Here is a 144,179-nt window from a genome sequence, read left to right as displayed (position 1 = left end):
CTACAAGTTGCCTGTTATAATTGCTCAGATGGCCAGTTCTTCACGGAAAGGACACATTCCCAACATGTTCCCAAATGAGCCCTCAAGGATGCTCAGGACTTTTCATACTATTGCAGTATAACAGACCAATTTACTTGTTGTTTAGACACCTTCGGGCCCGAATACCTGTTACATGCAAACACACACAGACACGCACAGAGGACAAAATACTGGCTGGAAAAGTTTCTGCACCACTTCAGCAAGTAGTACCTCACATAAATGTCATCACACACACTATGCTGTGCAGAACAGGTATTTTCTTCTGGATGCTGACTTGTTCTTCTCTCCACTTACACAGAGAAACCATCTGCAAGAGCCTGCTCACAGTATCATTTTATATATAGCTGGATTTAAGTGTCCATTACTCCAAACTATAGATCACTTGCAAATGTGAGTCACAAATTTATATTACTGAAGTTTATAAATCTAACCAAAACGTTATTATTTCAACATGCAAGAAGCTAATACACTTATTCATTACTCTGTTTGGATGTGAAAAGTAATTAACAAACTAATTCAAATTAACCAAATACAAAATAGAGATCCTTGAACTTTCACACTGTCACTGTAAAAGGAATGTCAGACAAATAATATTCACCAGCCACTTTTCCTATGACTCACTTGAGTGGTACTAGGGAATAAGGACAATTACACTCCTGTAAGCAAAAGCATTAAGCTATATCCATTGTCTCATAAGTTCAGACCATTTTTACCAGGGAAAGTGTCCTTGCCTAGACAATAGCACAGAAAAACATAAACTCACTGAGTAAACAAGAAAGGGAAAATAGTACCTCTTTAATCTAGAACAGCTGTAGACAGTAGAATAGTACCCAGATGCTTTCTGGAAAGATGCCTTTACATTAATGAAATTTCTATCCTTTCTACCCAAGATTTACCATTCATTTTTAGTAACTGGATACCAGTAATTCATTCTATGATATCAAGGTGTGACACTTCTCAGTTGTAAGCAACCACAGTAACAGCCTATATTTTATTTGCCTAGGAATACTTCTATTTCCTCGAAATATAACATGCTCTAAATTCTCATTTCTCTTCAACTAATGCTCTAGCTATTACATGTGCTGTAGGAAAAGCTTTTATTTGTAAGTATGGTCTTTTGTGCTAAGAAAGATAAATGTCAGACTCATTAATTATGTATCTATAATTAGATACTGCTGAAAACGAGCTGAAACTTGTTTTGACATCTCCTTTGAAGAATGTATTTGTACATTGCATGTAACATTGCATATATGCATTTGCAAAACCTGAACTAGCTGAATGGCAGCTATGTACAAAAGCCAGCAAGCTTTGACAGGGTAAACAAAATCAAAGCACAGCTGAAGCACCGACTTACAGGAGGGAAATTCACATGAGACAGCTTGCTCAGAAAAAGCTAAATGGCCATCAAGACGAAAAGAAGTCTCTGACCAGGAACACATGATGAAAGCTGTACTTTGTTGATTGCAGAAAGTTTTCTTTTAAATACACCCTTCTAAGTGTTTAACTAATTTCCAAGAGGCTTGATTGTACTTCACTCAACTCCAGGGTTTTTTTCCTACTAATTTGGAGATAGATTGTACCTCAAGGCAGAGCCAGGAACATGGGGTGTGTGCTTAAGCGGCAGGAACCCAAGAGTAAGCGTGGGAGGCATTGTGCTTCAGCAACAAAACGTATCCCTTCCCCCACAGAGGCAAAGGAGACAATCAACCCTACTGTTAACTGTGAATTTAAGTATGAAAACCAGCAGTGTGCAGAACATACTGCAGGATGGAAGCAAACTCTCTTCTGCCTTTTACATAATCCAGGAATTTAAAGAAGTAATGCCAGCAACCTTTCTATATGAGTGGTCCCATGTATGAGGAAACCACATGTGAACTAATAAGAGGAGTATTAATGAAGACTCAAAGAACTGTCTAGGTTATTGTAGGATAACGATAAATGGTTTGGCAATGCTGTTTCTGGGACTGAATTCAGCCTTACCACAGCTGTTGGACTTTAACATACAGCATTTAAGTGCTGTTATAATCAGAAAAGCAACTCCGTAAAAATAATACCTTCTTACTCAAAAGAGCTGCTTCTTCTATATTTTCTTAGTAATTTCTGATACCTTTACTGACAAAACAAGTCATTACCACTGATAATGGGAATGGCAGTGCTAATCCAGCTCTAGGAGGGAAGGCTGGATCCCAGTTTGTCTCACCATGATGCAGGGCTGACTGGCTCATAGCCCAGACCTCTGCTAGAGATGCAATGCAGGAGCACGCAGAAAAAACATTCCCAAATACCTGAGAGTAGGCACAGTCATTACATTTCTCTTGAGGACAAGCACATTAGCCACCAAACACCCTTGTTGAAACAGGGACAAGCAGAGGCATTTGCCCTGAAGGCACCTTCCATGCCACTGTATGTGTTCTGCAAGTCCATGGCACTGCAGCAGATAGTCACTGCAACTAACCTATCCCTGTGATACCCTTTCCAGACCAAGAGTTAAGACAAAGACAGTTTCTAAAGCAGAGGGGAGTACTAGTCATCGCCCTATTTTTGCACATTTCAGAAACAAAGTGACCTTCTGTTGGGATAAATCAGCACAGCCACACTGATTGCTTTGACTGATGTCAATAACTTTACTGATTACTTCACACCTGATAAAGTGTTTCAAAAAGGAGTAATTCCCTTGTTGTTGATCACAAAGCTTACTAGGGAACAGCTTGGCAGCTCCTCGCAAGCACAGTGTTGCGGGTTCTTGCCAGTTTATCCCTATGCTGCCTCACGTTCTCCATAGGTAAAAAGCCATTACATCATCGGCGTGCAAAGAAGGCAAATGGCTTGCAAATATAAAATGGCAGTGGGACTTCTCCCATAGCAGGTGTACGTTAAAATGAAAAGTTACTATAAAACTGAGAAAGGTAAACACCTGGTTTTTGGTGTTTATTTTAGAGTCCCTTCAAAATAGAAAAGAAACGGGAAAGTTACACCTCTTATTTCTAAGGCTCTGGAAAATAAGAAATTTGAGCGAACATAAGAAAATATGAAATTAAAATACTTCTAACCTTAGACAATTTCAGTATCTCCACAATCTGTAAGACACCACTCTCTAACAGTTCTGTTTCACGCCAATAGTATTCACTTCAAAGGACATAATCACCAGAAAGGCAAGTTTGTCTTCTGTAAAGATTTCCCCACGTGCCATTAGCACAGCAGTGCTTTCAAACCCTCTCACTGAATTCAAAACAACTTGAAACACCGTGGTGGACACTGCACTCTATCTTGTGCAAATCAGGGAAGGGAAGAAGTTTATTTACTGATTAGCAATTCCTCAGTGATAGTGGTGGGGAGGGAGAACCTGCCTACAAAAATGTTAGCTGTTTGGAAAGATCAGCCTGTCTATAAACAGATGGCTACTCCTCACGGGATACTGTCCTCTCCAGGAATGCTGCACTAAATTCTGAACCTCTTCCAATGCATCCCTGAGCAGGCTGTGCTCCTAGCAAAGGTGAGGAAAGTTAGAAATGGAATGAAGCCAATCTGTGCATATAAAAGCTCTAAATTCATTACTCTCAATTAAAATGAATGAGGATAAGGACCGCTTCCAAGTACATCAATCAAAGAAAGTATTTGCTGCAGGAAAACAGAAGACACTGGTGTATACACGAAGGAATTTATTCCCATATTAACAAAATGTGTGCAGGCAAATGTACACAAAACTGGCAGTTTATTTTTCACTCGAGAAGTTGCAACTATCTAGGAATGATGGGTTAAATATCCAGAGTTATCTATTTTTATCTTTTTTAAAGCCTGTTTCTTAAAGAATACTTGTATGCCTGCACACCTGATTTTGCAAAAAAATAAGAAGGTAACTCAAACCAGAATATTTCGTGCCATATAAATAGGTATATGATGCTTAGTAAACAAATATAGATTTGCCTCCAGATTAATTTCTTCTGTTAACTGTTCTATTAACTTCGGGGCATGGGAACTGCCATTAACTCTTTCTGAAATCAACAGCCTGAGAACCTGCTGAGCACTGCAGAATTAGCTCTTAAAAGGAAAAAAAAAATCCTCAAATGAAAACTAATGCTTCTTATTGTTGACAAAGATACAGTCCTTTACCATAGTGGTGTGTTTCTCGCCACTGTGGTTTTGCTTTGGGTTTTGGTGTTTGGTTTTTTTCTCCATTGGCTGCAGTATGAACAAAGCTGAGGTTTGCAGCACCAGAAATAGCTATAAACAGAGTAAGAGTAGGGTGGTTAATTTATTTTTTTTTTGTGGCTGTTAGATGCTCGTTATTGAAGACATACCATCAACATGTGTGCTCTTCATCTACTCTAAAGAATCTATTCAGTCCAAATCACTTACAAATGTACCTTTGCCTGCAACTTTTGCAAGTTTATCTCCGTGAGAGCCTGAGAATGCTGAGATAGCCCAGTACCTACCATACACTAAAAATGTTGCAACCTATTATCACAGCAATAGAATTCAGAAATTAGGAGATCAAGGAGAATTGAAGAGGGAATGCTAAAGATGGACTATGGACTTGAAGCACTTGTGTAGGAATCTGGAAAAGAAGGACATAAGCCACTTGGTTTCTGTCTCAGTTTAGCTTATGGTCCACTTCAAAAGCAGTATTGAGAATCCATGTTCATTATTTGTAAGCGAGTAACTCATGTTTCTTTACGCAGGAGGAATACAGAATCAAGACTTCCATTAATGCAGATATGTCAGGAGCTTCATTTTTAAGGCTATAATTTCATCAACCTATACCACAAAGCTCAGCTCATTTCATTAGGTGTGGCAAAAAGGGACAACCTACATGCCTGCAATTGGGCTTACAGAAAAAAATCCGAAGAAGTAGCTGTGATGCATCAAAATAAACCAAGAGCCTTTCTCAACCCTGAACAATGCATGTAATCCTGCTCTGGATGAAAACCTCTTAGTGCTCGTAAGGGATGATTATCAGCTTTAGAGAAGTTAGAACTTGACCTGCATCTCAGCACAAGGATTTTAGATTCTCCCAGGATGACTTCCAGTATAGGCTCTATTTTTAGGGTCAAATAAGTAGCCACCTTTGGCAGGTCATAATGCTGTCAGAAACTAAGAATGCATGACATTTTCTCACACTAACATCCTCACAGGATAGCTCTTGTTGGACAGGGCTGGCACAAGATTTGTGGAACAGAATGAACAAAACTGAAAATAATCTATGGCCACGGTAGCGAAGGGCTGAGAAGGAAGTATGGGTGATAACAACATTGTACCTAAGCTAATTAGGGTCAGGGAAGCTGGAGCTAAAGGTGATGCGTCTCCCACCTTCACAAGTTTGTTGACTGTTTCAGGAAAACTGTGCCTCCAGCTGCTGACATCCACACTGTATAAGCACAGCCCATTTGCAGACTGGAAGCCCCAGCTGCCCTTGTGTTTGTACTTCCAAGCTTTTTTCACGAGGGCAGGCAGGATATGTCATGAGCATCCATCCCATTCACTCTGTCGAACACTTACAGCTATGCTATGCAGGTCTCATTTTTCTGTCTGGCACTCCACTGGATTTGTGATGGGAAATTTATTGGTGGGAGCCATAAACATACACACAGACAACTGAAATGAGCAGCTGTACACTGACTGCACTGAGCATCAGAGCAGGAAGAGCTGCTTCTTCAAACTGTGGTATAAGGCTTTCTTATCTACAGGAATTGACAGGACCCCAAAAGTCATCACACAACTATGACCAAAAATCTCACAAAAAGAGAGCTAACTCTCAGTGGTATCCCTGCTAGGATGGATACCAGTGTACCAGGAGAAACTGATTCTATCAGGAAAAAAAAAAAGGAAAATTAAAAATGAGGAGAGCAAAGGAAAAGAGAAGATGCAAAAGTATAAGAGAAGGCCATTACAGAAACGCTCCCTGTGATAGGAAACAATATTCCTTAAAAACCTCGGGAATTTCAACAATATAAACTCATTATCTATATACCATCTAAGCTCTTCTAAAAATTCAGTCCTGTAATAAAATACAATAAAAACCTAGACAGAAGTCATAAAGAGATTTATAAGAAAAAGAGGCGGTACATGAGATCTTTAATGTAGCAACAGAAGCTATCTCCCCTATGGCCATTTTTAGCATAAATGTAACTATATATATTTCTTGTAGTACCACAGGTCTCATTAACAGCTGTTCAGGTAGAGCTGTGAATTGAGCCATACGGAGCATATACCAGAGGGTAGAGTTTAAAGATAAAGACTTCCAGAACTGTGAATAATTTAAGACATAATGCTATGCACCAAACTCCCCAAATTCAATTTGTCAGGGAACACACAACTCACTAAAACATCTTTGAGGCAGTACTGAGATTTGTATGATAGTTTGGGTCTGACACAGTAATTAAAACTAAAAAGGGTCTGCACCAGCTTTTGCATTTGATTTAAGGCTTGGACCCAGGAGATTAATTTCAGTTCCTAAACACAAGCTTCTTTTGTCATAGGAATAAGCTACTGCATCACTTTCTATCCAGGTCTACATCAGTAATAGGAAACTATATTTATATCCTTCCTCCTCCCACATTAGAAGCAACTGGTGACAGCTCACACAAGCACCAAGATTCATTAGCAATACCCTCAGTCTCCTGCACTCCTACCTCACACCTCACACTACAGAGCTCAAGTCTTCACTGGGACTGTTAAGTGCTACAGAGATATAAATAGCATCTTACAATAGCACCATAATTAAAACACATATGTTTATGAACAAGCATACTTCCTGAAACTGGGGATTGAAAGAGTCCTTCATTAACTCATTTACAGTTTTTTCCTATCCACCAAAAAAATTCACCAGTTAGTCCCGGTGGACTTTTCAAAGTTGATTTAATGGCAGAGCCCTCTTGGGAACTCTTAAGAGAATTCACTTATTCACTCATGGAATATTTACTTTGATAAGTACCAGTACTTCATACATACATCCTCCATAATATATTTTCTCATAAAACTCTCAAACATATAACCCATTCATGTCCTTGGCCACATTATCTTGAATTAGGATATGCACATATACACTGCTCTGTATGAAGTTACTGTTTCACCATGACTAGACATACGTAGTAACACTGACATTAAATGAACTTTTCTGTTCCAAATAAACATAAGCATCTTGGTAACATTGCTTAAGCAAAATAAAGAGTGGATGGAAGCTGCAAGACAATTCCCACAATGTGACTGTATTTGATGCCATAAAGGTACAGGAACACTAGATGGCAATAACTACTGCGCACGTATCTTTAAATAGAAATTTACTTTTATTCCTGTTACAATGTCATCTATTGTGCACCTTCTAAGACAATATTACTTAAAGGACATAACTAAAAAAACCACAAACAAACAAAGAACCCCTCCCACTCCCCCCAAAAATACAGTTGTGGGTTAGGGCTTTGGTTTCTTTTTTTTTTTTTAAACCAAGCCAGACTTCCTCAAAGAATTAGTCTTCAATTCATGTTTCTACCTTATTTTACAGTAAACTCTACTTCAGTTTGGATCCAGTTGGTGTCTTTGTTATAAGATGCAAAAGTTACCATACTACAGCTGACAAAAAGTGAAATATTTCTAAAGAATTCTCATTCCCAATTGAATATTTAGTTTAGCTTTTGCCACATCAAGTAAATGCATAGAATACACAAACAATACAAAATAATCATACTTGATCATTAGGACAATACCCTGTAAGGGCATTAATAATAATAAAAAACAAATAAACAAAAAACAACACAAACCTTTGCGATTTTTTTATTCATCATCAGGATATCCAATAGACTTCCTGAGTATCAGGTAATGAAGTTGATTTAGGAATCTGTACTAAAAGTTTGGATAATTCAAAATCCCATGGCAAACTACTCAAAGAACTATGATCAAACTACCACTGTCACAAAAACCAGAAAACTCTCCAAGGTGGCTTGTAACATAGAAATAGTAAAATGCAGAAACTCTTATCACTGTAGTTATAAATTTCTCCCCAATTCAGATAACTGCTATTTGCACACTGACAGTATTTAGGAAGCCTGGCCATGGAGGAAGTAGGTCATGCAGGAAGCTCTGCATGAAGCTCTGCTTCTCCAAAGGAGAAGCCTCTGCCCAACAGACCTTACAACCTACCACTAAGGTTAATGTTTATCTTGCTTGGCTTCAGCTGTTTCAAGTGATCAGTTAGAGCTGTTCACTTGTCTAGTCCAAGTTGTTCCAGCTCTTTCTGAAGAGGACTAGAGCATTTCCAGAGAGCGATTTCACTCAGTGCCTGGAAGAGCCAGGTTAGGGTTACCTATTTTCCCCACAGAGGAAATTTAGATAAAGTTAAGGGTCTAAAGACTGCATACCTAGGCATGCATCTCGCTGTAGTTTTTCCTGGAATATCCTCCAAGACCACAGTGACCAACTTTATTGGAAAACAGAGCTGGAAGGGTCAGTGTAAGGCACTGGTGCTGTTTCTCCAGGGACACCGGCCATGGCACAATCAGACCCCTTACAAACCACTCGGTCTGCGAGAGACAGCGCTCTCCATAACCGGGAAAGAACGAGACTCCGGAACCTAAAGGAATAAAGAACTGAGCAGCAAAGCAATCTGCGATACCATAGCCAAGGGCGCAGCGCCGGTGCCCGCCCACCTCCAGCCATCGCAGTTCCAGGATCTCAGCAGGATCGGGATCGCTCCGCTCCCAAGTGCTGCCTTACGGCGGCACCTGCCGGGCACAGCGGGCAGTGCACCGGGAGCGGCGGGCACGGACACCCCCCTACACACACACACATGCTGCGCAAGATGTTACCACGGCTTTCAGAACAGAATGTGTCAGCCCAGAAACCACTCCTGAAGTTTTCGGCTTCTGAAAAATTAGATTAATTTGAAACTTGCAGAATTTCCTGAGAAAATACAGATGATACTCTACTTTCTACGCTGGTCTACCTCAAATCAGGTAGTTTTCTTGCCTGCCTCAACAATGAAGAACATGTTAAAGACTGCAGCCATTCCCTAGCCCCTACAAAGCAAAGGCTAGGATAATCATGGAACTTATGATTAAGGAAAACTCTCAGTCAGACACAGTGATTAAACATGTATGTAACACCCCTATTGAAAAAAAATGATCAGTTTAAATATAAGGCTATGTGTTTTCTAGCCACCTACAGCTGTGTGCATTAATGTTTATAGCCAGTTACCTCAGAATTTAATAAACTCAGGAGCTCAGCTCAACAAGGCCTGATGAACTTTCAGAGCTCAGAATCTCCCAGCAGACATTTCCACTGTCACCTGATTTCTGCAGGAACTCTCCTGTCCCCCTGATGCACCACAACATACTTTCTCACGTACAACCCTGAGCACAAACCTTCCCATGTGATGTGACAGGGAAGGGAAGTTCAAGCTAACCTTACCCTTTCAGGAAAACATTAAGCTCATAAGGTGTGATTTTGTTTTTCCAGACAGTAAATTAGAAGAACCCATTAAAACTCATCACTTTCAGTTGATGCTCTTCTCTTCTAAGAGAACCAGCAAAAACAAACATGGAAGAAAACAAACAAACAAACAAGAGAGAGAAAAAAAACTTCACTGGTCTGTTTGTCAAACCATTTTTTCAATCATGGAAAAATTCTTTTCATTCCCTCACACAACCCAAAAGCACCCCAACCAGGTCTATATTAGACAAAAAACAGACATCTAGATTGCAGTCTATAAAACAAAGTTTCACAGTTGGTCAATAACTCAAAAAGAGGAGATTAGCACAAATATTATATTACTGTTTTGACAAAATTTTTGTCTGCCTGCCGGTAATACAGACCTAGAAAAAGATTACAAGAAAATAAATAAGCACTACAGAAATAAAGATATACTTGAGTAAACACATGCAAAAATGTATTGTACATTTGTTACATATGTTGCATGCAGATGTTAGAACCCCAACAAGTCTAATTTGAGAAGTCTGTTGCAGTCCCATGCAGCTGAGTTCACACACAGGACAGAGACCTCATCAGACATAAGATCCTTAACAATGGGATGAGGGTTTGGGGCTTTCCTGGTGCCTCAGTGCCTGGCTGGCAGAGAATGGACCGTTCAGACCAATTAAGGACTGTGGCAATGGCACTGACAGTTTGCTCCTTTCTGTGTCTGTGTATTCAGATCCAAACCTACCTTTTACAAGGAAAATATTTTCCTGCTAACTCAGTCTAGGTCTGAAAGTCTGCTGGGATTGCCACCACCACAGTGAAAGTGAGGTTAACAATCCTTATATTATCAGTAAGGGAAACTAGGTCTCCTTCAGTACCTATAGATTCTGCAGTCTGAAAGAAATTATAAAGCAATATATTTAAGTACATGGATAGAGGAAAATAGGTGGTTATCAGACTACAAGTATGGAACAGATTCACTGAGGAAAAAAGAACTTTCTTGACCTAAGTTTGCTATCTCACAAGGATTACAGAAACAAACAACAGGGAAAATATTATTTATCTCTGTATTTCCTTATATGTGACATCAGTAACAGTGATCTGTTAAACAGATCACAACAAACAAACAGATAAAATAAGAAATGTGACAGCAAGCATAACTGTAAATTCCAGAGCTCCAATATTGCTCACATCTGCAGAAGGAACGCTAATGAAGCATTTGCCATTGTCTTTGCTTACAAAAGAACTTTACATCACTATTCTTACTTTCAAAATTTTCTCTCCAGAAAATGATGTTGCTCAGAAAAAGCAAACAATTTTTCTAATAATCAGAGACAGAAATTCTCCCACTAAATCACCATGAAAGGCATCTCTCCTCAGAACTTCATCTTGTAAATTGTCAAATCAGGTGAGACAAGATGGTGGAGGAAAGGTATGAAATGAATCTGGAAACACAGAATGACACTGCCATTCACAGACAACCAAATCCTTTTCAGCTGAGGGGAGAGAATCTTAAAAAAAAGAAATTCCAGAAGGGGAAGGTTGGCTTTATATCTCTCTCTCCTAGGTCTTCACTGTGTTGTCAGAAGGGGCAAAGACACCTCTGGGAAAAACTGGTGGGATAGAGCTTGACAGCTTAACCTTTTCCCTGTATTTTTGATTTCTTGGTTTACCTATAGCATGTCTGTATTTACAGTAATAGCACCACTTTACAGGCACCGGCTTAGGAAGCATGTCTCAGTATTTCCTAAGCACAGATAATGTCTCCAAATTAAAGCCTCTCTCAATCAGGAAGCAGTTAAAATCCTCTGCAAGTAAAGCATCGCTGAGCAGCAGGCAGTGCTGGCGAGCACAATGGAACCGAGACCAGAGCATGCACCTCACTATCTGTCAACTACCCTTTCTAGCATCAGACTAAAGAGACCCACTGAAGTCAATGAAAAGGTTTCCATGGAAATCAATGAGGTCTCAGTAAGGCTGTAAAGATGCATCATTAATTTTTTCAGCCTCGCTTTCACACACATCCATTCCCTCTCTAATATCAGTTCTTATACTATTTATATAACTCAGGATCTAATCAAGACGTGTACTCCTACTTGCTGGGAGCTGAAAAGATCATGCTGATTTGTTACTTCTCTTTTAATATTTAGGAGGTACCCAGTTACACTGGGGACATAGGCTCCATGAAAGCCTGTACAGCGATGTTGAGAAGTACCTCAGACATCAGTACACAAGAACTTTTACATCTAAAGACCTATTACATAGTTGTGAAAGCAAAAATTACTTAAAACCTAGCTCAGAAGTATTTAAATATTGCAAGCACTGTATTATTAATGCCCAGAGTGAGACCTAATTTTTTGTTGGCTAACATAAATCTCATTGACAAACAAAAAAGAATTATCTGTCTTTGGACATCGATCTAAGCATTTTATAATTTAAAATCTATTTAAAATCTCTTCTCTTTTCAACCTACAATACTGTTTTGATAAAAAAAAGTTTCTCAGACAAATGTCCTTAAAGCTGTTGGTTTATTGCTTCTGCTTCTTTTTTAATTCACAGTTGTTAGTCTATATAAAATAGAGTTGAAAAGCATGGAAATTAGTAACTGCAGAAGCTGTGAGATACTAATGACATTGTATTTCACAAGGCTAAAATGTGGGCAACAGAGACTATATTAGTATTGCAAAGCACAGCACAAAGTACAAGAAAAGATTTTAAATTATTTACCTTTCTACTTCAGCACAAATGTCCTATAGCCAATTATCATGAGATATTGCCTAGAAATTAACCAGTCATCTTGTGTTTCTATCTCCAGATTTACAATTAGTAATGCTATTAATGTGGATCCTGTACTTAGCATCACTAATTACATTGCTATGAACTAATGGTGTTAAAAATAGCAATAGCCATCAACTACCAATTAATGCTTAATGAGAGCGTATAAACCCTGGCATTGTAATGAATTTCCAAATTATTGTTTCTCGTGTGTCTCTTGAAATCATACCAAAATGTGTGCAACCTATGGAGGCAGGCAGTGACTGAAACTACATTTATCACGACATTTTGAACAGGAACAATAGGAAAATATGTAAGGATTAATCTACACCTTTCAGGCAAGTAAATAGTTAAGTACGGATACACTTTTAAAGGTAACCTTTCACCTTTACAAAGGTGAAAAATATGGTGGCCATTGAGTTGTTTAACTGTTGGCACAGCAGGGCAAGAACCTAAAATGCCACTAGGTTGTGAATACTGTAAATAGCATTAATAAACTGTGTGCGTGTTGAGCTGTTGTAGTACAGAGTAACACCCACTTTTTCCACATCCAAACAAGTTTCATTCTTTGAAAGACTATGGTAGGCAAGACAGAAAAGAATTCCCACCACCCGCATCACAAAATATAGCAGGTGCTGTTTACTTCAGCAACTTTCAGAAGCACAAGGTAGGATGCACTTTGAGTCATAAAACCTGGATCTGTTGTGCCTTGGTGGAAGGAAACAAAGGTCCACTACATATCTGGTCTTTGGGACTCAATATAAGACCTGGATGCATAGAGGGTTGAAAGGTAAAGGCAGAGAAAACAAAGGAAAACAGTAGGCAGGAACAAGAAGAAAGAATATTGAAAACAAATGAGAAATTCTGATTAGCTGGGAGAGTCAAAAGAGATCCTTGTTTAGCAGTGCAAACTAAACCAGATAACACTGAGACAGTGTTTGACATAACCTCAAAATTGTGGATTTACTGCTGTTCCCTAAAAACAGACCCTCAGTGTAAGCCCTGGCATACTAACTGTAGTTAAAATGAAGCATTGCAAGCAACAACAGGTAAGAAAACACATACTGCTAAAACAGGAAAGATTTTCTTTCTGGGAAGGAGCCAGCTGGATAAAACCACTAGAATGAAAGACAACCCTGGGGACCAAATACCTGCAACAAGGGGATCACCTTTAATGCAAACTTAATCCTTAATATCATCTCTAATGGAAACTTTAAGAGCCTGGAGAGATGCAATGAGTGCCAGAGCAGCGACTGCAGTGAAGGGCAGAGGGAGCACAAAATTAAACTGCTTTCCTGACCCAAAAATGTAAGAACAAGCATAGGATAAAGGAGGGAAAGAACAAATGCACTGCAGTCATTGCCAACCTGACCAGCCCTAGACTGTCACCAAGGAGCACAATAGATCCCTCCCTGCTGAGACACGAGGGCAAAGGAACCTGGGGAGCACATGGCTTGAGTTTTCCTGTGCTCTGCACGGCAAATGCAGCCTGGGGACACCAAAAGCAGCTCTTCCCTTCATGAAGCAGTGTAGTGGGGAGATCACATCTCACAGCTCCACGCGATGAGCACACCCAGCGAGGAGAGCAGTCCAGGCAACGTTCTCCATCAGCACGAGCTTTCCCGGAGGATACTCTTCCAAGCATTTTATTGTTCACCAGACAATGTAATTTTTCTCATCTTTGCTCAGTAAGCTCTGTGCACAGCTTTGATCAGAAATAAATCCCAGAAATTCCAGATATCTCCCAAGCTGTGCTATATCACGAACACATGCTGGGACAACTGTAAAAAGACGGCAGTTACCACTGGGAAGAAGCCCCATGTTTCCTGTTTTGTTTTGCATGTCTCTGCAAGGAAGAGGAGATACACAATTCCATACAAGGAATGCCTTACCTGTTGCTTACATTCCTGGTTTACTTATGTCATAAAATTAAGTAGCGGAAAACATTCTAAGCAAAGGTGCATGGGAAGAATATTTTTGTCCACTAGATTTCACTTTTTTTCTCAAAATATTTTCTTCCTCCATACTGGGTCTTCACAGTGCTTTTTCCCCAAAGAAACAGATTTACCACCAGAGCAAAGCAGGGTGGGAGACAAGAAGACAAAATTAGAGGAGGCATTCCCCAGGGAGGCTGCAGGTCAGCACACCCAATGCTCCCTCCTCCTGTGAACAGAAAATGAATCCCCATTTCCTACATGGAACAGAAATGCTGTAGCCACCTTGCTACACTCCCATTCAGACTCTGACCATCTCAGATCTGCAAAGCCTTTTAAAAAGGAAACTTGAGATAGGTTTAGTGAATGAAAAATTTTTTTTATCCTTCAATGAATATCTATATGCTCTAATTGGAAAAGTTCATCTTCCACTTGCACTATTCACATTTCTCATACTGGAAAGAACTGTTGCTGCTGAACGTCAGGAAACACAAAACAGCATTATAATTTATTTTGTTTCTTGGGAGAAAAAAATCTTTATTTCAATGCATATACACATAAATATATGTATAAATATAGGGGTTTATGGTTTGGATTTTCTTTTACTTTTAAGTCTGAGGCAGTAGAGCTTTGTTCAATCTTTTTTACTAGACACACTTATACAGTGGCCTCTTGTAGTATTCAAAGCTAATCAGCTTTTAACTACATCTCTTCTAGTTTCCCTACTAACAGAATACTGTCTCAGTATCCTAACAAATATCTGAACATTACATAATTATGGTCAGATTTTTCTGTCACTCAGCGTTTAGCTGTAAGCAGGTCTTAAGAATAAGAGAGATCCTCTATACCAAGATTATTCTTGTAATTTCTCATGTTTCTCTGCCAACAATATCAAACTCCAAAGCACTAGAGGTACTCTAGCACTGAAACAAACAAGAAAAGTTTGGGGTTTTTTAATGGAAACCAACTACTTTTGATCTAAAATTATTATAAAATATTGGAATTTAAATGTTTTCTTTTACCATGATCCTTCACAAGTTTTTTACCTAAACCCATCTTACTAATCCAGTTCCACTCACTTCAATTACTTCTCTGAAAATAGACATCTATGGACGTTCAAATGCACTTTTCTGAGGTGAAGTTTTGTATAAGACACTTAAATTTACTGCACTTTTAAAGATGCAGCCCTGATATCTTCAAGTCAGGCCCCAGAACTAACTAAGAATTCTCATTCAAACCTGCAGCATCTCCATCTCTTTTCGCCAAAAGCATCAATCTACTGTGCCTCCATGGTGGGAAAACACGCTCTATCTGATGTATTACAAAGGATTCAGAGCAGAACTGATAGTATACAGCTGGGATATTCTGGGAACACATGTTGGGAACACATGCTGGGACTCTGGGAACAGCAGGGAACACACATGTAGGCTGACAACCACTGTGGTTAGTTTGTATGGTTCAGGGCAAATACTCAAAGCAAGAGTTGCGTAACTATACACAGATCCAGACCCTGTATGCACACAGTACTCACTGCTGGGCACCATGTTATATATCATGCCTCCTCTTCTGAGATCAAATAGTTAATTTTGAAGCTTTGCAGCTCTTTTCAAGTATTTGAAAAGTATGTTAGAGCTTAAATATCTACATCCCTAGCATAGTTCTTGAAAATAGAAGATTTGTGTGTTTTTCATTCACACTGTATATATTTGTTTTCCTGATAGTGGAATATTTTTAATGCAAATGCATTAAAATGCTCTTTGCTTTTTTCAGTTCTTTTCTTCAGTCTTATTTTTCCATGTTTTCTGTTTTTCAACTTAAAATCTAATTTCAGTTCAGAGTCAGATATATTTTGTTTTCCATTGGTTCCATCATAGGGTGACCCTTTTCTTCAGACTCATTTCCTTGTTGGAAGAGCTAAGTTCCTTAGAAAGAAGTTCCTAATCAGAAGACAGGTCTATCTTTAAAAGGGCTTCACAAAAAGTGGAGATTATCCATACAAAATGAGAATGTTGTGGTAAAGGTCACATAGTAAATTGTAAAAGAAGTTGCTGAAATGTTCATCATCACACACGCAGACACCCCCTAAAAAAAACCCTGGTCCTGATAGTTTGGCTGTGAGAATATTCTGCTTGACAAAAAAAAATTAAATATGATCAATTTATCTCTGTATAAAAGAAAATAAATGAGATCTTGAACTCTTCCCTGTCTTGCTCGCGACAAGTATAAAGGAAAAGAAGTCTAAATAACAATGCAAAAACATCACCTGCATTCAGATTGATTAACTGAAGATTGGTAAATAAGATGAAATGTTTCCATGGTCAAGCAACTAGGTCAAGAAACTCCTAAGTTTACATTCTCATGCATATCACCTTTATTCAATGCCTCAACAAAATATTTCTGGGAACACTTCCCTAGCTTGTTCAAAAAAAAAAATCAGATAATATGCAATATATCTTCATTATTCCTGTGGCAGTAGAGATAAATTTTTTTCTTGTTTGATTAGCTGGGGGTTTTTTTTGGTAATAAAGAATAAATTAGAACTACGAAAGCCAAGTTGTTTGTTTAGAGGTTTTTTTCTTCAATCAAGTTAAACACATCAGAAATCTCCATTTTAAAAGATTATTTAGAAGATTCTGAAATGCAATTCCTAGCTGCTTAGCTTTTGACTTCAATGCCACAAAATTGCCTCCTATTTATTTTTCTCAACATCACTGAAAATGACTGCAGAAGAACTCAACGTAGAACCTGTATTTACTGATACATTTAAAACTTTTCTTTGATGCAAAACAACCTTATCTGCTTACATTATCATTCTGAGTTACACAACCAGAAACTTATTTATACATTAAGTAAAGGAATATCTCAAATTATCCCACCCTTATGAGAATATATATAATCAAATATTTAGAAGTTTTACTTTTCAGAAACAAAAAAATCATAATATACATTAACTGCAAACAGTTAATCTACAAAATAGGTTCTCCCAGCATATACTACCTGAACCATAAATCAACAAAGGATAAAAAAAGAAAGTTTCAGTAGAAATTTATGGTAAAATAATCTCAAACGAGTATTTGTGGCTCTGAAGAGATAATGGTCCTAATTACTAAGGATAGATTCAAGACAAGTTCTGCATATCTGGTTTGATGAAGACATTGGCAAAGCACTTAGACCCTGGGGGATATTACTCTGTGTGTATATGCAGCAAACAACAGTCTCACAGCAAAATAACCCTCCTCATTACTGCTTACGAGAGACATACATGCATTTTGTTACCTCTCAAAACAGGTACTGCAGGTACTCTAATTTTATTTAGTCAAAAAGCTTTTCTGAAGAGCATCGGATCCCATGAACTCGAATTCTGTATAAGAGTCTGAATTTTGTATAAGAATCTCCACGCAGAGCAAATCCTGTCATGAACTCTGTCATCTGCTGACACGTCCATTCTGACCATCACACCATCTATCCAGCTCTTAACTGCTACACTTTCAACTTTTTTCTTTCTTGGCTTTCTACAGCACAAGCACCAAAGCACTACGTGAGGAAAAAAAAGTACATGTTTATTCTTCAATTCATCTGTACGAGACAACGTCCACATACGGTGTTACAAGGTGTAGTGACTTATTAACACCAGGTGGTGCTCTCTTCTTAGTAAACAGCTTTAAGGTTTACAAGCTGAAAGTAAAAGCTGACAATTTTCAAGAGCTCCAACGATTTTTCAGAGGCTTTTTTTTTGCTTAAAGATGTTTTGCTGAATGAAATGAAACTTCTTATCGTATTTATCAATTTATCAATTCTGTCATAGCTTGCTGTCATCCAGCTGGATGTCACCAGGACTAAGGCTTTAAGCTTGAAAGAAGATACACAAGCTCTTTTCTCAGAAATTGCTGAAAAAACAAATATATCTATTTCTTAGCTTTGTATCAAGCGGTAACAGAGGATTCCACAGAGGCAGTTTATGAACAAGATTTCCTCAGCACACTCAGTTTCCACCAATGAGAATCTAAACATTAGATTAACTCCAACCCAGATACCATATTAAATATCCAAATGTGGTTTGTTTCATTTTGGTGTTACTACAATTGTGTCAGCATTGCAGTTTTTCCATTTCCCTCCTATGAAAACACTGGTAGGTCCTCATTGCCAGAACTTCCAAATCAACTCCAAAAATATCAATTATACCACTGTCCATCAAAACCAATTCATGTGCAGCGCTTCCAAATATAAGACAGAACAAAACAAAGCAATCCCATTTACTGGTTAAAGAAGGTTTTCTTTCAGATGAAAAGAAATATTCAGAGCTATTTCAACTTCTCCCAAGTTTTGAATTTTCTAAGGTTATATATTTGTACAGCAGCAACAAAATCACCACACCAGTGGCAGAGGTCAGTCATATATAGCACTCTGACAGATCTTTGGGTTTCAGTGTGGTTCAGATACATGGAAATCTTGGCACTGCCTTGGAGCACTCGCAGCCCTTTAGCTCAGTACACACAAAATCATGGGTGAAAAACTTGTCCCCACTCTCTCACAGGTCATTCTAACTTTCTTGTAAATACTGGCCACCTATGGGAACCCTCTCAGAACTGCATGCTACAGATCTCAGAGGTACACCTTGTTAACTGTATGAGAATCAGTGCATTTAATCCCTTGAGCAGACACCAGTGGTGGAAATTTCCTACTAAAAATTGGATCCTTGCCTTGAGCAGAAGTATATGCTATGAAGTGGCTGACTAACTTTTCAGTCACCTCCATAAATTCCATGACAAACTAGAGACAGTGCAAATCCCAAAGCATATAACGAGCAAGATAAACGCTTTCTCATCTCTTCTTTAGAAGTAAAGTGCACCACAAGAAGAGTAAGCATATGGGAAATTAGTTAGTTTATAAAGATCTGTGTTACATAAACATCTTTTAAATCAGATTACTCTGGTGCCACGGGATTGTGCTATGCTTTATTTCCTCAAAGGACACGCTGTTCGGTTACTATAGCATTTCTATATCTGGATTAATTAGAAACGGAAATGTGGATACAATTTAGTTTGAAATTAAACATTCTGTGTAGCAGGGAAGATAATCAATGTTTTAGAATGATCTGGCTGCTCCAATCTGTGAAGTATCAAGCTATTCTCTCAATTAATTGGAACAGTACTGTGTGTTCTTGGAGCCAGCTAACTGTGGCATTGTGTACAGATTACCTGTGGACATACCGCCTCTCTGACCTACTATTTGACCTGCATTATTTGATGATGATAATAACAATACTTAATGTCCTTACACAATTCTTGATGTCAAGCATAGTACCTGCACTTATAAATTACTTTGGTCTATTCTACCCCTTCTTCTGGCTGTCCTCAATTCACACGTCCCACTATGTTGTTCATCAGCACATCCTGAACAAGGAAACTGAAGTGTGACTGAATTCAGGCAAGGTTCTCCTCTGTGAGACACAGGAGATTTTATTATCAATTTTGATTTCCATGAGATGTTCTCTCAAAACAGGAAAAAGACAAATCCTCTTGCCCAATCCTGCCTCATGTTGAAAAAGAATTAATGTGCAAAAAGTGACCAAAGTTCAAGAACACAGGGAGTAGTAGGTTGGTAATGATGTAATTCTGTGTGCACTCATATCAATTCATTTCTCAACAGAAAGACAGCAGTGTAAACTTTATGCTTTATCTTAAAAGGAAGATGCACAGAGTTTTTAGGGCTGCAACACTCAGAATTCAATACAACTCAGGAGGTCCCTCAACAATACACACAGATCTCATGATCCCTTTCCTGTGATCCAATAAGTAGGCCAGTAAGGCATAGAAATTCTGACTCTGTGGAAGGTCTTAAAATTCATTGTCTAAATGCTTGCTCCCCTTTACCTTCTGGCCAGCAATGATGGTAGGGAACTTATATTCTCCCTGTCTCCAAGTACAGTGGAAAAGAACAGATACATAGGGTTGAGAGAGGACACTAAGGCATGGACTAGGTGCAGACTACATAGTCTTCAGATTTATGGTAGTATGACAAAGCCTTTCCTTCCTGATAATACTGGTGGGGATACTCAGACTAAAGCACACAGGGAAAGTAGGGGTTCTCCACATGAACTGTGTAAGTAACTTACACGTGAACTGTGTAAGTAACAGGTCATTGGGAAATTCAGAACCATCAGAGCAAAGAGCATTTCTTCCTGTGCATAGATGGAGATAGCTCTGTTCCAAATGCTGAGAACCTGTACATGTGTTATAATTGAAATACCAGAGTAGGGGAGGACAAGAAAAGGGAGAATGAAGAGCACAAACAAAATTTACATAAGCTCTCCATAGAGACGTTTCATGTAGAATTATACCTCAAAGTTTAAATCTGATTTTGACATTTGAGAGCATCCACTGTGAGTAAAACAAACAAATAATAAAAGGCAATGGAAAATTATCCAAACTGCATAATTAGAACACCATGATCTTCTTATTGCCAAGCCCTTGGCTTTAACTACTGAACTACATGGCTCACACTCTAATTAATGGATAAATTCAATGTTATAAAAATTTCCAAATCTTCTTTTCTTTTTTTTAAACCTGAGCTGGAGATTTCCAGTGTCAAGCAATTAGAAGTGTCTTAATCCACTCGGATACCTTCTACAAAGCTTAGCGTGTGGCAAGTACATTTCCGAGTCTTCTTGTTTGGCTTATTGCTCTTATTTTCATTTATTTCTTACTTTGTAATATTAAGTTTTTCACATTTTGTAATCTTAGTCACATGTCAGCTTCACTGAGGATGGGAAAGGACTTTGTTGTCTCCTACAAAACTACGGTGTAAGTAAAGCAGAGATTCTATTACAAGCCTAAAACACCTCTGTTTCAGTGGGGGGGTTTATTCATCAAGTATGTAAACCACCTTGGAAACCTGCAGAATGAGAAATTCTGTGTCAGGAGACTGTAGCATGTTCCCCACAATAGTTATTTGTAAACATAAGAATGGCAGGAATAATGATAGACAAAGAGGATTTAAATGTCACCATGGAAATATTTACAAAAATACCACAGAAGGAGGAAAAAAAAGCTTCGGTGTGTGTTTGTCAGGAAATTGTAAACTGATATTCTCACGTGCAAGTGTTTTTAGAACACAGAAGAGGAACAAAGTAGAACAAGCTCCTAAAAGTGTGAAGTCTGTTATGAAATCTGTGGAACTGTGAAGAGTCTGTAAGTCATAGAACAGTTTTTCCTTTTTAATCCTGGCATCCTTTTGCAAGCCCCGGCTTTGTTACAAACTTTTCCAGTATATCAGAAGACTCCCACATGTGGCCATTAGTCCCCACAGAGCATTATTCTTTTAACGTTTGAGGGTGATTAGGCAACCTGCATTTCTTTAAATAGAAAAAAACCTTAACCCAATATGGTCTTACATTTGCCAACTCTAAACAAGCACAGATTTTAAGACTAATTAAAAGTCTTTCTTAAACAAAACTTATCACACCCCCAAAAATGCAAGGGCATGGTATTTCCTTATGCGATGAGTTCCTGGAGAAACTTGGTGAATATTACTAGAAAATTAAATGTAACTATGGGTCTTCTAAAAGAACTGAAACATACCCATGTGGTGACAAGACCAGTTTATAGTAGGCCCACATACTTCACACACAACACTTTTCCTATAAAGATCAAAAAACATTTACACCTAGTTTTCCTGGGGGCTCATAATAATACTTGAGGAAAATCACTTTTCCAAATGGAAAAATGCAAATTTCCCAAATAAAAAATGTCCAAGTAATTAATAATCCTAACTCCCTATGATGTCTTTGACATTGCTGCTGCCTGTGTTTCTGCTTTCCTGCCTCTGAAATAATACCATAGTCAACACAGAAATACTGGTTGAAGGTGGTTATAGCTCTTCTAGAAAATCCATGCTTACCTTTTCCCAAGGTCACCAATGAATTATAGCAGATGCTCTAAGAACAGCTCCTACTTTGGACACCAAAACTCTGCAAACAGCAGTTTTCAGGATAACAACGAGAAAAAAGCAGGAATCTTTAACCCAGAGATCTTTTAACCTGAAGTCCTATTTGAAGTTAAGTGGTTGCCTTCCTGCATATGGTACAATTGGTTCTGTAATCATTTTGATATCTAGCCTCTCCATTACTGTCATGATACATAAACCACGTCACTAATCCATTCTGAAGATGTGGGACTTGGAGTGGCTCTACTGTTTGCTACTATCATCTTGGTTTTGGATAAAAACAGGAAATTTGTTCTATAACATATGATTCTCACAATCAGAAGAGAGCAGACAAACAGATCCATTCACACGGGGCTGAGAGACAAAGGAACATTTCAGATCTAAAGCACAGCAGGCACTATTTTCCTTCTGACCTTATCCTTGCAGCAAAGCAATGGCCCTGGTGAAATAAATGACCAATCTGGTCTTTTTTGTTAAACTGATTTTTGCCATTTGGGGGCTCCAGACCTGTCCCTTTCTCTCTGGGAAGGTCTGTCCCTGCTGTGAGTAGCTCTCTTGGTCAACAGCAGGAGGTAAAGCTGGGAGCAGCTGCCTGAAGAGAGAATACAGCAACCTATTACTGCTTCATACAGAAACAGCAGCCACCTCCGATTGTGTGAAGAAAGAGAAGGAACACTTGTTTCACCCTTAGCAATCTCTCCTATTTCATCCCTACCTATAAAAGGTATTCACACAGCTCCTACTGAGCTGCGCAATCTCCAGTGTCCTTACAACACTTCTGCGTTACAGAAAAGCACACTGTATCTTTGTGCACATCAAAAACTGAGGCATAGAAAAATAAAGTTTCTCAAGATAGCAAAAACATTGGAGTCCAGAAGAGACACTCTATATCTGGAGAAAAACCCTTAAAAAAAACACAACAAACTTATTGTTTATACAAACTCCTCTGAAAATTGCCAGTAGCAGCAAAGTCAATCAGCCCATAAAATAACCCATTTGCTACACCTATCTTTCTCCAAACACTGTACTTAGTAGAATATCATCTATGCCTTCATCTTAAAACATTTGTAAAGCCAAACTGAGGAATCAGTCAGCCATCTTGCAATAGATCAGACAGGTAGCAAGGGTGGACTTTATGACTGAGTTTGCAATGTGAAAATCCCTGGACAAAAGTCTTCTACAACTTCAACCTGCTCCATGGTGGGAAATACCAGCCTGTAGAGTACTTTCTGCAGACACAAATCTGTGAATGCATCAGTATCTCAGTGTGGAGGGGGAAGACAGGATGGAGCGAGAAGTCAGACACGTTTGTGCCAAATAAACAAAAGTGAAGCTTTTTTTGGCTTTTTGTTATCAGCTTCCTGGTAATAATCTTTAGAGAGATTATTTTGTTAAATGCAGAATCTCTTATTTAAAGTTATGTTTAGTACAAAAAAAGCTAAATCACACTTGTTCAACTACTGTATATACCGATATTACACACCCTAATTTCATGCTTTTGGTCATGCAGTTAGCATAAGTAGTTGTAATTACACATTTAAGGTATGTAATCATGTAATAAGATGCACAATTAATTACATAATTAAGGTATTCAAATACATAGGACTATCCTGTGACATTGATTTTAAGTAAACTACCCCGCTAACGTTGAGCAGAGTTCCACTTAAAAACTCATTACACAATATAGCTTGCAAAGAACTATACTGACAGAAAAATCACAGACCCATTGACACACTTCTTTGGATATCTGCATAAAATGTAAAACAAAAATAAATATATATATAACTATCAGATTCAAATACTATTTACAAGATTGGTTTTGTGTTCCAACAACAACAAAAACCAAAGCATACCCAAGCCATACACACACAAATATGATGAATTCTCAAAACCAACTAGAATATTTGCACACTTATTTTGCAGGTCAGAATTGTTAGAGCAAAAACAATCTCCAAAAATACTGTACTACTTCCTAGTGACCTGAGATGTACCCAAAAAGATACGTTAAATAAGCAAGATCTCTTTGCATGTTTCAATAAAAGAAATTACATTTTTCCTAGTTTCTTTCACAGAACCAGGAAAGAGAGAAGTTTTTAAAAATCAGATAAAAGTGAGGAACACAGCAAACTCATTTCCACTAAGGGGTTTTTTTATGCTTAACCACTGAAAACACTTAACAAGAAATATAAACCCCAAGATTATTGGCTGAAATCTCAGTGCACAGTTTTGCTAATGCTTTTAGTATTTTTTTTTCGCTCTTTTCTTCTCATAATAGAAAGAGACTCCTAAAACCAGATCAGCACAATAATTAATGGCTCATTCAAGAAGGTTTCTCTCCAAGACTAGAAGGTGGCAGAAGCAGGAAAGCCACAGTCAGAGCAAGGGACTAAGTAATTGTTCTGTTAAACTACACAGATGATGTAATCACTGAGCCTCAGTTTCCATTCACATTCATCACTTGCAAATCAGATGCAGAAAGGAATTTCAAAAAGATAATAAAATCCTGATATGAGCTGCACCACAGAGTGGATTCACCTTCCCCTATATATTCACCTTGATGTGGCTTGAAGAATAGGCATGAAGAGTTGAGAAGCAGCCTTCCTCCAAGAAAAGCAGTAAGAAAGAAATATGGTCTGTGTGCTGCAATAACCTCCACCACACACACACACAGTGAATTTGGTTACTAGTGACTTGGTAGGAACATTGTGTTGGAAGAAGCACATCCAGATTGGAAGGAAGTACCAAAATATTATATTGTAACTTTCCTTTTATTCCAGATTCCCTCTGCCTTTCGTAATACTTTATTGTATAAAATCTTGTGATTAGATGTATAGCTGTACTGGGGAAGCTCCTCTTAGTTACAAATTGAAGCAGGTATATCACAATGGAACTCTGACTGGGACTCAGTAGTTCTCAAACCATAACAGTGAATAAGCAATTGCTGGGAGCTCATCATTACATATGGCAGATTCATACTCATTCTAGAATTAGGTAGAGAAGAAAAAAATTTTCTTAAATTATTTTTATTTAAGTTCTTCAGGAGCTTTTTCCACCAAGAGAAGAAAAAAAAGGCAATATCCTGAATGTCCTCTGGCTTAAAGATATAAATCAAAGTTAGTTGATGTGCAACAGTACATGTGACAGCAAAATCAGATATTCAGTGATCAGACTTCTCAGATATCAGAACAGCTTTAAAGGTCCTATTTAGAATATGCACAAGATCTGGGGTGAAAGTATTTTTTCCACTAAAATCTATTATTATTCATTTCAAAGATACAAAGACACTTCTCCCTCCACCCCTCACCCTTCCTACCTCACAGACTGACCAGGATGAAAGACAAAGCAGACTGTGTGTAACATAACTCCTGATACACAGGTCACCAGTATACTCAAGAACCTGCCTGTGAAGAAGGATTGACCACTACAGACAGACCCAATTTCTCCCAAGCAAGATCCAGCACATCCATAACACCACGAATATTTGATATTCCATAATGCCAAGAGCTGCTAACAAACCTAGAATAAAAGTCTGACCATTGGTGGTATCACAAGGACATTGACCACCAGTGGCCTTAACCTGATGTTGATGGACACACTGCACAGCATGGTCTGTGTGCTTCTCAGTCACTGGAAGATGGTGTCAGCTGCTTTAAAACAGTCCACCATGATTTGGTTAGAGGAAGACAGACTTGTACCTGCTTTAAAATCTGACGTCAAGATGTATTCAATTAAGATGTCATGTCTCATGTCAAGTGGAAAAGGAGAAACGTAGTACAATAGCATTTAACAGCTCATAATAGTGTTTCTGCCTGATTTACTCTAATTACACAGATTGTACAGGCTCAGTGCTATAGGCAACCATTAATTACCTGTTCTATAACCCAAAAGCATATTTTTCCAGAGTTTGAAAGCTAAGGCCCAGATTCTTATCAGGAAAGAATTGCCCATAGAAGTTCAAGTAATCTAGTAACTTTCTTTCCATACCCAAAAACTTTACTTTTCATTTAGTGCAGAGATTTAATTTCACTGCCAGCATACTTCAAGGTAACTAAATTACTCCTGAGAGAAACACCAAGTGAAATTCCAAATTGATATCAGAGCATTTGCCAAGTATATATTTTCAACCATATAGTAAGTTGTTTCATGGCATGACCGATGTTTTCCACATTGATTAGTAGATATTCTTGCTTATATTAAATCATTCAAGGGGAGAAAGCATCACGATAAGAATTTGATTTCACAAAGTTTGACTCATTACTTTTTGTAGTCTCTGTGAAAATCATATGTAATATAGTTAACATTATTCATCCTTTTTCTCTATTTCCCTCCACATCTCTAAATTTTGAAAAGGAATTGAAATGAATGTAAATGAACTGTTTCTTATTACCTATTTGTGACAACCATTTCATCGCTAGAGCACATAACTACTTTTTTACTGAAAGTGATTTTGGCAGAAGTAGCAGGCTTGTGGATTGGTCCTAAGAAAATGTGAATTCCCATTATGTTTATTGGGCTCTGATGAATACAATGCTACTTAAAACAAGACTATGTAAAGTCCTTTAAAGGGAAGGAACATTTTAGACATCTTTTACTCAACAGAGTACTTGTGTTAGAGGACCATGAATAATTATTGTTAGACAGCAGGAATAATGCCACATAAAACAGTTTTGAAAGTGTTCTTACAAAAATGTACACATTCTTTTGCTAAGAGCAAAGAGCCAACTGTAAAAGCAAATAAACAACATCCCTGTTAATGGAGAATTTGGCTTTGAAATAATTTCATTATTTAGCTTAAAGTCTTCTCCTACTTATATAGGAAACTAAGTCCCTGAAGAAGGCAGGCTACATACAGTCCCTTAAAGTAAATGGCTGAGGTCACTTCACAAGGCTGGATTTGAGTCTAAGGAATTGTCTTTCAAAACATTGTGACGTGCCAAGACTAAAAGTATTCACAATCTATCAACATTGTAGCCTGAAGTTAAAAAACCATGGGTGAACACAAAAATAAAAAAACAAAACAAAAAAACCCCACACCGAAACCAAAAAACAAAACCACCTCCAAGACCAGCACATACAGCACACGCTATGATGTTACTAAAGTGATAACTAAATGTGAAATGAGCCTACCAATAACACCAGTGCAAAGCTACTGAGACAAGGAGTCTACACTGAGAATTACAACTGAACATATTTTATTTACAGAAATTATGTGCTTGCTTGCAATTCTGATATAGGCATATTCCAGTTACAACAGCTCAGGAGCTCTCCTGAAGCTATTTGTTTTTAAAATCCCCAGTGTGAGCCTTATATTTTTTGTCTCCTCTTGTTGTTCTAGTTATTACATGCTGAAGCGATTTCATGTTGTGGGAGATGGGAAAAAGTGAAATGAGAGAAACAGTGAGTCAAGCAACAGGAACTCCAAACCACTTATCTCTGGGCAAGTACACCTTTTTCAGCCTCTCAAATCAAGGGTTTAAGGTAGATTACAAGGCTTTTATCATATAACAGATAATTCAGATACAGTTTGATAATCTGTATCTTTAGCTATCATCATCATCAAAACAACTGCACACCAAGAGAAGTAACATGTGGAAAATGAAAAAGAGATTATTTTAACCAAACCCTTTTTCCTCCTGTGAAAGTAAAAAACCCCTTGATGGCTTCTCATCTTTCCCCATTTGTCCTCACAGGAGATGAAAGCACCTTTGAGGTTTTTATCCTCCTACAGCACTTGATTTTGCTGTGGAAATTAATAGTTTTCCCTCCTTAACACAAAACAGACATTAGACTTGGCAGCTTCTGCCAAAGGATTTTGTTTCTACTCTGACAATTCACTGCAAACATGATGTTGTGCATTGCTGCCACAGGTTCCACTACTACTTATATCTGTCTCCCTCCCAAATCTGGCCTCTTCAGCTGAAGTCTGAGCTCCTCAGCATTTCTTAACTACACTATGGTTTTAACACACTGCATATTCTTGTAGATTAAGTGAAATAATTGAAAAGGGAAGGAAATAGTTTACTCAAAGTTCTCTTCAAAAATATAAACCATACTTACATTTATATAAAGTCCAGTTCTCTAGGTTCTTAAGTACTTCCAATGTTTGCTCTTTCATTTTCCCCCTTATCTCACTAGCATCGTTCATCTTTAAAAACTAATGATTGTCCTCTTGCAAGTTTTTCCTTAGTAACCTTCAACAAGTACAAAGTCACTCCATTTCCACATAAAATCACTTAGGATTGGAGTTTCTTTTTAAAAAGGAGTGAAACAGCATCTCCCTGCTTCTTTCTCAATAATGTTACCTGACAGAAAAAAAAAACATTCCCAAACTCACATCTTAATTTCTTCATACCGGCTTACCTTTCTTTTGCAATGAAAGAGCAATGCCACTACACACTTGGACAAAAACTTAAATGCCTTTTTGAAGTCCCTCTTGGGTTTGGGGTAACCTTACAGATAGAGGTTTTCCATCTAAGACTGAAAACACAATGTTCCCTTCCAAATAGCCTACTCTCTTCTACCTAATTGCCAGGGTACATCTGTACCTCTTACAAGGACATCTACTCTATAAATACAGAGGCAAAAGCTGTGATCCACAGGTGATGGAAGCTATCTGCTCCCTAGGGAGATACTGTATGTTACTAAGAATAAGCAGTTAGTGACTTGTAGGAAGTAACAAATTCTCATCAATCTTCTCAGGCAATAAGGCCCCCAAAGGCTCTCTGTGACACTGTGCATCTTATCCTGTTTTCCTGCTCCACATCTTTGTGTTGCTGGTGCTCTAGGTAATATACACTGAAGACACAGAGCAAGAGGCACCATTCTCACTGCTTGCTGGTTTCTACAAAAACTGCTCTGTTCTCTTGTTTGTTTCAGAGAGGAACCTCTTCCTTTATTCTCAGTTGAATGTTTCAGAATCCATCTTCCAAACATTTCTCTGAATTTCTCATGTGATTTAGAGAGTCTTTTAATGTTGGTTTTATCTTTCTATGAAAAATTCACTGCTTTTCACCATTGTCCTTTAAAAAATTTGGGTTGACTCTGATAGCCCTCAACACAATAACATTTCTCCAGCCCACAAATCCTTTTAGCTTTTCTGCAGACATTGTCCAGTTCTTCATCTTTTGAAGGTGTTGACTCCAGAAACATTCAGTATCCTAACATTTATTAACGCCTTGAATCCCACTTCTTGAAAATAATTTTCTATTTGTTCCAAAAAAGTATAAAAGCAACACAACCACTTGTACCCCACCTAACGCATCATCTTCCACAAAGTTTACTTAAAAATCACAAGGTTTAATGCTTATTCTGTCAGCCTCTTGTACAAAAGTATCAATTCACAATGCACTCTGCCTTCTAACCCAATTTATACATGGGATGTTTATTCTTCCCTTTCATCACATGAAAACTTCAGTTAAGCTGGATATAATTGTCTATGGCATTGCAGAACCTGGTTCTATTGTATAAAGCTACAGGCTATAGCAATCATCTATTATCACAGTGCAATTAAATAACTACTTCATCTACATCCAAATAACACAGTGCATTCCATTTTCCAGCACATCAGAGTCCAGTAATCCCTGACATGTTTGAGTGTACTTCATTAAAAAAAAAAAAAACAAAACAAAAAAAAACAAAACAAACAAACAAACAAACAAAAAAACCAAAAAAACCAAAAACAAACAAACAAAAAAAAAAACCATGAACTTCAGCGACATTAATAATTACAAATAAAAAGATATTTCCTTTGTTCCACTTGCTTACAGAGGCAAAATATTACATTGGAAGAGCTAAATAAAGAAAAACATTGAAATATGCTTCCACATGTCAAGCACTCAAAGATTCAATCTTGTTAATATTAAACACAGAATTTTTCAAAACCACTGTTCTTGAAATTCAGATTGAAACATGATAGCTAATTTTTCCTGTTTTACTCTTTCTACTTGTCTTGCCTAATTCATGTAAGTATTGGATAAATCTGAATTACAGTCTTGGCACAGAGATGCTGTCTTCCCAGAACATCAGTGATGACCACATAAATTTTGAAACAAGGACTATTTAACGTCAATAGGACCAACAAGGGCTATTTAAATACCAAACAGGTTCAACTTATGTAGTCAGTCCTGTCCAAATTTCTGCCTGACTTTCCTAATAATAATGATAATGTATAAAAATGCAGCTTCTTCATTAATGCTTATATCTGATTACATACAGTCATTATTTAGTCAGGCCTTTTGTTAACATTTTTTTTGGATGGAAATCACCTGAAATTATGCCACTCCGTTACTAATGGCAAATTTTTAAGTGGTACCTTGTCTGAGCTGCACATTGTGAGGCAACAGTTTCATTGCTTGGTTTGATAATGAACCCTCTAAACCAGACAGACAGAAGCTAGCAGTCACCATACACCAGCCACGCTCTTCCTTTCTTTGACAAAGCCTCCTCTCCTGACCACAGAAGCAGCACATCAGAACTAGACTGACAGTGATACTATATGGTCACTTTTATGCACTTAAAAAATTAAGTGGTTCAAATAATGTCATAAATTGGTCACATTTTACACAAGCTACTTATAATACTGGACTGCTGCACTGACATTTGGAAATGTGAGATAGACAGGCATAGGAAATTTATTATTTTGTTTTTCAAGTCACAAATATTATTTCAAAAGGAGGCAAGTTATAAGATTAATGACAGCCAGTCATAGTGACTTGTATAACTTCAGGATGACAACACTGAGAGATGTGTCTCCTGAGCATTTGTGGAGCAGTACATGTGGATGAATCATTTAACTCATGGATATCCTTGTTTCAAGAAGGCAGATTTTCTAACAATTCATGTTCATTTTCACCTAATCCAATTAAGAGAATGCAATGCAATCTCTCTTACCTGACAGTCTATCTTTCCTGTATCAAGTACCCATTTGAAAAATGCTCAGTTATGGCTGCTACACAACAAACTTCAGGAGGAAGACTTCGGTGTTATGTATCATTAACAGGAAAAGGGTGAGTCTAGACTCTACAAAATGTGTGTCCAAAGTTCATCCAAGAGGGTCCTGTTTGCAGTGTAGTACTAAGAAACTACAATACTTTGTTAGCATTAAATCAGAGAGTGTCACCCTAACAGAAATCACGGCTATAGTACAGAGAGAAAACATTTACCCCAGCAGATGTGATTACTTTCAGTCTTTGGTAATATCTGTTTTTTTAATACAAAGTTATTAAAATAAAATAAAATTTATTAAAATAAATTATGCTATCAATCAGTTAGATAAAAGTGTTTCTGTATGTGATGAACTCAGCTCCAGACCTAAAGGAAGCAATGAAAATAAAATGGTAACCTAATTATTTCATCTGAATTATAACAGTGCTATAAGATATAATACATGCTTTCAACAAAAAAAAGACTTGTTCAAGACCAAAGTTCTTCTTTGTGTTATAAATTACTTTTCAGAAGACTATGGGTACATCACACTAGAGAATAAAAATCTGGTAAGTGCAAACATGCAATCTCAAAACGGTCCTCAAGACCAGAACAGGACATTCACACAAAGACAAAAGTCCCATAAATTTACCAGCCATTGCCTGGGACCCTAGAGGCATAACAGATTCCACAATTCAAAGGATAACAGACAACTTCAGGCAACATTCGGCTATAGTAATGATCAGAGGCTAAGAATAACAAAGAACATTGCATCTCTCAACAGCAATAAAATCTGCCCATCCCAGTGTCTGTGACTGGGGCCAGCACTGCTCCCACTGAAGTCAGCGAGACTTCCATCGGTGAAGTTGGCACTCATATTTTCTCATTTACATGATCAGTAAAAACAAGGAATGGATACATAGATTCACAACATAGAAATCATTAATAAGAACAAACTGCTCAACTAATAATCAGCATCAGACAGATGAAAAAAGTATCAGGAACTGTTTTGAGAAGAACTCATTTAAGCAATCTACATGTCATGAAGTTACCAAAATAGTTTCTCTGTCTAAATAACAGAACTTTGTCTTCAGACCACAACCTAAATTTTATTCACTGAAAAAAAAAAAAAAAAAAAATAAAAAAAAAAAAAAAATAAAAAAAAATCAAAACCGATGACCTTTCCTTCATGGTCTATTTTCTCCAGTACCTTTAAATCCTTGCAGTTTGGGCCCAGTGTGAAAATACTAGCATTATTTTACTTTGCCAAGTCACAGTACACAACTTCATGCACAAAACATGGCTAAAGACTTCTGAGCCAGTACAGATCCTTGTACAGCTCCCCTAACCCCCAGTCTTGGGGTTTTTTTTAGTGCTGGATGCAGCTCAGCACACACCAACCCACACAGATGGGCCATCTTCCAACTACAAGCATCTGTGTGAAGTTGTGGGGAGGCTGCACACTCCAGTTGTGCAGAGCCCTGGGTGTCTGATGTGCTCCATCATTTAGCCTTCACAGCAGCAAATCAAATAAAGATGTAATTTTGCTTCTTTTCACAGCTGATTGGCATTTTAATTAGTCTACAGTTAGAAGTGTTAATCGAGCTATGAAGTGAGGCGATAATTCACAGCTAGTAAAATTTCCCACAATGGTTTTACAAGCACCAATACACAGTTTACCTCATTAGCTGGTTTTTGTTTTTCATTTTTCTTTTAATAAAAAAATAAATGCACTCACAGTGGTATAAACTCTCTTTTCAAAGAAGATCAGTTTCCAGGAATCCATTCCTAACAGAGGATCCTATTTTCCTTTTATAAGATAGTCCAAATCCCTAATGAGTTATTTCAAAGGACTCAGATATAGTAACTTTATTTACTACTTTCATTTTGATATATTTATAAGTATATATGTATAATATTCATAATAAAGATATATCCATAATACCCTTTCTTCCTCTAAGCTTCCTTCCTTCACCTCACAGAAGAAACAAGTTTTGTCCTTTTATTTTTCAAGTATTTTACAGATTCAAAGACTTTCACTGCAGCACATTTTCAGAAAGGAAAGATGTGCTTGCTATTAAAAACATAGAGCAAAAACATGTTGAATGATACATATAAGCATCTGAAATGAAGTAGTGGTAAATATATGTGTCTCCATGTATTTGTTTAAAAACTTAAGGCCTTCACAACAAATATTTTTCAATTAATAATTCATTTGCTTATTTATTTAGGGAGTGCATGTCTGCAAGATGATTTATCTCCTACAAAGCTCAGCCATCTGACTGTTGTGAAAGCCTAAAAAAATATAACAAAAACAAATGGCAAAGAAATTTCTTTATTTTTCTAAGGAATATTATGGGTGTGGTGGGGCTATTCTGGCAGTGAGTATGTGCATGGGTCCAACAAAGGATGGCTATAACATAGCATCACGTACTGGATAAACAAAGTTTTTCGCTTCAGTTATTGGATGCAATAATACCAAAATATACTCAACACTTACTCCAATGTTTTCAGAGAACAGAGATAGGAAAAGGTAATATTTGAGAAGCTGAAAGTACCCCTGTACACAAATACATCTCCAATTCTGAGAAGCACATTTAATAAAAATGCACAGATGCAGAGATTAAGATGAACTTCATTCTGTCATAATAAAAAGTGTAAAAAAAGCTTTTTAAGCTACATTATATTCACCCAAAACTATGAATGTTCACATGGTGTTTCTTTGAAAATTTTTTGATTTTTAAGTCTAAAAGAAGAGAAGGAATGCCAAATTTTTTCCTTTCTTTTTACTTCTATAAAGGGCTCAATAGGTTCCTACATCAATCAGCTGTGCCTGTGAATCAGCTTAGCACAAGGTTAACGTGCCATCATCTGCAACACTGCCAAATTTTCTGTTGTCATGCTTAATTCCTGACTCTGCAGATGAACCAAACCACGGTAAAATAAAGACATGCTTACTCATTCAGTAGTGTGGATTTAGAGGAGAAATTGGCCATATCATTTCAAAGTCAAACTAGATATAGAAAATTTCTCTTTTCTTGGTTTCCTGTTGAATGCTGACCCTCAAGTCAGCAAGAACACTTAAGCTCTTGTCAGCAATTTGTGCATGCAATGATATCTTAAGATCTTACCACACTCCTTGCGATTCTTATACATCTTTATCTTTCACTGAATATACATATCACTATGAAATGCACAAAAACACAAGTAAGTTGATGTTCAAACCACACATGGTACAACAGACAATTACATAGTAAAGCTAACTTCACATAAACAAGGGCAAGCAGGAAATCAGTTTCAAAAACATCACTTTCACACACATCATTAAAACTTATAATTAAGAAATGGGGCAAAGGTAGCTACAGATCAGGTCCATATGATATTCTGTTTTCCATGTGAAATATGTAACTTGGCTCCATAAGGATGCCTTGGAGCCAGAACTGAGGGAGGGAGGAGGAAAAGGGGATTATTTTCAGGCCAGAAAGAACTGGGTGTTATCCTGGGTATGTGACCGGACAGAGCCTCCCCTCCTCGCCCCTTTTTGTATACATTTTATTTATTTAAAAACAACAGAAAAACACCAAATAACAAGAACAAAAACAAATCATCAAAAGAAAAACCCAACCAAGATCACACTTTGGACTATCAAATTACTATATTAATTCTTCCTCAATCAAGGGTGTAAATTCCATGCACAAACCTTTGACTTGCAGCTGGCGCAAAACTGTGGGATGGAATACACGTAATGTTCATAGCATTTCGTTTCTATTTCATACCAGGAGCAACTAGAAATCTCATGTCCTTTCAGATTAATTGAGACTTTTTTTTTTTTTACTCAGTGAGGTTCATAAATTATCTTAAAAAAAAAAACCACACAAAACTATCTGAGCAAAATCTTGTCCTGTTTTAGTAGTGCTCAAAGTAGTTTCCTTTTACTGAGACATCTTCTCAGTGTTTTTAGAACAGGACTAGTCAAGCAAGTAGCAAAATAAAAATACATGTAAGTCATTTATGTATTTTGGCAAACACATCATACATGAACATTCGGTTCAAACTCTCTCAGAATCAATTACCAATGTATTATAGTAATGTACCCAGGAAGGATACAGATCTAGCCTTGGCATTGTAATAGCAGAGACTGAAGGTCTCACACCTGTATATATCACGCAGACTATAGCCAAACATGAAAAGCAATGAGTTATGAAAAAATTAAATATTTCATCTATTTGGCTTTATTTGAACAAGATCACTACTATTCAGTGTGAAAGGGTTTTTTGGTGTTACCAAAACTACTCTAAGAAGAAAAAGAATCCATATCTGAGAATCAATCTTGCAACCACAGCAGATTGTATATTTCATATTTTTTTTTAAATCTGGTTTAAAAATCAAGTCTAGGTTTAGATGCAGTAGAACAAAAACAGCTCAATACATAAATAATAATTTTTCAGTTAAATACATAGCATGTTCTCAAAACCAGGACCTCCATTAGCATTTACAAACGAACATAGTTGGCCGTTTTGCCATTTTCCAAACATCATAACTCCTAGTAATACGTAGAGATGTCATGTTCAGAGTTTTTACTAGATCATAAAGCTTCCCTTGTATACCCAAAGGTTACTGAACTTTTCACAGTTGACTGAGATTTACAAGCCAAATGAGAAAGCTGCTTATACGAGTCAGGCTTTGTAACTAAGCAAGTAGAGGTTAGTTCTAACCATGGAAATAAAGTACATTATTCAAATAACTCCAGTAAATAAGGCATGATGGGACAGCAACAGTACAAAGGCAAAATACCATGGAAAAAACAAGTCATAGGACCTACAGACTAATAAACTAATAAATAACAAGTCTGCATTTGAAACAGACTGTCCTTGATTTAAAATTATTTTTATTTTAAAATAACATACATGAATGTAACACACAGTATATGCTACTCCACAGTCGTTGTTTATTTAAAATTCACCTAATTAATGAGACAAAAAAAAAGCAGTGCAGTTAGTTTCTTTAAGGTGACTCTGTAGGAGGAAATTATTATTATGAGTAAATCTGAATGTATATTTAAAATCCTTTTCCCTAAAGGCATTTTCTTTTTCCTTATTCAAAACAGCCCATAAGCATATAGTGGAATTCTAATAACTAAGTTGAAAAATTCCAGCAATAATTCAAATAATCAATCGTAACGATGCAAATAATTCATTTCATATATATAGAAACTGGAACGTGCATTACTTTATCTGATTGGCAAAGCCAATGTATTTATCTTCTCTAGTTCAATACTTCTGTAAGTAAAACAAGGAAAATTCTGAATTCTGAGTTTTACAGTAAAGCACACACACACAGAAAAAAAACCTCTGCTAATTAAATAATTTATAGATAGAAAATTCACTCAAATGCTTTTAAATTAGTGTTAAGGATAAGCTGACAAAACCAACTGAGCTTCCTTGGCCCTGCCAAGCTTTTAATATATCTTTCCCATTTTCCCCAGAGTTACATTTTCTATCTGGATCAGACAGAATCAGTTCCCTGATCAGCCCTGTCCTCACCACTGAGAACTGACTTAACTAACAATCACCTCCACAGCCTATCACACACAGATCAATCTCACACAACACAGAGAAACACCAGAGCTGGAAGAGAACACAAACTGTGTGGGAACAACTGCTCTTACAATATTACAAAGCCAATTACCCAACTTCTAGTAAAGAAAAGAACTGAAGTGGGGGTATGTTGTTCATATGATTATTCTAAAGTCAAGCAAGCCAATGACAAGAAGAAAGAGGGATGCATGTAATTCCATGCAGCAAACAGTACAGGACCCATCCTGTGCTCCAGCTTACTTTTCCCAAGAGGAATTGCAAGACCTAGATTTTATCTCAGTGTAAGTGGTCATACACTGATCACTTTTGTTTTCTTTCACATCTGTTACAATCCTCAAAATTTGTATTAAGCTCTACCACATGCAACTCCCAAAACTGCTATTCAAGAACACAAAGGTTCAGTTTTCTTCATACCTCAACCATCCAGAGAGCTGAAACTTAACATTCAACCTAAGAGCAATTACAGTTATTTCAAACCCTGGAAATCAGTCAGAGCTAATATCCAAAATAACTGTACCAAGTACAGTTTACATTTCTGCAACCAACACTGGAGTTCTTTAAGCAAGCAGACAAGGACTGAGTTCAGTGCCTGTAATGTTAGGGAGCTCACGCTGTGCTGTTCTCAGCACAGGATGAAAAAGATGGATCGAGTTGATTTTTCTTGTTCTCCTGCCACAAGAAAGAGCCCATTCCATGGGACTCTTCAACAGCATTAGAGTACACAACTGAGGTACAAACTATCCCAATTTTAAATCAGCTGAAAATCTTAACTACTCTAGAAATAAAGTTAAAGGAAAAAAACCAACTTAAATCACTTCTCTAATCTTCAACAACTAATGTAAAATATTATTTTTATGACAGAGTGTAACAATCCTGATTTAATCCAGGTGATGATCCAACACAGAGTCACTTTTGTTTTTGCAAAACAAAAATCTCAGCGAAAAAGGCAGCTGTCAGCCAGCATCATCCTCCCAGCTATCTGCTCTCCAGAGGGTTCCCACCATTCCACAAATTACTCTGGTTGGACTCTACAGAAAACAACTTTGCTTCCATGGAGGTTCACATGATTCATGACAGCACTTATGAATCTATTATGGGATGTACTTTTACCAAAAAAAAAAAAAAGGCAACGAAACTTGTCTGATAGCACACATCTTTTTATTCACAGAATTATTAACATTGTACATTCTATGAAGAATATTTGCCTTCTAAGTCTAAAAACATGTGCTTTTTTCCTTTATCCTCAAATCTGAATGCTTGTTCCATTTGGGAAAGCTTACAACTCAAACAGCTTTTTCTGAAAAAGAGGTTTACAGAAGTGGTCTTGAACTACTTTTGAAAAATATTATCCTATTTTTCCATTAATTTCTCCCTTGAGTGTAACTAAATGAGCGTGGGTTTTTTGCATTCATACATTTTTTCTCTTTGGTTGTGTCGCCTCTATTCAACTTCTTAAACAGAAAACTTTCCTTCCCCTCCAGTTTTTATTTACAAGTCCTATAGAACTGTGTTCAGGAGTGCACAGAAGGTAGCAGCACATTTCTCAACACGTGGGGTTCCATATGCAAGATATTTACACATGTCCATATATTGGATGTACTAAAAGTGCTCCAACTGCAAAAAACTGAACTGCTGCCAGTCACTACAGCAGTAGTGAATAAAAGAAGTGTGAACCTTCTTCCAACAACCACATTAAAGCCTATTTGGTGGTTCTTCAAGTACTGCAAATAGAGAAGTAAAAACCAGCTCAGAAAAATATTATTCTGTCTAAATACAAAAAATAACTGAAAGATCCAGATACATCTTAAAGTTATTTCTCCACGGAGTCTATTTGATTCACAGTTAATGCCATGAAAAATAGTGTCTCAGTAGTTTAAAAAAAAAAAGGGGGGGGACTGTACGAAAACTGTAAGTACAGCACTGGTTGTAAATATGGCAATCAGAGCTACACTACATGACTTTCCTGATGGAATTACTGCTCCAGGTTTGCTCATTGAATTGTGAAGAGTTGTCTGTTCATGGTCTTCTGTCAGGTGCTATCTGATGACAGGAAGATCATCCCAGCACGTTACAGCAACTAAGTGCCTTGAAAAACGTCCTGCAAAACTGGGATATTGTATCTCAGCAGTATGCAATGGAGTTTTGCCAAATGTCTAACAGGCTTATTATTTCTCCCTGACAGGTTGTTTTACAGAGGTTATTATTTTCTGATTACACTAAATTAAAGTATGGGTTGCTGGACAGAACAGAAGGGTATTTACATTGGACCTCTGGCATCATTATAATGAGATAAATGGCAAATACAAGCCAGAAATGCTTCTCTTAGACTGACATGGCAACTTATACTTTATATTTACAAAAGAAGAAGATAAAGTAATTTAATCCTTATTTTCAAGTCTTAGCAAAAAATGTCTATTATGCTCACAGTGATTAACCCTCAAGAGTCAATAACATGTACACTACTAAATTGTGAGACAAATGTATGTCTTAACAAGCACAAAAAGTACTTTGATACCAAGAACCTCCTTGATTTTAAATAAACTTCAGATTGAACTTTTCCTACAACTGTTTTACTTTGAGGAGATTTGCCTTCTGTTGTCATTTATCTCACTTCTTAGCCACATAGCACTAATTTGGCAGTATTGAAGTCCTATGAAAAATAACACCCACGGAGATACAAGCTATCAAATTTTGTCTAACAATTTCTTTTCCTCTCTGTACCATTCAAATGTGCATGGAATATGGTATGAAATGGGCAGAGTCAGCTCTGCGGTCCCATTAGTGTATCATCCAACAAAGATGAGGATGCATCTAAGAGGAAATAATAGTACAGCAAAGAGAACTATTTCTTTTCAACATCAAAATAGCAGGATATTGTTTTTCTGCTTTGCATGTCTTCTGTAGGAGACACAAGTTACCTGTGTTCAGTACATAGTACACTCTATTCAAATGTTGATATGCACAGCAAATAACTATATATTGTTTTCTAATTTCAAAAAGATCAACCTAATTGTAAATGGTAATTAAGGCATAATTTTTCTAGTCCCACATGCATTACCATAAATATTAAATCTTCATGATATTTGTAGTTTCCAACAATACAGTAAAATAATGCTGCATAGAAAAGAAACGGGGATTACATCTATTAACCATGGGAAAAGAAGAATGGCACATATGTTAAAGATTAATCCTGATCAAATTACATAGAAATCTGGGCTCATAGTAATGGCAAAGAAGAGGAAACTGAAAAACCTATCAAGGGTCATAACTGAAATCTAAGAATCAGAATATAAGAACATTTCCATGTCAGTTTGCAATGCATTACTGCTGGTAGGGATCAGCACTGTGGTACGAGAAACAGAACATAATATTTTTGGTTCTTCCTGTTTAGGTTCTAATGGTTATAAAATTTATTTTATATTGGCAAAGATACTTCTGATCTGCACTAGAATAACACCTTGACAGCTGCAGTTATGTCAGTTGCTAGCATTGCCCTTTCTGATGGTCAGGTGCTACTACCCAAAGCACAGACAATAAAACTGATCATTACAATACAAGTTGTATTGATTTGGGACTTTCCCTATATGGTTTCACAAACAGAAAGTGATCATAACATGTCAAGGAAAAATTAAAAAACCTTCAAAATGTTTTCTGCAGGCTGATGATTAGTTTTGTGATTAAAATCTCATTTTAAAATTCTACATGTACATTCCATGTCACATTCTTTTGTTAAAGAAAAGATTTCTATATAGAAGGTTGCACAAAGACCCTGCTAATGATACATGTAATGTGATGCATAGGGCACTGTGCATTTACCCCTCTCAATTTTGAAAGTGTTTTGAATTTCACAAGCTAGTGAAGGTTGCTCAGCAGCAAATTGATGGAAAGCAAAAGGCAGAAAATACCCTCTTTTCAAGTCTGAATTAACATTTTGTCTTCCTTTTTCTCCTAGACCCTAGTCCTAGCAGTCATGCAAACCTGGATGGTAATTGTGCCAAAAATATCAGGAAGGTTGACCACAACTGGTATGTTCTGAAAAGGGGAACTGTTTTTGTCAAATTGTACTGAATTAAGTCATTAGTTTCTCCCCATATAGTACTTAAGCCTAAAAATAAAATCTTAACTACAGCAATACAGGGTTTCAAAATAGCAACTGAGTCCATAGAGGCAGCTGGATCAGAGAATCTGCAATTGGTCTGGCATTCACATAAAAAGGAGTGATACAGCTGAGGTGAGGAACTCCTCAGAAATCAAAAGCTGTAATTATATCTATCAGGATGACATATTTACTTGAATACTTTTAAATATTTATTTCAGCATGGCTGAGCAAGTTACTTTTCCCTTCCCAAAACATTTTTTACAGCACTGTTAAGGATCAGGTAAATTAATTGTCTTGGGCCATCAATCTGGAGCTGAAGCCTCAACCTATAAAAGGTGTTCAAGGAACTGCCACTTCAAAAACACTGACACACTGTCTACCAACTACTGGGAATAGACCTAGAAAATCATTACTCTCTTGTTGTCTCTAAAGTACAACTTTCCATCTGAAGGGAAAAGGATTACACTTAACATTGACAAACACATTTCAATTTCTCCTTCTAATTAAAAAAAAAAAAATAATTAACTAAGTAGGGAATTCCAAAACCTTCATGTTGTCATAACTGAATTTTTTTTAAAAATATAACTAGTCGTAAGTTTATGCAATGCTATTTAGTACCATTTGTAGGTTAAGTACAAAAAACTTCCTGATTATAAGCAGCCACAACATCCTCTTCAGCTTTTCTTTTGTGACATTGAACGAGTCGTGTGTTTTCATCTCCTCTTGTACAGAGAGTGCTCTGTTTCTCTGATGAATCCTGGCTGGACTTTCCAGTTTGGATCCACATCTTTTGATCATGAGTGATGAGAATTGCTCACAACATACTCAGAGAGGTCCCTCAAGTGTCTGAACGTGAGTATCAGTACTCACCCTTTGGGACACCTTGTTGGATGTACATTTCATTTTTTCCATGGTCATGTCACACTGATGGCTCAATACTCTTCCAATATAGGAAGAAGATGCAATCAATGCACCCAGATCCTCTTACTCTGTGACCACTTCCAGCTGTTACCCCCTGGAAGAGATGCTTTAATTCCCAAGTGCTCAGCCCAAGGGTTTGTGTTATTGATTTTTTTACTACTTCCATCTCCAAGCTTGTCCAGTTCTTTCTTTTATAATGTAAAATAACCATCTTTATAGTTCCTCCTAAATTTTTGTTATCAACAGATTTCATCAGCATAATCCCATTGTTTATGCCATTAATAAAAAACACTGGAAAAAAGTGATTATCTCCAAGTCAATCCTTGAGGAAATAAGAAGTAACCTCCATCCAATGTTTTCCATAATGATTCACTGTTGACATATTTTAAACATTTCCTTATGTGCTGTGTACATTTTCTAGCACTTATCATCATAACTAATAATTTTTCATTATTTCCCCCAGCCCCCAACTAATAGTTTCCCAGCATTAGATTTAAATTGCATAGACTCAGGAGAAAAGAATATAGTATTTAAAATTACTCTGTAAATTCCTGTATTGAAACTATTCACTCTCTTGTTCAACCCATGGGAGACGAATTTTGTCTTTTCCCTCATGCACAAATAGATGTGGATCCCAGTTTCAGTGAGACTTTGGAGGTAAAGAGCAGACATAACCACAGAAATAGAAGTCGCAAGAATATTCAAAATATCCACCAAGTTAAACAGAAACCCAAAGAGCTCCTACAACATGGAGGTAAAGATTTCTCAAGGAGAATTGCCTTCTCTAAATCAAAAACGATTTTGTATTTCAAATTTCTTAAAAGTAACTCCTTTAGATGTCAGTGTGTCTGAAAAGGGTTCTCAATGAACCCTTACTATAGCCAGTTCTGTTCATAAATTGTCAGTTAGATTTTTGAACTTTTATCAATATATATGCAGTCTGCACATATTTATCTCAGGCTTCTTTCAAAGAACATCATCCGCTTCCCTAAGGGAAAAAAACCTTCCTTATAGCTTTTCCTTGGGAATCCAATCCTGTTCAGGAATGACTGGGCTTAATTGTTTGCTTTCTCACATCTTTCTTCCAAAACTACCTTAGCTCTCCCATCACCAGGAAACACATTCTGTTACACTTCCAAAGCCTATGACTCCCATCTTCTCTTTCAATGACCTTCTAAAATTACTTTTTATAATTTCTGTTGCTATTAATAAGACTTCCCACAACTCCAAACATCACTGTTTCACTATTTTAAAAAATACTGGCAAGCTGTTGCTTGAGTTTCTGTTATCCAGTTTTCTAGAACCAATGTACACATGGCAGACTTTCACTAAAAATAAAATTTCATTAAAATTTAACACACTCATTAAATAACAAAATCTAATCAACTCATGATGAAAATACATAACAGACATTCTTTGGTCATTTGTGTATTCTTACACTCATGACTAATTCTATGTTTCCTTTCCTCATCTATAGCACTGGAGCAGGACCTTATTTCTCCTGTTCTCTGCAGGCCCAAATCCTGCAATATGGTGTTTTTCCTGAGGAGCTCTACAGTATCTTTTTCCAAATATATATTTACAGTATCTTGCAGAAAAGGATTTCAATGTTGGATAAATTATTTCAGTACTATTTTAATATAAATACTGGTGCAAAAATGTAACCAAAAAAAGGTTTAAGCACTTAATAAATAAAGTACCGTAAGTTAAATTATTTCTTGTATATCCCCTGGGAACCCAGCCACAAATACCAGAAAAACAGTTCAAAAAATTACATCAGAAATAGAAAGTTGGATATTAGATTAAAAATAACTCAGGGAAAATGAAGAGCAATCTTATTTAAACTTAGGTTTAAGAATAAGATGGGGTTATTCTGTAGTATTAAGCAGATTAGTCAGATCTCACCATGATAAGAAAAAGCATCAGTAGCACACAAAGCCATTAGGATAAACACCAGTGATCAGTTTTCCGTGGAAACTGAAAAAAGAACATAAAAGGTGCAGAAGCACAAGTTTCTGTAGGGAAAGAAATTTATGACAGTGTATTAAAATGGATGCTACTTGTTGATATTTGTCATTATAATATTGTGGGAATTTGCCACCATAAGCTTTCTATTAATCAAGGAACAGGTGCTTAGCAGGGCCATTAGCTAAATTGAAAGTTGGCACTTTGATGAAAACAAAGATATGTAAAGGTGAACAGCAGGACAAGGAATCAATTAATCATAATTTTTAGCCACAGAATTACCGTACAGTAACTTAAATCATAGATTGGCAAGGATGAGTATATCTACCAGAAAGGTAACATTATTACATAAAATTGGACCTGCCATATTGGACCAAAGCTGTAACAGAACAACACAAACATACTCCCTCTGACAGTGATTTCAAACAGTTCTCCAGAGTCAACCATAATCCTCAGAATTTACAAGTACAGATTACTCTGCCCATAGGCATTTTTACTCAGATCCCAATGGCTATATTTTCACCACCACCTAAGATGTGCCTCAAGAACATTCTCAGCACTGGACTGAAATATGAACTCCATCCATATTGTTAACACAAAAGGTAAGAGAGCCATGAGAGGAGGTTTTGGCCCCCTACTTCATTATGTGATGTAGGAAGGGGTCTGAGTGGGCTCAGTAGTTTGCTCTGGCGACTCATAGTTTGTGTATCATAGGTGCAGCAAAGAAGAAAATAGTTCCTGAGTAGTTCCTGAGAAGGACACCACCTTAGCAGGATCTCAAAGACAGCTTCCTACTCATATCTGGACCACCCAAGCACCAATACTGCTTGCCCAGTCGCCAGCTGACCCTTTAATACAATGATGAAGATTTAAGCACATCATATGCAACTCATGTAAAGTATCTTCACTTGTCAGTGTCCAAGTAATGTTAAAGTGACCTGGGTAAATAATATCAACCATTCCATTGCACTGTCAGGCTCAGATTCAACTTTTTGTTTTCTTTCCTTGAGAGCAGAGAGCTTCCCAGGAGGTGGGAGTTGGCCTGATTAAGACCAATCCCAGTAAAACTGAACTCCAGAATACTCCTACTCGTCACCAAAAGCCTGTACACATTTAAAAAAATCCTTCCCTGTAACCAGAGGTGTGGGTGTCTTGTGGAAAAGCCCTTAATCCCATTCTAAACAAATAGGGCAGCAGACCAGGGCAACCAACAGAAAAGTGAGAAATCCAAAGACATTAGGATGCATCCAAAGTCAGCATGGACTCAGCCAGATCTTCAGCTAATACAAACCAGCACTAACGTCATCAACTTCTTTGGCTCAGGACCATCTTCCAGACTTACAGCACACAGGCTGCATGTGACTTCCTCCATCAAATTTTTCACAAGCCAAATCTCAGCCTCACCCACCCCCTTCTCCCACAGCCCCTCGGTTGTATCCCTTTCCAACACAGCTGGGCTTCATTACTGCACCCTCTGCAGCCCTGCGAAAGCACGTCCTGCACAAAGCTCCTTTGCTGCCCTCTTCATGCTGGAGAAGCATGAAAGCACCACCTCATGGCACAAGTAACATTCCAAATATTAACTTCTTACACCGTTTCTACAGGATCATTAGGAGATACAAGTTTATAGAAGTAATTTTAGTGGCTGCTTTCCATAGAATGCAAGGTACAAAAGTGGAAAATATTTTTTCCCACATAAATGAAAAGGCATTGCCTTTTACCAAGCCATATTTATACAAAGGCATATCTTTCTATATTTAATGTCAGAGTTCACAGATATCGTCAATTTGTAAAGTGGCTTAAATATGGAGTTCATTAGTGCAGTGACCACAATTCTGCATCTGGATTTAAAAGCTAACTGAGTGAACTGTACTGGAGAGAAATAAACAAGAACATTTCTACTGTTAACTGCACGTGAAAGAAAAAAAAATGTGCTGCACAAGATATTCAAGATATTTTAAGAGCTCAGCTGTAGGCTGCCTAATATCATTAGTACTTACTAAAGAGAAATTGCAACAACGGGAAGTTGTGTGATTGCTTACTTTATACAGAGGTTACCACTTGGCTACTGTGATGTTCTCAGCTACTTTCAAGAGCACAAATTGTAGCAAGTCAAATGAAATGAAAAACTGTGATTTCATTCACAATACTTTGGAGTGGATTTTGGCAGGACACTACAGATTGCTGTGGTCAACCCTTGACTCTGAAGTAATCTGCCTGTTACTTTATTCAGTCCTGAGCAGAACACATAAACACCCCTCTTGCCTCCATTCACTCCATAAGCAGCCAGAACAGGAGTTACTGGTCTGTGTATGTCTATTTGCATCCTTTATATTTTAGCATCCAAATATGCAGGCAAGTGGCACATTATGACTAATAGAACTTGTATTGCTCCAGCACCATCCGGTATTTTTATCTTTATAAAGAGAAATTACACAAGATGAACAGATAATATTCTATTGCTAACTAATAAGAATTCTATCTTCTGATCTATAGATTGTTCCTTTTATGCAAAAATCATCATATTACTATTTCTGCAGGTAGAGAAATCAAGAAATGAAAATATTAAAATATATAACCACATTTCACAGCAGGTCAGTAGCAGATCTAGAAACAAAATACAGTATCCCAACCCCTTTCCAAAACTCTATTCACTCGACTGTATCTAAAGCATGTCATGTAACTACTTTAAGCAAAGCAATAGGATAGCTAGACATCATCTTCCCCACTTCCAAATCTCTCTCAAATGAAAATCTAGAAATATTGGTAATGCCATTCTTCTGATACCATTCTTCAGTCTGACTTTATTAAAAAAAAAAAAAATTCAATTTCCTCTCTGAAAGTGAATACATTTAATGCAGGTTTCCAGCACTCTGCAGGAACATGAGTTGCCTACATGCATTAGAGGTTGGAAATATCACATGTAAGTAAAAATGTCAAGAGAATAAAAGCCACAAAAGAGAATGTTTTCTTTTTCTTCAAAAGTATCAACATTAAAAGTGAGGGTGTTGAAACAATTTTATTATTTACAAGAACTTTCTTCAGAGCACCCAGCAGGCTATGGACTTTAAATACCAAATGCATGACAACCAAGTATTCAGATGTCACATGGCCTCCCCAGACACAAAGGAACAACAGTGGTTATTCTCCCTTAAAAAGTATTCAAATGTGAATCAAAACATGAACATACCTGTACAATATTTAATGTCATTTATTCTTAACCATTGAGATACTACTATTGTCTCTAGCTAGGATTTTTTTTTCACTTAAATCTTACAAATCTCTTATTCTGATCCCTATTTTAATTTCCATTTGATTCTGCTGAAATATTTGTCTTTGACAAGTGGTTACCAAATAAAGCTTTATTTATCCACTTTGAAATAAGCTGGTACTGAAGCTGTTTCTGTATGAGTTCACAACAGACTGCATCTGTAAATCCTTATTGCTTAGTACCCACATTGGAGCTTCTCTGTACAGCTTTATTGTCATACTTTTCCCATGTGAAGATCTGTTTTGTACAAGATCCACTTCTCTTTGGAACCTCAGGGATTTCACTAAGACCAGATCCAATGCAGTCTGAAGTTTAAGTAGGGCTTTGGAGTTTACAATGACGTATGTTTCTATTTGACTCCTCCATACTATGTGTTAGTTTCATGTTTGTTTTCGTTATAATTTTTATCCTGATTACACAGAGGAAATACTAACTAAATGAATAGAGAACCAATTTGAACCTGGGATCATTCATGAACAATCAACAATGAAGGAAAAGAGAGAAATCCCTTTCTTACAGATTATATTTTTACAACACATTTTGACTTTCCTAAGGGATTGCCTGTTGACTGTTATGCTGAGTATATACACTAAACCACAACAGTATTTAGCATACTGAGAACTACTTATTTATCTTGTATTTAAAATGCTTGATGTGTTTATGTTTAAATCAGATAACACAGATGGCTTCCACAACCGTATAATAAATCTAAATGGTAACTCCCCATTTATTTTTACTGTTTTGACAAGACTCCTTTGAAATTGCTATGTATTTTACTTAAAGGATTTTTTCAATTTTCCCACATTAAAAGAAATCCCCTGGGAGGGGGAAAAAAGGCACTTTCAAAACCAAGGAGTTATATTAATAGAAAAATATTTTAAAATAGCAAGAAGGGAGCAGATTAAGAACTTACTGATTTTTGTCTACAAATTGAGTATAAAGGTTTGGGTTTGGTTTGGGGTACTTTTTTCTGGATTTTTATCCTTTTATTTAATAGAAATTGAGTTTGTCGGACAAAATTTTTGCTTGGGTTTTATAGAATGCATTGTAACTGAAGAATGAGGTTCCATTGAATATTACAGTCTGTTTTGATTTCAGCTCTACCACTTCAACTGATGGTATGAGTATAAAGAGGTTTAGAAGGTAGAGGACTGGAAATTGGAAAATCTGTGCTCTATTTTTGTTTCTGGCACTGTCTTTGCTCCATCCCAGTTTCTCTAAAATTCATTGGCATTATAGAAGGAACAACATACTAGATTTTGTCTGTTCAAGTTTCACAATAAAACACAAATGCACAAATTATTCAAAGCAGAACAAGCCAAATTAGTAAGACGAAGCCCTCAGCTCCATTCATGGAGTATATCAGATCTCCATACAACACATAGGGATGCTAAAAAATACAGCATAATTAGTAGATGATCAAGAATTCTGTATAAATAAAACTAGAATAAACAATACAATACGCAAATGTAAAACTGTGAGGAAAGTGTAAAAATACATGGGTATATACCTGAAAATACAAAACCCCCAAAACTACGTTCAATTCACAATAAACGTATTTTGTCACTCTGTAATTGCTCTCACTAGGAGGGTGACCAGATACCCTTTCACACTTCTATTTCTTGCTTTCAGAGCTCAAAGAAGTTTTCAAATCCAGTCGAGTTATAACCAGGTTCTGTTTACAGATATGGCAGTCAAAGAGCAAAAAATGAATGTTCATGTAACAAGCCACTAGAAGAACCAGGTATTAGACATTAGTTATCAGGCCACTAAAAGTCTCAGTTAAACTGTTCTCAAAACATCTGTGCACTGCAGCATCAAAGAGCACTTGGTCATTTTGCTTGACCTTCCATATGCCTGACAGCACTGACACCATAAGTGTGTTTCTCCACGGCAGTTTCACTTAAAACAAACACAAGTTGAAAACCAGAAAGTAAGAAGAATGCTATAATGAAGACAGGCAGACCAGAAAGAATATCAAGGCCTCCATGAAGAAGAGCTTGGCAGACAAAGATGGAAAAAACTCTTCTGAGCAGTCTTCCATTAAGCAATTCTTACAGGATCATGTTAGTACATTACACTAACTTTAGAACACACTGCCCAACTTCAACCAAATTTGACAGAGGATTATAAGCCTCAGACAAGAATGTTCTAGAGCAATGCCCAGAGGCATTGTGCAGCCCCATGCTGCCTGTAAAGCCACTTATTTCATGTGCAGCAGCCACGTCAGGGCTTCCCACAGACTTTGTAAGCCATAAAGAGAAGTAGCAAGCTTGAGAGAAATTGGCAGGTCAGTCTTCACAAGCACAGCTCTTGTGTGTCCTCCTGTCTGTAGGCGGGAGAAATGTAGTACCATACAGGATAATGTCAGGAAACCAAGCTTCATCACTCAGAAAGTGCTTATATTCAGAAGAGAATCCACAAAGGAGACAGACATTGTAGAATTTTTTTATTGTTTGTATTGCTGAAGGGCAGGATGACTGATGGTAAACAATATCTTTTCCTTTAAAGTATTTACTCAATTCTTACAACACTGGAAATGGGCATTGCATTAGAAAGTGTCCCAATGTCTACATAGTCACATGCACCTGCCACCCTTCATATTTCCATGTTGCCAGGAACCAAGAAGACTGGCAATGCTGATATTTTTTCCATATTAAACTTTCTCCCTTGTGAATTGATGCTTATAATTTCATTTTAGCCAACCTTGGGGTGGGGGGTAGGAGAGGAGAAGCAGCACCTGATCTGTAAAAAGTCTGAATTATTCTAAACATAGAATGACTCCTGGATTTTAGTTTAAAAGAAATCTGCATGTTTGCTAAATGACCAAAGTTTAGAGCATTGGCATAGATATCACAGTCTTCTAATGTTCTTACTGCTAAAGTAACCAGCACGCACTCACCCTTATTAGTGAGGATGGTGAAGCTTTCCAGCATAAGAACCAAGGTTTACTTAACTTCACTAAAGATCTTTAAAAAAAAAAAAAAAAAAAAAAAAAAGCAGTTCTGGAACACTAAAGCATTCTGACTGAATTCAAGTACGGAACAAAATTATTAACTCTTTAGGTTTCTCCAGTTTTTTGAAGTATCAAGGGAACCTTTCTATTATTTCAAAGGAAGCCAGACTTAACTCTCACATAGAGAGTTTGGGTAAAGGCTGGGCACTAAAATCTCCAAATACACATAGAAGAGAGTGCCTTGTGTTTATAGTAAATTCACTCTATAGAAACCACTCAGTGATGGCAAATTACAACATTAGACACTGGACACACACATATGGAAAAACAAATAAAGAACAAAACCAAAAAAAAACCCCAAACAAACAAAACAAAAACAAACAAAGAAAAACAACAAAACCTTTTCATAGGAAGTGAAACTAAATCATTATTTTGATTCTAGTTTGGTAAATGTCATCCAACAACAACTTTTTTAAATATCATATGTCAAAACAGTTCATGAGCTCATGGACCAACATTTCAATGCATTAACAAATTTTGGTTTACAAATGATGTCTTAGAAGACAACAATGCCTTTGCAAGTATTATATCATCTGTATCCATGCAGCCAAAAAAGGATTTGTATCTCACTCTTGTTTTGAACTCAAGCTTCAAGCTCAAGTCTCTCATCCTGTGATTCAAGACTGTCCTAATTACTGCCCTGGGATATTCCTGGGTGGGCATGACCTCTTCCATGAAAACAGATCATCTAAATGACAAAACCTGTAGAAACTGCCCAGAGAGGAAAAAAAAAATGTTTATCTGAGAAAAATACCAGTGATAACACAAAGCCACCATTAACTCCATATAAAAAGAGAAATACTGGCTATACTTATTCAGAGAATGTAGTTCACCAAGAATGCCTTCTCTAAATAACTAAAAATAAGAGACTTCTTGGTCAAGAAGAAAAACACATTATTTCAAAGTTGTCCAGGTCAAAAAATACAGGTTTGGAAAAATATCAACTGTGTAGGAATAATGAAATCTTTGCATCCCCTTTTTATAATTTATTATATTTAACTATGTTAAGCCAAGTTTGCCATACAAAAAAAAACCCTGTTCAGGTATTTTCTGGGCCATTTCTATTGGCTGCCTTTCTACCTTTTTTTTTTTATTCTTAAACAGTTATGTCCCTTCCTCCCTTCAAGTATTCTAAAAAATAGTGGTTCTTCACATTTAAAGGTTCCTGTTCCAAATAACTTGACATACTTCTTGAAGAAGCACTTGAAGAGGCCCAAGCAATTCAGTACCAAACCTCCTCCTACTGCCATGCTCAGTGGAGGAGCTGGCCGGACACATCAAGATTACAACCACAAAATGTGACTTCATAAGAGCTCCATCTTGAAGACCCCTTTAGGATTACTGTGCATTACTCCATCAGTCTGCAAAGCAGGCTGTTCTTAAATGAAAGACTGAGATGGTTATGACATTCTCTTCATGAATATCATAAACTCTTTATGACACTTCCATGGATACCTCTTAGGTTATTTTATAGTTCTGTCACTAAAAGTAAAACTTACACAAATAGATTTAGGTTGGTAATACAAGACAGTAAAGCACAAAGCCTAAGAGAACCAGATGCAATTTCATTTTTATAACGTTTCAGTTGACTTTATGGATTTTAGAATTTACTGCTTGATTTTACTGCACAGCAACAAGGACTACATGAGAAGAAAAACCATTTCATAAAAGGCCAAATATACCCTGTGATACCATTTCTACATTACCTTTAATCTAGAACAGTTTAGTAAAAAAGGCAGATCACTATATGAAGACATGTATCATGGCAAGTAGCTCTAATGATTCAGTACTGATAAAATCAGATATCTATGTTCAAAGGCCTCTCCACACTTAAGATCTGTTTAAAACTTTGTAGAAACTACTTTAGCTCATGCAAACACCCTTTAAAAAGTCTCCTTGTCAAGAAATTATGTTGGCTGTATGCTATTGAGTACAGAACTGCAGAACAGAGCTGTTTATGGGTCTCATCTTTCCAGGGCTGGTATATAGTTTTCACATATGTAAACCACTTCACCTTCCAAATAAGAGTACAATTAGGGCTCTCCTTTAGTTACATGGATTTTGGCCAATGTAATGTTTACAGAACCAGGCATCTGAGAAGTTTTATTTCTGCATATATTTCCAGAAAGGGTAGAAACTTCAAACCATGCCTTATGCTAGAGCAGAAGTGAAGCTAAAACACCTAACTGTTCCAGACATTTATTAGTCTGGTTTTACAAAACCAGGCCAAAGAACAGATAAAAGTGGTTGGACCCACTTTTTTAACAACATTTTTGTTAGCAACAGCTTTTCACAATGATTTTTTCCACAGACAATCCATCAACTAACAAAATTATTTTATCAGCAGCAGCAGCTTTCAGACATATGCATAAGTAGGAGAAAAATCATTTCATGCATCACAGACCAGGGAACACAAAATTCACAGATCTACACAGAAACTTGCAGATCCACACAGAAATCCCTACCACTCACACTGCTGACTGATGGCTGCAACACCCCCAGCCTCCCTGCTCTCCTCACAAAGCATCAGACTACATGGTCCCTGCCTTCAGGCCTGCCACAAATGCAAGGTGTCAGGCACGAGGAGTTAGGAAAGTAGAAGTGGCTTTTTCTTTTTTCTGCAAAACAGCATATTTAAAAAGTGACTGTGTTTCATGCAGAAAGTTCCTGCTCCAAAGCATAGGGCCTCTAATATAAAAGTTCACTGAAACATATCTTGCTTTAAAAAAAAAAATATGAAAACACATTCTTTCAAAATTCAATACAAATTTCTGACTGAAATGTTCCAAGATATTTTCAATTTCAGACAGGCAAACAGAATGGAGAACAGCAGCACACCAAAATATGGCAATGTTGCAACCACCAAAAAAGAGTCATAGGAAACAAACATCCAGGTCCTGATCAATACTGCAGAACACTCAAGAACAGCCCACAGCTCCAGCCCTCTAATAATTCCTTCGGTAATTATCATCAACTCAACCAAATTCTTAATCCTATTCAAGTCAGTGGCATAACCCCCAAGTTGCTGTTCTTCTGTAGTTCTCTTTCCCCAGTTAAGCTTTGGGACATTTGTTTAAAAAAGGTTTGAATGTTTCAAATGTGCCTATTACTATTCATCAGTAGGACAAATTCATACTTTTCCTAAATGCCATATCTGGTATTAATCACATAAAATAAGAACAATTTACCCCATATATCCATTCAGGAGCTAAATGGTTTTCCCTGGAAACACCAGCTTTATTGTGTTGAGGGATAGAGAAGGCAGACTTAAAACATCAACTTCTGAATTGAATTTGGACACTTTCTGAAACAAAATCTCATCTCCCTTACTGAATTTAGTAATTGTTCCAGATGCTTTTCTTGAAAGCTATTTTTCTTCTGCCCCAGACAGACATAACAAGAGTCCTGAATCATCCATTCATTTCTTCATTTTTCACACATTTAAACTTAAATCTCATAATAGTTTAACTCTGACGCCACGGGGAAATGACCACACAAGTCTGATTGATTGTCAAAGAAAAAAACATTACTTTAGCTTTACAGTGTTTACTGAGACCAAAATCTTTCCTTCAAAGGTTTTTAAAAAGGCTATAAGTTTCACTTAGAAATAAGATAAACATATTAAATTAAAACTCTTAATTAAATAATGACACCGTTTCCACTAATAATACAAGAAAAAAAATCCTATCAGGCTGTCTTCAGAGTACAAATCAACAGCTCCCTCTCAATGAATCAAAGTACCCTGACGGCAACCAAGAAGAAAAGATCAGGAAATCTTCAGGAAATCAGGAAACCACTGGGGTTTTTGGGTGGGATGGGACACATAGAGAAAAAATACTTTGCTTTACTATACAAGCACAAAAATAAATGAGTTTCTTACTCAAATTAAAATATTCAGCCACACTGTAGCTCAAGTAAATAATACTACTGGAAACAAGAGTGTAGAGTTTGGAGAAGATTAACTATTGTGCAATTCTATCAACACATTATATGCCCAAAGCAGCCCTTGGTGCAGACACACCAGCTGCAGGGCATCGCCAGCCACAGCGGAGATTCCACCCATTCATATGGGACATCACAAGGTCTTTAAATTGATTAAATCTCTGTGACTTCCAAATAACAAGAAAATTGGGCTTCCAAAGGTTTTCTTTCACTCTTAAAATCTTGTGTCCCCTATGCCACTGTTCTGCACGATCACACAGCACAAATAGAACTCCACTAACTGGTGCCCATGCATGGGTAGAAGCTCTCCCATGCTTATGGTACTGTAGGTACAACAAGAAATTCAAAGAATTTTAATTACTTGCCCTGTTACTAATAATAAACATGCTTTGTACCTCTTTTAAAAGCAGCCTCAGCAGACAATTTACACTATTCTTTTAATGCCACTGGCCCCATGACTCAATCTTTATCTGCATCACTACTCTCAAACATATTACTGACATTTAATACTTTTGGGAGAAGGAGAAGCCACGACCTCTTCCATCAGGAAGTTGTTCATCACTGGATTTTGTCCAAGGGGAATGTTAATGATGATACAGAAAAGTGGTTAACCATTTTTCTTAAATATAAAAAGCAGCTCCAGTTAAGGATATGTTTCCGGCTTACTGTGGGAAATACACTAAGAGGCAACATATTAACCTTGGTTTGTTTGTGTGAACTTTATCTTCATATATGGACAAAACAGCTCCAAAAGTATTCTACCTGACAGCTGAGGGATTACTCTAATTTGTCTACTCAAGATTTAAACTGATTACGTGGGGAATGGGACCAGGCCCCTGTGCACACATTGCACTGTGCAAACAGACTCCACATGGCAGCACTGAGAGAAACTACTGGGAAGAGCACATAAGCACATTCCCTACAGTCCCCCTGCTTTGTCCAATATCCACAACTTAACTTGGTTAGGAAAGTCAGAGGACACATCTCTGTCTATTCCCTTTAGCATCCTAACAGATAGAGGCAATGACCTCTGCCTGCCTCTCAATAAACTTCCTGAGGGTGCCCAATATCTTGTTAGCTTTTTTGACCAACACACACTGGTACAATGATTTCAAGGAACTGTAAATGATGGCTCAAAGACCCCTTTCTTGAGTTTTAACTGCCAGCTTCGAGTCCAAAAATCACGCAGGTTGTTCCCTCCATGACGCATTACCTGCACTGTTCACACTGAAGCTGATCTGCTGCCTTTTTGTTCACTCACACAGTCATGAAGAGTTCCCTCCCTATGTCCTCTAAGAGTCAGTCAAGGTACTGTTCTCCAACACAGATAGGTCAAGAAATATCTGGGAACTGAATGGTAAAAATGGATAAAAGGAAAATCCAAGAGGTTGTTCTGGATAAAACAGAGGATTTTTCAGAGTGATCATAGGCAATTTTGTTTTCTTATTGGATTGATAAATTAGCAATTTAGAGTAAACAGTTATTCCCTTCATGCAGTAAGTGACTAGGACTTGCAGTTGAAGGAATAAATTAGGTTTGCTATGTCTAGAAGACTTCGAAACCATAAAAATCACTTCTTTCTTTCCTCCTATGAAATTTCAGGAATGACATGGTGGTACTAGTCTAGAAAGGGCAAGACAAGTCATCTATTACTATTGTCATACTCTATTTGGCTAGTGTTGGAAAAAGTACAGGTCCCTTTTGCAAACCTCACAGGGTTCTGCTAATAAAAAGAACACTGCACCAGCTCTAGAGCTGCTGACACTGAGTACTGACTTTGGCTACACTTGTGCTGCACCAGTAAACTCAGGCAGCAGTTCATACACAGCAGAATACAGCCCAAGCAGGGTCACATACAGGTCCCATGATATAGCTCCCCAGAAACAATAAACAAAGCACAAAGAAGGTGACCCACAGTGTATGAGATCTGGCAGCCTTTTATAGCTCCATCTCTGCAGCAGCTGGGCAGTAGGAAATGCAGAGCCACACTGCCAGTGGGAACAGCCAGCAGAGCTGCAGGGGGGGTTTACTCATCTGCTGCTCTCTTAAGACAGTGAACCTGCTCTCTCACACCCACCATGCTGAAAAACAGCAAAGCCACAAAGGACACTCAATAGAAAGTTCGTTGGATGCATTTTGGAGCTCTCTTGGTCTCTCTCCAGCACTTTCCTTTTGCTATCCAACTCTGTGTTTTGGTTCATTTTTTTATTAAAAATGACTCAAAGAGCAACTTTCTATTAATTAATCTCCTCCTTTACCATACTGGAAATGAATTAATTTTGCTCAGCTTCAAAGCAATAAGCAATTTTATGGGTGCTAAATGAAGTTAAGTCCTTGTTTACCAATAGAGCTGTTTACACAAATGAAGGCAGATTACACAATAAAAATGTCCAGTTATATCCCTAAATAATGTCCAATAAAGTTTTGCTGTTTGGGACCTATTTTGCAGAATGTTTAATACTGTTGTATTACAATATATTTAACATCTTTCACTTTCAATATATTTCACATCTTTCACTTTCTGAAGCATTACTGGTACAGTGTCTCCTGTATTTCAGAATTGAATTATTCAGCAATTCATTAAATAAATCAGACAAATCAGATTCTGGCACAGCATGTAGTAGAATGGACTACACTCACCGGTATTTATGATGCTTTGCAATTGAAAGTAAACGGGATTTTCACAATTACGTTTATGATCTTTTATCATTTTTATTTTGATTTATATATCTAGCAGCTGTTTATACAAACAGTAGCTGTCAGGTCACATTAGAAGTCAATGTGTCAAAGATGGATATAACAAGAATATTTTTTTATATAGGTCTGTATAAAAATAAATATACACACAATGCACCTAAACATTTGCATTAGCAGCTTTTTTCAGCAGATTGTCATGAAGTACAAATCCTTATTAATTTATTATTAAGTCTGTTAGTGTAGCATAAAGCCAGTTTTATCAGCCTTCTCAAATATACCAGATTATTGTATTACTAATGTAAATCATTCATACTGTGAGTCGCTCTGCAAATCTCCTTTCCCTGCAAATGAAAATATGATTAGACACAGCACCACGTAATACTTTGGAGGTGAGAACAAATGTGTGAAGTGTGAAATAAATGTAACAGAACACGAATCTCACATTCCCAACAGCTGTTTGGCCGTACAATGTGTGTATGTGACAGCAATGACAACACTCTGTCCTCAGAGGTAATGAGACTCATTTCTAGCGGAGCACAAGAGATGAGTCATAGTTCCAGTGAGCCCCAGGACAGACATCTTGCTGCACAAGATGCATCACTTTGGGTCACAGGAGACCAGGGAGCAGACAATTCCTACAAGTGATTTCCTTACCCAGGTGGAGGAGTAGTATTGATTTATTGTATCACTACCAGAGTGACACGGTTAATTGTTTGAGCTGATGTAATAATAAATTATTCCTTGCTGTTTTTAGGTCCTGAAATGAAGGTCTAAGGCCCTTTCTTGTCTCCTTTAGAGCAACAGTATATTTGATTCTATTTCAGCAAGTAAAGAAAAAAAAATTAAAAATAGAGTGTTTTTCTTTTACCAGCTAGAAGCTGCTGTCATTGCTGACAAGGGAATAGAGCAACACAACAAAGCTGGGATGACTACAGCACGGAAACAAGACTTCTAGTGGAGCATGAGAGAACAAGACATACACATAAAACCTACTGCCAGAAAGCCCAGAAGACACATCCCACATGGAAGGGAAGCAAATGTCAAGTAAGCTTTTCATACTTTCTATTATCCCTTCTCTCTGATGAGCTTTTTCTGCAAACAATCCAAGTACAGAAATTTATAGACACTGTACAGAAATACTTATCCACAGAAGTAAACAAGCTCCTTTGGGAGGAACCATGCTTTCCTCCAGACAGACTTTGCATTCATTCCCTCTGTGTGGGAACCAAGACCTCAGGTGACAGGACAGGCGCAGCTACCCAGTTCATCACACAAGGACACATCTTGGTACATAGCAGTGGACCTGCTGCCTTGCTCAGCTTGAGTATGAGCCTTCACATGGACCTTCTCTCAGTGTGCAGCATCACTGGGACTGCTCAGTGAAGGGGAGGGTCTCTTTCTGAAGGGCTCCTTACCTCAGGTACCACCCAGTCCTTTCTACTGTCAGAAGGGATACGATGCACAAGGTGCCAGAGATACAGCACAAGATGCAAGGCTCATCAAAATGCATCTGATTCACACTGCCTGGCAAAATCACTGGGGAGCTGTGTGACTCCTCAAGTAGAGAGCAGTTGGTTACAGCCCTGTATCATCACCTATTCTTTAATTTAAAGTATTACATAACTTGAAGGAAAGCATCAATAATAACAGGCTTTGGGTTTGAAACAGAAAATTGTGTTTGTCTGCATAACTCAAGGGAGGGTTTTTGTCAGCCCACAAGAGATTACCCTCTGTTGGAAGCACATACACATACACACGCACAAAAAAAAGAATTATTCACACTTATCAACAGACAAACAACCTGGAAGTTTTTGAAGAGTCAACACTGCCAAAATGTTATCAGACATATATATATTCTAAAATTCATGCAAAGGCAACATTTGATTACACACAGGCCAGTCCCATAGTCCTCACTCATATCAGCAGTCAATTAAACCCTAGAATTATTCTACTAGTATAAATGTCATGCAGTCTTCAATAGTAACACAAGTAAACTCTGCAGAAAAAACAATTGTGCCTTTACCCAGACAATGCTAAGTGGCAGTCAGAAATAATTGATATATTTCTTAAAGCTCTGCTCCCTTCTCTGCTTTCCAAGAACAGTTTTCAGGACACAACATGATGATTTTTGACACCTAGGGATATCATAAGTCTTTATAGTATTCAGACATTTCTGACTTTTCATGAACATCAGAATAGTTGTTGAGAATCATGTTTTAAAATTTTGGACACACTATTCTTTAGCTAGGAATCTTCTGTTTTATTAAATAAAAATAATAATAAACTGCCAGTCACCCCTTGTATTTCAGAGGAACTATGGATTCTTACAAAAGAAATAGATATTAGTGACGAAGGAAGCAAGTTCTTTCCAGTACATGCTCTTGAGAGTGTGCATGGGAAGAAAGGAAGATCCAGAGACTGTTAAATGGGTAATTGTTTTATGAGGGTTTTTTTTAAAATATTTTTTAAAGGAGATATAATCTTATAAACAATTTTCCCAGAATACAGTCTGATTCACTTTGGAGCCAAAGTGCCATATTTTAAACATTATAAAGTTAATACCTACTAAACCTAGTATTTATCAACACTACTTGTATATGCACTGTGTCATATTTGGATCATTTATTCTTCAGGGCAACTATCCTTCAGTCAATGCAGACAAATGAGCATAGGTTAATAAAACTCCAAAATATTACAGAGCACAGAGGATGTGGCAAGATTCAGTCAGGAAGGCACTTGTTATTTTTCTAGAAACTGATATAACACACTGATTTTCTGAGAGCTAATTCCTAACAGCAAGCATGGCTAAAGGAAATCAAGTGGTTTTTCAGGTCAGGATCCTCTCCATGTAGAACAGTAAATACTGCACAGTGCTAGCCTAAAAATACAACAGTATTTCACAATGCAAACAGAAACAGTAAGAAGCAGATTCAAAAAGCACCAAAGCACCACAGAGGAAGAATGAAATTTCGATAAAATCTCTTTAATGTATACTTCTGTGATTTCTGGATGTAAGAAAATCTAATGCACCAAGTAAAACTGACTAAAAGGCCAAAGTCAAAGAGATTTGAAGTGGGAACATCTGTGTTATGCAGCTCTGTCAGAAACCAAGCCTGAACATTTTCCTGCAGCCACCTTGATGCTAAACTGAATGGCAAATTCTGCCTTGAACTCCAAGGCATGCAAGGCTGCCTAGGTCATGTCAGCTCAGGCAAAGCCAGGACTCACAATGGTCAGGTTTTGCTTTGTTTGTCTATTTTTGAACCACAACGAGTTAAAGATCCACTGGCAGGAGGGTATACAGGATGAGACTGCATCGCTACTGAAGGAGGAAGACCATGATCAGGTGTGAAGACACACGCTTATGAGACAAGGTAGGACAGAGAGAGAATTAACAAAAGGAGTCATGCAACACAGACTGCAGCTGGAGAGCAGGAAGGAGTCCAGAGAGAGGGAGAGAGCTTCAATGAAACATTGAAAGTAACTGCAAATTTCAGAAGAACTCAGGTGACCTGGAGTGAAGGCTTTACAGTTTACAAGGCAACACAGATGTTTGCTAACACAATGTACTGAGCCCTATATTTTAAAAACATTTTGTCTTTAATTCACAGAAAACTTATTATCAAAAACAATAACCCATCAGATAAGAATGATCATGACAGCAACTACAAAAGGGACAGGATTAAAGAAATACAGATGTATGTATCCAAAGTTAACACCCATGCATGGTAACTAACACAAAATAACATTCACAAATGGCAAGATGTTCTCTGTGCAAGGGGCTGCAGAATAACTGAATATTGAGAAATTCCATATGGAACAGATTTTTGGGAGAACACTGTAAAAGGTGCATCTTCCAAAAATTTGTTCCGGGAGGGTTACTATTGCCTAAAGCTGATTTCATCATTCCATTAGGACTCAGGATCAGAAAATTTAGCAATAGGCTGTGACATGCTCCCTTACACAGAAGTGACTGAGTTTCACAGCGCATCCAAATCCACATTTTGCACAGGAGACACATTCACTGAAAAGAATCACATTCATTCAGTTGCTGAGGTTGAGTGTTAATTTTCTGAGGCTGAAGAACAGAACATAGGAAATGCTGTTTGTGCATTTCTAATCTTTAGATTCTAATCTTTAGTTCTCATTTATCAGTATTACTCCCTCTGAATTTGGCAGTATTTCTAAAAGTGTATCCCACCCCACTGGATCTCTCATTTTGCCCTTGACTCTTACTGGTGCTGCCACTGACCACCTTGGCAAGCACATCTGGTAGTGTGGCTATGACCACTGCACTATGTTAACACAGTAAAAGAACATGGTAAGAGAATAATGCAACATATGTTTTGACAAAACAGTTGTGAATAAGAGGAATCTGCCACATATTACCCAATAAACACCATAATTAAAACCATACATATGCGTGTCCTTTACCCATTTTAATTGGCAAACTAAGAAATACGCAGGAGATCAGAAACAAGAAAGACATTGACAGGGAGTTTTCTTATCACTTGCTGTAAAATAAGCAAATGTGCACATTTCCACATATAAGAATTTTTCTCACATACAAACAAGACATAGCAAGGCTGTACTCCAACCTGTCTCAAAAGCATCTCTTCAAAGTCTTAAGTAAAACAGATTTTGTTGATACTGAGTTAGGATAGGAAGTTTACCTTGACCAAAACACCAACAACTGATCACTAGGCAACGTGGGACAAGATTTTAATTAAACATCCTCCATTTGCAACACTTCAGAATTTACCAAAAGGATGAACTAGTTATGGGGTCTGTGCTTTCACCATTCAATAAAATAACCTCTCCCTCTCCTGCATGATACCATACCTTGTTCACGTAATTTCAAAGTTATAACAAAAAGTGACATGAAGTACCAGACCTTGTGCTTCATTTTGTTCACAGGCCATTTACAAACATGCTTTGTAAGAGAGGGCCATATGGGCATCTGCAGGTCTGTTTTCAATTTTTACAGTCCTCACTGATGAGCAATATTAGACAAAAAGCTGCTCACCCAAAGTCAAGTGTGTGCCAGTAACAGAGAAAGAACTTTAAGTTGTTAGACAAGTGACATTTCTATTAGAAATGTCACTTTCTATTAATGGAAGGTGCCTTTTTGCATTATCTAATCTGAAACTTTAATTTTGGGAGGAACAGCTCAAGCCAGTAACTTCAATAACTGGCTGTTTATCTAAAGTCATTACAGGAATACAGAATTTTCACTAGGCAAAGAAAAAAACTCTCAAAACTTTAACTTACATTTCAATAGGATTTCTCTATTAATATTTAACACTGTTGAGAAAAAAAGCATCATCTCTCTATTAGCCACATGAAGGCTTCAAGGGCTGGTGGTGATCCATATATCTGACTCAGCACTGTTAACTACTTTGAATTTTTAGATTAAAACCTTCAAATTTTACTTTAGAATACAAGGAAAGCAATTTCACTTCGTATCTTTTCATGGGTGCAAATAAGTGTGCAACAATAAGAAATTAATTGCTTTATTTCATGTCAAAGTTAGCTACTCTCTCTGTAGAATCAACAATGCCTACTCCAGGAAGCAGCAGTGAGGTGAGGTCCTCAAGTAGAACATTAGATATTCTACAGCTTGCTACCACATGGCTCCTAACCCCAAAGCACACAAAAGAGCCAAATCTCTCCAAAGAGCCAGAAGACTTACACAAATCCAACATCAAAGTTAGAAACAACCCCCCGCCCTTTAAAGTCTTACTTAGTTTTTGTAGCTTTTCCTCCTGAGAGGCTTTTAGTGATAATATGTATTTTTACACATCATTCATTTCACATGGATTTAGAATTTTGCTAGTCTAGGTAGAGGAAAGTAGGGTTTTCTAGTAACATTGCACACTCTAAGAATGCTTGGAAAGAAAATAAAAAGGACAATAAATAAAAACAAGGTTGAAATATCTATGATCTATACATGCTCAGCTATCCAGATCTTATATAGTCCAAGTTTCACAATCTATAAAGGTGTAAGAGAAAATACGTATTCTGAGAAAGAGTTCCCAAGTTCTCTAGCCACTTTCAGGCAAAGAATAATTAAAAATGACATCTTCACAGATGAGCCAAATCAAATGATAAAAATACAAATTAAAAAACCACAATGCCTATTTCCTCACTAAAAAGCATACAAACAATACACAGTTCTCTAGTAGAAACTGCATTTAAGAAAAATATTTATGTGCCCAACATGATCTCCTTCAAATCCCTTTTTATAAATGGTTAAAACGCTACCTTTCATTTTATTTCTGCTCTCCTATTTTCCTACTCTTCCTGCCAGTGGTAGACAATGTTTTATCTCTTATTTGCCAACACTGAGCTAAGTGTGAGCTCCCTAAAGCAAGGCTAATTCCAGGAGCCCACTTCACCTTACCAAGGAAGGGCAGAGCCCCTCCTCCGCAGTTTTAAAGATCGTGAACAACAGGTTGTCAGTGAGAGGTTTCTGGCCAGAGGTAGCAAGGACTGTGAAGCAATCTCAACAAAGACAAATCCATAGTAGTTGATCAATACCGACACTTCTGACAGCTGCTTTAATTTCAGTGTTCCCAGTACCACGTAATCCAGCTCCACCTGCAACACCCAGACAGCCCCAGCTGCGAGGTGCTCAACACCAGACCTGCACCCAGTCCCATTTATGACCTCTTAGGTTGCAGGGAGCCAAAAGACACTAAAGCCAAATGAAGCACTACACTAGGAAAGAGACCAACCTAACGGGGTTGTCTCACTTCTTCCCACTTAAACTTCCACCTCCAGTGCTTGGCATTTTCCACAGGCGGGGCAGCAGAAGCTCACAGCACCTCATTAACTCCTGCGGGCTGTCATTACTTAAAAGCTGTTTCCAATATTCTAGTATTTTTAATCATCTGTTATCCCCATCAATCACAATCACTGTGAGCGCCTCAAAGCCCTTTTCAAACTGATAATGCCTTTTCAAGATCAATTTCTAACCTAAGTTAGAGCAAATGTGCAAAAGCTAGCCAAACATAGCACTAATAACCCAAATCTGGGGAAAGAAGATGGTTATGCCGTTGAAAATGCAAACATGTGCTAGCCAACTTGATGCAAAATTAATCCAGCTCTACATTCATATATGCTTTATGGAACTCTTACCTTTCTTTTTACCTGGGAACATATTAACCTTGAATAACACTGTATGCTATGATCTCTCTAAGGCAGATAAGGCTTGTAAAGCTATGAAAAGATTGATTAGAATAACAAAATATATTTAAGTACCAGTTTCCACCCTTGTGGGCTCTATAATAAGACAACTGGCGGAAGCAAGTTACACATCTTAAACTGAAGGCATAAAAATTAATTATTTTACACCAAAGCTTGCCTCAAAAGGGACCACTGTAATTAGGATAATAAGCATTAGTGTACATCATGAAATTTATGTGGATTGGGTTTTTTTAAGTTTATAAATCCCTTTTGTACATAATTGTTTTGTTATTGCTATTTGAAATAAAAACACAAACCAGAAATTTAAAATCTTATTAAAATGTATGCAGTTAAACACTGACTAAAATGTATATAATCCTCCCACAATTTCAGACTTTATGGACAATATCTATCATTCTAAGTCCTTAAGTATATTAATTGCATGAATTTTAAGTACCATTAACATTCAAACAATACCGTTATTCCAGAAAGCTTCCAGCAAGGATTAGGGCCTTTTGGAAACAAAATGTAATTTGCAGGGAAGATAATCAGAACATTTTAATCTATCTCAATGTATTAAAAATGAAAGGGAAAAAAAAAATCAGCTAATATTGGTTTTGAACACTGGAGTCCTGGCCCAGGGCTCACAGAAACTAAAACAAATGCCTCTATCAATGGCAGAGCACAGACCAGGCTATAAGTGAACTGGGGCCCCACTTGGGGTAGTTCAGTGTGTACTGCACATTTGCTGCTGCATGGGAGGTGTGAGCTGCTGCACCTTTTCATACTCTCACCACCTCATCTGCAGCCCCAACGAGAACGAACAGATGCTGAGGTGAAAGCAGACGGTGCATTGATTGCTTCTTTTAGGATTAGCATTAAAGTGTGCCGTGTATAACATTTAACCCTCACCAAACACCCTCTGCTCCTGCACTTCCCAATAAGTCACCAGCACACTGCACAATGAGAGAAAAGAAGGATTTTGCCTTAAGCAAACAGAGCATTTGACTTTGTAGGAACAGCACAGATTAATCTTGCTCCTGTTTTTGAATGTGGCAGTTGTTTGCTTTCAAAAGTGCTACAAGGCAGCATTAGATTGCTGTTGCCAGATACCGTATTTATAATTACATCTCAGACTCTATTTATAAAACAATTTGTTAACATATCAAAATTGTTGCTGGTAAGAGGAAAATTTTTGAAGGGCAGTTCTGCATATAATCATTACTAAATTCATGGTACTTTCTCTGAAATTTAGGTTTGTTAGCTCCAGGCTCCAAGCAATTTTTTCTGATTAATTACTGTTTTCCTCCCTAATTTTCTCAAAAATTTTGACCATCACAATATGTGTGATTTCCTCCTTCAGATTATTTTATAGCATCACAATTAACATTAAAACAGTTATTGTTTTTCCACTCAGAACTTCTCATGTTTTTGAAGCAAGCAAAATGATTTTTTCCTAATAAAGTACTCCAATATCTTAGATATAGAAAAAGTATATAGGAGAAAAAGAGTTATTATCAGTTGTGAAGAATGGGAGGGGGAGTCTTCTACCAATTTCTTTCCACTATTCCCTTTTAATAGAAATATTATATGGTATAAAATTTGACAAAAAGAATCACGATTTTTTTGCTAAGAACTGTGACATATGTTCATTGAAACAAACCCTTTAGAGAGGGGACAAATACTCTGCAAGTGCTGCCTGAAAGAAGAAAGGAAAATTCCACTGAGAATTTAATCTGCCACTTACCATTGCTGAAATAATGGCTGATAACACAGATCACACTAACTAATCACACTGTTAACATCTCTTTTCACGTTAGTTTACATGAGTTCTGTGAGCTATTGCTGTATCCATCTTAGTTGTTTGTGTTACCTTTCAGGACACAAGGATTTATGTGATCAAAGCTAAAGGAACCTTTTTTGTTAATGTCAGTGGACTTTGGGTAAGACCTCACACAAAATAGTGTCTGGCTTAAGGCAAGCCTCATCATAAATGCTTCAGCTAAATGTCTGCTAACCAAACCATGGCTTATATTCAGGACTTTCCAGTAACCATTACAGAGCAAATTTGCTTAGAAGCAAAGTGTAATGGACTAGCTTCGGTTTACTTTAGAATCTGTTTGTACATAAGGGATCCAGACATACCAAAGACTAGTTGAACGTTGCAATCCATGCTCTCATACCTACTTGAATGTGGATGACTACCATTACCACAAAGGGAAAAGCAAATTCAAAAACACGTGAGAAGCTTAAAAAGAGGAGGCAACTCCTGGACCTGTCCAAATTGTTGTTAAATTTTAGGAGTCAGAAAGAGACAGCAGCTGAAGGAACAGTGACCCTGCTATAGAAGTAATGCTTATATTTTGTTCCAAACAGGCAGTGACCAACTTCAGTGCACAGAGAGTACAGTATTCATTGTAACTTTATACAGCTCCTTAATTCAGAGACTACAAGTCTACAAACACTGACCAAGGCCTCCCTTCTAAACTAAATACAAAACAGAGGTAGTATTGCTGTAGGGAAGAAGGATGCCTTATACCACTTTTTAAAGTACTAAAACAGGTTGCCCAGAGAAGCTGTGGCCACTCCAGCCCTGGCAGTGTTCAAGGCCAGGTTGGATGGAGGTCTGAGCAACCTGGTCTAGTTGAAGGTTTCTCTGCCCGTGGCAGGGGAGTTCAAACTAGATGATCTTTAAGGTCCTTGCCAAACCATTCTATGATTCTATGAAAGCATTTTATGACACAAATCATCAATACAACAACTCCTCCAGGCCTGTACAAATGAATACAATTACTTTGTGTAAAAAAGTAAACAATCTAGATGCCTCCAATAGCAGGGTCTGGACTTGATAGCAAGTTATACTTCCGATGCTTCCACATCCCAAGGCCTCAGTCACTTGGTTAACACAACACAGGTAAAGCACAAGATGCTTAAAAAGGCTGTTAGAAATGCATTTTCCTACCACCTACCTACTGCATTCTCAGGGCTCCTGACAAGTTACCAGTCCTTTTCCTGACATCGCTATCTTTGAAATGCAGATTAGTTTGCTACCTATCCTAGAAAATTTGCTTTTTCCACTGTTTTTATGCTACCTTTAGGAAACACAACTGCAATTTATATTTTTAATCACCAGCCATATTTTAAGTTTCCAGGTACATAAAGGTTCTAAAACAATTACTTCTAAAAACACCACAGTAGTGACCACGCCACCTTTCATTAATTCTCACATTTCTTACCTGGACCACCACACCCATTTTTTCTCCAACTGCTTGTGCACCATCTAAGTGCTTTTCTTCAACTGACTGGATTTAAGGAAAGAGTTTCATTACATTTCTGCAGGTCAGCCCCAAAACATAACAGCTCTATGCCTTACTGAGGGAGTGGTTTTTCACATGTCCTAGAGCAGTAGTGACTCTTTTTGAAGTCAGATACACATTTACATTGCCACCAGCCACCTACCTTTTTAATTTATTTATTCCCCCACTCTTGAACTGGCATTTTGTATCCTTACCTCTTACAAAGGCTGTTTCTTTTCAGTTGCCTGACCCCGTCGTTCCTTCTCTCTATCACCCAAGTTCTGCAGATGTACCTCCTAATCAACCAGCTGGAGTTCAGCCCATTCAAGCCTCTCACGAGCTGGAGAATTTAACCCTGAAGTGGTCCTCCCATTTTTCCACAGCTGACAACAGTTACTCTCTCTAATAAATCCTAGTTATGACTGATTTCTACTTCCTCTTGCTTTCAGTATCAGAATAGGCCCACAGCAAGTTCCTCTCTTGTTTTCCTTTCCATCTAATTTCTCCTAAAGTGAGGCATGTGGTGCCTTGGTGAGCTTATTTCACTTTAGCTTCTTCTCCCATCTTTCCACAGCTACATCAGCTACTTCACTGGGGTTCTATCATTTACATTCCTAATTCAACAAAATAACATGAACCAATTCACTCTGCTATATTTTAAGCTTCCAGAACACACACTTTTTTATCCCTTTCAAAAGAAATTCATCCATCCACACATTCCAGCTGAGACACCTCATGCAGAGTGACAGGGGTCACCAGACCTCACGTACACCCCAGTCTCTGCTAACTAATGACAGAACTTGTGCATTCAGCTCCCCCGATGAGACTTTCAGTAGTCACATTCAAAAGCTGGAGAAGTCCTACCCATGACTCTTGAAAACTGTTGGCTTTTGTTCGTCTCCTTTCCTAGTCAAGGGGTTGCAAGAGCGAGCCTGCTCTCTCCAGGGTGTTGATTCCCTCCAGGTAACACCTTGCAAACCCTTCCCGTAACCCTTCATGCCTTTCAAATACTTTTGTTTCCCAGTTGCCATCTCTTGTGTTCCCTCATGATATTTGAGCAAAACTCTAGATTTTTAATGTTTTTTTAAGCTTGTGAACAGCTTCAAACAAAAGCTGCAACGTGAATTGCCTTTTGGATGTGGCAATAGAGCCACGCTCACACACTTGTTCACACTTACCCCATGTTGCTCCAGCATGATGTATCTCTAATCCAAGCAGTTGTCAGCAAACTGGAAACTGAGAGAGGTTAAGAATATTACTACAGGAACCTCCATCATTCTCCATAAAGCAGCGTGAAAAATGAAGAAAAACAAACAAAAACATCAGTAAGCTCTGGTCAGTAAGTACAGGCATCCCAGAGAAAATACAGAACAGCACGTAGTGGTTCACAGCTTTTTTCCATACAGTCATGCCATAAGAAAAAGGAACATGGGCCTTTCCATTTAAAGAGATGAGAATTACACATTGATAGAATTTGGATGTCTGACCAGGCAGATATCCTTTCTAGAAATTTTTTGGTTTTATGATGACTTCTTTTTCCATTTATATTTTATTCTTGACCAATTTCAGCACTTTTTTAATAAAATAACATTTTAAATAAAATCCTGTTGCTATTTGTTTCTGTTAATTTTGTTCCAGTAAATTCAGTTTGGCCTGCCTCGGCACTTCAATTCTGACTTATAGCTTTTGGTAGTAAGGCCAATTAACTCTCATACCACTTTCCCTTAACTAAACAGAATTAAGGGCTTCCCTCAAAGCAGATTGGTTTATTCCAAGCCATATTTTAGGTGATACAGCAGTTTAATAAAAAAACCAAAACCAAGACTGTTTCTCCAAGGAGGGACATTTCCACCAAACTAAAACAATCCAAGCCATTTTCTTTTCATTTATCCTAATTTAATAAATCTGGAGGCAATGCAAAGATACCTGACACTGGTATTTGGGTGCCAATTTTCAACCTGAACCACCCTATATTGGACTTTGGGATTCAGCTGTGTGCTTTACTCAGCAAGAATATAGAAGGAAATTATGAGCACTTCGAAAAGTAAAGTCACAGACCTTAATGCTGCTTTAAGATAATGGGGTACTATAATAATAAAAAAAAAACAAAACAAGAGGCTTTTTAAATTGAGAATGCAAAGAATCAGGCAAAATATCTGCTTGTCAATTGCTGTTTTTCCTTCTCGTTCATTTCCTGATTATTGTAGGCTTTTCAGCAAGGCTAACGCTCTTTCCAAATAGCTCCTAAAAACAAACTCTAAGCTTTTACTTTACATGGAGCACACAAACAGGAGATACCAAAACAATAGAAAAAAGTAGACAAATCCTGCAAGACTTCCCTCATTGAAGAAAGGGTCAGAGGTGATAAAGCAGCAAAATCACGAGGAAGAAAAAGCAGACAAATGCAGTCAACAGAAGAGGAGAGGAAAAGGCAGCAAAAGAGGTGGGATGTGATTCCTGCTAAAAGGTTGCAGAAAGCCTCCTAATCAAGATGCCTATGGATGAAAGTTTGAGGAATGCACAAGCAGGTCGTGCTTTGCCCTGGAGCACCTGCCCAGGAACAACACTGTTCTAATGCCCAGAGGCTGACCATTATGAGACTCCAGCTTCTGCAGTAACCTACAACCAGCACTGACCATTCCTGTTTCATCCCTGCTTCAGACACAGCATAATGAACAAAGGAGCAATATGACAAGATTCTTTTCCCAGCTATGAAGTCTCTCCTGGGATGCTACTGGTAGGCTGGTATAGAGAAGCAGAACACATCTGGCCCAAGATTTTAATAGTTTGAAACCCATTGTACACACACTACCCAGTAAGGCAACAAATGTTTCTCCTCCCGTCCCTGGGACTTTCTTATATTCTACATTCTACAAAGCTTGCAGGGAAAGTGAGACCTTCCAGATGTGTCAGATAGCTCTTGACAGCTTCTCCACATGTAGTTCTGGAGAGCTCACTAAAGCTATAACTTCTAGGTAAGTAAAAGCTTAGGTTTTCTTCGTAGTGCCATTTCATTCCAATTAGGACTACATTTTTGCTTGAACAGGCCTATAGAAATAAATAGGAAAACCAGAAAACAAAGTAAGTTCTGTGAGAGACAAAATGCTGTGGTATGGCTTTGAAAAGAATCAGAAGAAATTATAGTCTGCAAATCTCATGTTGCTCAGATACAAGGCAAATTACCAAGAATGTTTCTGATTCTGTGAATTGATAAAGGGTTATTATATCACATAGCTACACTTTCCTGTACGGATTCTCTTTTTTTTTTTGGTTTAATGTAATTAAACCAGAACAGACATTGTTTCCAGTCAACTTGCCCTAATGTTGAAGTAAATCTCTTGTGGTTATAATCCTGTGCACAAAGGTAAAACCCAAATATTGCAAAAGAAATAACATTTCTTGAAAAGCATGCAGAATCTTGATGCCTCTAAAGAGTTTATTGAAATACAAAGACATGGCACTTTCAAACAGAGGTTTATAAGGTAGTATCAATTTACTAAGATTTGTGTGTTTATGTTCTAGAGTTAACATACCATAACAGGGAGGTAATAAGCATGTTCTTCAATTATTCAAAGCACTCTGCATTCCTTCAGTGGTACAACATTGTTCCAGCTGGGCTATGTCAACTCTTCCTTCAGAAATCGTATCCACATGCTTGCAGATTGGTCGGGAAAACATACTATGGAATGAATATAAACTGGTAATAGTAGCAACACATTCTGTTTTCCAGACTCTTCCAAACATTTACTTTAATGATTACATGCATTCATAAGTACAGCCTCAGTCCCTGATTACCTGTAGGAAGCACATATATTTCATCCAGTATTTTTCTAAAAGGATTTATATGTCTCTGCTGGTATTTTGATTTTAGCAACATTTTGACACCCATTAGACGATTTCAATATCTAACAATTGCCGACTGCATAACAGGGTGATCATGACTCTTTCAGAGAAGAAAATTAGGAACATCAGTCCTTATGACCAGAGTTTTCCTCCTAAGCCTAGTGGTCCAAGCTCCTACTAATAAAGGACAACCACAAAAATGCATAACTGTACTTCAGAGAAAAAAATTATTGAATGTTAGTTATAACACACAGTATGTGTTATATTCACGTAAGTGTACAGAGAATATAGGTAAGTTTAATACATTTATATGAAACATTTTTATGTTTCTTTGAGATGCATTAAGAAAGGCTTCAGGAAACTGTCATTCACCTTATGTAATTCATATTTCCTAAAGAGCAAAGCATTCTAAAAGCTACTCTTAGGTGTTAAAAACTTCACAATATAAACCTATTACATAAAAACATTCTAAAGTTGAAAAAAGCCTTCTAATCATTCTGTGATCCTCTGGTGGTTTGTTGTTCTCATTCTCATATAGTTCACTGCTAATAAGGTAAGCCAGCCCCTCACAATAAACCAAACATCACAGTAAACAAGCTTGTCATCTAAATTATGAACAAACTAACATGTTCTTACCATTCATTAAGGTTGCCTAGAAACTACTTTTACTTTTTTGAAAAACAGTCAACGTCTGGATAAACAATCCAGCCCCCAAAATGCACGGAGAAAACAGATAACATCTGAAAGCCATGAAACCAGAGTGCCAAAGGCACACCCTGGCCTGGCCAGGCTGCCTGAGAACACTGAGATAATGACCTACAAGTAGGGATGACAGCGTGGACTGGCCAAGATTTAAACAAAAAAAGCAGCCACCTAAATCAGGCTGTTAAATCATATGCAATCATACAGAGGTATATCCCAATTCTCTGCACCATTAAAAACAAAAATAGCACAAATAACCAGGTTTTCAAGACATTAACTGTGAAAGACAATGACACCAAGGAGTTAGTTAGCCCCTTTAATTAGCCTCGTCTCCCCCACCCTGGGAAGTGCCCCAGTAGCACTTCCCCATGTCTTTTATGCAGTCCCACAATGTTTCTCTCGGACCCCCACCCTCTGTGATGTGTATTGAGTAGAGGGGAGGAGGGAAAAAGCCCAGCAGCAGTGTAACTTCCCCCTGTCACAGTCCTGCAACCCGGAGCTCTGGCAGGTAAACGAGGGGAGCTCCTGGATGGGCTGATAGAGGAGCTGACAGCTCCTGGATGGGCTGATAGAGGAGCTGGCAGCTCCTGCCACAGCCTCAGTTGCTCTGCCAGTTGCACAATGGAGGGACTTCCAAATGCACGCGGAATGTGTAAATCCGTGACTCTTGTGGATTTTATGCTGTGAAATTTGGATGAAAATCAAACTTCTGGTTCCAATGCAAACACTCCAAACTGGTGGAGTGTTTGAAAATTGCAAGCTGATATAGATTCATGTGTTTGGAAAAAATTAATTTGTAAACACCAATCAAACATACTGACAATTTGGCTGTTGTATTGCAGGTGGTGATACAGCAAGGATATTTGTTAAGCTATTGACAAGAGTTAGGAAAGTAAAAAACACCTTCAAAAAAAGATGTCATCAATCCAAGTGATTATTAAAAGTTCATATTTAAACATATATTTCACATGCACTGAAAGACTGAAAAAAGAAATTCTCATTAGTGCTCTTCATGAAATGATAGAATCATTCTGATCAGTAAGTTGCTTCAATGGTGCAAAGATGTGTTTTTAATAATAGAAATATTCCTTAGTTTTCATATTGTCCTAATAACATAGCATACTACAATGTATTATATTTACCACAACATGTATAACATTTAAACTACCACCATTTAAATCAATCCAGTCATTCTAGGCCTGTCATTTCCAAACTATTCCCTTTACAAGAGAGGCCAGCTATTTGCTCCTGTTCAGGATAAACACACATGTTGAAATCTGGGGAATTCCTGAAAAAATAGTAGCTCCCATCTTCCAGCCATTTATAAGTGTTTGCACTGGGTATTAATTGCCTCCAAATTTTGCTCTGCCAGGACTTTACACTTAGTCCATGTAGAGGTGTAAGTAGTGACATAAGGCAATGAAGAGTCAAGCTCTGTGGTGCTGCAGCTCATACACACTTTTTCAGCAGCTTACTGAGCACTTTGATTAGATTTTGATTGAAGCGACAGCTTTTCAAGGAAGGGTTATGTCTCCAGTAGATCAGGTGCTACTCCATACTTGGAAACTCAGACCTCTTTCTAACATTGTCGACCTGGTGAGTATTGGAATTTAGCTGCTTTTTACCTTATTTTATAAAATGTCTGCTCTTATTTATAATAACTTGACTAGAAAGTGCTGATTCTCAGGCCGCAGTGCTTTGCAGATGGTACTGCTCTGGGGACAAGAGAATAAGGAGATCGCATTGTCACTTTGCCATAGCTTCCTGAGAATTTCCAACAAGTTACTGAATGATTAAATGGCCTAATTCCCCTGTAAGGTGATGATGATAATAGTACTTCTGCCCTGTCTGTTTTCATCTCACAGGAATTGGACAGGGTTAGGTTGATGAGCAATATGTGCCTGGAACAACTGGGTATTCAGCCACAGCTACAATAATTATTATCCCCACTCTTAACTGCTCTGAAGAGAAGGGGGGAAATAATGGTTTTGTGTAGAGAAGCAAGACACTGATCAGTAACTCTGTGTTAAAAATACCATCTTTTACTCTCCTGTTGGTTACATTTCTTTTCAGAAACAGCAAAACTCCCTGCCAACTAGAAAACAGTGTTTTCTCCAAACAATTTGCTCAGAGAGGAAAACCCATCTATTTGTGCTTCTGTTTAGCTTGAAGAACATGGTAAATAATGTCAGGAGGGTCTTATAGCTGTAATTCTTGGTAAATTTACAAAATTCCAGAAGTAAAAACTGACTTCTCTGTCTTTCCACAGTTAGGCTGGAGAAAAGAGTTTTTCACATAGTAATTATTACTGATACTGCTGCACAGTCTCCATTAAATTTTAGTCACAATGATTAGGTTCAACAAGAAGTAGAGGCCAGCTCAAATTTATGAATTCGTACTATATTTAAGTTTACCACAATGAGAAGTCTTACGTGTTTTTTCGAGAAAAGTAATTTTAAAAATTACTAATTACACATTAGTTTGCACCCATTTTTCTGAGACAATTAAGCAATGCAAACAACATCTTCCTTTACCATAACCACAGCCTTTTCCAGAAACTGATAATTTTATGATCAGATAAAAATTAAATGGGATATTTCTTATGACCTACAAGAGCATTACATCATTAATGTGTCAACAGAAAGTGCCTAAACCATCCTGTTCTACTGCACAATAAAAGAATCACATAAACAGTAGTCACAAAATTTATAACTTAGTTCTTTCTATGTTGGTATTTAAAATGCCCCTTTCAAATTTTAACTCAGTGCTACCCTGAACATAGTTTTTACATAAGCTTTGCATCAAAGGAGATGAATTTACTGAAAGGAAGGGTAAATGTAGGGCTACAATGTGTTCCTCACTAACAGTACTCAATTCAGTTCTCACGTAGCATCACATATTGAGAACAAATCACACAGTCTGTCCAAACATACTTTACTGCCATCATCACCGTTTCCAGCTCTAAGGAATCTAAACATGACTCCTTTCACAGGAATAATTCATTGGTTCGAATTCTGCCTTTGTACCACCTAAACATAAATGATGACACTGGAGATCAGAGCTGAATCTTGAAGAGAAATGACAGTCAGTGATAAAACTGGGAGCCAAATTTCACAGACTTTTGGATCACGATCACATTCAGTGTTCACTGTCCTGTGCTGAATTTCGTAAAAATATTCTTTTGAATGGCATGATCTGTGTAATATATTTAATGGCAGGCATCTTTTAAGAAAACACATTTAAAATATAACATTTTGCTGCCAGTTCCCAGAAAGAACATGGCCACAATCATGCAGAATGGGCAAACATTCACAGGCCAGATTTATATGGCAAACCCAAGCTAATTGATATATGTCTCTAGAATAAAAAGGCTATTAAAAAGTAAAGCCTATAAGTCTGAGGGAAAAGGGCTGATTTTCAAATGCATAGCAACACATTTCATAAATACAGGACCCCAAATACCTGACTCCTTACAAGTGGCAGTCTTTTACTCCAGCCTGACATTTCTTGAAGGTACTCAAAAAATGGCTCTTCTTGACCCTCCCTGCCCAAGTCAGGTGAAGGGCAGCATGAGCAGAATAAAAGGTTCCTTATCAAGAAGGCTCTTCAGTCATTTAAACAAACAGCAGATTTTTGAAAGGAACATGACAGAGAAACGAGGAAGTTAAAGAAAAGGAAGGATACACAAGAAGGAAACACACCTTCTGCAGTCAAAAAAACCCTTTTTCCCATCTGCTTTAATATTAAAATGAGCAATGAGTCCAGCAAACCAGAGTCTACTTTGCATCCAGTTTGAACACAGATTTTACCCACACAGGAAGACAGATACCTGCTTTTTGGGACTGCCAGTCATGCAGCAGCTTTTGTGACTATGCACACAGAGCAGCAAATCCAGCCTTTTCTTTTGAAAGCTTTCTTCGTAGTTTATGATATTAAGTTAATTTGCTTGAAAAAAAACTAGAAAGTCTTCAGAAGTCAAGGAAATATCTCCCAAATTATATTTCTTTACAGTTCTTTCCTGCAAGAGCAGATTATGGTTCCCTGATGATGTGGACTGCAGAGCAGTGTGAGCACAGCCCAGCCCCTGGGTACTGCCTTGCCCATGCCTGGGCTAGTCTGGCTCAGGTCTTGCTTCCCAGCAGTGCAACACTCAGCATTTGCTGTGAAAATCCCTGCCTCAAAACCAGGCTGGTTTCTGTCATCCACTTCTTAGAACAGTGAGGAAATGATATGGTTCTGTCAGCTCTATTCCCTACAGGTCCTCTCAGTCCCCTAAGTGCTCCAATAACATCTACAGGGGGACACAAAGTTGGTGACAAGGCAGCTGGCCTCCTTCTGTCACAGAAAGAGCTCTGGGAGAAGGGCCAGGCTTTTGCATTAATCTGATGACCTGACAGTTTCATCAAGCATGGATTTACTCTACAAATAAAGGCGAGTCTGTCTTCATCCCTTCCCTGCCCATAGTGCCACCTGATTTTACTTCCCCATTAGCAATGGTAGCTGCCCATGCAGGGCTGGACACAGGGCTGGACACAGGGCTGGAAGCAGGGTTGGAAGCAGGGCTGGACACAGGGCTGGAAGCAGGGCTGGAAGCAGGGCTGGACACAGGACACTCACCAGAGGACAGCCAGCCTGGCCTTGCTGGCCACCTGCACAGCAGCCCCTGTGCTCCCAGCCCATTACACACCTTATATCTGCCACTGAATTCAACAGTCCAAACCCCCAAAGCAGTTGCTGCTGTTGTTAAACTAATGATCTAGCATAATCAAATCTAGATATAAAAATAAGCACGTAATTGCCCTATTTTATAAACTTTAGAAAATGGGGATGTCACACACTTCTCATTCAGTTCAGCTTAGAACACAGTACAATTCAAACAAAAAATCTACTACTTCTCTATCAAAATAAAAGCAGTTAAAGTGTAGTGGAAATGCTGAAATTTGAAACATTGGCTTCCTTAGAGTCTTCATATTTTTCAGCCTCCCCTTCTACTGTATGCTATGATGATTATAATGGATACAATTAAAGCATACAAGCTAAGGAAGACTAAAAGTTAAAGCATATAGCTTCCTGGAAAGAGATTAACTATCTTAATAGTTAAGACCTCATCAGAAAAAAAATAATAATGTAAATTTCCATAGCTCTGGAGAGGCAGAGCTTGTGGATATTAGCACCACTGCTGCTCAAAGTCTGCAAATGACCTCCCTTGCTTATCCCAAAAGACCTTTCTCCCTCTCTTGTTCTCTCCTCTCACATACACAAACATGTAATGCTCTGCCAGCCTTAACAAAATGTTATGGTCTTACATAGAGAGTGGATGACAACAGTAATATACATTCCTATTTCTACAGCACAAACTAATATTTTCCTACAGCTGAACAAGTTTGGGATCAAGAGGGAGACTGTGAGAATTACAATGTATCTTTTTCCAAATTTTCCTTTTCTTAATATTTTCCAGTAACTTTCATTTGTAGTAGACATGATAGAAGGGAACACACTCTGAAAACACAGTTCATCATTGACAAAACTGGGTAAAAAATTCTAAATAATAGATGCACTGACTTGGGATCAATTCTTGGTCCTTTTTCTCAGAAAATATTTAATTATACATAAACAGGATAGGACTGAAATATTCCTTATGGCAGCAGGAGAGTCTTTTGACAAGAAATGTTCCTAAAAAAATACGGTATTTGTAAGTTTTCTTATCTTCAGGCAAATAATCATCTTTACTCACATCAGATTGCTACCAGGACATGTCCAAGTTTGCAGTATGGGCAGAGACCTACCTCTGAATTACTCATTTTCTTCTAAGCAAATGCATGGTATATTCTATTTGCAAAAGTCCAATCTATTTCCTGAAAGAATCAACGGTGGGAAAATGCATCGGAAATACATACAAAAGAAGACAATGAATAGAAACAGCATGCTACAAATCTCACAACCTATGGTGCTTTCCTCAAGCCTGGCTCTTGATGTCCAGAGGCATGGGAATCTATGTAAGGAACATCAGCTTTCAACAAAAAAAATAATTTTGTACTTCTTGTTCTTGCAGAAAGAAAAAAAAAACCTTGAAAATGTAAAAAGAAACACTGCCAAAAGGTTCAGATGTGATTCATTACAAATCTATTACTAAAAAGAAATAAGAGGATGTTAAAGGCAATGTGATTTTGAGTTCCCAATGAAGATTTGTTTTAAACTATTTATTCTCCCAATGAAGATCTGTTTTAAACTATTTGTTCTCGCCATAGTACTAGTGATTTTAATAAATGTTGCTATTAGAAGAGCTATTTCTTTGATTTCATGGCAATCAAATTGCCCAGTGTAGTCACCTTCTTAATGACAGCTCTTTGCTCTACCACAAGCTGTAGAATGAAACCTGCTCCCTGAAACCCTTTCCACATTATAGACACCTCAATCAATTCTGGTGGGAAGAAGCCTCTTTATTTACAGCAGTTCAATGAAAACAGAATTCTAGTCATCAAGTCTATTATTCACTGGATGTTCCTGTAAATCACATTTCTACAGTGAGTGCATGTTGCACTGCTTATCATGTTACAATTCTGTTATTGGGATTCCAGACACAAAACTGCTGGTAGTGAAGAGATTTTCCCAAAATTACATTAAATTACATCTCTCCTGTGCACATCCACCAGAGATGGACTGAACTCAGCAGAGAGATGCAGACCCAAATTCAATTTTACATGCATCTTTTAAAAAAGAATCCAATTGAAAGAGAAGTTGTTGTGTTTTGTTTTTTTTTTATTTTATTCTGGCTAAAAATACAGTTATCATCTACTTTCCCCTTCCCTTTTCTGAAGAGAAGGGATGATAGAATGTAATAAAGGGAACAACTGATTCCAGGCAGTGATTCACACATACAGGGGTATTTCGTGACTCTAAATAACCAGTGTATGATGCTGGCATTGGGATTTGGTTTCAGTTCCTTCAGTTCTATGGAGGTCTCCTCCCCATCAGCTCCATCCAGCAGGTTTTACCATAGAACAACCTGGGCAGAATTGGGCAATAACTGCCAAATTCATTGTTACTCAGTGGAGTTTGGTAATCAGTCACACATGTACAAAGAATTGTTTGGATAGAATAAATGTGTCCCATATGTCAAGAGCTCCATGTAATATAACCAACAACATATATGGGAATAAGAGAGCACACTGCTGTAGCCAGCTTCAGGCATTGCAGAGGCCTGAACAGTACTCACTAGCAAGTGGCTTCTAGTTCTTGTCATGATAAATCTGTGAACATGTACACAGTTCATCATTAGAAGATCTCTCAGCATGACCTCTGCAGAGAGGAAGCCAATTACAAACTCCCCAAGTGGCAGGAGGGCAGCGTGCTGCCAATATAGACTGCTTCAGTCCTGACTGCTGTTCTGATGAAAATGCAGATGATTTCTCTTGTCACGACATAAATAAGATCAGGGCAAAAGATTATGTCACAGGTGAATTAGTGCCTCCATGTAACACACTCATGGCCCATCAGACACAGCCTGGAACAAATGAGTTTATGTAATGTGCCGCAGTTCTGGATTTCTGTCTGAACCTCTGGTTTAGCTAACAGACTTTCAACAACAAATTATAGCCAGACAAGACCTTACTGATTATACATGTGCAGACGCTGAAAAACAAGTTGTTATTACCGCAGAATCCAAATGTTTCTTCTTGATTTTCCTCTCCTACCACTATCACTAAGTATATCCTAATTACTCACAGCCAAAGTAAAGTTATATTGCCAACCCTTGAAAGATATTGCCATCCTAGGTCATGTCTTTCCTAAGCAAGCCTTGAAAAAGACACTAGGTGTATAAAAAGGTTAGGAAGCAATCTGCAGTTGTGCAGTTTCCATTGGAAGCTTTAGCTCTGTCCATAACTAAGGTGTGATGACACTACAATGAAACGTAACTTCTGAAATCCTGTTCTTGATGAGCATGACAATCGAAGAAATCCTGAGAAGTTGCTCCCTGTTTTGTTTACCAGATCAAGAGAGAAACAAACAAAATCCCTCATACACAAAATCAGTTTTTTAAATGACAGCACTGATCTGAAGAGCCCTCCTAGGACACGTATTCCAAGGGGGTTTAACATACCTGTTTCCTCTCCCATCTACTCCCAGAGAACAAAGTCTGCCAGATTTATTATGGCAATTATATAGTTATTGCAACTTCATTAGTGGTGATCAGAACATTTCAGTTGTGCTCACAGGCGGCCCGGGGGATTCCTGGAGAAACTGGGAATGTTTGTAACCACTCGGACCCCTTCTTCAGAAAGTTGGAGGCAAAGGGAAGGAGGGGCACCCCACGCACACCCCTCGCCCCATCCCCGCAGCCTCCGCAGCACTCCCAGGTCCCCGGCGCTGGCTCTGCCCTGTCCAGCGCCAGAAGCCAGGGTCAGCACATCCCCGTCCTGCCCGTCACCCCCGGGCACCCCATCCCTGCCCGCCACCTCCGCACCCGCGCCGGGCGGGGGGTCCGGCTGCGGGCGTGCCAGCGGGCGGGGAAGGGCAGTAGCAAGCGGGGGAAGTGGGAGGGAGACGGGTCAGAAGGGTCCGTCCCGGGAGATGGGTGGGGAGAGGCAGCGGGCGAGCTGGGCTGTGCCGCAACGCCCCTCGCTATAAAACGGAGGGGCCGCGCTCGGAGCGGTGCGGCCGGGAGGGAGAGCGGCCGGAGTCCAGCCCCGCGGAGTCCAGCCCCGCTGAGCCCGGCCCAGCAGAGCCCAGCCCAGCAGAGCCCAGCCCAGCAGAGCCCAGCCCAGCCCAGCCGATCCGATCCGAGCCCGGCGCGGTGTGAGCGCTGCCGGGGCTGAGCCGCCCCTCTGCGGGCGCTGCGCGGAACCAGGTAAGCGCGAACATCCCGCGGGCGCGGAGCGGCCCCTGCGCGCCCCCGCGGGCTGTGCCCCGCACCTTCGCCCCGGGGGAGCGAGATTGTGGCACAGCCTCCTGCTGAATTTATACTTGGCTTACATGGCGTTGACAGAGAAAAGCTCAGCCCCAGACAAGACGCAGGTAACTTAAGCCCCGTGCCCCGGTTTGCCCTTCGAGGCCCGCTTGCTAAACGCGCACAGCATAGTTTTGGAGATGACTGAGCGTCCCACAGACTCACAGCCATGCCGTGTGTGAGCGCTCGTGTCCTGTCAACACTTTGAGGAGAAAGCAGAGGCACCCTTTGGCAGAAGGCACAGTGCAGTAACAGCACCTCACCATCACGAGTCATCCCATCAGCCTACAAAAACCAGCCCTCTGATCTTTGGTCAAGATCAGATTCAGATGAGCAATTAAATTTTTATCACTGTGCTCAGCTCATCATAGAAATTAATCAAAAGTCGCCAAAAGTGATACTCACAATTTTTGAGACTTGTGCACAGTTCATTTTCTCAGTCCAACAGGCAATGCAACTTCCACCAGTTAGCAGCAAGTATTGGTTTCATCAAAACTGTGTAGCATACACTTTCCATAACCAGATTTATCCTTTTTCTACAGAAAAAAAAAATAAAATTGAGCAATCTACAACCAGAGATCAAATTTTAGTTAGTAAAAGTTAAATTGCTCCCCCTCACTTTTTTTTCCTCTTTTTTTCCCCCCTTTTTTTTTCTTCCTGGCATTAGTCAGTTTCTAAACTTCTTGGATTCACACTGGACTAGAGTTCTTCAGCAAGTTCAGATGAGATCCTGTAACATATTTACTGTCCTTCCACTCTCCATGCTTTAAAACACGATGTTACCAGTTATTTATAGGCACAAACCCTGTATTCTTCCAAGTCAAGTAGTGTATCAGTAACTAAGTCAGTCAATCAGACCACAATGTGTACAAGCAGTAAAATTGCAGCATTCAGTTACACCTCTTTCTATACTTCTGCAAACACCCTAGAATTAATGAGATGTATGGCAATAAGCGACAGCAGGATTCTACCCAGAGCATGCTACAGTTAACTGTAAATTTCCATGACTTCCAAAAGTAGCAGTACTTGTTTGGATTGTGTTGTGTTGCATAGCATGGGACAAGCTAATAAATGGGCTCAGTAAAATCACAAGGTGAGGGTCAAGAGAGATTTTTTGTTTAGGGGAGGCATCTTCTCTTTTCACTTGTGTGAACACACAGTGCTAACATGATTAGATTTTTGTCTGAATAGGAGGATTAAGTATGGCCTGAAGCAGGTAATTACCATGATGATGTAGAAACGCTCTTTTAGGTCTGTTTTAGTGTCAGACAAATGTTTCATACTCCTGACTATGGCAGTCCATTTTGCTTGTTGCCACCATAATCTTTTAAATTACAGCATCTTTCAAAAATATGAAGTGCCTACAAATTAAGCTTTTGCTCATGTATTAAGAAGTTCAAATATGTGCCTTTCCATGTGTATTTCTGTACGCTTTTCTTCTCTACAACTTGAACTAGTTAGCAGAGAAAAATCAGTTATGATTATTGAGTGCTTCCTAGTTTATGTTGCTAAACTGAGAAAGAGTGGTTCTGTACAGTTATGAGAAGTCACGTTTATCATTGAAGTTGAATATAGCTGGATTCATTTTCCCCTTTTGTCATAGTAATAGATGGAAACAGAGTTAATTTTCACACTGGAGGAGAGCAGAAGTCCACCCATTTCCGATGGTGTAAGGTGTTCCTGCCTTCCTGCTTCGACACAGTACCTTGCTTGGGCTGGACCACATGTGCAAACTGCAGCTAGAAGTTACTGGTTTAAAAGGCAGCAAATACCAGCCTGGAATGCCAGTAACAGCACTGCAGAAGTGAGGAGAGTGCTGCCTTTTAGTTTCAAACATCACAACTCAACAACCTGCTTTTTACAGTCTTAGAACAAGAAGATGCATGATTGTATTTGTGTTACCTGCTGAAGGAGTAATATTATCTTTAATTGTATTAAACATTGGAAAATGTATCTCATTTCTGTTTGTAATTTTTGTACTATAAAAACAGAGGCAGATGCAGAATGTAAACATGGTGATTTATTTACACTTTCTAGAAATGCATGGACTGACATGGAAATAAATGTCAGAGCTAATGCCCATTAAAAAATTTTACTTCAGATAATGGGCACTGACTGCATTTTTCTACTTCTAAGTTTTCTGCACTGTGGTAGTTTTATCCTCCATGTTTGTTAAAGGAGTGTATTTAAATAGTCCTTTTCTCTGGCACTGCCTATTGCTCCTTTCCACAGTCACAGTAATTAATATGGTAACTTGAAGTTGCATAATTAAAAACTCTCATTACACTGTCCTAGTTAAAATCCTGCATATGCAAAGGTATAATATTAGTTGAAAATATTTTAAGCAGTCATAAATTACTCTTACTTTCGTACTACCTCTCCTTTTCCTCTGGACTGTCTTGTGTTCCAGAAGCTACTGGTCTCACCAGTATTATTCATAATCTCTCCTGTGGCTATTACTGCCCAAATTTTAGAACTCCTAATCACACTATGAGAGGCATCTAACTGTTTGAGTGGTTGGCACATATCTGTCCCCTGCATGTCAAGTCTCCTCTTCTACCTGGTGAGTTCGTAAAAGGTCGTGTTTGGTCTTGACGTGGATAGAGAACATGGATTTTTATGCATTACTTTAATCCAATACTATGTCCGAGTTGCATTACAGGGTTAATCTGGGGTTTTTTTTAGCTGAATTTAATCGTTATCTTCCAGGAGACCACCTCAATAAGAGGAGAAATCAACTAAAATTTAATTTGTATATGTTAAATCTAATGCTGAGTTGGGGAAATGGGTTATCAAGATTCATCAGCCTACAAGTAGATTTGCTTGGGCTCTATATTAGATACACAAAGAAAAGCAGCCAAATGGCCAAGTCAGAGCAAGGGCGATGGACAGCAAAGCAAAATATACCCATCCTCTATTTCTGATAGTAATGCTGGCAACACAGCAACCATCATCTCTCTCCAGAAAGAGAAGTGTAAGCTCAGAATCTTTTCAGAATTGCAAGCACGGTAAGGTTGAGAGCTTACAGCTGGAAGGACTGGGTCAGGGTATAGCCTGGCCACTACAGGCCCACAACAGTCTGCTTGTACTGTAGGCACTATTGCATGTTTAGCTAAATCTCTAGCCCTTGGTTAATCCTGGTTCAGTTTTAAGCCTTCTTTAGCTTATTGCTAATGTTTGTGCCTCATGCTCTCAGTTGTGCAACAATTCCATCAGAAACGCGGTGACACAGATACGTGTTTTACCATGTGTTTCTCTCAAATATTAATTAAGAATTTTGAGGTATTCTTGGATAGCAGTTCAGATTTTTGGACAGTTAGTCCTAAGGATGACTATGGTGTTCTTAAGAAGTCAGCCTCTGCATTGATAGGATCAGATCTGAGAACCTAGGTAAGGTAAAACGGCAGAACATCACAAAGAAAAATTTGTAGAAATCTCATGGAATTCTGAAAACAAAATGAAAAATGTGGATCACTTATGAAGAGAGGGAAAAGTGGAGGGATGACTTACATTGTTCTTTTCGCTATTGTTGGGTTAGTTTCCACAACACCAACAGGAATAAAGAGGTTGCTGTTGCTGAGAACTGAACCTCAGCTACTTACCTGGAATTAACTTTTATGCATAGTTGAAATTCTTGGATGTAAACACAAGGTGAGTTCAAATACGTTGGAGAGTTTGAGGTGGCAACCTCATGTATGCTTAGAGTTCAGAGATGTACAGACCTCATGAGACCAAGTAACTGCAGCCTGAAAAACAGAAAGCCTCCAGCAAAACTATTTCCAGTGCAGTTGCAGCTGTATATAAAAAAGTTACTAATCACAGTATCATTTTCTGTCTCCTTCTTCTGATCCTAAACACCCTGCAGTGAAAACAAGCCAGTTAGCTTTTGCTAATGACAGTATTTCTTTCAGTTCCATTTCTATCAATAATTTTTTCTTTAAGACCACTTTCTTAATAAGACAGTGTACTTCTACTCATAACAGTCATACCATGTTCTGTACCATCTCCTAAAACTTATCCTTTGCCAACAAAAAAAAATTGCCCAATGTACCATAGAAGAATCTTCACCAGTTTTGAACATTTTGGGGAATTTAGCAAATTTGGCAAACAAGGGGAGTTATGATACTTGTACTTGTTGTTTTTTTTACCTCATCTGTAACAAACAAATGAAAAAAGGTTATCTTGACTGTAAGTCCTAGCAGCTGTGATTCTTTGAGACAAAGCACAAATGAAATAGAATTGCTGGTCGAATAATTTATGGTCTTATCTTCAGATAAATGATGGATTATACTAAAATTACTCTCAGCTTTCAAGTGAATTGCAACTAAGGATGGAAAAATATCATGCTCCAAATGACATGCTGTTAGTATTCTCTGTTGCACCATTATGTGAAAGAACTACAGATTTTGGCCTGTCAGGTGTCTTTTGCAATTTTCGTTCCATTTGGGTTTTGTTTGATAGCAAACTGTCCAGATATTTACTATATAACAACACTAGCTGAATGCTTGGTTACTATTTGTGGTGTTTATCACTTTTTATTGTAGTTGAGTAGCATTTCTCTTATAGGCACAGAAAACGGGTAATAACTGAAGACGACCTCACAGCAGGAAAGCGAAATCAGATTGGCAATGCATCCGTGAGTGGCATGATTGAAGACAAGACAAAAAGCAGGCTGCAGCAAAAGGTAACTGGCAATATCTAAGGAAACTAGTACTGAATTTGGGCAAGGTCAATATTTAGACAATATTTCACTGCTTGAGATGAAAGCTATAATTGGAGCTATGGCCAGAACAAAGAATGAATTAACAAAACTCCTAATTTCAGCTAATTCACCTATTCTTTTCTTTACTTCTAGGTCATTCAGGTTTGTCAGCTACTGATAGATGCTTGGCTAGTGGAAACTAATAATCAGTAGATGAATTACAGCAACAGAAATAGAAAATAAAACAGTATTCCCAACTCCACTCTGTTTTCTGAAAACAGAGGATACGCTGAACAAGAGTACCTCAGCTTTTTTAGCCCAGAAGAACCCATGCAAATAGTAAAACATTCCAGAAAACCACTGAACAGCTGTACTTTCGTGTTTAGGGGGCTTACACAGGGAGAAAAATGCACTAGTTAACTTCTCTAAAAAATGTTCTGTTGGCAGTTATCCTCCATTTAACCCTCCTTTAGCATCCGCACAGCCTGGCCAGAGCCTTCACTAGAGGCAGGCAGCACATGATGTACAAAGATGTAGCCTGAGCTTGTTTACTGAGAAATCATGCATGCCCCTCCCAATCTAAATGTATAGGATGTATGTTGTCTTTCCATCTTTTTCTTTATAAACTCCTATTAGTTTTCCTATTTTCTCCTTTCTTCTCTCATTCTCGTTGCCCAAGCCTAAAAGTTCATACAATTTTACTTTCTCCCCCTGCAGAGGGGAGTTAGTCTGCTACCACTGGAGTTGCTCAGGGTTTTCTCCCTCCTCAGGCTCTTTACTTGATGTACAACAGTCAGAAATCGAAAGCATGGGGCAAGAATCAATATGTGTTTTCAAAGTGGGACTCAAGCTCTGCTGTTAGATTTCTGTCTTAATTGTTTTCCTTCTGGTTTTGTTATTAGCAGCTTGCCATGATTAGACAATATAGTTTTTCTCAAATCAGGTAAAAAATATTTCTTCACCTATGGGCTTCCTAAAAAGTATTTCAAAGAAAAAGAGTTTAAAAAAATATAGCCTTCAAAACCATTTTATGATGCTGCTCCATGTTCTTAAACGTACCATCAAAAAAAGTCATGTCAGTACAGGACAGCCACACATCCAAGGACTTGCACAGGAATTTTCCTAGCACTAAAGTAAAGCTCATGTAGCACCTTTGGGAGAGCACACTACTACCCTTTCTGGGCTTCTGTGCAGTTACTTTTGCTTGAGAACCAAGACTGCACTTCCTTGAGGCTGTGATATGTGTGATATACTGACTCACAGTATCATAGCTTAGCTCGCTCCAGCTGTAGCAGCTGCCTTTGTTTTGCTGCCTCTGTAGCTGGTCCTCACTACCCACAGGGAACATCTCAGGACAGCAAAGAGAGTTCACCAATTAATTTTACTTCCAAAATAGAGCAATAAATTTTACTTTGGAAGAAAACAGGAAACAAGCTGTACAAATTTGGCAGAACATCTATTTTGGTATCATTCTATCAAGTATGCCACCTTCCAGACAAAGCACTAAGGACCATAGTAACCTGCTTTTCCATGGGTGATAATACTTTCACACTGACATGGATTAAGGTGTGTGTTTGACCTTTCCTTCTCTTTGATTAACCCCTTAGCAACTCACTAATCCAGTTGACTTATACAAAAATCACAGATACTTTGCTTGTCTTTATATCTGTTTTCTCAAATTTTCTTCTAGTTCTCAAAATGATCTGCCCTTAACAGGAGTTTTGTGCAAGTGAAAGCACAACTGGGTCTCTATGTTTTCTGTGTTATACTTACTAACAGTTACAATGATACTAACTTCTCTTGGGCTTAGCTGCATTAACATTTTAAAAGATTTTTTTGGTCTGAATAAACTCTTGTACTTTGCCGGTTACTCAGACTGGGTTTTTTTCTTTTCTGCCTTTGGTTCCCTTTTTCTGACCCTAATGAGCGATTCATTAAGAAGCCTCCATGCTGATCCTTTGCTTTTAATCTTTTAACTTTTCCCTCCAGGCTGTTCCTAACATTCTCATTTAAGGAAGAAAAGTCTTTTCTGAGGGGTACTGCTGTTGTGTGATATTTTCCCACTGTAAGGATGTCTAAATTAATTATATAATAAGAAAAGTAATCAAGTGTCTCAGTCAGACACAGTGAACCAAATCCTATTACAGATTGGTGAATTTTGACAAGTGGAGGACAAAGCTTCCTCTGAACTAAGGTGTCGAAATCTAACATCCATTTCCTTGCACAGAAATCCACAATACATTTGTTTTGCTTCTTCAGTAAGACAAACACTGTTTTTCAGCATTAAGTCAAAAGAAAAAAGATGTTCAATGCAAGGTTTGCTTTCCTCAGAGCCATAACACTGACTAGTGGGAAATTATATGGAAATCAAGAGCCCTGGTATTGGAAATGTAGTGATAAATATTCCATATTAGTTGATTCAGTTAATGTGACAGACTCTTTAGTGATACTGGGGTGTCTGTGTCCACACAGAGGTGCATCTGCTCATGTGCTTATACTTCAATTTATGTTTTCATTACTCAAAGCAAAAGATTCTGTTACTCACTTTAAGCATATTGGTGAAAAGTAACAGGAATGGAATTCATTAGAGAGTTTTAGAGAGGAGAAGTAACAATATGCAACATGAGCTACTCTCAGCCAACTCATCTAACTTCCATTAGATTAGGAAGTGAAATACTACTGTTTGACAGAAGTCTCTCAATTTCTGGAGTAGAAGAGGAGAATTTTAAGTGTTTCTCTCCCCCTTTCTCACAAATTAGCCATTATTGCAGATGAAGATAACTGTATTGCTCTGCACAATGCATTTCTAGAGCTTGTTATGAATTTACATGTGCCTTCTCTATTTGGGGGGGGGGGGTGGTGTAGGTGGAGAATACTATGTAAAAATAAAAAGTACATCCTGTAGAAGGGACTGCACATTAAGCCTGTAAAGCTCTTGGGTGCATCATGGCCCCAGCCATGGTGATTTAGTTTAATGGCAGGAAAATGTTGTTTTGATGATTAGCATATAGGTAAAGCTTCACACACATCAGAATGTTGCCATGTATGTCAAAATGTTACTGATTTGCTTTACAACTTTGAGCAAATCTATGTATGTAAGCTCTCATGTGGCAGCTTTCTCACTGTTTTACAAGAAAGTACAGAAAGGCAGTATCTTGTACCAGAAAAGTAGGAGTAATGTTATTTTGCTGAGTTTGTTGCTTATCAGGTTATTATCTCACCTTTAACTAAGGAAAGTTGTTGAGGAGTGTAAACTGAATACATAACGTTAACTTTTGCCTCTGCATCTTCTGGCTTACCAGAAGAGTTACATGACTCTAGGAGAGTGGCAAATGACACGGGGGTCTCTAAATAAAGAGAACTACCAGGACAAAGCAAGGAAGCCTCTATTTGGACTAACTGGAAGTTCCACAAAGAGGTCCTATCACATCCCAGCTTTGTCTATGATATTATTAGCTGTGTCCTCTACCCTTCTTCCTAGAAACATCTTTGCCTAGAGGAAGCAACAGAAACCTAATTAAAACATCACTTTTGGTAGATTTATACTAGTAACACCAGTGATTGAGTCTTTCACAGTAAAGCTGTAAAACAGAAAAAGGCCAAAGATGCAGAAAAATTCTTTTCTCCCAGAAGTAGGTGATTTGGTTCATGAGGAAACAATTGCAGCTTTGGCCTTTCCATTCCATTTTCTGTTGTGATCTCTGCCAGCAACAGAGAAGGTGCCGACAGTGACTGCATATTGCTGTGGGCATGTCACTCATGCATTAACCATTTTAGAACATTATCATTTCTAATTTAGATGCATGAAATCCCTTTTTCTGCTAAATTATTAACAACCACTATTATAACCAAGAGTTTAAACTTGTATAAATTTTACCTGGTTTTGCCCAGAGGCTGGTAAGCATATACTTACTGACCTCACCCAGTATCTTAGCCTGGATTGTAACACCCTTCTTACAGCCAGTCCTTATCTGGCTATACTGATTTGAATTCTTTTTTCTACCTCCCTATTATTATACTTATTTTCCATCCATTAATGATATATGACCATTTTATTATTTTTACATTCTTAGCAGAATTTAGGAGATGTTTTATCCTTAACCACATTTTTTTTCTTCCTGGACCAAAAAGCAGAAGCAGCCCAGGTTTCATGACCAATATGTTTCATTTCACACACATTACATGGCAGTACAGCTATCCATTATAAACCAAAGGATATAACCATTTACCCTTGTCATGGACTAGTCAGTTAATAAAAGCTGAGAGTGTGGAGAGTCTTCCTGGTGGGAGTCAGGGAAGTATAAAGAAGTGAACAGTCTACCTATTGCTTCTCACAGGCTCTTGTGAGAGTAGCACCACATCCCTGTAGAAGAAGAATCTGTGTTGCAGAAATTTCTCTGGCCAAAAGCCATATTGTGATCCACATTTCTAATATATTAGTTTTCAAATTAAAATACAACAACATATTAGAATTTTATATGCTGCAAAAACCGTGAGAAGGAGCTCATACATACACATATTCTGACACGTCCTGGAGTCAGCAACAGGATAACAGTTTGCAAGCAAGGAATCCCCATGAGACACATTGGGACCTCCAGGTTACACCTAGAGCTGCAGCTATTGTCTTTATAAATTCAGATACTGTTAAAAACCAGCAAAACATCAAGCTAATTGCCTAGACATCTCTCTGTCCTGCTCAGAACATCATCTTTTCCTTAAACAGCAATAGCAGAATTGCTACGAATGCTTTGTCTTGCATTCGTAGCAATTTATGGAAGTAGCCTTTATTCCTCCCAGAAGTCCACTCTCTAGGTGATAACTGCCTTCCACTGGATCAGGGCAACCATTGGCTAAGAAGATCTGGACAGTGAAACTTAAAAATTCTTTCAGTGTTGGATGCACAAACATTCATTTCAGCAAGAAATAAGAATGACCAGAGTCCAGTGATACTCAAACAGCAGAGATAATGTCTTGGAACCCCTTATTAAGCTTTGCACGCTTGAAATCACAGTAATATAATAGTAATTCTCCTATAAGTTGGGAAGGAAGAGCAGCTGTTGTTACTGCTGTTTTTCGCAGGCTGAAGGAAGCACCCACAACCTTCAGTGAAGAGGACAGGTTTACAGATACATAAAATGTCCAGGAAGTCAAATTGTGATTTTATATATGATCTGAAAGGAAGTGAGATACCTCACTCATTGCATCTGATCTCTGTTGTTAGAAGCAGGCATGACAAGGTTTGCTTTCAGCAGTGCTTTTTATTGCAGTAAGGTTTTTTTTCTCCCTTACCTCTCCACAGTGTTTTTAATATAAGGCTGAAATATAGATCTGGATCACACCCAGAATTAATGTACATTCCCTTACTTCTCACATTCGAGGATTTCAAAGTAGAAGCTTATGGCTCATTCCATATGAAAACAATGGTGCCAATCGAAATATTAGGTGCGTAGTTAGGTGTCCAGAAACTACATTTGTGTAGGATGTGCAATGCTGTGTAATTAAAAAAAACCAACCAAACAAACAAAAAACCAAACAAACCAACCAAACACCCCCCCCAACTTTAAAACTTCTTATTCAATGGAATTAAGCTATTAGAATAGAAACTTAAAAATTCATCGAATTATTTCACTCGCACTTAACCAATCTGAATTTGATTTCTTTCTTTTATTAAAAATGATCACATGGGGCACACTATATTTTATATAGGCAATTCCAACTGCAATAAAGGAAATGTGTTAATCCATTTGTTTACTATCACTCAGAGAAGTAACCGTGCAGCACATAACCTTTCACAGCTCAAACTAATCTCATTTTTATTCGTTCTGGGACTTGATGGCTTAATTCTTGTTAACTATTGACTCTTTCAGGTACTTTCAAATACCCTAAAGATACTTCATAACCAGGCATCAAAAGTGAAGTTATGAACATGCAGTAAGATGTATATTGATACTAAAATAGTAGCTTATGTTATGCTGTCATTCAAAAATCTTTTCATGTTAATGCTGAAAACCGTAGAAGTTCTAGTCCTACCTTGATCTGAAATAGCTTTATTCTTTCTTTCCCAGCATCTGATGTGCAGTAAATGATATTGTTAGCAATATGAGGAGATGGCACGTCCCTGAGAAGCAGACATTAGGTTAGCCTCCTGATTATTGATCATTTTTGTCTTCCAGAATGGTGTCAGTCTTCCTTTTTGGTAAAGTTAATGGCTAGAACAGAGATGCAAAGATCCATGCTGGATTGATGATGGTAGTTAATGCTCTTGTTTCAAAGTCTTAATATGTCTAAGTGGCTTCAAGCCTCTTTTAGAAAAAAGGGCAGTTCTTAACCCTGTGGTATAAACAAGAGCAGGGACTGCCTCCTGCTATAACAACTAATTTTCATATTTAAAAAGTAGTTCAGCTATAGGTTTAGTAACCTAGATAAGGAAAAGTGATCTTCATTCCTGTCGAGACAGAGTGACCGAGGTGACAGGACACATTGAGATTCATCTTTCAGACATCTTTTCTGAAGCTTTCCATTTTGATGGTTAATTTCAATTTAGTACTGAAATAGAAGTATTAATCTAGAAATATATTTTACTTAATTTGAGTATTTTTTCAGTTTTAAGTTACTGCTCTCTGGATAATTCCATATTCACGTGCCTTAAAGTTATATAATACTTAATATATAGTAAACACCAGAGAGTTTGCAACACATTCATGCAGCCTTGGTCAAAGAAAGAAAACAGAGATTGCTCTGATAGATAAAGGTGAAAGAAAGAGACCAGAAAATTAGATAGAAAAGTCTAACAGATCAGAGTCAGCAATGTCTAAAACCACCACGTCACTGATCTTCCATAAGAGATTAAACATATTGACAGTGTTCTAGAGTACAGTTCTACATGTACTGAACCCAAGAATGTTTTCCCTGTCCTTAACAGCAGAGAAAACAAAATTATGTGTGTACAGAGGAGATCAATGTTTACTTTGAAACCTAAAGCTAGTGAATTCTAAAAATGAAATCTATAAACTAAAAGAATTAGACTTACTCTAAACTGAAAGAGTTTTGGCTAACTATAGTGATTGCCCTGTGGATCTGCCAGTCAATAAATTTTGTACAAAAGAACCCCTTAATCATTGCTATACTAGCATTTGCTAACCCACTAAGTTCTAGTGAGATTGAGAAACACTAGGGAAGTTGAGCAATCCTTTCTTGGCATTAATATCTGTGAGTAAAATTTTATAGAAGTATGTAGATCAGGATTTCCCAACTTCTTGGAAAAAAAAACCCATACAGGAGGAGGGAATTGGTATAGTTAGTTTTGTTCAAAGAGCTAAGTAGTAGGAAGAAATATTTCCAATATTTCTGGACTCTCTTAGTACTATGAGAATATATGCAAACAATAATCCAAACTTTCCCTGCTGCTGCAACTGCTGGCATTATAACAGTGTGTTATCACACTGCAGGCTGTTAAAAAAAAAAAAAAAAGAAAATTTGTCACATATTACACTGTAGTATATTAGGATTTAATGTCACAAAAATGTACTTGGAAGATTTTATTCAATACTCCACAGCCCCATAAATTAGCGATTTAGAAGTGGCCTTTCACTTATGCCAATTTTTGCCTCATCAATTTGTAACGCAAAGTGCGTAAGTGTGCAAGATTAGATTTCTTTATTCTTTGTTTTAAATCTAACCAACTGCTTGCTGGTTTTCTACCTCTATATATCCCTTCTATTCTTTCTAAGTGCTCCTATTTTTAGCAGCTTCAAGATATAAACATTGTATACTTGTACCCAAACATCTCTTAAGTGCTTAGAGATACACTGACACTGTATAACCCCTTGGACATAAATATCAGTCTTCCTTATCTGGCACAGAACAATATAGCACATTTTTTGGTTTTAATTTGCTTATCTACTATTTTCAATAAAATAAATGTCATCATAACAATGACAAGCTTTCTTCTCTATCTGAATTAAAAGCTTTTTGCCCTTACTAGCATTAGGGAAATATTTACATAAATAAATAGTTTGAAACAGAATAGCACCATCATGCACTGACGCTGTCCAAAGGGGTAATGGCAAACCCAAGTGTAATAGTGAAAGTGGGGGTGAGGGGTGGTGTAAGAAGTGTTAAATATGCTTTCATTTTCAAATTATTTAATTATTTGCAATTTGTGAAATGTACACACCATTTGGATAACAGAATCTGTATGCTTACGTTACCTCTCAATTTCCAAAAATCCCTTAAATTGCTTTAAAAAAAAATAGTTCTGAAGTGTCAATTTCAACAATAAAATATCTTCCTTCAAAACTGGCTAATATTTGGAAAAACAGTTGTATGATTAACAACATGCCTAGTTAGTTTTAAAATAATTGTTTAGTTGAATGAGTAGGTGTCACTACTTTTCCATCTGCATCGTTAAAGTAAACTATACTTTTAGTCTCTCTGAAAATATTCTTCTTAATTTGTCTCAAAAACTTTAGGTAATTTAAGATGCTTATGTCTTTGAAAAAATAAGATACCAGGATCTTATTCTGTGACTTACCAGTGCAAGAATTAGACTGAAGGTTAGCAAAAGCAGGAATGTGCTAGAATAGAAAAAATTAGATATAAGCTAGTAGATAGTAAAATGAACCGAAAGTAGTTCACTCTGGTACATGACATTTACATAAATGCAGTAGTTCAATTATAGGTATTTTTCATTGTGTTTTGCATCTTAAATAGTCTTGAAAGAAGGGGATATTTTGAAAAGTGATGGCACTTGAGTATAAAATATAGCAATTCTCTTATTTTAAGATAGGAAATACAGACCTCTAGTGGTCGAAACCTGTATGATATGAGTTAAACTTCAAAGCAATTTAAGTGCCACTGTGCTTCACTCTGTTACTTTCCTTTGCATTTTCCTCCCCCACAATCATTCAAAATCACTCTTACACCCAATTCCACTGTTCAGACATTCCACAAGGACTGATTTTTCCCAGAGAAAAAAAAGCCCCTTCATCTGTCCTTTTTTTCACGTAAATTTTATGACTGAAATTGAGTAGTTGAAAGATACTTGGGAAGTCAAGGGAAAATTTATGACAGTAGTCTATGAGAACAAACAGAAGAGAGATGTTGATTCTTTTCAGAATAAACTCTGAAGCCATCATGCAGAAGGACAGACTCCTTTGAAGTGTGCTGGAGGAAATAAATAAATAAATACAGAGAGGTTCTTACAGAGAAGGTCAGAGTACATAAACAATTCACATTTACAAGGTAACAGTAACTGGTCCTCTGCTAGCACAAAATAAGTAATAAGCAATTTAGGTTTTGATGTTACAGAAGAACCAGATCCTAGAAGGATCACAGGGAGTTTATTTTCCAGCCATATAGAGCTAGCACAAGTGAAGCAGGCCAGCTTCAGCTCTTGCAAGGGGAAGACACAAAGAATCCACATATAGGTTAGAGAATTAAAAAGATAAATACTTCTAAATAAATTTAAAAAGCAAACACCACAAAATTAACAGCAATTTCAACAGACTGGCAGCTGCCTTGTGGGGAACTGACCAGGAGAACAGCTGTTAAATGGAAATGCATAGGCCAGTACAAGGTCCTGCAAGTTCTGTTTGTTCTTGTGTCAGAACACCTCCTGATCCAAAATTGCAAAAGCAACAGCCAGCTTGACAGCCACTAACACAGGTCTTCTGAGGTTTGCTTTCTGTGCTGATGAATTGATGTACAGTGCTGGTGCTGTACTACCCGTTGCAGTTCCTTTTCAGTAATCTTTTGATTTATTGTCATTTACCATGAAGTCAGATGCTGACCCCTGTGGAAGATAGTGGCAGTGATGACAAGAGCACACTGTAATGCCACCATGGTTTGAATTACATACCTTTGTTTGAATTTCTCTTTCCCTTCACAGTTCACCTGTCAACTCAGGATTAAAAATATTTAGGAAAGCCATGAGTGGGGAATGCAGACTGTTAGTACTAGCAAAAGAAATAAGAGCTAGGAGAAAGGTAAATGCATGACTTTGCAATGGTAGTGCTCAGGAACTCCAGGAAAGCAGAGAAGATGCTGAATATGTGTGTGAATTAGAAATAGCTATCTTCACCAAGGCCATGAGCATAAAGGGTTTTTTTCTGCTGGATAGGGAAAAAACTCCAAAAGACTGTGCAATAAAGGATGTGTAAGTGTCATTACTTTCTCAGCAATTAGAAAAATGAGATAGAATAAATTAGAAAAGGGGGGGACTAAACACTCAAGATAAAGGAAAAAGTTTATGCCACCAGAAAGAAATAAACATAGCTAATATACTGAACATATTATTCCAAACATTTTTCATTCTCTCTTTTCCCTGTGCAATAATTTTATATAAAAATAAAATACAGCATCCTATTAAACATGGAAATATCTTCTCATTTGTAAGAAAAGCAAATAACCTACCTACCTTCAGAAATAAAAAAGCTCACATTACCTAATGATAAGGTGGCTAAACTGTGGCAGGGTTGCTCAGCCTGAGTTTATTTAGTCTTTGTCAAAGCAAATATCAATAACACATTTTTGTTTAAAATCTGACTTGGGGCACCTGCTTACCTATTTATAGCTGATGAAGCTCTCATAGAAAGCCACTGTCAGTACTGTCTTATCTTTCGGTGGGCAAAGAGCTGTTTACCTTGCATAAACCCAGCATTCCTTGCTTCCACAGGCAGTTTAATTAGGATACATGTTCAGAACAGAAGCAATGAATGGAGTGGTAAATAATAGTTGGTAGAGCAGTCTGAAGCATTTCATTATCAGTGACTTATTATAATCATTGTAATTAGAAAAGATAAAAGGTCAAACAGGACAGTAACATACAACAGGGGTTTGCTGCTCACCAGGTAATTTGTTTGAGATTGATGTCACCACACCACTCACAGTTGCATCAATTCAATCCTCTTAAAAAAAGCTCCTTGTGTATCAGCCTTAAAATGATCCAATTATCATTATGTTAACACAGGTCATTTGAGATGCTTTACGTGGATTTATCAATGTGCACAATTTCAATACTTGCATTTAACTGGCCAGTGGTTTAACCTGCTCTGGTGAATTCTGGCAGCATAAAGCTGTACCAGCCATCTATTTTGGTAATGATTTTAAAGAATCTGCAGTTCCTTCCATGTAGAAGTATCTGCTTTGCATAAAATATATACAACTGTAATCCTGGGACAAGGAGGTGAACTGTGGTGAGAAAAACAGCAAAAGTGATGGTGGTATGGAAAAGAAATCATTGTCTATAAGGAATTCTCATTACCACTGCAGTCCTCTCTCACCACTCAGCACTGCCGTGGGGATACTGCTTCCAAAACAAACTGCCTTCTCCTATATTGAAGCTTTTCCTAATGCTCTGAACTTACAGTTGTGCTCAAGGACTCAGATCTACTTGAGGATAGCTCTGAAACTTTATAATTTCCAAAAAATTTAAAATTCAGCTTGGGATTAGCAGTGTTTTCCTTACTGTGCACCAGATATAAGGCTCCTATGAGGTTCATTCTCACAGCAACATTCAAACTGTTTTCAGATGTACATATGGCTATCCATATGTGTTTACCCAAAACCAACCACATTATGCCTTTCTGCTTCCCTTTCATTCTCTGAAAATAGTGATGGATTTATTTCATTTATTGACTGTTATTCCTTAGTATAATTTAAAACTGATAACATACCAAACACATCATTTGCACAATTCACTAACTTCAGTGTTATACCTTTAATTCCAGAAGGGTTACACAGTCTTATGCAGGTAGATTGAGGTATCATACTATTCCTTGACAAATTCCTGATTCTTCATAGGGATTTTTCTGCCTTTTTTACTTTCCAAGAATTACAGAATAAGCTCAGGGAATTCAGTACCTCAGAGTGCCAGACACAAGTTTCCCAACTCAGTCATTTTTTTGTTTATTTTAACACATTTCTGAAAATGTAATATAATCACTGTTCCACTTTCTTGAAAGAACATATGCTATTAATTAGCATCAACTAAAGCTACTACTGACATGGAACAGTACAGGTCACCATGTCAGTAGAAAAGGGAATTTGGAAGCAAAACAATACAACACTAAAGGGGTGTCTGAAGCAACCATGAGAAAATTGCCTTGGCATCTACCACTGCACAGAACCAACCCCATCAAACAGGGAATATTCACAATCAGCTACTTTTGTCTTAGACACTGAATCTGTCACTTAGTACACACAGAGCAGGATATTCTTGCCAAATAGTATCAGTGACTTGTTAATCCAGTCACAGACAAAGGTCTTGCTCAGCCTTAATTAGGCCCTGATCTACTTTATTGCAAGTTGAACTTGCAGTGGTGATTTCTGCACTACAGTTTCATACTGCAAAGTTCTGGGCTGCAATTTTAGTGCGTATATAAGTGAGCAAAGACTGTGAGTGACCACAGAGCACCAGCATGTAGCTGGGGCAGGTCAAATATTGCCAGACCTTGATGTTGCATAACATATCAGTTATTGTCAAATAGTTTTTTTTCTTCTTGGACTCTTTCACAACCAAGGGATGAGATAAGAGGATTTATCTTGAAATCTTTTTATTGTGGTTTCCCTGTCCTAGGGTAGCCTGACCTTCCACAGAGCCAAACACAATGTATTCAAGATTTGGCACAGTTTGAAAGCCAAGTTTTGCTCAGGCTGTACTACAGTGCCACATGTGATGAGAATCATCCCCCATTTATGTGTTTTCTCTATTTGCTTGACTTTTTAATTTCTTAAACAGTGCAAAAATACTTGAAGTAATTTTGAGGCACTTACACCAACTGAGGAAACAAGACTCACAGATTCATAGAATGGACTGGAGAGACTGGGAAGTGTTGCATGGCACATCCTGACAAAGGCTTTGTTAGCTGCATTTTATTAGATATTCCAAACCAGACAGAATTAATCAAGAACCTAAATACTGAAATTACTCTGCTAGCTTATTAATGCAAACATATAATAGAACATGAGCTAAGACAAAGAAATATCAAGTCTTCTAAAAGCTAACAGAGCCAAAGGGTGACCTCACTCACAAGATGCTGTCTGCAACCTGTATTCTGGGTTCAGTTCCTGGCTCCACCTTAGACTTCCTCTGTGGGCTTAGCTGAAACATATCTATGCCTCACTTCTCTATTAAAAACACAGTCCATTTGGAGTAAGGTTTGTCTTCCAACAAGAGCAAGTCAAACACTAAACACAGTAGCATTCTGGACTTAACAGCAATGTCAGTGCTGAACCACTCAAATGATGAGCAGCCCCTGTAACAACATAGCTGGTGTATATGTAACGATGGGCATCTCTTCTTTCTGAAAGCATCTGTACTGCCAAGGGGCTTAGGGTGTGTCTATTTAGTTATGAAAAAGTAACTTACACTCATAAGGGTTTTGTTTGCTGTTTGGGATTTGTTTTGTTTTTAAAGCCAAAGTATTTCAGTTGATCTTTGCTTGAAGCAGCACAAATTGGGTTTGGCTGACAGCTGTCAGAAACTTGCAAACAGCAATAAACTCTGTGATAATAACTATCATTTTTAAATTTTTTTTAAATATCCACTATTTTTGAGGGAAGACTATCTGTAGACTCTGGAAAATATTTAGTATCAGAGTCAGTTAATCTGCATGACCTGCTCTCTAAAGTCATAAGTCATTAATAAGGAAATTGTTCTTGCAGAACACACAAGTCCTGGCAAACCCAAAAGGTGCCTTGTAAAGGAGATTTCATACCATTTTTGTACCCTTAATATGGTCCAGAAATACAGCTTCAATTCTTGGATACATAAATATGCCAGTAACTGAAGAAGTGATATGAATTGTTGTTCCCTCTTGCACCCTTCTTAAACTCTTTGTACAGTTATTAATGTGCAATGGATCAGCACGTCTGGATTTTTGTACATTTTTTTTTCCCCTCACTAGTAGTTAAATACCATAGTTCCAAGCCAGATGGGGAGCTAGGTAACCTCTGAATATTTAAGATTTCTATGGTACAACAGAGTACTAGGCTATGTGTGTGTTTTCATATTTCTCTGTGATGTAAAAATTGTCTCAAAGAATTAAGCTTAATGTATAGAAAAAATTTCTAATTATTAATCTCAGAGATACAAATGAGTAATCTAAATTCATTTATTTTCTTAATGCATTACACTTTCTATTTACATAATTAATTAGTATTCAGAGTGCTTAAGTTTAGTTTCTGAGATATCTGAATAACTTTGCTCATTAGATATGTCACCTATTTATGGAAAGAAAATAACCTAAAGACTCCTCTGAATTTATAGTTATCTGCTATTTTCAGTCTCTCATTATTTTTGATATATGTTCACTAACCAGTATTATTTTAAATTGGAACTTTGTTAATTGAAAGAAGTGTGGTAGATTTCTTTTATATTAAAAAGAATCTAACATTTTTCATCTAACTCCCAACATTCTTACCTCTGTTTTATTATGCAAAGTCTCTATTAAATTAAGAATTGGTTGAGAAAACACTTGAAGATGGCTTATTTTTCAATTCCAAGACACTGATACATTGTGTTAGACACAAAAACTTGATATTTAATTGAAACTTTTTAAAAATTTAATCCCTACCATAAATACTACTTTCTTCCTCTTTTCCCCTCCTAGGTGTGAGCTTCATACTTTATCCCTGAAACTAGGTTACAGCTGAAGGGATCAAGATGATTCCAAATTACCCCGCGGAAGAAAATGTTAAAAGAATCCACGTCGACTGTCCCGTTTCAGGGAGGCACAGTTACATCTACATTATGGTTCCGACCGTTTACAGCATCATCTTCGTCATAGGCATATTTGGGAACAGCCTGGTCGTTATTGTCATCTACTGCTACATGAAACTAAAAACAGTGGCCAGCATCTTTCTCCTAAACCTGGCGCTGGCTGACTTGTGCTTTTTGATAACTCTGCCCCTCTGGGCAGCCTACACGGCCATGGAGTACCAGTGGCCTTTCGGCAACTGTTTGTGCAAGTTGGCGTCAGCCGGGATAAGTTTCAACCTCTACGCCAGCGTGTTCCTGCTCACCTGCCTCAGCATCGACCGCTACCTGGCCATCGTGCACCCGGTGAAGTCCCGAATCCGCCGTACCATGTTTGTCGCCAGGATAACCTGCATTGCCATCTGGCTGCTCGCCGGCGTGGCCAGCCTGCCCGTCATCATCCACCGCAACATCTTCTTTGCCGAGAACTTGAACATGACGGTCTGTGGTTTTCGGTATGACAACAATAACACAACGCTCCGGGTCGGATTGGGTTTGTCCAAAAATTTGCTGGGCTTTTTAATTCCTTTTCTGATCATATTAACGAGCTACACCTTAATTTGGAAGACCTTGAAGAAGGCGTATCAAATTCAAAAAAATAAGACTAGAAATGATGATATTTTTAAGATGATTGTGGCAATAGTGTTTTTCTTCTTCTTTTCCTGGGTTCCTCATCAAGTGTTCACTTTTCTGGATGTGTTAATTCAGTTACATGTAATAACAGACTGCAAAATCACCGATATTGTGGACACGGCTATGCCCTTCACCATTTGTATTGCCTACTTTAACAACTGTCTGAATCCCTTTTTTTATGTTTTTTTTGGAAAAAACTTTAAAAAATACTTCCTTCAGCTAATTAAATACATTCCACCGAATGTCAGCACACATCCAAGCCTAACAACAAAAATGAGCTCCCTCTCATATCGGCCACCAGAGAATATACGTTTGCACACTAAAAAAACTGCTGGGCCTTTCGACACCGATTGATGCGTTTTGCAGTACACTCATTTTGAACAACCTTGAGTACGAAGCAGCAAGAATGACAAGACTCATCTGCAGTCCTGAACATCACAGCTTACTGCTCATTGCAGAGACATTAGATCATCTCAGAGAAGTCATACTGTAAAGACTTAGCAGTGGCCTTCCATCTTACACTGTGAAGAGGACTGTTTGGTTTTCATTTTGTTTTTCTTTACTGAAAGCAACATAAAATGGTGGACAGGCATGTCAGAGTTCCTGCCAGCGTCCTGCTGTTTACTCAGAACTACAAAAGAAGGGTACAGAAAACTCCTATCTTAAGTTCAGAGGTGTTTTAAAAGGAAAAGCTTGTATAAATTATATGAAGTACAAAGAAGCTGTTTTGCATATATGTGAGTAATTTTGTTCAGGGAGTTAGTAGAGCTATGTTGCTTCTTGGTTTTTTTTAATGACATAAATGTCCTATCATCATATTTATAATATATTTTCAAATATATTCTATATTTAGAGGCCCAATTTTAAACTCAAATGGAAATTGAAGGTCTTTGAAATTGTTCTCATTCTGATTTATGCTACTATTTTTCTTTTTTTTTAATGGTAATTTTTTCATAATAATATATGCAATAAAATGCAGATTTATTTATTAAATATAGAGGAAATATATTTTTAGATTTATATTCCTACTCATACATTTCAAACATGGCTTCAGAAATGTACATTTACATCCCAGTGTGTATTTTTATAGTGGTTTAAAAAATAACTATATGTGTGTGTGCACAAAAATGGGGTTCACTCAGCCTTCCCTTCCGATAAGCCACACTGTCTTTGAAGAACTTTACATACAGAGGGAGTTGACTCCATAGTCTGTATGACCAAAAGTAAAATTCTCTATTTGAAAACATGAGTTCAGGGAAAGAGCTGATCAGAAAATTTCAAACTATTTTTGTATAAGAACCAGGGCGTTCAGTGAGAGAAATGACCAACTAATCAAATCTACTTAGTTTATAAAATTCCTGCACATTTAGTAACTCACATTCTGATAAGCAAAAACATTACAGTGCTCATATATCAGTTTAACTAATAACACTTTAAGTCCCATCACAAAACATCCAAGATCAAACTTTACTCTTGGCTTTTATGGAGTTTCTCTCCATTTATACAAAACTGTGCCTAGAGTATTTGCTCCCTGTAGAAACTTTTTTATGTGTATGGAACAAATTCAAATTTATACTAGCATAAATCAGAACTAAAGTCTGGCTCAAGCTCTCAATACAAATAAGGGGGGAAGGTGATAATCACTGTAGGAAGTTTCAACTAATGATATCGTCATTTGTCCTTTTTACCTCAAATAATGATCTCCAGATAATATTTATTCTTGATTGACACCCATTTACTTTCTTCAGAGATAAAGTTCATAAATACTTTTTGGCATTACAAAACTTTAGAAAAATTCCAAAACTTTCCATATATCATGTAGACAATTACATGACCCTTGAGAATTTGCAGTATTTATAATCTCCAGAAATTTACATCTAATGTGGCTCTGTCTCAAGTAGCAAGTGCTTGGAGTATCAATGTTTTCTGATGAGCAAAATCAAAACACAGTAAAAAAAAAAAAAAAAAAGATATTTCTGTAGTTTAAAACTTTTCACGGAAAAATGGGACTACAACCAGGTCTAGGAATCTTAGTGCTCTTTCATTCACTTACTTTAAATAAAATTTTTTTCAGTTTTGCCTTTTTTCTTCTAGCTGCAAAATGGGAATAATGTATGTGTCTACTGATATATGCCACAAGACATGGTGAGGAGTCACTGAAACTTCTAAAGCTGTATGTTAAAAAAAAGCTCTTTCATTAAAGGTTTAAGTTAAGTTAATTGCAAGCTAGTATCTCAAAATTTGAAGCCTGAACGTGTCATTTAAAGACATAGTTAAATTATTATATGGAATACTTCATAGTTAGCTTATGTCTGTCCTTACATGCAAGCCAGCCATTAGTTCAAAATGAATATGGCAATAACCTGTGCATTATCAACAGCATCCAGAGCAGTACCAGTGCCCCAGCTCTCTGTAAGCTGACAAAGGACTGACAGAGCTTGCCATTTATCTGTATGATATTTTTTTCATTTACACACATGCATGTGCTAAGCAGCATCAGGAGCTTACCCTGGCAGAAGCATCTCTGTTCAGCTGTAATTCAGTGTGCTGTGCTTGCCACCTGCTGGATGCAGCCACAAATATGTTTTTCATCTCAAAAGTTGTTATAGGAAGAGACAGCAACATTTCCCTGCCACCTGATGGATCTGGAGATCCTTAGCTGTGGCAAAAATTCTGTAGAAATTAAGTACAAACTTGCCCATCTGGGAGACAGTTAACTTCCTTGGCAGGGTCTAAGCAAGCATTTCCTCATCACCTGCTCATCTCTTTGGTCACTGAAACCCAAGGTCCCCAGTGACTGCAATAGGCAGCTCATTTGCAAAATGTTGACTGCATTAGTATAAGAGCCATCTCAAAGAAGAAATAAAAATCAAAGCCATTGGTTACTGATTTTGCTCATTTCATGCCAGATGCTGTATTTTTAAAAGACTGTGTATCCTAGGCTGCTGGTGCCACCTGTGCCTACTTGGGTCATGGGAAGAAGCACAAGGCTGGGTTGCTGCAGGAAAGGTAGGAAGGGATTGCAGCTGGTGTGCTTTGAGGGCAAGACTGACCTTGAATCAATAGGCAAAGAAAGCAGAGGGCAAAGCTGCTGTTAAATAATGCTGGGAAATTTTTGTTCTGCTAAGGAGTAGGAAATCAGCTGCCAAGAATAGTGGATTCTAGTTTAGTGTTCCCTTAAAAGGAAAAAGGTAAATCAACAAATACTAAAAAGTATCCAGAGACAAAACTCTTCAGGAACTCTAACTGGGTAGTGGCAGGAAGCAGACTTTCGGAGCACAGAGTTAGTGTGTACAGCCACCTCCTGCAGTTCCAGGCGTCCCCACAATGCCCAAAACTGACAGCTAATAGAAGAGCTCCCATTTCCCTAAGGACACCCACACCACCTCCATCACGTATCCAGCTGCAACCAAGGGAGGACCAGAGAAACAAGTTGTTGCTGAGCCCTAAACTCCCCTGCCCACCTACGAGCTGAAAATGCCGTGCTGGACCCTGTGCACGGGGCACTGGAGAGCACACGGAGACAGAGGGAATGGTCTGGCCTTTGCTCTGGACCTTTGCCTGTGTGGTCCCTACTGAGCACAAGTAGGAGATGGCCAGAATATCCTTTGATTCAAGGAGCTACCTGGTACCAACAGAGGAGAAGGGAGTAAGATTTGGCTCTTGACATTTGGGGAACTCTAGGTTGAGCCCGCTCAGAACAGAACTAGCTGCAGATGTTTGAGAACAAACTCCCACTATCTTAAAGAACACAAAGTTAATTAAGATGTAATAGTATGCTATTATTTTTAAAAGGAGTATCCACAGTGCTTTCACTCACGATGACTAAAGTAAAATAGATGACAAACTCTTAGTCTATCCTGTGCTCTCCTGGTGTGAGGAACTCAAGTCAGTACTAATGGGGACAGCATAGAGACCTAAATGCAGGCATCACAACTCCTTCCACAGTGATATTCTGTTGATTTATTTGAATAAACTTTGTTTTCTGCTGAATAATTACTAAATCACATTTGACACGCATATGCATAATATTTATTTCTATTTATTGTGCAATAGTATTTTATATGACTCCTGTTTCATGCTCGGCTACCTGCTTCCCCACTATATGCCCATCCTAAATCAAACTATATAATCCACACTAGTTAGCCCAAATTCCAACAAAACCACTATAGATACAGTGGGAATTAATCTGGCTTCTTGCTGTAACAATTTCCTCATGTTTACATTGTTAACCAACAGGTTGCAGAGTAAGCACAAGGCCAAAAGTCTTTCATCAGCATTACTATTTAGGTGATAGTTTCCATCATCTACTTGAAATTGTGACAGCAGCAGAGGATACAGTAGGATTCCCAGGTTTGGTTTAGTTTTGCTTGAATAGCTTCAGCAAAGGTTTCTCTTACTGACCTCATTTTTAGGTATACTAAAGTGCAAGTGTTCCCAGGGAGATATTTGCTACTGAAAGGAGAAATAAATACTTGGGAGAGGGTGGTAGGAAGCCTAAAGCAGGGACTTGCTGATTTTGGAAATATAAAGTGTTAAATGTAAATATTTATTTTTATTTTTGCAACAGATTGGAGGCAGGGGGAGGGCACAAAAAAAAAAAAAATCTTTCAGCTTAGTTAAATCTTCCAGAAAGTTTTGAGAGGTTCTTTTTAAGTTTCCTAATAACATCCTGCTCAGTTTGGAACATGTCATAATACCATTCTTACACTGCTCACAAAGTCAGGGTCTCCAGCTCTGCTCTTGTGCATCACATTACAGGCTTGGCCAGACCATCATCCCACCAGCTTGTGCAAAGTGGAGGCTGCTCTATCAGTCACTGAGTCCACCTCAACAGCGACCTCACAACCAAGGCTGAACTAACAAATCCTCGGAGTTAACAGCAAAGCCATCAAGCTCATTGTCACCAGAGAGCTCTGCAGATGTGACTCTGCACTGCAGGGACAGGCACAGACCATGTCTGAGAACAGCATTGTGGGATCTTTTTAGTGGACCAGTGCCACAGCCTGCAGTTTTGTACTCCAGTAATTTAAGTAACAAAACTAGGTTTTATTTTCTTTTCAATATTTTTGTGCAGTTGTAACTTGTGAAGCGGTGGATGTCAACATTTTCTGTTTCAATAGAGATAGTTTTACATTGTAGAAGTTTACTACAACTATAAAACAACTTTTATTGTCTGAAGTGTTACTAAAAACATACATGTGATCAATAAATGTGTTTGTGAAAACCATCTCCACTGCTGTATTAGACCACTCAAAGCAAAGAGAAATGGTTCTATATCATTGTTAAGTACTACACTATTATCAGTGTACCTTTAGCTCTCTCTCTCTCTCTTAGGTAATATCATCCTCACCAAAGTATTCCTGTTTAATGCTGTAATATATTATACCATTATTCCTCATTCCTTTTAATCCAAATTCTAACCCAGCTCTCCCTAAAATCTTTGAGATTAACAGGCTGTGTTTGCAACTCATAGTGGAAAGGATACCCAGCTAGCTTCAAAATCACAGGTAGAACAGCAGTTCAGTGATTCATTTCTGTTTCTCAGAACTGGCTAAGTTAATAAAGTTTCCTTGGAGTGGATACTTAACAAATTGCTATTTTCCTTATATACAGGTCAGAGTTTAAAGCCAAATTTAGGCTTAACCTTTTAGAAGCTAAATTGAATTTTAGAGATAGATTTAGCTAGAATATTGTATTAAATACAGGATCACATTACATTATAAATAATGGCCCTGAAAAGCCAGACTCAGCTTGCCTGTAGCTGAGTATTCAATGTAAATATATCCATTTACTTTGAATATAAGCAGTGCCACATTGTACAGTGGCTTCAGCGGAAACAGGATCAGGTTTCAGTGAGAGAACTGGTGCCCACCCCACTTCATACTCTGTCTTATAATGTCACACACTGGGAAAAAAAACAAAACAGTTAAAAGCTGGGCATGTGAAATTCTTATAGCTTATCTACTGAATAACTTATTTTCCATGTATTTTAATTATTCCTCAGCTTTGTGTATTGGCAGCTTTATGTACTGGCAGTGCTGTTAATCTACAATCAAGCACAGGCCCTGGTGCAGGAGGAGAGACCGAGACATACAATGCCTTGGAGCTTTACAGCCTAATCAGAGGTGAGAAATTGTTAGAATAGGGTGAAAAGCAAAAACTGTTGCTGAACAAATACCAAACTGTGAAGATATTTCACCCTGCTATTAAATGAAATAAAGAAATTATTTTTTCTTAAACCACAGCCAAATAATTGAAAATAATAAATTTAAAAAAAAAAGAAAATGTTGAAAGGTTTTATGTGATGAGTGAGGAAAAATCCTGCACATACATAATAAGAATTTCAAGTGTCTCCAACTAATATTTTCAAGAAAATGCAAACTTGGCCATTTCTATGAAAATAAATGAATAACCAGAAATGTTTGTCAATAGATGTGTATAAGATATTAGCAAACCCTTTGCCACTATTGACTTTTCTTTCAGAAAAAAAACCTTAAATTATGCATTAGAAATCCATCAGATAATTATATGCCTAGAAAAGGAAGACAAATTTGTATGGGGTTAGATGAGCTTTGCATAACTTGTCTGAATCCTCCTCATGCTTAGTTTATCACATGATACCCAACTACACCAAAAAAGAAACCTGAACAACTAAACCAGGTAATAAAACAAAAATAAAATAATTTCTCAAAAATGTGAATTACAGTAGTGCAATGTATATTTAATTTTGCAAACAGCTATGGAATACTAAAATATCCTTGTTTTCACATGTTTATGTTCATTTAAATAACTTTTATAAGCATTTGTAAGCATTATGTTTTTGCACTGTAAAAACTCTCCAAGCATGATAAAAAATTGCAGACCCAAAGCACTCTTTCTGTATAGGAGCACCTATAAAGTGAGGCCATTATGATTTGCAGGATACCTTTCAAAGACAGGTTATAAATAAATGCACATGAGATGTAATGTCACATACTAGAGCATTATTTTTTTGAACGTGAGTTTTGTGATGATTACTCTAGATAAAAATGTAAAGAAGTGTATAGAAAGGTGTACTCTGTGTACTAGACTGTGCTATACAGTGCCATGTTTACATGTTAAATTCAGAAGAATTATATTTCTGGTATTTTTTATTTTTTCTGCTTATCTGTGATAGCTCTCTATACTGTCATCTGCAATTTTTACATAACAGTAGATAGTAGTTATGCACTGCTCTGCTTCAGAAAAAAATAATACATTTTAGACAGGTTTCTATCTAACAACTGCAAACAGTGAGCATTTTTCACAGAGACATCTACATCAGACTGGCTGTATTTGAAATACTGAAAATATTAAATGATCCAAAATAACTTTAAATAAGTGTCAGTTTAACTTAATCTTCACAGTTTAACTTAATCTTCACACCATATGGTTAGATTGTTTCTCCCAAGTTTTGTTTCTCATCAAACCTACAAGTAACTGTGTTTTTAGCTTTAACTCCCATCATGGGCAGCAGAACCATGTACAGAGTCTGCCAAGAGCACTTGATTCTAGAAGATGTGTAATATCTGTACAGTTCATACCCCTGAAATTCTGAACTTGCACATAAATTTTATTTTGATCAGTAAGGTTTGTGATTCAATCTCCTGTTAATTAAAGAAGACTTTAAAAAACTTATTGTTAAAAATGGACTGTACTCACTGCTCAAGCCTAGATAATGTTCTGCCAAGGTATCCGCTACCACAGTTCTTTTTGAGAGGGATTCACCACTAATGTGCATATCAAATATGTTTTAAGAGCTTGACAGATCAGTACCAAAATGACAACATTCATTACTGTGACCCAGAAGTATGCATTTGATTTAAAAGTGCAACTGAATCACAATTCTGTCAAGACACTGGAAAAGCATATGGTACATTAAAAAAAAATAAAATCTAAACGTGTACTCCAATTTTGACCTCAACTCAAGCCCAAAATACGACTGCAAACTTCACATGCAGGGTAAAATTTTCCTTACACTTCACTGCTTATCTTGGAGCTGTTTAAAGGCTAAATTTTCTGCCAAGTTAGTTCAATTATTTTGACAAGGTTATTCCATGACAGAACATGCCTTTATCTCTCCTGAGATAGCATTTGATTGATGATCTGCTATGTCACAGGAGAAGCTGATCAATACTGCAAAGCTCCATGACTTCCACCTACAAGCAGATCATCACCCCCAGCACTTAAACTCACACAAAATATTGGTGTGCTCAGCACACAGGAATGAAATCCAGTTTCACTTACTGCAAATAAAAGTTACTCCTCTGGCCCAGTACAGCCGTGGAGGCAATGACACCCTCTACAGAATTACTGTAGATGGAAAGAGCCCTAAATTTCACAGTGCAATGCCTACAGGATTGCATTTACTGGGAATATGTAATACTGCCTGCCATCCAGCACATGCCATAACTATGCCACTGCTGCACTCCAGCATGCTGGAAGTATGGACTAGAATACACTATGGTTTGTTTTTGTTTGGCAAGGCCTTGTATTTAATTTATTAAGCCTGCATTTTACTTTTTGGTTTTTCTACTCCATATTCCCCTCCTGGCTGTTATGCATGAAAAACTCTCAGGGGGTTAAGTTCACTGTAACAGTGAAGGAAAACACATGGGCAGTACAAACAATTTGGTCCAAAACACATTTTGGTAATCCCACATTGTTTTTAAATGTGTGTTTTCACTGAAAACAAAGAAATCTAAGACCTTCCCTATATGTTTTAAATTTGGGGAATGTTTGATTTCCCAAAAGCACAGTGCAACTCTCTCAGGAGGTCTCTAACAAATTTGAAAACAAACAAACATTCTTGTGCACAAGTTTTGAATAACGATTTAGACAGTATTTTAAATATAAACTGCTGGCTGTGCATTTGACAGGATTTTGCTGGCAGTCATTCCAGTATTTATTTCTCCTTCAGAAGGCCTCTGAGTAACAGGAGATAAAATATTCTTTTAAACAGAGGGTAAAAATTAAAAAAATACACTGAACAATAAATATTTGAAGACAAGTCAATGCAGTTGTGGTTCCTAGAGCTGCATTACACACTATTACTTTCATTACATTGAAAATAAGACAATTTCAAACTAAGAGCCTATCTAAAAGGCAGAAGTTGTCTGAAGGCTCAATATTACTTCAGGCTCATTGAAAGGTAAAAGGCATTACAGGAATCAAAGTTGCAAACATGCATTTAAATATCCTTAAAAGCCCTTGATATTCTACATTTTGAACTCCAAACTCCACCTTGTAAAACACTGACATTGATTTAGAGAAGTAAAGGCAAAGTAGGTCTGTAAACATTGGCCATAAACCTGTCACAGCTGTTCCTGAGAAAACACTGCAGTCTAAACATCCCTCTTAAGATTTCTGTTGTGCAGCGCTGAAATCTGTTTTATTTCCATCTAAAATGATATTGCTGTATGGACAAGATTATAATTGCGAGTCTGAGACTTTGCATTTTTAAGATTATGGAAAAAAGAAAAAATATGCAGTCTCCTGTAGTGCACAATATCGAACAGCTTGAAGAATATGGGGAGTGGCACTGTGGTGTGCAAAAGAAATTTATCAAACAAGCACAAACATTGGCTGAATCCTGCTCACAGTGATGTCAGCTGGAATTTTACTCTTGGCTTCAAAGAAAAGATAACAGTTTCTAAAACATATCACATGCTACCACTCATTTTAGAAAAGGACCAAAAATAGCATCTGAAAAATCATTTTGTCTCCTCTTGGACAGAGATGGAACTAAAGCATGCAACCACAAGAAATCAACTGGCATCATCATGGCACATGCACTGTGCCATCAGCCAGGTGGGTCACTACAGAACAAATCAAGGCAAAAGGATGGAACCACTCATTTGATTCATCTGCTTGAAAAGACTGCTTTAAATACAGTCAAGACAATCTAGAAAATACTAAAAAATTAAACACTTTATTTCCTTATGCTACGAGGCAGCTTCCTAGCTACCTTCTTTGGCTTGTGTAGGGTCCAGCACTTCTTGTAGCACATATCAATCAGGAAATTAACCTGATGTTATTCTGCCTCACTACCACAGTATTTAAAGTAATTTGCATTAAAACCATGCATTGTTGCTTAGTAACAGTGGAATAAAGTCATAAATTGAGAGGAGGAAGCTGAGGAAGAAGGAAATTATAGCAGCATAAAAACTTTTATTGGCACTTAAGAGTATTTTTCCCTGATTGAAGCAGAATTCATGAAACAACTACGACCCCACAATAAAGACCTGTAATTAGCCCTTAAGAACTACTGTTATTTTCTGACAGTGCAGAAGGTGACTTTTTTTTTAATTTCAGGAAAGGAAATATCAAATCTTTTTTGGACTATCCAAAACTGAACACATAGCACCAGCTAACTGTCCAGTGCCAGCATTTCACTGAAGCTCCCAGTATAGAATAGGAGACTGATGTAATGATTTATAATTGTAATTAATTCTTGTCACCCAAACAGAGTTTTTAAAGTAGTAATATGCACTTCAGTACCTAGTACTTACATTGTGCTGCTCAACAATGGAAAATATATAATTCAAATATAGTGAAGAAATTATTGGAGAAAAATTACTGTGAAAGAATTTTAATAAATTCAGTCAAAAATATTGACAGAGAGATGTATGTTATAAGAGAAAAATCAATATTGCAATAAAGTCAAGTCTGCACAAAGTCATCCAGGCACTTCAACAATATTTGTACCATGATACATCTTTCTCTTAGTAGTCAAAACTTACTTCTACCCAGTCATGGAATTTAAAATGCTTTTCGTTTTCAAGTTCATACAACAAGGATTAGCTAGAACTGAGAAATTCTACAATTTTTCACAGCAGGGACCACATTTAGACCAATCATCATATGGATCACATCCTTTTCCAATCAAAAAATCAGAAAACATTTCTCCAGCAACTAGATTACAATGCTGCCTTAACTGCTTAATGCAGAACAGCAATATTGAGAAACTGTCAATGAAATGGTGGGATGGGTGTGTGTTTGTGCGTGTTCTGTTGATTTTTGCATGTTTGTTTGGTTTGGGGGCAGGGATTTTGTATATAGGGGGTGCATTTATTACAATTGTTTTCTCATTTAGAAAAACCACAGATCTCATGGTCTGTTTTAATCCTCCACTTCAAATACTCTTTATTTAGGTATAACCCTTTTTGTTTTGTTTTGTTTCCTAAACATGGCCCCCTGTCTTCATATTCTCTAACATTATTAGAATCTTGTCTTTGACTTAATCACATTATTTCAGTAAACCTGGAAAGGTCCAATCCTAAACCTATCATTTCAAAAAATTGCTTAAAACTTTAGACACACAACAGCTCGCTCCAAACACCACTGCAGAGTTCACCATCAGCATGCAACCCTAAACCAAGGTAAAAATCCAGCAGTCCTCATTCCAGACAAACAAGCAGACACTTCTGTCAAACAGGTAAGTATTGCAGACCACTTTCTCTGTCCAGGAGAAGAGGTGACCACCTTCCTGTGCTTATGCTACACACTTCCAGATGAAGCAGGGTTTTCCTGTTCTGCTTTTCCAAGTGAGAGCACAGAGTTGTATAGAGTTGATAGGGAGAGAGCCCCACCAGAGCAGAAAGCTCAAACTTCTCTGTTCTATTCCATTTCACACGTACTCTGTTTCCCCTGCTTTGTTGTCGACCTCCTCATTGTGTCTAATCTCCAAATTAATTGTTATGCACACAAGGGAGACAACTATGTATTAGAGAAGTACTGAAACTAGGCTTCAGTCTAGCCCTGCTTCTGTTTATACATGTAGTCTTCCATTTGCTAGAACACATTTCCTCTCAGAAAGCTATTTAAGAATGAAGAAATAGAATCTTTTGACCAAATCCCCTTAAAATAGCTACTTAGTTTACTACATCACACTCATCAACCCAGTATCATGTGTATCCACAAAGTCTCAACAAATTTCATTTAAAGTTTCATTGATAAATTATTGAACACTCCCCAGTTTGCCAAATTTTCCAAGAAATACAAATCTCCATGACAAAATGCTGCTGTGAAAGACAATTCTGTGCAAAGTTAGACATACAAATAAATCAAAGTAAGACATCACCCCATGTGATTTCCTGAGGGAGAATACCCCATAGGATTTACTAAGCTAGGAACAACATAATAAGAGACAATCTGTGAATTAATGCTCAAATCCAAACATAAGGACTTTATACACTAGAAGAATTACTTTTATCCCCACTAAAACTTTTCAAAAAATGTAAACACTGTTATTTATCAGCTCCCCAGTGAAAAATATTTGTGGCTTTCTTTTAAAAAATGATGAAGCAAAACAGATGCTGCAGTGCAGAGCGAAACAGGGAACAGTTGTTCTCTCGCTCTCCAGCGTGCCCATGCACATTATTTGCAATCATGCAAGGCCTCCTGAGGCCAAGTGCTGAGCTGGGGTGCAGCCCTGCTGCCCTGGGAGCTGTGCACGTGCAATTGAGATCAGGATTTGGCCACGTACTTGCTTTCCTGGCCCAACAAGCGTAATCCCTGAGACATAAATTCTTACAGATGCGTGGACAAGCCCAGCCACAGCATAACTTCCCTGCTGGTAGGGCTCACGTTCCCTGCGTGGAGTGCAGCTCACAGGGATGAGCTGCAAAAGGTGTTTGTCTTTCACCAGGACATGAAGTAAGATTGTCTGCTCATTTCATTTATCAGCTGCCACAAAGGGTAGGGAGCTTGTTGTAATTCTATCACGTTAAAGCTCACTAAACCATCAGCTTACCCCAGAAAACAGCACCATCCTCTTGCTGTCAGGCACCCAGTGGCCAGCGAGGCTGTGACGTTGGTCCTCCAGGCTGGCATGAACTCCCAGCTGAAGGGGAAGGCATTTCACCAGCATGAAGAGATTGTTTTCCATCCAGCACAGGGCTCACAAAGACTCTAGCCCAAAAAGAGGTGCCCTGAATCAGAAGAGGGGCTCTGGATGCTGCCCTTCTCACCCAGCTCCTGACAGGGCACTGCACCAGAGCACACATGGTCTGCAATCAAGCTCCTTGGGGAGCCACCCCAAGCTCCTGAGGGCAATTCTGTGCCTGAACAAGCCTAATGAGCAGCACCTGGAGCCTCCCTGCCCTGCCTTGGCCTAGCACCCCATTGCAGCCCAGTCTGGGTCGTCCATCCCAGCCCCAGGGGCACTGATGGACACTGTCCTCCAGTCCTGTCCCAGCCCAGCCTGTCTCCATCTCCGCAGCCCTGCCTGGCTGTCCTACGTTGTGTGCCACACTGGTGCCCCTCACCAAGCCCAAACCCAAAAGAAGGAGCACTGATAGGTGTTGAGATTGCTCTGGCAGGGTCTCTGGGGCTGAAAGCCAGCTGTAGCAGAGACTGGGATGTTAGTTTTCTACACAAGCTTACCCAACACTAGCATTGCATCCTCCATAAATCCCACTTCAGAATTCATAGTGAGAGAGCACTAGGCTGGGATAGCCAAGATCATTTCAGTCTTGTTTTAACATCTAGCTGCTTTTTAAGACTCAGTCTCACCTGGGGGCAAGACTGAGTTTTGTTGAAGATTTAAGGTGATGAAGATTTAAGGTGATAAAGACTTAAGAGAAACCAAAGGTTTTTCCCAAACTATGGCAGTCCATCTGACAAGCACTAAAAAACAGGTAGGGAAGAAATGTGCAGCACAGACAGGTTTGGCCTAGTGATAAAACCCCTTAGAGGAGGAAGGTCAAATAGTGTATTGGAAGCCTGAACTTGCAGTTACACTCCTTTGCCATTTTCTTCTTGGTTCATTAGGCAAGAAACCAGACCTGACTTCCATGTTTCAAAGTTCAGCAAATTTTATCCATTCATAAACGGCTTTTACCAAATGTCACCATTTCTTTTTTTTTCAACACCTATGAGGAAAAAATTTTGGCATCTGTAGAACTGGAAAATTTTAAGAGCAGGTAGTTTGGACAGCTATCAGGAATGACACAGACTATCCAGCTTTGGGACAAAGCAATGGACTAGCTAACTTGTCAGAAACTTTCTGTGGGTTTAGAGACTCCTTCTGAGGCAGAGGGTGAACTGATGGAATAATTCACTTTTTAGACATCAGCTTCCTCAGTACTTGTTGCAGTTCAAAACAGCAGGCAAAACCCCTGCCGTTCACTACAAACAGTGTTGGCCTTGTGCTAAGGTTGCAGTTCATGATACTGACAACATTAATTTATAGCAGACAAATACAGCCTGTGATAAGCTTGAAAAAATTAGAAAAGGCCTTGGCAGAGCTTCAGTACAAATTCAGCACAATGTTTTTTACTTCTTGTCCCTTGGGATGATATTCCTCTAATAGGTGTTGTTTCACATGAAATCATTTAAGATTGATGCTCTTGAACTATCTTTGACTCTTTCAGAACTTGCTGTCTCTCCCATCAAACAGCTTACAAATGCTGATATCAGGATATACAGTTCAAAGATGGCAGGAGAGCCTCTGCTTTATGCTGTTAATTTGTACAGTCATGTACAGGCATGGGTGACTTATATTTACGACGAACCATTTGTATTGTGAACACATGTATTTTACAAGGTTCATCATTTTCCCTACAGAGCTTGTAAGACCTTTGGTAACCTTGATACTAAGGACCTGAAAAAAACATAAAAATTCTTCAAACCTTGCAGATTTGCAAGGAAACATGGGTTTATGTTAGAAAACCTATGAGTTATTTGACCCTACATGTAAAATACAGCTCCCTTCTCTCCTCCAACCTTAAAAAATTGGTCTAGCTGGCAAACAAATGAGAAATTACTCCCTTCAGGATCCATACAAGAGTTAAAAAAACCAATCTGAGAGAGTTTACATCTGAATGATATTAGAACAAAACTTCAGAGGAGAAAAGATTTAAAAAGTGAGTAAAAGGTATCAAGGTTTCACTTCTGTTATTTAAGAGAACTTCAATTTTTCTTTTTAAACAAACAAAATTTTCTCTTTTGTGAGAAATGGGCTACTTTATAATCAAATGATTGCTTTTTTTTCCCAAAAGGTCATAACCCTTAAACAGCTATTTTTTTTAATATGCGATTTCTTACAAATGGAAAAAAATTAGTAAGTACCTGAAATAGTATCAATGCAACTTAAAAAAAAAATCAACTTGTAACATTACATAGCCCCCAGTAATGATCTGCAAATAGCCCCATGCACTTGCATCCTTGTGACTGTATTGGAGTGTGGCCTCAGTCAGCACTTCTCAAAAGGGGGTCCTTAGGAAGCAGATGCTTTCCTTCCTTTAAAAGAAATAACATACATATAAACCCTTTTTCCATGCAAGTAATTGGAAAATTACCACTTCTGTAATGCTAGAAAATTATGAAGGGAATGAAGGTCAGCACAATTTCTTAGTGGACATAAACATATATAAACAAGGCAATCCTTCTTTAGCCATGTGGCCCAGCCACAAGCTTAAGAACTCCTGGTACAAGCCTATTTAAATTGCAGATTTTTATGGGGGTTTTTAATACTTTGTGTTTGTCAGGTTGCTTACATATGCTCCCATATATAAGCTTCCATTCTTGCAGTCTCTTAGCCTTCTGCCTGACTGCAGTTCCTCAGGGCAGAGTGAATTATAAAAGAAAAATGGTATAAATCAAAATTCCTTGTAGATTACACTGTGGGGGAAAAAATAGAGAGAAACACAATGCTCTTACTGCATAACTCTCAATTATAGAAAAATAACATCAGTGAGAAAATTACTGCTTTCATAATTACTCTTCTCAATAATTGTTTTTTGAAATCCCATGGAAAGCTCTCAGAGTGCATTTGAAACTTTGAAGCAGTGAAGTAGATCAAAGTACATCTGTGTTTATTCTCTCTTACGAAGGAAGCTGTATGGTATTTGACAGAATACAATGTGAATTGTGTGGAACTTGTAGGATCAAAACAGCAATAAACTTTAAGCAGTACATGTCTTGATAGATTTAAATACAAAATATGAATGTTATGTTGCCAGTTCAATGGACTGTGTTTTTTTCCTCTCCTCAGGATAGGTGTGCCATGTTTTAGACAAGAAACAAAAAAAATAGAAAAACGGTATTTTTTTTTTAGTCACGAAAAGTGTAGCTTTCCTGTATTTTAACCAAACTGTATTTGGGGGGAGAGAAAAAAGTTAAAACGAAGTCTGAACTGAAGAGAGAGGAGAAAGACATAGGACATGACTAAATGGATTAGATCACCTCTGGAACACAGACTTCCATCAGGAGTGTGTGTATTGCTACAAACACTGTCACCAAATCTTCAATACAGAAATACTTCTATGGGTAGGAATAAATCAGAGCCAGCATTAACAAATGACAGTACCTTCTTTAACAGAGAGAACAATTGCAGAGAGATTAAGAACACCTTTTCTCTGTCATTCAGTGCTTTGACCAGTGGGTCCATCAGGATATCTGTTTCTTATATGGCCTGGCTACATTTGCTAGAGCTGTAGCTGGAAAGAAAGGGACCTTTTAGTGTTACTGGCCCAGCCTTTGCAATGAAAAACTCGTAGAGGAGCAAAATACCGAGGAAGATGTTTTGCCTGGAAGCACAAGTTCATCCTCCAAAGCAACAATTACCCTTGGCTTTGTCAATTTTCCAACACAGCTGCTAGTTATCTGTCATATGAATATGCTTTCAATATACTGTGCAGCTGGACCAACTTGAAACCAATTTGAAAAACATGTTTGTAGAGAAAGGCAAAGGAAATGACCTGTAACATTGTAGACACAATATGTTCCACATGAGAGCTCCATCAGTTGAGTTTTTACCAACTCAGTTATTTTATTATCATTCAAGGTCTCCAGTTTTCATTGTGCTGCTCTTTGTTAGTAGGTCTAGGAAGCCTCTGACTTTCAATCTGTTTCTAATATTTTCTGTGGTTCTTTGGTCCCAGAGGAAAAGCAGCAGTAAAACAGCCATTTAAGTGAATGGCTCTACCACACATTCCTGTGCAACTACAGAGGAGTGCAATGACTAAACCAGGATTTTCTTGCCTTGTAGGTGTGAGAAGAATGAGCAAGCAGGTATTTCCTTTCTTTTGTGGCCATGAAGAGACAAGAACGAGCTTCAAAGGAGAGGTGATATGAAATGGTTCCATATAAATGGTTTTTCTTCCAAGCAAATTCCCTGTAAAATGTGATGAATCTGCCTTGAACAAAGTGATCTACCTTCCACCCATTCACCACTCATATCAGAATTTAATGAAATGTGACAGATAGACTACAATTCTAACTATTCTGGATGCTAAGGTCCCATCTTTGAATATAATGAAGGAGAAAGTTGATGAAGAGAGCACTGTTTCATCTTTCTGCAAAGATTATTCTTAATTAATTTATTAATTAAGAATTAATAAATTCTTAATTCGATCCAGAATTATTCACAGTAAGTCAAACTAATCACCTCTGTTTTGTGACAAAATCTCTTATTTCAATTCTCAGAAGCTTGTTATTCAGTGAGGGGGAAGTATTGAACATCATGACCTATTCTTATTTCCCTGATTGAATAACCATTACCAGTTTCTTCAAACATGAGAGAAGTTCCAGCAATTAACTTAATTCAGAAAATACAAAGGTAGCATAAAGAAAGCAAAATATATAATTAAAAATTGTGTATGAATCAGAAACAAGCAAAATCCCAAACTTCTGTTGCAAGCCTTCCAGTGAGAAAACAAAGTCAAATGTTTGACATACAACATACTGCAACATCCTGAACATACCAAGTGTCAGCTTTGCTTAGGTAGGAAAATCTTTGGCAGCAAACCAAGAGGAAAAAATTCCCCAACCCTTCTACAAGCAGTCTGCTGCATAGCAGTAAAAACCAGCCAAGCACAACAGGGAAGGAACATCATCTTTCACCATGAAATTTCTCAAGGTAGTAGTATTATGGGGTTTTATAGGGGAAAAATAGCATATATATATTTTCCATATTTTTACATATTTGAATCCAGGTTCCTGGACCAGATCTCTTAATGTCATTTGCATCAAACGAGCAGCTGAGCTGCTCCATGGCTGGAGTGCTTAGTCACAGAACATCACGGGTGTGACATACTGGCTGCAGAATACAGCACTGGGCCTTGGGATGCCTTTTCCATGAGACACTACAGCAACATTTCCACATCAAAATACTTTAAAAAAAAAAAATTTAAATAATTCACAGAAATTGAAAGGATTTCAGGTAGCTGTGATGTTTCAGGAGGCAGTGGATCAAAGTGTGGTCTCTCTCTCTACTCCTTCTTCATTCCTTCCTAGCAGATCTGATTTCAGAGCTGGAAGCTGAGGAGTGCAGAGAAATGTAAGTAAGAAGCAGAGATAAATTAGTAGCAAAAAGCCTCTGTCTAAAACTGGACCTGCACATTCCCAGTGTTTTTGTATTACAACCCAGATTTACAAAGTGTTTCCAATTAAGCTGGTAAAAAGAATATTTTTTTTTATTATGTTTTACTAAGCAAAAAAAGCAAAATTATTTAACTTAAACATCTAGACTTGCCTGAGTGTAATATGGAAGAATCTGGACACTGAATGTAAAGCAGCTATCTTATCTGTGATGCCTAAACATTTCCATGTGTACAGACAAAAATATTTCCCAAGAATGGTGTTGTTTATGTTCTGCAGCTTGCTTGTTTTTCCTTCACTGACTCCTTTTCATACAAGTTTAACAGAGATTTTTCCAACTGAATTAATTTTCAGATGAATTCATGAAACTGAGATTTGACTATGGCTACAAGATGAAATTGTTTGCACTCTGTATGTTTTCCTTTGTTTCATGAAGCCTACTGTTTACTGGAGAATAGCAAATTAATAATTTCTAGAAAAGTCCAATTTTATCTTTTGTAGTTGAAATCCTATGCATAAAAGGAACTTTTCATCTGGGCAAAAATCCATACCTCAGTCAGATTTGGTTCCACACACCTCAGTAGCACAAATGTGATTTATTGTTAATGTTTTCCCTGTGATGTCTCACAAATAGCTAATACACTTGCTTAAATCAGACAGGTTCCCTGCTCAGTCTGAGCTTTGTTTACTTACATGTTCATAGAGGAACAAAGAGTGCCAAGATTAATTCATTCAGCTTAATTTGCTATCTCATACTCTTGTAATGAGCGAGCTCTCACTACAGTTTTTGCAATTAGCATGTTTTAATAAGGCTGTCCAAGTATAGATTATTAGCCCAATTAATTGCTTTGGGAAGGGTTTTATGAATACTTCTAATCAATTAAGAACCATGAGTCTTTTGAAAACAAATATATTCTTACATGAACAAATTGATGTGCAGCATCTATTTGAATTTTTTTTTTTTTTTTTTTTACATGCTTCTTTGGGTTTGCTGTGTTGTTTGTTTGGGTTTTTTTTTCTTTTTTGCAATATGACAGGAAATCTAACTGCAAACTCCTTTAGAAAGTAAGAAAATAACTAATTTTAATGACCTTTTAATGTATATGTTTCGTTAGGGAAGAAGCCAGAGAAATAGCCAAAGTCTTATTTGATTACAGTGGAGTTCTACTTTCTTTTGCAGCTTATGAATTTGGGTTACTTAGATAGATGCAAACTTTATTAGAGAAACTTTACTAGTTTCTAAATGGTCTTGTTTTTCTGAAATGGTAGAACTCCCTGACCTTTGCCCAGGTGTAACCACTGTTGATACAACCTGTCTCTCAGCAAAGGGAACTGGATTTCAAAATGGTTCAGAGTTGAAGGTAACTATCCAAGCCCTAAGCTCAGACTTTATCAAGTCTGCAGATGAAAAACAAGCCATACAGGAGAAGAACGTTCATGATTTATCTCACCCATGAAGGCCATCACATACAAAAAGCAAAACAGAACAGTAAATTATCCAGCAATCTGTAAAAAGAAATTTCAGTCAGGCCTAGGGGTGGAATCAAGCTGCTCAATCCACTCTCTTCCTTGAACCTTCCTTGTTGATGGGTTTTTTTAAGCACCTTGGACTCTCCCATTATCTGTCATCTGCCTTCAATCCCACTGGTGGTGATCCTGGTGTGCTCTGTTAACACCAATATAGCATCATTATCTGCATTGTATTTAGTGGGATGAAATGGAGATTCATCTGCCAGTCTAAATCCTTCTGTTAAAACTGGAGGTGGATGAGAGCACACTGACAGCCTGATTTACCCTCAGCCCCTGCAGAGCCCAGAATGGGAACTAGGGGAATACTGAGAAAGACAACATGCTAACCATCCGAATTAGAAACCCTGGAGAGGCCTCTGCAGTGGGCAGATACTCCTCTATCTTGTTATAGAATAATTCCAGCACCACCTCACCAGCATCTGGTTCCGGCATTGTTAGAGACATTATATAGGTGTAAACGATGTGCTGATCCACACCAGAAGAGGAACTCCTAGACTCATCAGATAGATACTGCACAAATATGGGAGTTGAAAGTTTCAACTGGCTTCTATTAACCAGAGCACTGAGGGTTCAGTTACTCATGCACTTTTTTAGGTTATGACTTTTTTGCTGTAGTCATAATCTCTCACTGTATACCACGTGCTGACCTCAGCACCTTAAAAACTGTAAGGGAAAGCACCTTATGCTTTTGTGTATTTTTGAGCTATGGCTGAGTCCTGCCATGACCCTGCCAACCTTACAGAGTCCATTGAATAGGCCTGAGTAAGAGAACCAGCCAGTTTTTTATATGACAGAAAGCTCAGCCCAAGGACAAGCTAATTAAGCAGATGTCCATTACCAATGAGTGTAAGGTCAGTCCTTCTCACTGCTTCATTAAATATCTCTTTTTGTGTTTGGCACTAAACAGATTCTTGATTCTTAGTTTCTGGAATTCTGGAACTGCAAATACTTTTATTCACTTCTTCTATATTAGTATATATCACACTTTTTTCAAACAAATAAGAATTTGAATGTATGTTATATATTCAGCTTCTAGCTAGGGTAATAAAGTACTTTCTAAATCCTAAGCAAGTTGTGCATGGATCATATAATGAAACTGCAATACTACAGTCTTAATCTGACTACTAGAGGTCAGTAGTAAAAATATGGTCTCTATGTCACAGAAGATACATTGGCAAGAATCCACTGACTCTACAAAGGAAAAGTTATAGGTTTTGCTGTTTCTCACCTGATGAGTCAATAGCAGTTGTACAAACTCATCCCAAAGTCATGAGAGCTGCCTTTTTTTTGCTCCATACCCAAGATCTCATTACTTCCATTCTTTTCTCTCCTTATTCATTACTTGCTCACATGTTAAGTAGCATCTGAAAATGTGAAAAAAAAAAAAAAAAAGAAGATACCTACACATAGCTACCAAACCAGTAGGATATGAGCATGTCCCAGGGCCCTACAGTTGAAAAAGCCTTTGATGAATTAAAAGATGCAATATTAATAATATATAAATCAAGAGAAAGTACCAAGAAAGCTTGGAACACATGCTGGATAGCAGATTCTGCTCATCCTGGCCTCTTCAAAGTACTCTCAAAGGTCTTCAGAATATATTCAATAGTATTACTCTTCAAACCTATGGTTAGCATATATTACCTTAACAAATAAATGATCATAAGAGGGTCCCCATACATCAAACACATGTGCCTGGACTGGGGCCCATGTTAGGATTTAGGCATTGCTGATCTTTTGGAACATAATAAATATCAAACAATATTAAGAATATAAATTTGTTAATCAGGGATTATAAAACTGACAATATTTTGTGACTACAAGATTGTGGACTTTTTAAAATGTACATCAACAAACTATATGATTCAGGAAATCTGTATTTACTGAAACTCCTAGAAAAATAGACATTATTTATCCTCAGACTTTTGGACTCAGTTTGATAACAAATGGGATGAAAGACTTCATAGGATAAAGGATGCTTCTGAAATGCTAACACTGATGTGTATTTTTTCCTTTTATCACTCTGTGGTTAGCCTTTATAAGCTTTTCAAAGTGGAGTACCAGAGTATTTCTATTCAAAAAACTGAAATAAGAAATTACTACAAAGATGAATTTCAGCTGGAATATAGCCAATTATTAACAGGGAATGCTCTTTGTGAGTGACAACATCATAGGAGGCTGTATTTTTAATCATCTAAAAAGCAAACAACTGCAAGAAAATTGCAATAGCTGACACTGGTTTTCAGTTTTGCTTACCCTAAGACAAAATACATGTCCTAAAGGAAATTACTACATATTCTCATTTGGGGACTCAGCTGGTTTTGTTACTTTCTTGATTAGACAAAAATTGATTTTTCCCTCTGAATCTTTTCAAAGACATAGGTAATGCAAGCTCTGCTCTCTGTGATAAGGCCAAGATTTACTCAGCCATGGCCAACTGATGTGCTGTTGGCTTGTAATCAGATGCTAAAAAGAACAGATGGCTTACACAACTTTAATTTGCTATTTTATTTATCCTTATGCTGCCCCTTTATCATATAAGTATTAAACATTTATATTATACAGTTAGAAAGACAAGACAAGACAATTTAGAGCTAGTTTATGAACTAATCTGACAAACCACCATCAATCCTGAGATGCAAAATAAATCACTTAAGTAGGATTCCAGATCATTGTTTTTTTCTGACCTAGTTCAGGATGGAAACAGCAAAGACTACCATTACAAATTCTAGTATTCAGTAATGCTTGCCAGCTCAGTAGTTGATGCTACATCAGTGATTGTGGAGAAAAATAAACAAACATAAAACAAAAAAAAACCAAACATCATCTCCAACTCATGAAAAGGAAATCATTTCTTAAAAGTAAACTCAAGCACTGAAATCTGGCAATCTTCTATTTCCAAAATGCTTCTCTACAGAGAATGATGACATCTCCAATTTGTTCGATTACTTCTTGTGATCTTTTATTCATTGCAAGATCTGGGCTTGATCATCTCCACATGATGGTCTTAGCACTTGTCTTCACGGGATCAGACCATTTCATCTGATAATGTAGATCTTCTCATCCTAAAATTGAAACTTCTGAAGACTTTGGAGTATTGTTTTGGCACTTGGTCAGAATAGCTCCTGATGTCATCCTTCTTAGGAGTCTTGACTATAAGGAAGATTATTGCTGGGCAAGAGTTTGCAATGCTACAAATTAGGTCATTAATTGCAAACTAAGTTCAAACCCCTAAGATTTGACAAAGACAGTTCTCTGTAAGTAGGCTCAGTACAGTTTTCGAGTCTCCTTATAAGAAGAGATTCATCACAGGTCATATTGTTCAGCATGAACTGCTGCATTTTTGGTACACTGATTTAAAAAATATATTTCTAGCCATTCTGTATCTAAGGCTGCTTCACTGAGTCGACCCTAGAGAATCTCATAAAATACTAGGTGTACTAGGTCTCATGCCACATTCATTCTTAAAATACTCATTGACAATTCAAATTTCTGCACTTTGAAACTGTAACTACATCTTTTAATCTGAGATTAATATATATTAAATTTCTAATAAATTTCCACATATTATATGATAAGCATACATGTAGAAATTATCTGTGTGCGAATCACTTTAATTTGTCTGGTCACTTAGGCATAACAGAAGACAGAACTGAGCTCATCAATTCCATTCTTTATTTATTTATACACTGATTCATTTAGAGGCTCCCTGTTGAAAACATCAGTCACATCAGGACACAGCATCAGCAGACAATTAACGTTACATTTAATGCCAAGTACTCGTTAAGGAAAACTAAACAGATGCAAGTGCAGTGATGCAAACACTATTGTTTCTCAGTGTAGGCAAAACATGAAAGGTAAAGCTAAAAATGCTTTTTTATGACTACCTTTCATTTGATCTTCTTAGCCCACATGTAATGCCCACAGTATTGCTTAACTTATAAGATATTTACCTCTGATCCATACATGATCAAATTAGAGAATGTGCAAGAATCAGTGACTGTATTATATGGAGAACATGTACAACTCTACTATTAGAAATTTCTCTAGCTGTTACAAATTTCTACACTTTCAGTTCTGCAGACATCTGACCTAAGTTTCAGTGAAATCACTGGGCAAAGAACCAGTTCAGTACTTTCCTTCTCTGTTGGGGGAAAAAAAAAATAATTGGTATATCCCAACTGTGTTTCCTCTTCCTTTGTCAAAGTCAGTCCCATATTATTCAGGAAGAGGGACATCGTGGTTAAGACCAGACATGCTCCAACAGCACCTGATGGACATCTACCATTACATAAAGTAACAAAAAAAATATAAAGTTTTTAATTCAGCAACAAAATTATTTTTTAAAAGTAAACAAATTTCACATAAACCAGAAAATAACAAAGTAAATTAAATACACTTTCTCATATCAAGAGTATATCCAGTTCAAATAGCAAGATTCTTTAGCCAGGCCCCCATGAGACTGTAAGCTGTTTTCACAGGTGTAGAGTAAAACACACATTATAAATAGTATGCAAATAAAACAAGGCCAAGGGAATAATTTATCAGTTGATCAGTGCATTGTTCTGGTGTATAATTGATAAAAGGCAGGACAAAACAGGATATAAAAGCAGCATGAAAGAACTGAAAACCCACTCACATTTTCTTTAAAAAAATGTGGGCGCTCTTGGTTCTCATAGGTGCTGCATCTGTTTCTGCTCATCTGCAGGATCTTTCCTTTGATGGGTAAGAATGGACATCAAGTTTTATATTTGCATGGGGGTTTTTGCACAAGCAAAAGTCTTTCAATTGGCTTACCTGTTTCAAATGCAATCTTTTTCTCCCTTTCCAGGCAGAAGGTGTTTCGTGTGATTCCACGGAATGATGAGCAGGTGGAAATCCTCAATTCCCTTGCCAGCATCATGCAGGTGAAGAACCTGGGGAAGTGGTTATATTGTAGTTGAAAAAAACATTTCTTCTTTCGCTCAACTATCATTTATCTTTTTTCAAAAAATCATATTACTGAATTAAAGACCTAATCTTGATTCAGTTCAAGTCAGCTGAGTGTTTCTTCAGAAGGAATAGGACAAGGTGATAAATCTAAAGCTATACAAATACATTTCAATACCTTCCTAGAAAGTCTGGTTGACCCAGTCTGAATATCAAATAATAAATAAATAAATAAATCTTAAATTTCTTATTCAGTGTGGGGTGGTTTCAAGAATGTATAAGATAAATCATGGAAATTCCAACTTCCAGAACTTTTACCATTACAGGCAAAACATTTTGTTCATGTAAAGAGTATAGAAATTCATACTCCCAACAAATCGAACTTTTCTTTGGCCTCTAGTCTCTCAAGTCATTTTTCCTCTTCTGGCTTTCCTTTAAAGCTTCCTTTCTCTCCAAGCTGCATGTTTCTCACTGACCTTGATGTAGATATATGATGACACGGTGACATGATGAAAAACAATAAAGACAGAAAATGTGTTTTCAATATTTCTCTTCAGCTTTGATGTTGTAAAATAGCTGTTGGTGAAAAAGACACCATTATCTGTAGGATGAAAGGATGGTATTTTTAATGAAGTACAGATGTGGAGAACTATCAGCAACAGGCTAGTATAGCATGCTGGAACAGTATTCTGAAGAAGAACAAACTATTAGAATGGTGCTGCCAATATTAAGAAAATTAATACGTACCATGTTTGCTTTTAAGTGTGTAGAATAAAGGAATTGTTTGTTTTCTTTTCCTTTTAAGCAAAGATCCCTGAAATACCATTGTTATACAAAGCAATCAGTCAGGAATGATGTAATCCTGAATTCTGGAACAATCACCTTACTTGATGACACATAATTCATGAATAACTAGTGCAAATTCTTTTACACTTCCAGTTAAAATTTAGGTTGATACTTCTGGCAAGCAAGGTCTGATCAGTGTAACAGGATAGGAATGAAATTCAGTATATTAATCACAATCAACATCACCATCACACATAAATCAACCTAAAAATCACAGCCAGATGTATATATTTATTTGCTTACGTATTCTTTGCCCTTCTTTCAGGTTGACTTTTGGCAGCCAGACTCTGTCACTCTGGTAAGGCCAAAAATGCAAGTTGATTTCCGAGTTGGAGCTGAGAATGCTTTTGAGGTTGAAGAACTTTTGAAGGAAAGTGGAGTGGAGTATCGGTAAGTTTGTTCTCACTACTGTACTTTGAATGGAAGAGGACTAAATCTGGGGAGAATGTGTTTGAGCTTTTCATACTAGTCAACTGATCTTCCTGTCATGAACTCTGTCCCTCCTGTGGGTGCCTCTATTGGGTTCAGCTTTCCTATGACAGTTCAAATGGACTGTAACTACTCTCTGTTGAAGGGATGAGGTGAAATGTTGACAGAGGCAAGATACAGAAAGCAAAGATGCACTACCAGAAATTTTCCTGAGGTGAAATCTTATTGCAGTACAGTGTGGAGGGGACAAGAAAGATTTCCCACTAAAGACACTAAAGAGGTCTAGAAAGAGCCAGAAAGCACATCAGATGAGTTTGCATGACACTAACAGGGAACTGAAGCCAGAAAATGGTGAGTCCCAAGGATCACCATGAGCAGCTCCCCACTGAGTTCTCTAAGTTCCAGAACAACAGCCAGAGGGCCAGAAAACCCCAAGAGGTGACAAAGAGAAGACAGTTGCCAGGTGAAAGGCCAAGCGAGCAGAGAGAACAAATTCCTGGGACAGTCTTGGGCTTTCTCAAGTCACACAGAAGATCCACAGCAAGGATTTCTCCAAAGAGAGAGCTTTTAGTTGTGTATTTACTTAGAAGTAAAAAAGCTCTGAGCTGACCGAATACAACTGCAGCGTAAGTGGAGGGAACAGGGCAAATGGCACATTACACATCACTGAGAACAGAAACATTGTAGTGAGCAGCACTAAGGGAAGAATAAGGAGAATAAGCAGTTGCCTGGTCCTGCTCTTTAGTTCATATCTCTCAGTCACTACATAAGCATTAACTGAGGAAGAGAAACTGACTTTCAGCTGGAGTGGAGCGGGGTTGTTCTGTCTTCCTTTCTCCTTTCGCTCCACCTGAGCATTGCAAATTGGCTCTGCCCAGCCTCATTATCAGGCTTTTTTGATGTCTAAAGGATAATCTGTCAACATTATGTACTCAAACAGTGAAAGTCAGTATTATTTGATCAAATTTTTATTATCTCATTTAGCTGAGTGTAGAATTTTTGTCTCTCAGCCCCATTGTTGTTGCTACTAGACCAAACTCCTTCATAGGACACCACACAGTTCTTATGAAACATAACTATTATGATCTGCTAAATCCAAAGGTAACCCATCCTAAATTTACTGGCCACATGTTAATCATGGCTAATTTGGATGCTACTATGGGAACAGAATCTAAAACCACTCTGGAATAAAACATTTTCAATAGTGCCACAGTGCACATACAGCACAGGAATCCAGTTTTAGTGAAATTTCCTCTTTAGCAATGGAGGAGTAACTCTACATGTATTAGCTTTGCTATAATATTAATGAACTTCCTCAGGTCCATGCACAAATCTTTTGATTGCAACAAAGGCCGTAAGGTCTGGAAGCCGTCCCTGGCAAACTTGAGTGGGTTGTCCTTGTGACAACCCAAGATGTTATAATTCTTTTGAAGTGCAGCTGCAGTGCCATGACATGTCAATGTAGTCGTTTGCACTGTTTGTTCTGAAGGCTGGTGATGCCTCACAAACTGGCCTCCTTTTCTTCTATCCAAGCCACAAATGATCAAGGACGTATCCTGGATGAGTGAGATTTGTAAATGTGTTAAAACAGGCACTGGGAAAACAAGAGGACTTCATTTTTTGATGGCCAAGGTTGAAATATAAGCAAAAGGTTCTCAAGAGTATGCACAATGATGATCTGTGCCTTTGTGTCAGCCCTAGGGAAAGGTGAACAGGAGAGATCCAACCAATCCTGTTGTGATGCTGTGGTTTTCTTGCTATTGTGTGTTCTGTTTAATAGCCCACCTCACATACAATAAAGTAGCTTAGAGGATGGACAATGCCACCTGCAACAGAGCTGTCAAACCACAGCTAAACTTAGGAAGCTTGGTTTGACAGAGAGTTTCATCACGCAAAACATGGGTTTCCACATGGGATTGAAACATTGCTGCAGTCTAACTCTCCTCCAATGCCAAAAGTTCAAGAGAGGGCCCTTTTCCTATTGAGGCAGAGGCACCTGGTAACATGAGATCAGCCCAGAGCTCATTTTATAGACAAACTCTATCTTAGCATTGCCATTTTTCTTAAGCCAAACTTGCCACCCTGGAGTTTTGTTAGTATGGGAGTAAGCAGGCAGGTGTTAACTGGGAGAAGCCCATTGCTCCCTGATCATTCTGGTGGCAAGGTTGAGGCGGGAAGTGGGTTGAAACTTGAACCTGATATATCTTATTTTCTCCCTGCCCACCTTTCACTTCACAATCCATGCGGCCTTCATTCCAAGAACACCTTAAAATGTCTTACTTTCCTGCTAGATTGTTGTATGTTTCTCTTTACACTTGTCATGGTGCCTTATTGCAGAGTTATGATTGACAACCTGCAGGCTGCGCTGGACGCCCAGTTTGACAGCAAATCTCGTGCCACCGGCCACAGCTATGAAAAGTACAACAACTGGGACACGGTACAGTCTAGAATTTTAACTCATTGTCAGCTTGGTACCTTGGCCTCTGTAGTCAAAGTGGCTTTTGTGTGCTTCCTGCCTTCTTCCCTTTTCCTCTTCTGCTCCATCAGTTGGTATGATAATGCCTCCAAACTCTCTTTCCTCTTCTCCTTTATTGCTCATTACTGAGCTAGTTTGTGCAACCCATCCTCCTACACTTATTTCCTCTGCTTCTGCTCCTAGTGTTGCAAAGAACCTCTGGCAGAAATCCAATGACCAGGCTGAGATGCTTCACGACTAATTTCCTCTTTCCTTTTCACTACTTCTCCCATCTCCTCTGCCAAACAACTTGATTCCATTCCCTGCCCCAGTTCTAGGCCTTCATCTCACAGCATAAGTTCTCCTCTGCTTCCTCCTTTTTTCACAGTCATGCTCATTTTTCCTGACCTGTAATCTCGGCCATGTCACTTTTCACATCTGTGCAGTGGCTCCTTGGAAATCTACAAATTCTGTTAAGTATTAGGCCACATTAGATGCTCAGAAGGACTGTCCTGGCTTGAAGTCCGTAAATTAATTAGTCTGGACCTGAGGAACAGAGACTCAATAAATTTAACCTCTTTATTACACAGATAGCTGCTTGGACTGCTGATATTGCTGCTCAGAACCCAGACCTCGTCTCTCGTAGTGTAATTGGGAACACATATGAAGGACGGCCAATGTACCTTCTCAAAGTAAGTGCTTTGATTTCTTCATGCCAGACTTTTCCCTTATTAACCTCTGCGAGTTTATGATGTCTATTAAAACACCAATGGTGCTAACATAATACTGGATATTTTGCAGAAAATCTAATATATTTTGTTTATTACTACTATGATTTTTTCTTTTTTTTTTTTTTTTTTAAGGCACATAATGAATTATTAGAAGTTCAGACTTATAAATTCAATCACACTCCTGAGAGCTATTTGAATGATTATCTACCTTTATGTTCTCTCCATCTGTTGTTTGTAAACCCACTTAGGCTAAAAGGATCTAGAAATGTCAGTCTCTAGCAACTGGAAACATATTTGTTTGTATCTTTGTCATATATAATTTTGAGCTGGTTTTGACTGGGGTAGAGTTATCTTTCTTCTCAGTAGCTGGTATGGGGCTGTTTTGGATTTGTGCTGATTTGGAAACAGTGTTGATAGTTCAGAGATGTTTTAGTTATGATTGAGCAGTGATTACACAGAGCCAAAGCCTTTTCTGCTTCTCACATCACCCCACTAGTGAAGGGGCTGGGGGTGCACAAAATCTGGGAGGGGAAACAGCCAGGACAGGTGACTCCAAATGACCCAAGAGACATCCCATGGATGGGATCATATGGCATCATGCTCAGCAATAAACTAGGGAGAGAGTGGATCAGGGCCACTGCATGAGGACTGACTGGCCAATTGTTTTCATTTACATCACTTTTCTTTCTTGGGGTTTATTTCTCTTTGTTATTTTCCTCCTTCCAATATTATTATTATTATTATTATTATTATTATTATTATTATTATTATTATTACTATTATTACTATTATTACTATTATTACTATTATTATTATTTCAATTATTAAACTGTTCTTATCTCAGCCCACAAGTTTTCTGTGAGTGAGCTGCTGAGTAGTACTTAGTTGTCAGCTGGGGTTAAACCACAACAATTTTTTTCATAACATTTACAAATTAGTAAGACAATTACTTAAATAAAGGTGAAAGGATAAAGAGTACTTGCCCAAAAATTCATAAGCAATTACAATAACATATCATTCAAACAGACAAGATCAATTTTTAGAAACACCAAAGAAATAAATCAACAGTGCAGAATAATCAAATAATCTGAGGGAAGGTTATCTACATTAATAAGAATGAAATTATTAAGAGTATTGTTCTAGCTTGAATATCACAGTCAGCTACATCTGGGAGAACCTCACAGATTTCCATTTAAACAAGGAATTCTGTATTTGTATAGTTTGACTTCTTAGGTCAGCAAGCTGACTGACTTGTTCTGCATACAATTTATTTTGGTCAAGACTCGGGGTTTTTTTGTTGTTTTTTTTCCTAGGTGGGAAAAAGTGGTCCAAATAAGAAAGCCATCTTTATAGATTGTGGTTTCCATGCAAGAGAGTGGATCAGCCCTGCTTTCTGCCAGTGGTTTGTGAAAGAGGTCAGTAAGCGTAATGATGAAAAAATATTTTACAAAATGTAACTATGTTTAAGAAAATCTTAAGTGAGCAGCAAGAGCTGAGGTCACTGCAGATTGCCTTTTTACCTCCAAATACCTGCGTGCATATCCCTCCTCTCACCTCAGATGGTTAAGGTGTAACTACTGAAACCAGATCTTAGTGTTTGAACCTGTAATCTTTCAACAGTGTAAGACAACCTCAAACGTGTAAGAGGTACTAACAACTACAAGGGCTACTCACACAGTTTGTAAATTCTTTTTTTCATCTGTAGCCAGAGAAAGGTGAGAGAAAAGCAAACAAGTCTGCTAACACTATAAAAATACGTTCTGTACACAGTCATAAAAGAAATAAGGAAATTCAAGGGCACATCAGAGGGCATCTGAATGCACTTCAGAACAGCTGACTTCTGATAGTGTCTGGTGCTGTATTCCTCACAACCAGCTTTACTCAGTAAGGAGAGAGGGTGGAAACCTACCCTCAGGTCAGCACAGGGGGTACTGACAAAATGCACCCAAGAGAGGAGGAAGAGTATATATGAAGCTCCATAAACTCCATGAAGAGGGAATTGCATATACATCCCTTTGAGCTGCCACTTCAAATTATGCAGAATGTTTTCTAAAATATGAAAGCATATTCAGGAAAGCGGTGCACAGGTAAAATTATCTTCACTTCAGTCTGGAATACTTGATACTTCAGGCCTTGAATTAAACAATTTTATCTCCTTTATCTTTTCATTCTCCTCACCACCAATATAAAGCAGGTGGGAGTTATATGCTACACAGAGAAGAGTTATATTACACCTCAGTTGGGGGAGATCAATCTATTTAGCAGAACAACTTACTGATTGAATCTCAAATTTTGTAAGAATTTCTGCTTGAAGATTTAAAGAAGCAAACATACAAACACAAACCAGAAGCAGTAGCTGGAATTTAAAACCCAAGTGAAGGAAAGCCAAACTACATGAGCAAGCCATGCTGGCAGAGGCACTGGTGGCCAGTATAATCTCAGAGTTATCAGACAGGCATGCGGTTTGTGTAGGGAGCAGTGGAAATTGGAAGTGACATTTCAGTGGAGTCAATGGGAATGTGATTTCATTAGAGCCTAATAAGGCTGCAGACAGTATGTGCTACCATTTCTCTCTCAGCAATTCACGTCACTGCAGCTGTCATTTTCACTGTCTGGTCACTTAATTCATGGGGGTACCTGACACCAGCAGCAGCTGTGCTCAGTGGGCCCAAGTGTGGATAGGCAGAAGTGCTTCAAAAGCCCTGAGCATCATCAGTGGTTCACCTGGGATTGCTTCTAGACATAAAAGTGAAAAAAGCCATAGAGAAAAACATGAGCAAGGTGGATTGTTATATGTATCTCGAAAAAACCCCACCCAAACAACAAAAGAAAAGCATAAAATAAAACAAAACACAGGAAAAGCAATTTCAAGTGATCTGAAACTGCTTTTCTAGATTCTACATCCCACCCTCCCACTTGCTAGTTACAGGACAAAAAATGCCTTTCTCCATTGCATAGTTCCCTGTGTTGTCCTTCATGTCTGTGTAAACAGAACACGGGTGCAACACGCTTAGAGCAAATTTCTGTGATCACTGTATGCACCGTCAGTGAATCTGTGAACAAGAATACAGAGTCCCAGGCCATGAACAATCAGGATGTACAGGTTTTAGGGCAGGAATTCTTGTGTTCGTTATTCAATGTATGTGTCTGGAAAAGTCCAGGGAAAAATCTGCCTCCCTAGGAGTATATGCATCCACAGTATTACGACTGGAAATGTCTTAGGATGTTATTTGGAAATATTCTCTATAGTTCTGATAGTTGATGAAATTTCTCTGCACAACAGATATAAAAAATGGTAATAATGATTTTTCCTTCTCACATAAATTCAACTCAAACATTTAAGGTGACAGGATGTAGGGATAACATATGGACAGGAACTTTGCTCTGTCTGTAATCAAGAAGCTAGTAGATGGAAATCTCTTTCCAGTGATTTATTATCCTGTTCAAATTCAAAATTGCTTCACCATACAATTTATCTACCAGTATGAGATGAGTTTCTAACAGCAGTGTGGTTTGAGTCGGTGTAAATCCTCTAAGTACATGTAGTAACATAGAGGTGCCATCTCACATGCTGGAGTGACCTGGATAACTTTGCCTACCACATTCATTAATTCCTGATGCAGACCCAGGCCTTTATATATAAACAGGAGATACAGATTTATGAAGACATCATCAGCTTTTTCTACTTTTCTCCAAATAGGGTGTTGAGACCTATGGTAAAGATACTGTTATGACTACACTTCTGGACAACTTGGACTTCTATGTTTTGCCTGTTGTTAACATTGATGGTTATGTTTACACTTGGACAAATGTAAGTACGTTCTTTTTTTTTCAGTGTTGTTGGAAAATCAACTGTTAGAACTCACTCTTAGTTTTCATCTTTTATTCTATTTCAGAACCGCATGTGGAGAAAGACTCGCTCTAAAAATGCCAATAGCTTTTGCTATGGTACAGATCCCAACAGGAATTTTAATGCTGGCTGGTGCAGTAAGTATCTCCTAACAAGAGCTGTAAGAGATTATACAGAAGTGCAACAGCCAATATACTTAATTATGGGTTTCCCCTATCTGATGGTTGGTCCAGCTCTAGCTTGGGTGAAGACCTCCAGTGTAGCATTGTGCAGTAGCTTGTGTTCAATTTTTGGAGCGGTTTTGGGCAAAAAAAACCCAGACTTTGGCTACTAGCATCATCAGTATGGCTACTTCTGTGAACATACTTACGCATATGCACACACATATATACTTACACACATGTATACAAATACATACATGTACACATACATTGCTATGAGTTCAGAACAGAAACCAGAAGAGCTTTCTTTCATGGAGAGGGGTCTCTTCTGAATGGTTTCCACTTGTCCGTTTCTTTAAAGTACCTTAGAAATGGAGGAGATATGCAAGGAGAGAACTGCTAAGTACTGAAGCAAATCAATATCCCAAATCGCTTCCATAATATAGGGCTTTACATCAATACTCATGCTCTTCCAACTATGCACACTCTACAGGGCATATTTATGCAATGCTATGACACGTTTCCCAGTGTCTTAACTAGGCCATGAAATATTCCCTCCTCTGATACAACACGTGTGTCAGATGGATTTCCAAGGCTTATCTACTAAAGTGGTGTTACATGACTCTCCTAACAAGCAACTTGTTCATTAAATGCTCACTAAAATCACCTTTCTTCTCAGCTACTGGGGCCTCAAGTAGTCCTTGTGCTGACACTTACTGTGGCTCTGCACCTGAGTCTGAAAAGGAGACCAAGGCTTTGGCTGATTTTATTCGTGAACATCTTTCTACAATCAAGGCATACTTGACGATTCACTCCTATTCCCAGCTGCTACTGTTTCCTTATTCATATACTTACTCACTGCCATCGGATTACCAGGAACTGGTAAGTCTCTTTGTCATTTTGACTTAAGGAAAAGAATAAGTAAAAATCATCACTTGCTATTTCAGGTCCATTTAACTTCAAGCAGTTTCTTTAACATCTGGAAAGAATCTGTACTGCCAGTTTTTGAAAATGTTTTAGTCTTTCTCAGCAAGAACAAGGGAAACCATGATGGCACAGGATAAACTTAAGGGCCTTATTTAATTCCCACATACACAATGAATTTTCCACAAGGTCAGTTTTGTCTTCCAGTCACGCTGTACACAAATCCACTCTGCCGTGCATCTTCCTGACTCCAGGGGTTGCTGTGTATGTAGCTTTAATATATGACATAGAAATATTATGCCCTGTAAGCCAAGGTAGCAGCTTGATAGATTGTAATAACTATGAAATGCTTCAACTGGTACCATCAACAGCAGGCAAGGATCTCTGTCTTCCTACTGAACCTTAGTTCTCACTGAAGTAAAATGGTAAACTACTGGTAAAGGTTCAGGACAATGAGGCAGCTCTTGTCAAAAATATAATTGAAAACAGTTAGATACAAAACAGGTAAAATGTTTCAGTTCTGAGGCCTTTTTCAAGAGGCCTGGATTCAAACACACATTTTATTTGAGAGAGGAGAGGATGAATGTGGGGTTTTTTTAAAGGGCAATGCCTCTTTTATTGATCCTAGAGAAAGGCCACACCCCAATTCCATTTAAGTAAGATAACAAAAGTCTGGAATATATATTTTCTTTATCCTTAAAAACAGATAGAGGGTTTAGAACTATTAAATGTGTATAAAAGCTGCAAACATTTTATCATGGCTAGGCATAAACAACCATGAATAATAAAATGACTTCACTTCTCTGGCATATTAGCAATTAGAAGCTGTTGGCAGGGAAAACAACACAGCAAGACAAAACAAACACATTTTGATTCCCCCTCTTTCCAGTATGATGCCAAAAGTCCAAGGCAACAACACTGTGTGTTGCTTTGCTGTGCAGGTTTGACAGATTTATGACTACTCCCAAATAGATGTCTTGATTCTGAAGCACAAATACAAACTGGGGCCAAGAGTGAAGTTTCTTGTTAGATTTTTTACAGCCTAAAAGAAAAGATAAAGATTTTGGTTTCTTAATTAATATTCCAGGAATTTTTTAATCAGAATTATTCCAGGGAACTATAGTAATTTCTTGTCTTCAGTTTTTACAAAAGCTTCGTATTTCACATGTTGCAGTTTAGTCTAAAGTAATAAAACAGCACTAAACCCTTGAAGCTGCTTTGTTGTCAAGATCACAAAGTTCCCATTTATTAAAAATTTGCATGGCATTCTGCCCCCATTTGTTGAATCAAGAGCAAATGTGATGAAACATAACTAAAAGTACAGTGTGTTTCTCACAGTATTAAATGGAAAAGGCTTACCCTGACAGCTCATTATTAAAACAATCCTTACCAATGAGAAAGAACCTGTGTGTTTTGCTAGGTTTTAACACTTTTATTAAATTAAAGTTTTAGATTGTCAGTGTTCTAGTCTAATACACAGTAAAATTTAATGAATCACCTATACTGAAGTGCTACAATTTTCATCATTTAAAACTCCCCTTTCCTGCCATAGAAGACAATTCTGCTATTACCACAGAGCACAAAATATAAATAGCTCAGGAATGCAGGCCATATATCCCTCTTCAACCATTTGATTTCGCTTTGTATATTAGTCTTTCCAACAGCCCTTTATCCTATATTTTAAATTGGTCACATTGATCCCAGAGGGAGTTCCATTATTTTCCACTACAAAGCAACCACAAATCTCACCACCATGACAAGGTGACCTTATGAGTGTTTTTCACATCTTAATTAAGGGAAATTATTTCCCCTACTGGTGATCCCAACAGAAAGACAGCAGGATCCTAGAGGTGTTTAACTTGTGCAGTATCCGATTTTAACAAGGGAAGACTTCTTGCCAAAAGTCATTTTGGAGAATGAGATCAGAGTATCACCCAATCAACATGGCCTGTAGTTGGGATAATTAAACAGAAAGGGCCTTATGCACTCCAACGTCAGTGAATTAAACAGAAAAACTGACTTCTACAGGCTCTGGGTCAGGTTCAAAAGTGCAGCTTTTCAGGTTAGTTCAAATAACTAAGACAGATTCATTTAAGCTGTGACTAAGGAAATTTAAAATTTTCAGTCAAGAATTGTACTTGCTTGAGATGAGACAGCTCCAAAAAGAGGTATCATTTTATATGTAAATTGCTGTGTTCCATGTCTAAAAGTCCTGTTTAGATTTAGAATTTAGAGAAATGCTGAAGAATGAGAATCTTAACTTTTAATAGATATTGTTTGGGCAAATAAAATAATCATAAATCATTTTGTAAATGAAGAAGCAAAATTTATAGTGCCATTATCTTATCTCAGATGTTATTTTTACTCTGACAGATCTAATAAATTAAAGGAAATATCATTACAATTTCTTATCTCTTTCAGTGAGCAACTGGACATGTGTTTAAACAAAACCTCGCATGTCTGCTTATCATTAACAACATTTTGTTCCATTGTATTTAACTAAAGGTAGCATAATACCATGGGGCTTATGTTGCATTCCAGTGGCTGAGATATAGAAGGGTGCAAAAATTGAGTAATTTGAGATTGAATACACTAAGTCTGCAGAAGAGAAAGGTCCAGAGAATGCCTGTGCCTGCCTTTCCTGTAGGGGAACTGAACAGCATGTCCTTGGGGCTCAAAGGACTTTTTCTGTTCACAGCCTCAAGAAATCACTAGAAGGCTTAAAACTGTTTTGGTTTCTCAGGTAGAACAGGGCACTTGGAGAACCCCGTTGTGTTCCTCTGCCTTGCTACAGCAAATCACAACACCTCAGAGTTACTGTGACTTACTGAGAGCTGAGCATTAGAACTATCCCTCAACCATGCCAGACCTTGGGGTGTAAAACATGATGAAAGTCATGTAGGCCCCTTCCTTCCCATGACTTCCCACTCTTCCCCTTAGATGCAAGAGGATCTCTGAGGTTCTCAATCCCACAGCTCACAAGGATTTTCCCAAAACTTTTCTCCTTTTATTCAGGATTGTTTTTTTTATCCCCCCAACCCCAGTGTTGCACAAAACTTTCACTGTTATCCAAACAGTACTTAAACAACAAAAATAAAAACACCCAAGATAGGAAAAATCTAGGTCAGGAATTTCTTAGAAGTTACACAATATTCTTGTGACGACACCCTGAAAGAAATATGTCCTCCTTTTGGTAAATCACATTTTGTCTGCTTCATAATCCTCTTGGCTCATTCTTTACTATACCCTGGAGTATTACCCTGAACACTTGAATCCCTCTCCTAGAGAGAAGTATTAGCTTTTAACAATTAAAAAACATGCTTGGCAAAAGCAGTATCTCTCCACACTCCAAAAAGATTATTTTCATCTTTATTTTGCTATTCACATTTTTGTCCTCTTGCAATAAAGAACTCTGTATTTAATCACACATTTCATAAACAGTTTAGCCCATATTTTTTAATCAGTTCCTATTCTGGCCTTAGCTTCCCATTAGGTCACCCTATGCTCTCCTCATTTTCAGACAAATCTAGCTTTATCAATTTGTTTGCATTTGAATTGGCTCTGAACTATGGTTTGAGAGAGCAGAGGAACGTGCATCGTGCTCTTCCTTCCTTTTCAGGTTCAATTCCATCTCTCAGTTTAACAAACTCAGCACCAAACACATGTCTGCAGCCAGCTCATACTCATTGTCAGATTAATGTACATGTGTTGTTCATGGGCAGCAGAATATTACCTTCACTTACAACCCAAGATTTCAGCTTGTATTACCTGAATGCATACTGACCCCATTGGTTGCTCTTTCAACTCACCAAATTTCACCTTCCATATTGGGTTGGTCTAGCATCTAATTTCCTCTTGAATGTTTAAATAGGATGTATTAGAAAGTGGAGATATGCCTAGTCTGTGCAGCCTGCAAGAGTGAATTTCAAATATACTGCATGACATTGCAAATATCAGTCAGACTATTTAACCTAATGCCTGGTTGTGAAGTCCTGAATATATTTAAGATATATGAAGACCTGTGGGTAAGGATTTTTGAACAGCAAAAATCCTACTACCTAAGAGACTCAGACATGCCAATGAGGAGTTGCAACCTCTGCTGCTGCTGCATCTGTGCTATTGCACAGATTGTATTATTGTGATTGTTACACCTAAATATTGTTAAAGTCAACTGAGAAGCAAATAAACAGGAAAATGGGCAGCAAAGCAATATTTGAAATTGGCTACACAGCTCCTCTATCGAGTTTGCCACGATAGAACTGTTCTGTACTGGCAGTTTTACAGTTTTGAAAAGGATGTTTCTAGTAGCAGCCTTTTCCAGATAAGTTCATGTGTGAGTCTGGCTGACAGGCAAGAGTCTCCAACATGTGTAGGGCACATACACCTTAACTCAGTCACATTGGAAACCCTCTCACCAGGAACTGATTTCTTAAACACTCTGAGAAACTGTCACAGAGAAATAGGCTTGTAAGCTAAACAGAATAATCCTACTGAAGTCCTCACTGGCTGGATTCCCTGAGCTCTTGGAGCACATGCTTAACCAGGAGCAACAACAGAATAGTGAACTAAATTACACATCATCGTGGACTCTTGAGGAGGGAGTCTGTTTTTATTGGCAAAACAAGAAACTTCAGAAGTTTGGATTCACTTGGCTAAAGCTCACTTTGCAAATACCACATTTTCAGACTTTCATTACAAAGGAAGTTGAGGGTCACTTTACTTAACAAGTAAAGCACACAAGACCAAGGTGAAGTGAAATACAATTTTCCACCTCAGGAAAATCAATTTGCAATCCAGTGAGAGAAGAGAGCAGGAGGCCCAGTCAAGCAGTGAAAAGGCTTCTCCAGACCATTATCAGATTGTGAGGCAAAAGGAGTTGTCCACACAGCAGCTGCATAATCAGCATCCCTGGAGTGTTTCTAAATGGCCACAGTTTGCTGGCAAATCCAGTCTGATGATACAAGAGTAAAATGAGGGAGATGCTCCCATAAAAATTACCTATTAACACACAGAAGATACTTAGCCTGATAATTTATCTTGTTAGTTCAAAACTCCAGATGTGGTGAGAAAGAGAGGCCAGTACCATACCTTTCATTAAAAGCTAATAACTGTAAAAATACGTTTAAAGGCTGTTAATTAGCTAAGATAATGGCAACTAAGAACACAACTCTGCTGTCTCGCTGGCCCACGCACTCTGTACACAAGATCAAGCAGAATATTAGTAATTGCTGTGTAAACACAGATGGGTGATGAGGGAATAAAACGCCTTCTGCTGAAATGACCAGCTCTGCAAGCTCAGCTGTGAGTCAGAAGCTGAAAAGCCATTTCTGTCCCAGCTACAAGGTATTACTCTGGAGTTAAATCTTGGACTTCAGGGCACCACTTGTTTCTCTGCTACTATAATTCTCAGCAAAATGTTCCTTGCAAGAGAGGGATTCTTAATGGCATAAAACCCCAAGCAAACCACAACAATTCAGTTAAGCCCATTGTGCCAAAAGATGTAGAAAATCACTGAACAGCAAAGAGTACCCTCAGAGGTAAAAAAAGAAAACAATGTTTCTCTGTGCAGGTGTATTCTAAATAATTTACAGGCTTGAAAACCCAAACCACTTTTCAATCTTTAGGAAAATGTTGACTTTATTTATATACCCCTGCATAAATCTTCATACTATTTCCTTTTTATGGATTGCTTTGAGTAACTGAGCTATTTTACAAAAAAACAAACACAGTTTCCTCATATTTTGTATTTATACTCACAAGTATTTACTTAATAGTTATTATTCCTGCTGTTAGTTTTAAAATATTATTATTGTTATTATTATTATTATTATTATTATTATTATTATTATTATTATTATTATTATTATTATTATTATTATTAAGAGATGGTACTCTTCCTATAAAGTTGAAATTTTTTTTCTACCTTTAGGTTTTGAACTGTAAGTCTATTAGCAAAGCAAATGGTAGAGAGTCACTTAAAGGAAAAAAAAATACATCAAAACTTTGGATAAAGCTTCATTTCATGCTGAAGTCATAAATGCTCAGTCATGTTTTTCATTTAGAGAGGGTAACTAAAAATACCATCTCCATCTCCAACCTGAAGAGCTTGAGGAAGTTGTTTACAGGGATTCTAGGCTCTTAACAGCTGGAGATCTCAACTGCTCTTTTTACAAATCTCTCTTTTTACAACTTCCCGGCCAATAATAAAAAAATCCCTCAGGTAAAAAGATTTCCTGATATACTTTTTCAGGTATCTGTTCTGATATGATTTAAGGCCATCATTTGGCTGCTGAGTGAAAGGAATGCCCTGGGTGTAACAGCCCCAAAGAGCAGCTCTGCTGTTCTACTGTCCCTATCATGTGGCTTACTACAGAGAGAACAAATACTAATTACCAATGGGTCTGTAGGTACTATCAGACTGGCTTTCCAAATTTTATTTCCACTTTCCATATATTTGAAAAGAGAAAGAATCAGTTTATGTTTAAAAATTCATTTGCTTTTGAGAGAAGATTTGACTCAATCTCAGCTGCTGATTAAATGTGTATATTATAAACAACAGATGGTTGAAGAAAACATGGTATCACTAGCAGATAGTAGTCTCCAACCTCTACAATTCCCTGAACATGTGTTAAAAATTATTGTGGATTTTAGAAAATTCACTTGTGGAGGGATTAAAAAAAAAAACAAACGACAACCAACAACAAAAAAACCAACACTGGAGAGAGCTCAGCTACTCCAGTTCCTCTGAATCCAAGATTATGAAATGCAAAGCACCAACATTTTTCCTACAATTGCTTGTGTTTGTGCAATTGAGAGGCCAGAAACCAAACCTCACATTCAACTACAGACAGTGTTATAGGTGGAAGGACAAGCTTCAAGCACACTTTGGTCTGCCTTGTTTAAATATATTTCATGTGCTAAATGACCACAAATTCCTACAGCAAACTCCCATAATTCTAGAATTTTCAAAACCAAACATCTGGAAATGGGGAAACACTTGCAATTCTTCAAAAACACATTGTGATGCTGTTTTGTAGAAGCCTAGAAAGTTCTTTCAGTTAACTCAGATTTTCTAAACTCATTGTCCAATATGACTTTTTGAGTAATTCACAGGAACACTTGAGGCATAAGGATGAACAGAGAATATTTTACAATATATCTTCCACTGGGAAGTAAGCCAGAGTATAACCTACAGAGAAGGAAAGGGCTTGAGGAAATTCCTGGAATAGTAAACCATTCAGCTGTAAGCTATAAAGAAAGATATGGCAACCCATTGCTTATTCTTATACTGAACATCTGCTTTCAAAAATCATTCATATTTATCATCTGTTAGTAATAGTTTTCATGTTTTATTACCAACATGCTGTATAATGAAGAATTGGAAAAGCCACACATTCCAAAGAAAAGTCTGTAATTTTCTTAACGCAAACATACAAAGCTTCGTAGTACTATTGATGGGCCTGATCCAACCCTCACTGAAATCAGTGGGAGTTGAATGAGCCCCTCTGTGCACAGGAAATTAATTGAAATTAATGAGACTACATATGGTTCTAGGGTAATTTATGTCTTTTCTGGCTGTTAATATTTATAAGACTTTAATCTGCTTCCACTTGTGTCACTGTTCAACTTCTCTGACTGAGCTGACTCTACTCTGAATTTATTGTGGCATGAACAGAAGGAAAAGAAAGGCTACTGTATGTTCACAATTTACTGTATCAAGTTATGACTATTCTCTAAGATTCTCTTATTTCTAAATAAGATTCCTTATTTAGTTTTAACCTTGTAGAAGTTTCTTCTAAGTCTAGAAAATGCTGTTACCTATTATCCCCTTACCTGTACAAACTCGACTGGACTGTACAGCAGTTGCAGAGCACTAGAGCAATAAACATACAGCCTGGAATACACTCCATTAAAGCCTGAAGAACAATTTCTTTACTGATAAGCTCTTTCCACAACAACAGGACAAGCTGTGCCTTGTCAACTACTGACACCTACTCACATTGAGAGGCTAACAACAGTTTTCAAATGAAAACTTCTTCACCACGGCTTTTTAGTTTATTTAACAATACACTCAGAAAGCTTCTGAAAATCTGCATTTATCATTTTTCTTTTCCTACAGAATTCCATTGCTAGTGCTGCATCCAAACAGCTGGCCAGTTTGTACAATACTAAATACACATACGGTCCAGGAGCTGCAACAATTTGTAAGTACTGGCCTAAATATGCTAACAATCTATATTAAGTGTTACTAAGACTATAAAATGCAGTTTTATAGTGATTCTTGTTTCTCTTCCTAAATAGTCTATTGTACCAAACTACAGGAAAGGGAGGGTATTATTTGTCCAAAAGAAAAAGATGGAGCTGATATCCCAGATCTGCAGCTCTTTACTGCCTGTATGAACCTCAAAAAGCCACCCAGTGAGAGGCTTTTTGCTTCTGATACCAAACCTTTCTAAACACCCCCATGCAACCACACCATTCTCCTGTTCCTTAGACATTGCTCCTGTGGTCTTCTCACAACAGTGACAAGGAGGGAACAGTTTAGCTTGTTTACATTTGCTTCCACACATCAGCTGGAATGAAGCTCATAAATGGCCTAAAATCACAGAAGCTTTTCCATGAGCAGGATAAATCAATCTATTCACCAAATATATCTTTTTATCTGTCCTTTCTGCATTTCTGGTTACATGACTTGACTCCAAAGGATTTCACATTCCAATGCATAGCCACTCTTTCACAGTTAATCCTTCTTTCATTTCTTTACCAACAGACCCTGCTGCAGGGGGCTCTGACGACTGGGCTTACGATCAAGGTGTCAAGTACTCTTTCACTTTCGAGCTCCGAGACACCGGCAGATATGGTTTTCTTCTCCCTGAATCTCAGATAAAGCCAACCTGTGAAGAGACTTTACTTGCTGTTAAATATATTGCCAATTATGTCCTTGAGCACCTGTATTAGAATGGAGTTCTAAAAACTATTAAAGAAGGCTTTATTCAAAGATGCCTTCCTTTTTATTCTTCCCTAACAAAACATTTTTATTTCTCTTTACTTAATGTTCTTAGTCATATTCTTAGTCCATCATAGGTCACTAGAGCTAGAAGTTTTTCAAGAGAAATTGTAGAAATTCAGGAGAAATAAACCTTTTATTAAGGTAACTGATATAGTCAGGGGGGTCGTAAAACAAAGAGCACAAGAAGATTAATCAACGTAAGGTAAAGGTTACCTTATTAATTAAAATTATCTTTACATATAGGAGATGGGCCAAGCATTAGAGCTTACACAGCCTGAATGCTGACCAGAATGAAAGCAGCCAGGTGATCCATACAAATGCACTTTGACCCAACCATTCATTGCCTTAACGGCAACAGCAGCAAGAAGGT

At 37.7% G+C, this 144,179-nt stretch overlaps 2 protein-coding genes and 1 long non-coding RNA gene across 5 annotated transcripts; 2 read left to right on the top strand and 1 right to left on the bottom strand.

Annotated features, from left to right (window-relative positions):
- Positions 1–80,009: 80,009 nt before the first annotated feature.
- AGTR1 (angiotensin II receptor type 1) lies at positions 80,010–107,961 on the top strand. 3 transcript variants are annotated; one of them, XM_051781371.1, is made up of 4 exons: positions 80,010–80,407; positions 82,917–83,069; positions 85,073–85,190; positions 99,821–107,961. In XM_051781371.1, exon 4 carries the CDS (start codon positions 99,874–99,876, stop codon positions 100,951–100,953), a length of 1,080 nt encoding a protein of 359 aa, XP_051637331.1. In that variant the 5' UTR covers positions 80,010–80,407; positions 82,917–83,069; positions 85,073–85,190; positions 99,821–99,873; the 3' UTR covers positions 100,954–107,961. The 3 variants fall into 3 exon arrangements, with proteins under 3 accessions (XP_051637331.1, XP_051637329.1, XP_051637330.1); XM_051781369.1 differs by lacking the exon at positions 82,917–83,069; XM_051781370.1 differs by lacking the exon at positions 80,010–80,407 and having other exon boundaries at positions 82,243–83,069.
- Positions 107,962–110,570: 2,609 nt separating this feature from the next.
- Positions 110,571–126,518, bottom strand: LOC127468337 (uncharacterized). Its single transcript, XR_007903523.1, has 3 exons — positions 125,272–126,518; positions 121,703–121,838; positions 110,571–118,884 (listed from the first exon to the last, which is right to left on the bottom strand). It is a non-coding gene; the product is annotated as an uncharacterized LOC127468337 (long non-coding RNA).
- CPB1 (carboxypeptidase B1) lies at positions 125,040–143,792 on the top strand. The gene is made up of 11 exons (XM_051781366.1): positions 125,040–125,199; positions 125,306–125,381; positions 126,515–126,639; positions 129,016–129,115; positions 129,724–129,825; positions 131,178–131,279; positions 133,565–133,675; positions 133,761–133,851; positions 134,555–134,757; positions 142,919–143,003; positions 143,570–143,792. Exons 1-11 carry the CDS (start codon positions 125,129–125,131, stop codon positions 143,755–143,757), a joined length of 1,254 nt encoding a protein of 417 aa, XP_051637326.1. The 5' UTR covers positions 125,040–125,128; the 3' UTR covers positions 143,758–143,792.
- Positions 143,793–144,179: the final 387 nt, after the last annotated feature.

The sequence above is a fragment of the Manacus candei genome, unplaced genomic scaffold (assembly GCF_025592945.1).
Source record: "Manacus candei isolate 608988 ecotype Guabito, Panama unplaced genomic scaffold, ASM2559294v1 h1tg000015l, whole genome shotgun sequence".
NCBI lineage: Eukaryota > Metazoa > Chordata > Aves > Passeriformes > Pipridae > Manacus > Manacus candei.
Note: the sequence above shows the minus strand (reverse complement) of the source record. Positions and strands in the feature narration are given on the sequence as shown.

Coding starts and splice junctions, on each gene's coding strand:
- CPB1 (XM_051781366.1), top strand. CDS start 125,129: ATGTGGGCGCTCTTGGTTCTCATAGGTGCTGCATCTGTTTCTGCTCAT. Junction 129,826..131,177: donor GGCCAATGTACCTTCTCAAA/GTAAGTGCTTTG, acceptor TTTTTTTCCTAG/GTGGGAAAAAGTGGTCCAAA. Junction 134,758..142,918: donor CATCGGATTACCAGGAACTG/GTAAGTCTCTTT, acceptor CTTTTCCTACAG/AATTCCATTGCTAGTGCTGC.
- AGTR1 (XM_051781369.1), top strand. CDS start 99,874: ATGATTCCAAATTACCCCGCGGAAGAAAATGTTAAAAGAATCCACGTC.